Source organism: Malania oleifera, chromosome 1 (assembly GCF_029873635.1).
Source record: "Malania oleifera isolate guangnan ecotype guangnan chromosome 1, ASM2987363v1, whole genome shotgun sequence".
Classification (NCBI taxonomy): domain Eukaryota; kingdom Viridiplantae; phylum Streptophyta; class Magnoliopsida; order Santalales; family Ximeniaceae; genus Malania; species Malania oleifera.
This window is the reverse complement of record NC_080417.1, coordinates 154,233,291-154,377,469: the sequence shown is the minus strand read 5'-3', so window position 1 is coordinate 154,377,469 and position 144,179 is coordinate 154,233,291. Positions and strand designations below refer to the sequence as shown.

General features: G+C 36.3%; 6 protein-coding genes and 2 long non-coding RNA genes across 12 annotated transcripts in view; 6 read left to right on the top strand and 2 right to left on the bottom strand.

Annotated features, from left to right (window-relative positions):
• Nucleotides 1-40,744: 40,744 nt before the first annotated feature.
• LOC131167702 (uncharacterized) lies at nucleotides 40,745-42,129 on the bottom strand. Its single transcript, XR_009140139.1, has 3 exons — nucleotides 41,931-42,129; nucleotides 41,789-41,850; nucleotides 40,745-40,969 (listed from the first exon to the last, which is right to left on the bottom strand). It is a non-coding gene; the product is annotated as an uncharacterized LOC131167702 (long non-coding RNA).
• Nucleotides 42,130-43,354: 1,225 nt separating this feature from the next.
• On the top strand, nucleotides 43,355-46,895 carry LOC131167693 (uncharacterized). Its single transcript, XM_058126537.1, has 6 exons — nucleotides 43,355-43,539; nucleotides 43,742-43,782; nucleotides 43,976-44,139; nucleotides 45,381-45,480; nucleotides 45,624-45,793; nucleotides 46,046-46,895. Exons 1-6 carry the CDS (start codon nucleotides 43,484-43,486, stop codon nucleotides 46,565-46,567), a joined length of 1,053 nt encoding a protein of 350 aa, XP_057982520.1. The 5' UTR covers nucleotides 43,355-43,483; the 3' UTR covers nucleotides 46,568-46,895.
• Nucleotides 46,896-49,765: 2,870 nt separating this feature from the next.
• On the top strand, nucleotides 49,766-53,589 carry LOC131167687 (ER membrane protein complex subunit 8/9 homolog). Its single transcript, XM_058126525.1, has 5 exons — nucleotides 49,766-50,306; nucleotides 50,425-50,571; nucleotides 50,667-50,726; nucleotides 53,035-53,201; nucleotides 53,334-53,589. The coding sequence occupies exons 1-5, from the start codon at nucleotides 50,091-50,093 to the stop codon at nucleotides 53,362-53,364; spliced, it is 621 nt and encodes a 206-aa protein (XP_057982508.1). The 5' UTR covers nucleotides 49,766-50,090; the 3' UTR covers nucleotides 53,365-53,589.
• Nucleotides 53,590-67,116: 13,527 nt separating this feature from the next.
• Nucleotides 67,117-70,941, top strand: LOC131167673 (pentatricopeptide repeat-containing protein At5g66520-like). 3 transcript variants are annotated; one of them, XM_058126503.1, is made up of 2 exons: nucleotides 67,117-69,104; nucleotides 69,907-70,941. In XM_058126503.1, exon 1 carries the CDS (start codon nucleotides 67,135-67,137, stop codon nucleotides 69,031-69,033), a length of 1,899 nt encoding a protein of 632 aa, XP_057982486.1. In that variant the 5' UTR covers nucleotides 67,117-67,134; the 3' UTR covers nucleotides 69,034-69,104; nucleotides 69,907-70,941. The 3 variants fall into 3 exon arrangements, with proteins under 3 accessions (XP_057982486.1, XP_057982480.1, XP_057982496.1); XM_058126497.1 differs by having other exon boundaries at nucleotides 67,123-69,488; XM_058126513.1 differs by lacking the exon at nucleotides 69,907-70,941 and adding an exon at nucleotides 69,220-69,693 and having other exon boundaries at nucleotides 67,123-69,104.
• LOC131150151 (oligopeptide transporter 5-like) lies at nucleotides 70,072-73,457 on the bottom strand. The gene is made up of 7 exons (XM_058100737.1): nucleotides 73,397-73,457; nucleotides 72,318-72,763; nucleotides 72,099-72,196; nucleotides 71,433-72,005; nucleotides 71,048-71,315; nucleotides 70,781-70,963; nucleotides 70,072-70,692 (listed from the first exon to the last, which is right to left on the bottom strand). Exons 1-7 carry the CDS (start codon nucleotides 73,455-73,457, stop codon nucleotides 70,072-70,074), a joined length of 2,250 nt encoding a protein of 749 aa, XP_057956720.1.
• A 28,408-nt stretch (nucleotides 73,458-101,865) lies between these two features.
• Nucleotides 101,866-119,934, top strand: LOC131167664 (26S rRNA (cytosine-C(5))-methyltransferase NOP2B-like). Its single transcript, XM_058126486.1, has 18 exons — nucleotides 101,866-102,295; nucleotides 104,676-104,975; nucleotides 105,068-105,246; nucleotides 105,356-105,419; nucleotides 105,505-105,638; nucleotides 105,750-105,833; nucleotides 105,953-106,027; nucleotides 106,120-106,191; nucleotides 106,294-106,367; nucleotides 107,371-107,423; nucleotides 108,467-108,576; nucleotides 109,300-109,368; nucleotides 109,462-109,536; nucleotides 115,561-115,653; nucleotides 115,783-115,862; nucleotides 115,945-116,044; nucleotides 118,697-119,001; nucleotides 119,443-119,934. The coding sequence occupies exons 2-18, from the start codon at nucleotides 104,699-104,701 to the stop codon at nucleotides 119,519-119,521; spliced, it is 1,923 nt and encodes a 640-aa protein (XP_057982469.1). The 5' UTR covers nucleotides 101,866-102,295; nucleotides 104,676-104,698; the 3' UTR covers nucleotides 119,522-119,934.
• A 708-nt stretch (nucleotides 119,935-120,642) lies between these two features.
• Nucleotides 120,643-130,851, top strand: LOC131167660 (uncharacterized). The gene is made up of 6 exons (XR_009140127.1): nucleotides 120,643-120,890; nucleotides 124,305-124,400; nucleotides 124,510-124,603; nucleotides 124,769-124,883; nucleotides 127,750-127,876; nucleotides 129,546-130,851. It is a non-coding gene; the product is annotated as an uncharacterized LOC131167660 (long non-coding RNA).
• Nucleotides 130,852-138,694: 7,843 nt separating this feature from the next.
• LOC131167645 (serine/threonine-protein kinase D6PK) overlaps nucleotides 138,695-144,179 on the top strand; it is a 12,868-nt gene continuing 7,383 nt past the window's right edge. The window contains exons 1-2 of one of the 3 annotated variants that reach the window (XM_058126464.1): nucleotides 138,695-139,409; nucleotides 139,822-140,996. In XM_058126464.1, coding sequence (XP_057982447.1) covers nucleotides 140,056-140,996 — 941 coding nt within the window. In that variant the 5' untranslated portion in view covers nucleotides 138,695-139,409; nucleotides 139,822-140,055. Of the gene's footprint in view, nucleotides 139,410-139,817; nucleotides 140,997-144,179 lie in introns of all 3 variants that reach the window. The other 2 variants (XM_058126447.1, XM_058126455.1) reach the window with 2 other exon arrangements.

The following is a 144,179-nucleotide window of genomic DNA, read 5'->3' as shown; positions in this document are numbered from 1 at the left end:
AAAATCCTTCATCCACTTGAACAATCGAAAAGAATTGTCTTTCATAGTTCTACCTTCCCTTGCCCAATCATGTAGAAAATCCTGTTCGTTTTTCATGTGAATTAACACATGATAATCATTCATAACACTGATCGTTGGAATTTCCTTCAAGCCCCACATTTTCACAATCGATAATCGAATTTTATCAATAGATGGTCGATTTCTCAAAAATTTCATTACTAATGCAAAACGAAATTCTTCCTCTGCCTTAACCATTAAGAAAATAAATCCCAACTTCCTATTGATATTAACTGACAATCTCATAGGAATTTTGAACACTGGTATCTCTACTTTTTTACTCACAACTTGCACATTCGAGTGTACTCCAAAACTAGCGTGGCCGGCATTCCCCACCGACGATGAAGCCATCGGAGGGCGACGACCCCTTCCTAACAACCCTAGGAGATATGATACTTACCTGGGACCATTGTCATGGTGGTGTTATCGGTGCCAATTCGGGGCGATGCCTAGACAAAATCACGAAGTCACCGAACGGCTGACAGAGCACGAAGTCACCGTGGGTTGATGTTGCCGTCGCAGGTCTGCGTTCATGAGATGTCAAACCTGAATCTCCTCTGCAAATTTCGAAACGGCACAGACCGCCATCGCAAGAGCTAGGGTTCAATCGCCGCCGTTGGCTCTGAGTCTCCTCTGCAGATCCCCGAATGGCATAGAGTCATCGTAGTCACGAGAGCTAGGTTCCCTAGTTCTGAATCTCCTCTGCAAATCTTGGAACGGCATAGACCGCCGTCCAAGTCTCTTTTGAAAATCCCTCAACGGTACAAAGTCGTCGTCATTGCGAGAGCTAGGATGTGAACTAAATGGTGTTGAAACGATGACCGTGGTTTCTGCCAAACAACCGCGAGGACGTTGCCGACTGCATATGCGGTTGGCGGATTCTATAGACGCTTGCACTATCTGAGTCTCCTCTACAAGCCGTCGTCGCAACAAGTGCTTTCGGACCTGAACAATGTGGAAACGGTGACCGTGGTTTCTGCCAAGCAGCAGCAAGGACATTGCCGGCTACAGATGCAGTTGGTGGATTCCGTAGACGCTGCGCCATCTGAGTCTCCTCTTCAAGTCGTCGTCGCGTTGTTTCAATGCCTTTTTTTTTTTTGGATTACGCATCGGGTATCCACGTGTCCGTTTTACGGTCCACGTGACTAATCTTGCGCCCCTTGAAGTTGATCCCATAACTCCAAGAGGAGGGTAAATTCAGGAGTCCAGGGGCAGAAACGAACCCGGGAGGGTTTGAACATCTGACCTTATGAGAGGTACTCTCGCAGCCCACACTACCACCTGAACCACACCCTAGGGATACGTTGTTTCAATGCTTTGTTTGAATTTATTATTGGACTGAGTATATTTTTGTTTAAGTTATCATTGTTTTGTTTTATTGTTTCAATAGGGGTACGTTTTTTTTTTAAGTTAATGTTGGATTGAAAATTTTATAGTTGATTGTTTATTAAATGAATGAAATATCTATGTTTAAATTTATAGTTAAATGTTTAAACATTATGCCGTTTGGTTCATTTAATTTCGTCATTGTTTAATTTATTATTTAATTTTTTGTTGTCATTTACTTTTCGTCGTTTATTTACCGTTATCCATTTATTATCATTTACTTTATAAATATTATGTTTTTAGTTTATATTTCAAATTGATGTGTAAGTTTCTCTATCAAAAGCTTCCCATCTTCAAAAAGTATGAACACAATAATTGTGGGAAATTTTATTAGCTTTTTTTTTATACCAAGATCACTTTAAACTTTTTTTAACTTTTGTTTAAGGTCTAATATTGCAAGACAAGTAAGTTTGGTTGTATATTTTTATGAAAAAAATAATAAACTAATAACAAAAAAAAAAGCAAAATAATTTAAAATTGAATTGCGTCATACCCACCCAACAAAAAAAGAAAAAGAAAAGTAGCACCAGGTTCCTATTTGGACCCACAACCACTGCCCGCCTACTTAAGGAAATGACCACATAAGCCCCCAGGGCACGCTTCGATTGGCTGGACGGATTCTGCGAGTGCCTCTGACGAGGTTAGGACTTTCTTCCTTTCCGGATTCGATTCCTGCAGCTGGGCTCCTGAATATTTACCCTTCCTATGAGTTGTGGGGCCAGCTACACAGGGTGTGGAATTAGTCACGAACCGTAAAACGGGCGTGGATGCCCTGGAAGTACATAAAAAAAAAAAAGGAAATGACCACATAAAATGGATCCCGCACTGCAGCATTCTCCTCCAGAGTCCACAAACCCCTGACCAAGTTCAGAGGTATCATTGCATGAGCTGTGCCAATCCAGTGTAAATATATAAAAGCATAGCTCGTGACAATTGAGTGCGTCCTCACTGCCGTGCAAAGTGGTGCAACAAGCCAAAACACTACACTGCCATATAGTTAAATATAATTTTTTTTGCTGGCCCATTGTCCAAAATCACAGCACCCCACAAGAAGGTATTCACAAAATTACCACCACTCATTAGTATGCCACAAGCTCTCTCTCTCTCTTGATTGAAACTTTTTGTGCCATAAATAATGTTTTCAACATCACATTTGACACTAGCGGAATTCACCATTATGTATTCAAGTTGTGTGCATTTCATTGTTTAATGCATTTCATCGTGTGATTTACATGTAGATTTATGTTTATTTTATAAAAGAAACACAACAAAATTATTTGTTACTTTAGAAAAAATAATGTATGGTGAACAAATAAAATTTTAATTTATTAAAATAGTATTTTAATTCTTGTCTCAATGACAAAACTGCATTTCATAATTGTATTCTATTATTTTATTTTACTTTCTCTGTTCATCACGTCTTGCATGCTACCCGTGAACACACAGAAAAGCGCTTACGATGGCATAGACGCTTACGGACTACAAAAGCACTTACGATGACATAAACATGCCGAATCAGATAGTAAATCAAAAAATCAAGAACCCGTTAGTCCGAGAACTGGTGAACCTTGTTAAAGTGGCCATAAGGAGATGAGAGCACTGTACTCCAACCCATGTTCAAAGGGACTCAAACAAGGTGGCAGATCATTTTTCCCATCTGTGCAGCGAGATTAGAGGACAGAGGACACTATATCCAGGTGAGTTTACCGATCGAGCTTGGGAGCTCATTGAGGAAGATGTCAATGGCTTGATTAATTAATAATCAACAGTGCTATTATATGCCCCTTCTATCTCATCCATCTTTGTTTTCTCTCTTTTTGGACTCTGTTTTTGTACAAGTGAAATACATACTTTGTCTCATACACTATGGGGATGGTGAGAAGAGATATATTTTACATCTCCGGGTTAGGGGTTGTTTATTGTCTATCTATGGTAGAATCGGTTGGGGACCATAAGAGGCTGTCGGTTACCATTTATTTAGCTCTGTTTTCTCTCTTGAAGTAGTTCTTCACATGCGGGAATTAACCTTTTCTTTTTTTTTCTTTTTTATCGTAAAGGTAAATGTATTGACCAAAGTATATGTTTACAATTACTCTGGGCGTTCCCAGGCAAAGGGGGCACATTTGCCCCATCACTAATGCATGACATTACATCAAAAGATAAAATCCAAAGTCTAAAGCATTAACTCATAGTCTGCAAATCCACAATGTCTAATCACATGGATATTTACTAAGAATGTATTTCGAATTTATCAAAAGTCACTCTAAAAGTATGTCTCTGGATTACCCCTATAAGCTCTTCTGGAGTAATGGATTTGTCTTCAAATCTCTTTCTGTTTCTAAACTGCCAGAGTAAGTAAATTGTTGTAGTCAATGCAATTTTACTCCCATTGGCCTTTACTCCTTTACCTTTTGCTTCCTTGTGTAGCCATTTTACAGCCGCTTTTAAGGACGTCATACTCCTTGGTATTCCAAGCCAACTCCTGATGTAGTCCCAAACATGGGAGGAATATTTGCATTTGAAGAAAATGTGATCAATACTCTCATCCAGTTCCTTGCAGAAGCCACATTTTAGGTCTCCGTCAAACCCAACCAGGTTGTCACACGTGGGGAGTTTGCCTTTAATACCAAGCCACAAAGTGAAGGCATGTTTTGGAGTGCTTCCACTCTTCCAAACCACATTATACCAAGGCACCCTGCATGCTTTATGCCTCTAGAAATTGTAACATTGCGCAAAACTTTTGTGTTCTAGATCCCACTCTTCTACCAGTTTTTCCACTATGTCAAGTTGATTGTCACATTTCATCAAAATCTGGTTCTTCATAATTATCATCTTCTTAAACAACGAGGTGTCATCATGCTTTGAAGAGGCATCCCATAGATTAACACCTCTCAAGTACACGTGGTGAACCCATCTGGACCATAGAGAGTCCTTTTTAGCTTGAACATTCCACAATGTTTTTGAAAGGAGTGTCATGTTCCAAGCTTTTAGATCAAAGACTCCTAAGCCCCCTTCATCTTTTGGTATGCATACCTCTTTCCATGCCACTAGTGGTTTCCTCCTCCCACCCTAAAGGAACGCTTTGCACAATGTGGTTTCCTCCTCCCACCCTAAAGGAACGCTTTGCACAATTTCACAATGTGATCCAAAACATTATTCGGTATGGGGAATATCGCAAGCCAAAAACATTCAATTCCCCGGATTATAGAGTTAATAATCTCCAATTTTCCTGCATATGATAAAGTATTTCCAGGCCAGCTCATAAACAGATTTGCAATTTTATTGATCAAAGGAGAGTAGTGGCACGATTTCAACCTGGAGGCTACAAGTGGGATTCCCAAGTAACGAAAAGGAAATTCCCCAGTACTGAACCCGGTCTGTAGTGACCCAAAGAATAATAGCATTTTAATAATTAAAAGGGAGAGAAAATAGATACATAAACAGAAGGAGGTTGTAGACTTCGTCGACGACATTGCAATTTGAAGAATAAAATAATTTAATTTAATTTTAAGAAATTTGCCAGACTTGGTGACGAACACAGGGTTTCGTCGACGAAGGTCTTTAGAATTTCGTCGACGAACACAGGGCTTCGTCGACGAGAAAATACTGAGAGACGGTTGAGGTTTCTCTGAATTTCGTCAACAAACACAGGGCTTCGTCGACGAATTTACTGAAGGATTTGTCGACGAAGTGACGTGTCTCGTCTACGAACCCGGTCCTATAAATAGTGGAAACCCGAGATTTTTGTCATTCACTCGTCGCTCGCTCTCTCTCCTCTCTCTCTCTCTCCTACGACTCCCTCTCCATTCTCTCTTCATTTCCGGCCCCACCAGTCGTCGGATCGACGATCCTAAGCTACCATGATACTCCTAGCGGAGTTCTCCACGCATCTACCGGAGCGGATTGTCGGGAAATCGGAGTTGAAAATCATTCCAAATTCAGGGTAAAACCTTTTAGTCTCCTTTTGGCCTTGTGGTAGTTATAGGAAATGATACATGCAAAAAAATACTAATATTTAGTTCTGACAAATTTTGGTTTTAGGGTGTTTTGTAGGAGGCCTTGCGGGTATCGAGCTAGAGTACAGTAGGGACTTTTCAAAGTTAAGGTAAGGGAAATATGCTATGCTAGGAAATTTATAAATATTATACAGTTTATTTATTTACGAAAATTATGTATTTTATTATGGTGTGGCTTGTGATTATGCATATGGTACGGGGATATGTTTTACGAATTTAGTTTCCTGATTTTATGAATTTTAGTATTATGGTTATACGAATTCCAGTATTACGAATATGCAGTTCCATGTTATGATTATTCAAATTTCAATACGTTATGCAGCATCATGGTTATTTCAGTATTTCAGAATCATGATAAATCAATTAGTTATGTATAAAAATATATTATATGATATCAGACCCTGTTGGACTTGCAGCTATAGAGCACGGTACCGTTGTTACAGATACTATGTTACTTTACGAGTGCAACCACCTATTCAGATATACGTGGTAAAGTCGACCACCTAGGCCTTTGAAGAGGTTAGGCTCCCCATCCAGATATGGGTTGAGGTGGGCAGGTCGACTGACGGAGTTCAGTGATTTATTCCTGGTTGGCCAGCCAGGGTAAATCCAGCCTACAGGCCGCACAACCTCGTGATGAGGGGCATGTCATGACACTGGTAGCCACAGGGAACAGTTTCAGTTATTATTACATACGTATGGATTTACTGGTTCGGGGAACCTACTTATGTACATTAGAAGTATTTTGAGTTATAACTTACAATACCGTTATGTTAAGCAACATGGATAGGGAATGCATTTTCTTACTCATACTGTATTTAACATATCCAGTTATACATGTTTATATGAAATCAGATTTAGCACATTATTGTTAGTTTATTTGCCACACACTTGTAATAGCATATTTCTTCATACTGAGCGTTGGCTCATCCCAGTGTTGAAATATTTTTTAGGTGATCCAGGTAAGCGAGCAGATCAGGCTCGCAAATAAAGGGGCGTCTGTAGTGCCCTGTCAGCAAAGTGAGTATCATGTTTGAGAGCATTTTTGTGTAGTCCTCACCAGTTGAGGTTATTTTGGGAATAGTAATACATGTGTATTCAGAGATTACATACTAGCACTCTGGTATTGTACATAACGTATATGGATGTGTTTATTCAGTTTCTGCTTCTTGCTGCTTAGGTTTATGGATGGACTTAACTCAGTAGGGTATCAGAGCATGTAGATAATCATAGTATATATATATAACCCATTTAATTAAGCAGGTCGTTACACGGTCAACTGAAAAATCCCTTCCAACACTTCCTCTTTAACTCCAGCATGGTAAAGATTAGACTTAAGGGGGTTCACTACTAGCCCTGAGCAAGCTAAAAAATCATTAACACATTCCATGAGGCTTTGGACTGATTTGTAATCCCCTCGTGAGAAGACTATACGATTATCTGCGAATTCCAGGTGAGAAATTTTTAGGGCTTCACATTTGAGATGGTATTTAAAATCTACACTATTTTCCAGCATCCTCAACCTCCTTGATAGGTATTCAAGGCATATCACAAATAGTAGTGGGGAAAGGGGGTCCCCTTGACGGAGACCCTTTTTACCTTTGAAGAGTCCATAATACCTTCCATTTAATGAGATGGAAAAGGAGTTCGTAGAAACGCATTCCATGATCTACTTGATCATTAGCTCTGGATATTTTAATTTCACCAGCATCTGCCTCAAAAAACTCCAGAATACAGAACCATATGCTTTTTTCAAATCAATTTTCAGCATGCATCTTGGGGAGATCCTCTTCCTTGCATATTTTCTAACCAACTCTTGTACCAAGTATATATTTTCAACCATGCTTCTGTGTTCTACAAATGCTGACTGAGCTGGGCATATGTTCTCATTAAGGCAGGGTTTGATTCTTGAGGCAATAACCTTAGCTATTACTTTGTATATGACATTGCAGCAGGCTATGGGTCTATAGTCCCCAACAGATGATGCCTAAGTAGATTTGGGAATCAATGCTATGACTGTGTGGTTTATTTGTTTCAGTAATTGTCCAGTATCAAAAAAATCTCTCACTGCTCGAGTAAAATCCTTACCTACAATATTCCAGGCCTTCTTAAAAAATCCAGCAGAGAAACCATCCGGGCCTAGAGATTTGTTATCTCCAATGTCAAATAGGGCCTCCTTCACCTCTTCATTAAAAATGGGAGAGATCATTTTCTATCTATGAGATTCTTCCAGAAGTGGTCCATTTATAATGCAGTGTTCCTTAGTATCTGAACATATTGAATCCGAACCCAGCATCTGAGTGTAGAACTTTAGGAATTCATCAGCAACTTGTGCAATCGAATTTGTTTGTTCCCCATTTTCTTTGATTACTGCTGAGATATGGTTTTTGTTTAGATTCCTTTTGAGAATACCATGGAAGAATTTTGTACCTCTATCACTCTTCTTCAAGAAATTAAATTTAGCTAGCTAAGATAAGAAGAGCCAATTTGCCTCAGCAAGCCTCTGTGCCTCCCCTTTCTTCTCACTTAGCACCATTTGTAAGCCAGGATCAGAGGGAGAGTCGTGTAGTTTCTTCTGAAGCTCTACCAATTCAGATTCAGCCCTTTCAGCTCTGGACGAAATGTGAGAAAAGTGCGTAGCATTCAGAGCCTTTAAAGGTCTTTTTAATGATTTCAGCTTCTTCACAAATTTAAACTATGCACAGCCCCATAACTGAATCTCCCAACCCTCCTTCACTATTTCCTGAAACCTATGATGAGTAGCCCACATATTGAAGAATTTGAAAGGTTTCCTAGCCTTTGGCTCCTCCTCAAACAGAGAGACAATACAGACCGAGTGGTCTGATAGACTACCAGGGAACATGAAGTTCCTATGAGCATTAAAACCTTTTTGAAACCATTTATGGTCTACCACCGCACGGTCTAACTTACACCATACTCTCCCATTTGTCCAGGTTAACCGACATCCAGAAGAGTTCAGATCAGTAAGCCCTGAGTTAATAAAACAATCACAAATATCCTTAGAATCATATAAGGAAATTGATCTGCCATTCTCCTTTTCATCAGCTGACATTATACAGTTAAAGTCACCCAACATCAGCCAGGGACTTGTATAAGTTCTTCCTTTCTGAGTAATATCTAGCCACAAAGGTCTCCTTTCTTGAATAGAATTAAAATCGTATACAAAACTAACATTGAATCTGTTAGTAGAGACTAAACAAGTAACAGAGCAGTGGATTACTTGGGCGTTCTTGCTGTTAACTTGCAGGCAAACTTTTTGAGGATTCCATACCACCAAAATTCTTCCGACTTGATGACACTCAAAGTTGTTGACTTGTTCCCATTTTTTAAATTTCTTCTTCATCAAGTCTTTCAAGCTATCTTGCGATAATTTGGTCTCCAGTATACCAATCAGGTCCAGGTTATTTTTCCTAGCGAGGTTAATAACCCCGTTTTGTTTCAAGGGCTTGTTAAAACCCCTGATATTCCAACTTGCAACCTTCATTTTGTTTTAGGAGGGGGGTTTAGCTCCTTACCAAAAACCAGAGGATTATATTGAGCACCCTTCCCTTTCTTCTTCTTTGTCACTGTTATAAAATTCTCAGTCCTCTCTTTTCCCTTTGTAGATTGTTTTAGTTGTGCCATCTGAGACTGGTTTTTTACTTCATCCTTTTTTCCATTTTCCTCCCTCATATTATCTGTAGCACCCATTTGATCATCACTCCTTTCTGTTCTTACCCCTTCTCCATTGTCATTCAGGTTGGGCTTAGCCACTTGCTCAACACTGTCTTTTTGCCACTATCTTTTTGCCTACCCTCAGCAATAAAGAGATCCTCAGAAACAACACCTATTCGTATGGGTACAAAGGATGCATTGTATGTGGTGTAACCATCAACAGAGTCCTTCCTTCCATCAGATAACTCCTGGGTTGTGCCTCCAACCTCATCAGAATTGTGGCTATGAACACAATCTGAAGCTTCATCCTCCAAAGAATATGCATTCTCATGTACTGTGCAAACATTTACACCACTGTTCCCTTCTTTTGTTGCGTCTCCTCCTTTTGTAGCTTTATTCATCAAAGCTATATCAAGATCCCCAATTGTCTTTTTTGGAATCGCTTGTTGAACTGGAGCCTTGGGTATGTACTGTGCACGGGTTGGCCTCCTATTCCCTTCCATAAGTCTGCAGAAATCAGCAGAATATCCAATTTCTTTGCACTTGTTACAGAACCTTGGAAGACTCTCATACACCACCTCTTGGGTAATTTCCTCTTAATCAGGGAGCACTATCTTGACCTTATACTTCATCTCTTTGGCAATGTCCACTTCCACCATTGCTCTAGCATAGGATATTCTAGCTTTGTTGGTGGTCAATTTATCCATGCAAATAGGTCTTCCTATTTGAGAGCAGATTCTCCCTATTGCATGCGGGTGCCATAGCTCAAAGGGTAGGTCCTTTAACTGTACCCATACTGGTATAACAATCCTCTATTGGATTCTAGACTGAAAATATTTGGGCATCCTCTTCAATATTAAGTTTCTCCTATAAATTGAGTAAGGGCCATTCATTAATATTTCATTGAGATCTTCTTCTTTAAGGAACTTAAACACAATCCAACCCTTTTCATGTTGGATGGAAACCACCTTTACTTTCCATGATCTTACCAAGTTGTTGAAGGCTATCTTACCAAGAAATTTACTTGTAAAATAGCCTACTAGATGCTTGTTCACTATTCCTTCATGGGGATACATTGTAAGAACCCGAAATATGAAAATGGGTTTAAATATTAAGAGAGGGGCAAAATTGAAAATTTCCCGGGTCAAAAGGCTATAAAAGGAAATTCTCATTTCTTCCAAGCTATGCAAACTTAGATTTTTATCTCTCTCTCTCTCTCTAAACCTCTCCCTACTCCCTCTCTCTAGAATTCTTCGCCGATCGTTGACGAAATCAGAAAACGGAAGCTACCACGAGGATCGTGGAAGGATTCTCTACAACTTCTATGGATCAAAATCTCGTTTTAGAGATTTTCAGGTTTTGGTGTAAAATTGAGGTAAGGCTCAGTTTTCATTTCTGATGTGGTAGATTTGTAGGTAATTGTCTTGTGAACATATTTTGTACTGTGATTTGTAGGTTTTGGAACTCAGTTCGCTGTTTAGGGACCTTGGAGTTCGGGATTTGCTTACGGGGTTAAGGTAAGGGGAACTATGTTTATATTGGTTATTTTTGAAATCGAACTCGGTGGAACTGTGGTCCACGGTCCTGTGTGTGTTTTGGCTATTCATTTGGGGGGATCTAACAGGGAAAACTATGGATTTTTCCATTATTACAATTTTGGAAAAAATGGAGCGACGGGATGAATCCCAGGTTTTGTTGAAAACCGAGTATATGTGTGATTTATACTGTGATATTGGGATGGTCGTGCCTTGACTTGTTTAAAATGTATTTGTTTGGAAAACCATGATTTAGATTACCAAATGAGTGTGGTTTGTTTGGTTATATGAGCATGCATGTGTGTGTGATATGTTGAAATGCTAGTAGGAACGCGGTTCCGAAATTGTTCCAAGTACTAAGAGTGCCCAGCTCTATATCCAAGGGCGTGTATTTTACTTCCTACCATGTGGGCAAGAGTGTCCGGCTCTATATCCGAGGCCGTGAAACCTATTCCGGCAGATCAAGCCGAAGGGTGTGGATCCACCAGTTTAGGGCCGGTACGATGCCATGGGAGTCGGGGACTAGCCATGTGCCGGTGGCGCCGTGTTTGCGGGTTGGCTACCAGCCAACACAGTATGTCGCCGGCCAGCTTTGGGCCAAAGAGTGTGACGACACTGAGGATTACTGATCATGTGTATGTATTGTGACGAGACTGCATATAAATGGCCGCCGTATGTGTGCGTCTATGCACTGCGTAAATTAGTACTAGAATGCATTTAACTGCGTGTATATTGTATCATGATAACACTCAAATGCCACACACCGATATAACCTGTGTTCTTCTTTACTAAGAGGTGTCTTACCACTACTGCACGTACATTTTTACAAGTCCTTCGAGTAACCGGAACTAGTGTCCTGGTATAGGGAGCGTAGTGGCTGGTGTACTGCGTTAGCGCTTGGGTAAGTGCTAGGACTATAGTTTTGTTGGGTTGCCATTTTAGGTTGTAATTGGGCACCCGTTGTACGTTTTGATAGAGTTGTGTTTGGCTCATGTATAGACTTTGGTATGGTACTGCATATGTTGATATAAAAATACTTTTTTTGCTGCGTATATAATTATGATTGGATGTGTTTAGGGTGCCTGGGAACCCCTCGGGGTCGGACTCTCATCTTTTGTACTGTATCTGTGATGATTTGTATGATACAGGGACAGGTTAGGTTACTTTCTCACCACCGGGTCCCATTTCGGGGTTCGGGGCGTGACAGTTTGGTATCTGAGCCTAACCAGGTTACTAGATCTTGTAGACTTGGTTAGGCTTAGTTATGAGTACATACCATAGTATAGGATGTGGACATGGGTAGAGTTGGTTGAGGATTGTTCGATTGCTAGACCGGGAATTGTTGACGGTATTTGGTGTTTTTCCTGAGATGACGATTCCAGTAAAAGCAGGGCAGATCATTGATGACTTTCGTGTCGGTGTGATAAGACAAACCTAGACCTGGCAGGAAGTAGTTAACACAATTAGTGTAGATCATTGTGTTAATTGTATTTGTTATAGGGATACTGATAGATTCCTATTGTGTTGCAAAATAGAGCCCAAGGATAATAACCTGGGAAGTGGCTCCGAGGAGACTGCGAGTGATAAGTCTCCTTCTGTGCCTCGAGGTTTGACGAGACAGGTATTGCAGGAGATCGGGTGGAGTGTGAGGAGACACAAGCGCTTTCCTACTACTGCGGGGTGCACCATTGAGAGGTTCACACGTATGCATCCTCCGACGTTCTCTGGAGGACCTAACCCGACGACAGCAGAGGACTGATGGAAAAGACTGAGAGGATCTTGGAGGTCCTGCACTACACGGATAGGTAGCGAGTTCTTTATGCTACCTTCCAGCTGTCTGGGGAGGTGAGTCGATGGTGGACTGCGGTGAATCTGTTGGAGAAGCAGAGAGTTGGTCCTGAGGAGATGACGTGGAGCCGATTCAAGGAGGTGTTCTTTGATAGATACTTTCCGGCTTCCGTACGAGATGCGAAGGCAGATGAGTTTTCTGCGCTGACTCAGGGGAGTTTGACGGTGCAGGGGTATGCGGCTCAATACATAGAGTTGTCCCGCTTTGCACCATGTATGATCTCGAGCGAGTATGAGAAGACTCGGAGGTTCGAGAAGGGTTTGAGGAAGGATATCCGTAGACTAGTGGGTATGCTTCAGATCCTTGAGTTCTCGGTGTTGGTGGATAAAGCCACGGTGATCGAGAGTGGTATCCGAGAGAACGAGGTGGATCAGGAATTGAGGAAGAGGACGGTACCTTCTGGTTCTCAAACAGGATCTCGTTAGAGATCGTGGAAGAAGAGGAGCAAGGGCTAGGGTTACCGCCAGAATACCAAGCGCCAAGACTCTCAAATGAGCCAAACCGGTGGTTGTTGTACTAGATGTCATAGGTGGCACGAGGGAGAGTGCCGGTCATTTGGGGGTAGTTGCTACAACTATGACCAGCCAGGCCACATGTCTCATGATTATGGAGCATCGAGGAGAGACATGCCTGTAGTTAGTGGGGACCGATGGGGTAATCAGATACCTCGGGGAACCGCTCAGACGAATACAGCTCCAGCTAGAGTATACTCTCTTACTCCAGCGGACGCTGAGCATGTAGGTAACGTGGTGACAGGTACCTTATTATTGCTTTCGAATAAAGCTTCTATTATGTTTGATTCGGGTGCAACCCATTCTTTTGTATCTATAAATTTTGTAGGACAGTGTGGGATTGAGACCCGAGACATGAATGAGGTATTAGCTGCTACTACGCCATCTGGGAGTGTATTTTTCTGTAGGAAGATTTTGATAGTTGTTCTCCAATTATGCCGTGATCGATTGTCGTAGAAAAGTGGTAGTTTTCAGACCTCCTAGGGAGCAGGAGTACGAGTTTGTGGGATCGTGTGTGTGTTCAACGCCACAGATTCTGTCGGCACTACAGGCGAGGAGGCTACTCTTGGACGGATGTCAGGGGTACTTAGCTTATGTGGAGGAACCGTTGCGAGATGAGTTGAGACTCGAGGATATTCGAGTAGTCAGTGAATTCCCGGATATGTTTCCAGATGATTTACCCGGTTTACCTCTGGATCGTGAGGTTGAGTTTGCGATAGAGTTGCTTCCTGGTAAGGCGCCGATCTCTAAAGCTCTGTACTGGATGGCTCTAGAAGAACTTCGGGAGTTGAATGAGCAGCTGCAAGAATTACTGGACAGGGGATTCATTTGACCTAGTGTTTCGCCCTGGGGAGTTCTAGTACTGTTTGTGAAGAAGAATGACGGGTCAATGCGGATGTGCATTGATTACCATGAGATTAACAAGGTAACTGTGAAGAATCGTTATCCTTTACCTCGTATAGATGATCTTTTTGACCAGTTGCAGGGGACGCGGGTCTTTTCGAAGATCAATTTGCGGTCAAGATATCATCAGGTGAGGGTTAGAGCGGAAGATGTAGCAAAGACGGCTTTCCGAACCAGATATGGCCACTACGAGTTCTTAGTCATGCCTTTTGGGTTAACGAATGCTCCGGCGGTGTTTATGGATTTAATTAACAGGGTTTTCCATGAGTACCTAGATTGGTTTTTGGTGGTATTCATTGATGACATTCTGGTATGCTCTAGGAGTACGGAAGAGCGCGTGGAACATTTGAGGTTAGTGTTACAGATTCTGAGGGAGAAGAAGTTGTATGCTAAGTTGAAGAAGTGTGAATTCTGGTTGAGTCAAATTGCGTTCTTAGGCCATGTGGTTACTGGGGATGGAATATCAGTTGATCCTAGCAAGATTGAAGTTGTGGTCCAATGGGTAAGGCCGAAGAATGTGCAGGAGGTTCGGAGTTTTCTAGGACTAGCGGGTTACTATTGTCGGTTCGTAGAAGGTTTCTCTAAACTGTCTGGACCTCTGACTCGATTAACCAGGAAGGGAGTCCAGTTTGAGTGGACCAATGATTGCAAGTAATGCTTTCAAGAGTTGAAGCACCGGCTAGTTACTGCTCAAGTGTTGACCATTCCTTCGGGGGATGGTGGATTTGTGATTTATAGCGACGCGTCTCTGAAGGGCTTAAGATGTGTGGTTATGTAGCAGGGTAAGGTTGTGGCGTATGCTTCTCGACAACTGAAGGCGAATGAGAAGAATTACCTTACGCATGATCTGAAGTTGGCTGCTGTTGTGTATGCACTGAAGATCTGGCGACACTATTTGTACGGGGTGCAGTGTGAGATCTTCACTGACCATAAGAGCCTCAGGTATTTCTTCACGCAGAAGGAGTTGAATATGAGGCAGAGGTGATGACTAGAGTTGATTAGGGACTACGATTGCACGATCAGTTATCACCCGGGGAAGGCAAATGTGGTGGCTGATGCGTTGAGTCGGAAGTCAGGACCTACAGCTGTATCTGCGATTGTAACTCAGTGTCACATCAGACAGGATTTGGAGAGCTGAGGTATAGAGTTGGTGGTTGGTGATCATCAGGCTTATTTTTCTGGTTTGGTGGTCCAACCAACCCCATTTGAGCATATAAAATTCGCGCAGGCTAGTGATGCAAAGTTGGCAAAGGTTATGTAAAAGGTACAGCAGGGATTGGCTACAGAGTTTAACATCTCTGAAGGAGGTATGTTGAGGTTTGGGACCAGACTGTGTGTTCCGAACGATGATGAGATCAGAAGGATGATTCTAGAGGAGGCGCATCGTTCTATGTATACGGTACATCCTGGTAGTACAAAGATGTATCAGGACTTGTGCGAGACCTTCTGGTGGTCTGGTATGAAGAGGCAGATTGCTCAGTTAGTGGAGTAGTGTCTGACGTGTCAGCAGGTGAAAGCTGAACATCAGAGGTCGGCAAGGCCGTTGCAGCCTTTGCCTATTCTGGTGTGGAAATGGGAGCATATTTCCATGGATTTTGTGAACGGTTTGTCACAAGCGCTTCACGGACAAAATGTTATTTGGGTGATCGTGGATAAATTGACGAAATCTGCTCATTTCATACCGATAAAAGTTAGATATCCTTTAAGTAGGCTAGCAGATTTGTATGTGCATGAGATTATAAGAATGCATGGGATACTGGTGTCCGTAGTATCAGATCGGGACTCGAGGTTTACTTCCCGATTCTGGATGAGCTTGCAGGAGGCATTGGGGACAAAGCTTACTTTTAGTACAGCATTCCACCCCCAGACTGATGGATAGTCGGACAGGATGATACAGATATTGGAAGATATGTTGCGAGCTTGTGTGTTAGACTTCGGTGGTAGCTGGATACAGTTTATGCCACTTGTGGAGTTTGCTTATAACAATAGCTTCCAATCTAGTATCAGGATGGCACCGCTCGAGGTTTTATATGGTCGGAGATGTCGATCTCCTTTGTGTTGGGATGAGGTTGGTGAACGTTAGGTGTTAGGACCTGAACTTGTGCAGCAGGCATCTGAAAATGTGAGTTTGATCCGGGAGAGGATTAAATCGGCTTAGAGTCGGCAGAAGAGTTATGCAGATGTTCACCGCCGTGAGTTAGAGTTTGAAGTGGGAGGTAAGGTATTTCTACGTATTGCTCCGATGAAAAGAGTGATGAGATTCGGCAGGAAGGGTAAGCTGAGCCCGAGGTATATCAGACCACTCGAGGTCCTTGAGCGAGTGCGTCCAGTAGCCTACAAAGTTGCATTACCTCCAGCACTTTCAAGGGTCCATGATGTGTTTCATGTCTCCATGTTGAGAAGGTACGTGTTGGATCCTTCACATGTGATTAGTTATGATGAGTTGGAAATTATGGATACTTTAGCGTATGAGGAGATACCTGTTCAGGTTCTGGACCGTAAAGTTCAGAAGTTTTGTACTAGAGAGATACCGTTAGTGAAGGTATTGTGGAGAAACCACAAGGTTAAGGAAGCTTCTTGGGAACTGGAAACGGAAATACGCCGGAAGTATCCACAGTTATTTTAAGCACTTATACATGATCCTACTGTGGGTTGGGATAGGTGGTTAGTCGTCGGGAGTGTGAGTATTGTGAACTCCTGAGACTGTTGTATATGTAACCACGGTATTCCTCCGCCATAAGTGAGGGTATGTATGTGTATGTGTAAGATGGGACTGCGTTGTGGTGATCACCAGTTCGCTCTTGAGTTGTGTCTATGTGTATATGTATGATGGGACTGCGTTGTGGTGATCGCCAATTCGCTCTTGAGTTGTGTCTATGTGTATGTGTATGATGGGATTGCGCTGTGATGATCGCCAGTTTGCTCTTGAGTTGTGTCTATGTATTTGATTGTATGTATGAATCTGGGAATGAGAGATGGCAAAGTTCGAGGATGAAATTTTTGTAAGGAGGGGAGATTGTAAGAACCCGAAAAATGAAAAATGAGTTTAAATATTAAGAGAGGGGCAAAATTAGAAATTGCCCGGGTCAAAAGGCTATAAAAGGAAATTCTCATTTCTTCCAAGCTATGCAAACTTAGATTTTTATCTCTTTCTCTCTCTCTAAACCTCTCCCTACTCCTTCTCTCTAGAATTCTTCGCCGATCGTTGACGGAATCGAAACACAGAAGCTACCACAAGGATCGTGGAAGGATGCTCTACAACTTCCATGGATCGAAATCTCGTTTCGGAGATTTTCGAGTTTCGGCGTAAAATCGAGGTAAGACTCGATTTTCAATTCTGATCTGGTAGATTTGTAGGTAACTGTCTTGTGAACATATTCTGTACTGTGATTTGTAGGTTTTGGAACTCAATTCGCTATTTAGGGACCTTGGAGTTTGGGATTTGCTTACGGGGTTAAGGTAAAGGGAACTATATTTATATTAGTTATTTTTGAAATCGGACTCGGTGGAACTGTGGTCCACGGTTCTATGTGTGTTTTGGCTACTCATTTGGGGGGGATCTAACGGGAAAAACTATGGATTTTTCATTATTACAGTTTTGGGAAAAAGGGGGCGAGAGGCTGAATCCTGGGTTTTGTTAAAAACCGAGTATATGTGTGATTTATACTGTGATATTGGGATGGTCGTGCCTTGACTTGTTTAAACTGTATTTGTTTGAAAAACCATGATTTAGATTACCAAATGAGTGTGGTTTTTTTGGTTATATGAGCATGCATGTGTGTGTGATATGTTGAAATGCTAGTAGGAACGCGGTTCTGAAATTGTTCCAGGTATGGAGAATATCCAGCTCTATATCCGAGGGCGTGTATTTTACTGTCTGCCATGTGGGTAAGACTGTCTGGCTCTATATCCGAAGGCGTGAGCCTATTCCGAAAAATTAGGCTGAAGGGTGTGAATCCACCAGTTTAGGGCCGGTACGATGCCATGGGAGTCGGGGACTAGCCATGTGCCGGTGGCGCCGTGTTTGCGGGTTGGCTATGTGCCAACGCCGTATGTCGCGGGTCGGCTTCGGGCTGAAGAGTGTGACAACACTGAGGATTACTAATCATGTGTATGTATTGTGACTAGACTACGTATAAATGGCCGTCGTATGTGTGCGTGTATGCACTGCGTAAATTAGTAGTGGAATGCATTTAACTGCGTGTATATTGTATCATGATAACACTCAAATGCCACACACTGATATAACCTGTGTTCTTCCTTACTGATAGTTGTCTCACCCTTACTGTATGTACATTTTTACAGGTCCTTCAAGTAACCGGAACTAGCGTCCTGATGTAGGGAGCATAGTGGCCGTTGTACTGTGTTAGCGCTTGGGTAAGTGCTAGGACTGTAGTTTTGTTGGGTTGTCATTTTAGGTTGTATTTGGGCACCCGTTGTACGTTTTGATAGAGTTGTGTTTAGCTCATATCTAGACTTTGGTATGGTACTGCATATGTTGATATAGAAATACTTTTTCCGTTGCGTACATGATTATGATTGGATGTGTTTAGGGTGCCTGGGAACCCTACGGGGTCGGACCCTCATCCTTTGTACTGTATCTGTGATGATTTGTATGATACAGGGACAGGTTAGGTTACTTTCTCACCCGCGGGTCCCATTTTGGGGTTCGGGGCGTGACATACATCTCTAAAGCTGAAATATGGAGTTTTTCCCCTCTAGCTTCAAACACAAGTAGAGGACCATAGTTTGCAGGGTCCCTGTTCTTAGCAAATAACTCTGCCCATGGAACCATTTTGTTGTTCCTCAAGATTATTTCACCTTGATGGATGTTCGACTGCTTCTGGGGGTTGTTAGCATCCTCCACACCTTGGCCTCCATCAAGGCGGTGAGCACCCGCAGCGTCCAAGCCTACAATGTCACTCAAACCATTTAATCCTAGATCTTCAGCCTCTGAATCAACCTCATCACTCCATATCTTCCTTTTACTATTAGGCGACCCTTGTTTCTCCACTTCTATTCCTTCTGACCTACACCCCTCAATACAATCCCTTTCCCCCATCAGCTTTTTATTCAAGTCTATGGGGCTTCGTTGGGCCTCACAAGGAGCCACTGCACACAGCTCTCTGGTGCAGGAACTTTCCCCCATATTTCTCAAAGTTGCCTCCTTCGAAGTCCCCAAAGTCATATCCCTTTGCGTTGTAGGAGAGACCTAGGGCACCTCAGAAGTTCCTGTAGAGTTCTTCGCCCTTAACGAGGCAATTTTTGAAAGCCTCTCGACTTCACCCATTATCTCCTCATGTTTTTTTTCACTCCAGTCTCCTCTTCTTCCTCCTTTGATTACTATGAATCTCAAGGCCCACTCCCTTTCCTCCATCCTCTCTTCTTCATTAGTCATTTTTACTGAATCCCACAGTTGTCCCATTTTGCAGACTATTTAAATTTCAAATCATTCCTGGGCGGGAAAACCGACTTCACCTACAATCTTCCCAATCTACCTTCAGTTAGCCCCTGAACCACAAATATCCTATGGCGGGGACAGATCCAACAGCAATAGCTAGCTGATCGAGTGGAGATTTCAAGAACTAAGGCAAGATTCTATGGGAGGGTTCACCAAGCAGCATGCGCCTTCATGAGGGAAGGGAGAGGTTCACTCTCTAACATGCTAGCTTGCCTTTTGGAGTTTAGCTTTTGCTTTTTCCTCTTCCCATACTCCTTATTTGCATTCCCATTAATCATTGTAGTGCCTAACACATTTTGGAATTAACCATTTCTTGTTTGTATTTTGTTTTTTAGTTGTTTAGTTTTTTTTTTCTGTTTCAATTATTTTGTTTTGTGTATATATAAACCCTTCTGGGTACAATGAGAATAATAAGAAAGAAGAAGAATTCTCGTAGCTTTCTGATCTCTCAACAGTTTCAGCACTGTTTTCTTCATTTCTATACCTCACTGCAATTCTTAGCTTTTTGCAAAATGGTATCAGAGCAATCCTGATTGCAAACTATTTTTTTTTTCCCCGAAGAAAGATACATTCAACATTCCATTTTTTTATTTTTCATCATGACCTCTCCTGTTTCATCCTCTGAAATTGATCCATCTATACCATATTTCATGCATCATGGTGAAAGTCCTAGTTCACTTCTAGTTGGAGGCGTGCCATAATTTTAGCTTTATCAGCCAAAAACAAATCTGGTTTCATAAATGGCACAATAGCAAAACCAAAGGATGAAGATCCTCTATTTGCAACCTGGTCAAAATGCAATACAATGATCCTTTCTTGGCTCTTGAATGTTGTTTCCAGAGACATAGCATCAAGTGTTTTGTATCATGAATCTGCGAAAGATTTTTGGGATGAACTTGCTGTTCGATTTCAACAATCAAATGGACCACGTCTCTATCAGTTAAAGAAGGATATCTTTAACCTGATGCAAGAAAACTTAACTGTAACAACATATTTTACTAGGCTCAAAGGTTTGTGGGATGAATTGTCCAATTACACAGCCACTAAGAAATGTGTTTGTGGTCGAGGATGTGCATGTGGAAGGTCATCTCATGAGGATTATGTGTTGCAATTTCTTATGGGGTTAAATGACACATATTCACAAATTCGTGGACAAATATTGTTGAGTGATCCTCTTCCTTCAATCAGCAAAGTATATGCACTGATTGTTCAGGAAGAACGCCAAAGAGCTGCTATAGGGCATGTGCCTTCTATTGAATTTGCAGCAATGATGAGTAAAAATTACTCCTTAAATGCACATCAACAAAGACATTACAAACATAACAAGCAAAAGGGGCCATGTTCTCATTGTGGTTATGAGAATCACACAGTAGAAAAATGTTATAAACTACATGGTTATCCTCCTAGTTACAAATTTACCAAAAATATGTCAGCATCAAGATACACCACTTCTACTAATCAAGTTGTTTTAGACAAAGATTCAATAAATGTAGCAAATTCTTGCCCTTTTACTCTAGAACAATGTGAGCAGCTTCTGAGTCTCCTCAAGACTTCTAATTTAACATCTTTGTCATCTTCCTTTGCTGTAAACAATAGCACAACACTTTCCATGTCAGGTAGATCTTTTCCTAGTATTTTTTCTGTGTTTCAATCTGATAAAACCAACCCTTGGATCATTGATACGGGTGCTACTGATCATATCATACATTCGGCATCAGTATTTCATTCTTGTTCTCGTACTACATCTAAAGTTCAATTGCCAAATGGAAAAAAAGTTGGATCCACCCATATTGGTACAGTTAAGCTTTCGAATGATTTATGCTTAACTGATGTGTTGTGTCCCTGCATTTAATTTCAATCTTCTTTCAGTTGGCAAGTTAACTTCCAACTCACATTTACAATTGTATTTTACTTCTTCACTTTGTTATATACAGGACCTTGTGAGGAAGAAGATAATTGGAGTAGGTAAAGCAACTAAAGGACTTTATTACTTGTTGTTATCTGGATTTGAGGATCTTTCAGAATCAAAATCTGCCATAATTGCTTCTTTACCACCATATTCAATTCATTTTATGAATTTCAATTTGTCTGAAAAAGATCTTTGGCATTGTCATTTGGGACACCCTTCTAGTTCAAAACTATCTTTGTTACATACTACTATTCCAAGAATAAATAAAAGTAGTCTTCATATTTGTCACATATGTCCATTGGCAAAACAACACAAGTTGTCATTCAAAGCAAGTTCAATTCATACAACAAAACCTTTTGAAATGATACATTGTGATATTTGGGGTCCTTTTTCAACATGTGCAATGGATGGTTCTAGATATTTTTCGACTATTGTAGATGATTACAATCGAAGTACATGGACATTCCTTATGGCACAAAAATCTCAAACTCAATCCATTTTGCTGAACTTTGTTCAGTTAATTTCCACTCAATTTGAAACCATAATCAAAATATTAAAATCAGATAATAGTCTTGACTTTAATATGAAAGAATTTTTTCAATCAAAAGGAATTATTCATTAGTTAAGTTGTGTGGAAACACCTCAGCAAATGCTGTTGTTGAACGAAAACACCAACACTTATTAAATGTAGCTCGAGCATTAATGTTTCAAGCATCTTTACCTTTAAAATTTTGGGGGGATTGTATACTTACAGTCACATATTTGATTAATAGAACACCATCTTCAGTTTTGAAAAACAAGTCACCATATGAGACGTTATTTGGAAAGCTACCCTTATATAATCACCTACGCATTCTTGCATATCTTTGTTATGCATCAACACTCTGTAACAGCAGATCAAAATTTGATCCTTGAGCCAAAGCATGCATGTTTCTTGGATATCCTCGTGGCATTAAGGGTTATTTTAAATATTTGTCATTATTCACAAAAAATTCAAATATCTAAAAATTTTAAAAATAAGGTAGCATTTTTTGTAATTATTTTAAAATTTAAAAGAGTTAAATACAAATAGATAGTGGCAAAACTTCTTATTGTTAATATTATAAAAACATTTAATAATTTTTTTGTTGTTTTTTTTTTAAAAAAATAAAATAGAATAAAAGTATTTTTTATCATCAAACGCACCCTTAATTTTTTAGTTTTACAATATTTTGTGTAAAATAATAATAAATAAAAATAAAATTTACACTATTTACAAACCCTCTTACCGTAAAGAGTGTCTTAATATTAAATTTGTCTCCTTATCAAATTAAATAACACCTAACTAGCTTTATACAATGGCATCCACCAAGCTAACAAATAAAATAATAATAAACATGCAGCTACTTTAGCACATAAAATAGGTTAGACAAAAGTGACAAAAGCAATTCAAAAACTTTGAAAAAAAAAAAAAAAAAGGACCTTTATCCATTTTTCTAACTATTTTTTTTCATAGCTTTTGTTTTTGTTTTTGTTTTCATTTTTTTAAAGGATCTTTAAGATTAATAATTTTATTTGAAAAATAGGAAAAATTAAAAATAAAATAACTTTTTGTTATCTTTTCTCTTTATATCAAATACTATTAAAATAAAAGCTTATTTTAATATGATTTAAATTTTTAAAAATCAAATATATATATGATGTATTGATTGGATAGAGTTAGCCCTTGGAAACCAAGATTGTCCCATGCCTCATCATTCCACTAGAGAGGGATAATAGTGCGGAGTGTCTACTTTGTTTTTAACATTAGTCCACACTTGGCATATGATCTCATTAATTTTATCTAACCATGTGATAAGTGTAGACTCAAACTTTACTTGATATGGTCACTTGTCAAGTACATGATCTCATAGACCTTATTTAGTAGGATCACAACACATGTTTCTTGTAGAGACCCGAATTCATAAATAAGAAACATAAATAAGAAAAGGGTAAAAAGGAAATTTCAGTAGGGTTCGTCGACGAAGCCAATATATTCGTCGACAAAGTCCCTTTAATTTTTCGTCACCGAAATTCAGAGCATCGTCAACGAACAAATACCGAGCGAACTAAGAAAATATTCGGCTAAAGTTCGTTGATGAAGGAAGTGTTTCGCCCACGAACAGTTCAGGTGGTTTGTCGACGAAGGCGCCACTTTGTTGATAAATTTGACTCAGTCAAAGGCTCTATAAATATCATTTTTGGTTGCTTAAGGGGTAAGAAAACCCAAAAAACTCTCTCTCTCTCTCTCTCTCTCTCTCTCTCTCTCTCTCTCTCTCTCTCTCTCTCTCTCTCTCTCCGATCCTTCGTCGTTCGTTGCCTATTTTTACAATCGAAAGTTTCTGCGTGGATTATGGGAGAAAACTTTACAGTTATAGCGGATCAGATCGTCGTTTTGAGGATTTTCGAGATTTTCCCTAAAATTGAGGTAAGAATCTGAATTCGTTTTTGATTCGGTAGATCTATAGAAAATAGGATTATATTGAAGTATTGTTCTTCGATTTTTAGGTTTTAAGGTTTCCGTGTCGTTGTTTTGGATCGATTCATTCGTGTTCCGATATTTGGAATTAAGGTGAGAGGATTTGTTTACATCAATATTTTTAGAAAATGAAACCACTAGATATGTAGCTTATATTTATATGTACTTATTGACTGCTTATTTACAAAGTTTTACTGGGTATAAATGTTGATTCTTACGATTTTCCACGATCTTACGATTTTGGCAAAAATGGGGTTTTTGGCATATGATCTCCAAATTTCTTAAACTACTTTATTTGCACTAAAACTAAAGTAAGAGATGCTTGAAACTCTTAATAGCAATAGAAATGATATTTTACGAACTAGCTTATATGAAATGTATAATTGATCAAATAAGTGTGATGTATGATATGAATTAAATCTATACTGATTTGAGGTGTATGTATATGAACTTTAGGGACTAAGGTTCCAAGTGATTATCAAAAAATGTAGAAAATAAGTGTCGGTTAGATACTGTGCCAAGTATGAGAAAAGGGTAAAACCGAGAGGTTACGAGCCGATTTTTACCACAGTATGAATGAAAGTATACATGAATAAGATTGTGAAAATACTGGAATTGCACAAATTATTATGTTTTAATATAAATTATATATGTGATATTGGGACCGCAGCTTGTTTCAATAGTATTTGAAGTCTTAAAAAGCTTATATTATGTAGGCTCGGTATCTTTGCCAAAATAGAGGTACAGTGTAACCACACGTAGTTATTGTTCAGTGTGGGTACCTAGTAGTAGGCTTGATAAGAAAGGCTACTAGTCAAAAAATCAAGGTGGTGATGGTCAACTCAGACTGCAGTATGTTATGATGCCTGACAATACATGCACGAACAGGACTCGATCAGTGCTTTCTTATGGCATAACCCTTGTCACGGGGAGTTACTATCATAGTTATGATGGTTTTGAGCTGGACGATGTTCTAAATATGCATATACATGATTTAAAGGCTTTACTGAGCATAGTCATAGGTCTGAATACCGAGCGGAGGGATTGTATAGTGTATGAGCCTATACCCTACCATAACCTTAGAAACTCTCACTTGTAATGATGATGAGTTTTATATTATAAGGGAGTTATATATGTACTATATATACATTACGATATTGAGAATGTGCAATTTATGTAACAATTTTCAAACAAAAATATAATTGTACAGTACACACTGATATAATATCTTCTTCCTTACTGAGAGATGTTTTATCCCAAATATATAATCTTTCTTTTAGGTCCTACAGGACGTTAGTGTTAGTTGGTTGTAACGACATAATTTTACATGTCATTTTTTTTTCATATATTATATATTAACTGTAAAATTTCACCACTCTGGTACCTTTAATTTCAAATCTTACAACTTGCGCATACGATTGTACCCCGCAACCAGCGTGGCCGACATTCCTCGCCGACGACGAGGCCAATGGAGGGGGACGACCCCTTCCTAACAACCCTAGGAGATATGATACTTACCTGGGACCATGGTGATAGGGGTGTTGTCGGTGCCAATTCGGGGCAGTGCCTAGACAAGATCACGAAGCCTCCGAACGGCTGATAGAGCACGAAGTCACCGTGGGTTGACGCCGCCGTCGCAGGTCTGCGTTCGCGAGATGTCGAACCTAAATATCCTCTGCAAATCCCGGAACGACACAGACCGCCGTCGCGAGAGCTTGGGTTCAATCGCCGCCATTGGCTCTGAGTCTCCTCTGCAGATCCCCGAACGGCGCAGAGTCGCCGTCGTCGCGAGAGCTAGGGTTCCCTAGTTCTGAATCTCCTCTGCAAATCCCGGAACGACACAGACCGCAGTCCGAGTCTCTTCTGCAAATCCCCGAACGGTACAGAGTCGCCGTCGTCGCAGGAGCTAGGACGTGACCTGAACGGTGTGGAAACGGTGACCGCGGTTTCTGCCAAGTAGTAGCGAGGACGTTGCCGGCTACAGATGCGGTTGGTGGATTCCGTAAACGATGCGCCGTCTGAGTCTCCTCTGCAAGCCTTCGTCGCGTTGTTTCAATGCTTTGTTTGAATTTATTATTCCACTTGAGTATATTTTTGTTTAAGTTATCATTGTTTTATTATTTCAATGCCTTATTTGAGTTAATTACGTGGTTGAGTTTATTTTTGGTTAAACTATTATTGAATTTGTTTTATTTTTGTTAGCTTTTTTTGATACCAAGATCACTACAATTGAGTGCGTCCTCTGCGCTGTGCAAGGTGGAACGAAGTGATAAATTGTGAAAACTACGTGGGTGGGTTAGGCTTATTTCACCTGCAACAAGCCAAAACACTACACTGCCATATTGTTAAAACATAATTTTTTTTACAGGCCCATTGTGCAAAATCACAGCACCCCACAAGAAGGTATTCACATAATTACCACCACTCATTAATATGCCACATGCTCTCTCTCTCTCTCTCTCTCTCTCTTGATTGATTGAAACTTTTTGTGCTCTAAATAATGTTTTCATCATCACATTTGACACTAGAGGAATTCAGCATTATGTATTCACCTTGTGTGCATTTCATTGTTTAATGCAAGTATTTGGAAATTGATTTGCCTTTCAAAATTTTCTTCTAGGTACATCTAGATTTATGTTTATTTTATAAAAGAAATACAACAAAATTATTTGTTACTTAAGAGAAAATAATGTATGATGAATAAATAAAATTTTAATTTATTAGAATAGTATTTTAATTCATGTCTCGATGACAAAACTGCATTTCATAATTGTATTCTATTATTTTATTTTACTTTCTCTGTTCATCACGTCTTGCATGCTACCCGCGTACATACACAATCATATAAATATAAATAATGAAAAGTCATTTTATGACATAATCGTCTAAATTTAAATTTTGAAATTCATCTATATTCAATATGAAATTATCTATGTTAAAACTTGATATACATTGTTAGCTCACAACCTAACAGTTTAAACTTTTACGTAAAGTAGTAATCTAACATGGTATCAGAACTCCGGTTATCAGGAGGTCCTGATTTCTAATCTTGTCTGTGGCATTATTTGTCATTTGTTTATCTCTCCACGTGCTATCAGGATGCACGTGTAAGGAAGTGTTAAAGCTTAATATACATTGTTGGCCCACAACCTAACAGCTTAAACTTTTAGCTAAACCGATAATCTAACAATCTAATTTATGCTTCTTCTTTTTTGTATGATATTCTTCATCAAAAAGTGAGATTCCAAGGGATCAAAATTTCATAATTTTACTAAATTAATCTTTATTGGAATTTATGGATGGTAGGTTAGGAAGATGTTCCACCGTCAGCCTACAGCAATGTGAACATTTTTCTGTGGGCCTGGGCTTTAGTCCTTTTGCAAGGCCCACCATTCAGGTGAGAAATAACACACTGGGCCAGGCCTATGGAAAAATGAGTTCAGGTGGACTTGTTGGCCATTGGTGCGGTGGTGCCACCGTCCATGTCCGAAATGATGTCATTTTGCCTTCTAGTTTGCGTACTCTATTCCATAAGTAAGGAAAGTGGGAAACTGATGTCCTCCTGCCCTCCCTCACTCCAGCCCATGACACAAATAAAGCTCGTAGTGGGCTTGAAGGTTCACTCTTTTTTCTTGTTACTTTAATTTGTTGTTTGGGATTTTTATTTTTTTTTTTTAAATATTGTTTTTGTGCTTTTGAGAATGATGTCTTAACTCTTAAGACATTTTCCCCCTATCTATATATATATATATATAGAACTTGAGGTATTCAACAAGTCACTCTTCCTTCCCACTTAAGATTTCAGAAGCAGAGCAAGGGTGTAATTGTTTCGACAGCATGGGAGCATCAGAAAGCAGAAGAAGAAGAAGATCAGATGAAAATTCATCGCAAATCTCCACCACGTCCATTGCAGTCGCCGGTGCTGTTGGGGCTGCAGTTGTTGCAGGCCTGCTCGCGTGGAACAGGTCCCGTGCTGCCTCCACCGAACCAGAAGACTCCCCTCAGAACAAATCATACCTAATCTGGGGGTCAAACCCCATGATCCCAAACCCAAGAACATCATTGCATTACGTTGATGATCATGACGATGATGATGGTGCTGATCTTGGAGATGAAGATCGGTATCATCTCGAAGCAACACAAATACACAAGTGGGTGGCGCCTCCAATTGGCGTGTGGATGCTGAACACAGATGGGTCGCAAATCCAGGGCTCCCGTGGCGGGGCTGGAGGCATAATCAGGGACTACAAGGGACAGCCTATTGCAGCGTTTGCGTGTGCTTTTGAGGAAGAAAATGTGCTTGTCCACGAACTGCAGGCCATCCTCCATGGCATCAACTTGGCCCTGAAGATCGGCCACCCGAAACAGATCATAGTTGCCACGGACTGCAAAAGCGCCTACGATGATATAAACATGCTGGATCAGATAGTAAATCAAAAAATCAAGAACCCATTAGTCCGAGAACTGGTGAAACTTGTTAAAGTGGCCATGAGGAGATGTGAGCACTGTACTCCAACCCATGTTCACAGGGACTCAAACAAGGTGGCAGATCATTTTTCCCGTCTGTGCCGCGAGATTGGAGGACAGAGGACACTGTATCCAGATGAGTTTACCGATCGAGCTCGGGAGCTCCTTAAGGAAGATGTCAATGGCTTGATTAATTAATAATCAACAGTGCTATTATATTCCCCTTCTGTCTCATCCAGCTTTGTTTTCTCTCTCTTCAGACTCTGTTTTTGTACAAGCGAAATGCATACTCGTACACTATGGGGATGGTGAGAAGAGATATACTTTACATCCCCCGGGCTGGGGGTTGTCTATTGTCTATCTATGGTAGAATCGGTCGGGGACCATAAGAGGCTGTCGGTTACCATTTATTTAGCTATGTTTTCTCTCTTGTGGATGCTGTTTTTGTACATGCAACTGTTGGTTTGGGAGCTCTCTTTCCTCCAAATCCCTGTTGTGCTTTATTTTCTTTTAATATAATTCGTGTCCATGTAATATCTAGGAATTTATATATTCATCTTTGGTTTATCAAAGAAAATAAAAAATATATTAGATCTATGGTTCCAAAAAACTTGGTCAAACAAAACTTAACGGAATATACTCCCTTTTAACGGAATATACTAACGTCGTTACTGCTAACATGGCTGATGATATGGCACGGGTCTCAGCTACTAGCGTGGCACAGTGGGTCCCAATTGCTGACGTGGCACGGTGGGCCCCGCTATTGACGTGGCAGCTGATTGGACTGACAACTGTTGATGTGGCGAATGAGTTGGCTGGTTGACTAGGCACTAACGTGGTCTGATAGGGCGCTGACGAGGCATTAACAAGGCACTGATGTGGCACACTGACATCAGCTCTTCTTCAAGCCATGAGCTTAGTCGGTGCGTGAAGGCGCGTGGCAATTGCGTGTGGACGTGTGTGGACTCGTGGGACCTCCGTTCGAGCTCCAGTTTGCATCGTTGATTTTGTCTTGTCAAAGGAACACGATGGTAAGCTCAAAACTTAGTTTTGAGATATTGGAGGCAGAGGCTCCGATCTGGTGATTTTGCTTTGATCTGGTTCTAATAACAATTGTTAGGGATCTAGGAACACTAATTACACACAAGCAAAAATAAGCCCGCAAAATAAAAACATTAGATTTAACATGGTTCTGTCTAATCTGACTTATGTCCACGGAGCACACCCAATTTCAGTATAACTTGGGAGAAAATACAAGAAGAGAATATACCACTCAATTCAACCCTTTTTTCACACCTTTCTCTCTCTCTCACCTTCAACACAATACTTTCACACTCACACACATCACATTCACGCACACACTTCTCATTATATAGTTTAATGGAATGGATAATAAAGGAAGGTATTTTAATGGGATTCAATGAGATGGATTAGCACATCAACATTCTCATTCCAATGCATCAAAGTTGGCTCCTCTATAACTCATCATCATCCATAGCTCATCCCCATCAAGGCTCATCAAGTCTCATCAATATTCTCCGTTCCATTTTAACTTAACATTCGTGAGGTGTAACTTAGATATGCATAACCAAAGTTTCAAAAGTTGGTTCTATTACTTTTTAATTTTTTTTTTTTAAATACTCGACTAACTTTTGTGTAAGAACCCGAACCATGATATATGGGTTTATTTTGTAAAAGAGGGGTAAAATGAAAATTCTGCAGACTTCATTGACGAGGCCATAATTCGTCGACGAAGGTAGTAGGCTTTTCGTCGACGAAATTCAGAGGTTCGTCAATGAGAAAAAGCCGAGAAGTTCAGGGAAATTTAAATATCAGGGTTCGTCGACAAAATCGTTGTCTCGTCGATGAAATCCCTAAAGACTTCGTTGATGAGGACACTAATTCGTCGACGAAGCCTCTCGAGTCAAAGGCTTATAAAAGATATTTTTGAGTTTCTTCATTGCTAAGTTTTGGAAATCCTCTCTCTCTCTCTCTCTCTCTCTCTCTCTCTCTCTCTCTCTCTCTCTAGATTTCGAAGCTCTCTCTCTCTCTCTTCGATTCCTTCGTCATTTGTCCCCGGATTCACAAATCCAAAGTTACTGTGAGGATCAGTGAAGGAGTCTCTACGTTTCTATTGGATCGGAATCTCTTTCAAAGGATTTCGGGCCAAAATCGAGGTAAAGCTCAGTTTTTATTTCTGATTCGGTATATGTATAGTAGTACGGATTGTAAGTATGTTTTGTACTATGGTTTGTAGGTTTTGGAGTCTTGGTTCGTAGTTTTGGGGACCGTAAAGTTCATAGTTGGAATTCGGGTTAAGGGAAGGAGATTCTGTTTATATCGGTAAGCCTATAGGCCACGATCATATGTATGTTTTGACTACTTATTTGGGGAAATCTATCGGGTAAAAATGCAAGATTTTCGGGTTACAATTTTCGGGAAAATTGGGGATTTCGGGTATCATCTCTACTTTGTTTGGATAACCGTTTATCCTTTTTAAACTGTATTATTGAGGTGGTTGTAATCAATATTTGCATAAATTGTATACTTGAAATTGTAAACGATATGATTTACCGTGAACCAAATAAGTGTGGTATGTATGGTTGTATGTATTTTGTTCCAGATATTTGTGAAACAGTTATGTGGCATCTAATTACCGTACGTTGAAATGTATAGGAACATGAGTTCCAAAAATGATTCCAGGTTTTGTTAAATCAGCTAGGGGCGGCTAATTACCGTACGCCGAGAGTGATCAGCTCTATATTCGAGGTTGTGAAATATCATCAGTCTAATTTCGATTGGTCACCGAAGTGGTGTGAGCTATATGCTACATCGTATGATTGCAATGAATTCACTGTGGGCCTAGGTCGTCGCAGCGTAGTTGGCACGTGGCAATGTAATGGGGGTGAGACTAGGTGACCTCGTGTAGTTGCGTATGTAGCAATGGATTCACTATTGGGTCTGAGTCATAGATCTTCGTAATTGCATGTGTAGAAACGTAATCGCTAGGAGACTTGGTGACCTTGTGTAGTTGCGTATAAAGCAATAGATTCACCATTGGGCCTTGATCATCGCAACGTAGTTGCGTATGTAGCAATGTAATAGTTGTGAGATGAGGTGACCTGGTGTAGTTGCGAACTAGAGTGACGACACTGACTGTATGTATGTATGTATGTATATATGTTGGGTGTCATATGAACTGGAATGGTTTTCTAGAAATACTGGAACTGTATCTGAACGAATTTTTTCAAAGTGTATAGTATGTATAGTGTTATGAAGTATGTAAAATGACACTAGTATGCCACACACTGATATAAATTGTTTTCTTCCTTACTGAGAGGTGTCTCACCCCGAATGTAAGTACAATATTTTTCAGGGCCTTCAGGAAGCGGTAAGTAGCATCCTAGCGTCGGGAAGCAAGGGTGTCGTAGCTACTACTAGTACCTTCTAGGTACAAGTTTTGATATCCAGGTTGTCGGGATAGTTTGTAGACACATGTGGTATGTTTTGTAATATGGGAATGTATATCCTAGCTTGTATAATATAGACTCTGGTATGATACTGGTTATGTATAAAAGACCATATTCCGCTCCATATTTTGATGAGTATGGACGATTGTATGTATGTATGTAGGGCATCCGTTCACCCCACGGGGTAGAACCCTCTTTGTATGTTGTATCGGGTATGTTTTAATTGATACAGAGACAGATTAGGTTACTTAAATTCACCCCGAGTTCCATTTTCGAGTTCAGAGCGTGACAGTTTGGTATCAGAGCTAACTAGGTTGTTAGGTCTTGTAGACTTGGTTAGGAGTATTGATGAGTATATACCAGAGTATAGGATGTAGGAAATGGGTAGTATTGGTTGAGGGTTGTTCTGTTGCTAGACCAGGATTTGTTGGCGGTATTCCTTGTTTTTCCTGGGATGATGATTCCAGTAAAGGTAGGGCAGACCATTTACGACTTTCGTGTCAGTGTGACGGGACAGGCTGAGACTTGTGAGAGTAAGAGTTGACATGATTAGGTCTATGATTGTGTTAACTGTGTACAATATAGGAATTCTAACCGATTCCTATTCTGTTTTCAATATGGAGCCCAAGGATAATAACTTGGAGAGTGGCTTCGAGGAGACAGCGAGCGACGAGTCTCCTTCTGTGTCTCATGGTTTAGCGAGATAGGTGATCCGAGAGATTGGGTGGAGTGTTAGGAGACGCGAGAGCTCTCCTACTGATGCAGGGTGTACCATTGAGAGTTTCACACGCATGCACCCTCCGACATTTACGGGAGTACCTGATCCGATAGTGGCAGAGGACTGGGTCGAGAAGACTGAAAGGATTTTGGAAGTCCTCCACTGCACTGAAAAGCAGATGGTTTTGTACGCTACCTTCCAGCTGACTGGGGAGGCAGGGCGATGTTGGACAACAGTGAGCCTACTGGAGAGGCAGAGAGCTGGTCCATCTAGTATGACGTGGGGCTGTTTCAAGGAGGTATTCTTCGGGAGATACTTTTCGGTCTCCACTTGGGATGTGAAGGCCGATGAGTTTTCAGGCCTAACATAGGGTACTTTGACGATGCAGAAGTATGCTGCCAGATTTATCAAGCTAACTCGATTTGCACCGTACTTAGTTCCGAATGAGCACGAGAAGGCTCGGAGGTTTGAGAGGGGTCTGAGGAAAGACATCCGCCATCTTGTGGGGATGCTGCAGATCCGTGAGTTCTCTGTTCTGGTGGATAAAGCCACCATAGTTGAAACCGACCTTCGGGGAGACAAGGTAGTGCAAGTTCAGGGGAAGAGGCCAGTACTTTCTGGTCCTCAGAATGGTCCTCGGCAGGGTTCGTGGAAGAAGAAGAAGAACTACAACTCTAGTTATTGGCAGAACACCGAGTGGCTGAACTTTCAGGGGGATCCATCCTCAGCATCATGTGCTACGTGCCGTAAATGGCATGAGGGCGAGTGTCAGCCATTCTGGGGTGTTTGCTTCCACTGTGGCAAGTCAGGCCACATGGTGAAGAGATGTCAGGAACCGAGGAGGATTATGCCTGCATAGAGCCAGAACCGTGGGAGTAATCAGATGCCTCGGGTAAATTACCAGGTGACCACGGTTCCAGCGAGAGTATATTCACTTACTCCAGTAGATGCGAAACACGCTGGGAATGTGGTGACAGGTACCATGTTATTACTTTTGAATAAAGCTGTGTTATTTGATTTGGGGGCAAACCATTCGTTCATATCTGCTAGATTTGTGAAATTGTGTGGGGTTGAAACCCTACTTTTGGAGGAATGTTTGGCTGTAACTACGCCAACTAGGAGTATAACGATTTGTAGTAAGATGTTAGGAAACTGCCTAATTGTGATTCAGGAGAGACTGTTACCGGCGAATCTTGTAGTATACGACATGTCAGGTTTTGATGTCATATTGGGAATGGATTGGTTGTTTTCTAGCTATACGGTGATTAATTGTCGGAAGAAGGTGGTAGTGTTCAGACCTCTTGGGAAGCAGGAGTTTGAGTTTGCCGGATCGTGTGTGCATTCTACACCACAGATTCTATCAACTTTACAGGCAAGGAGGTTACTCTTGGATGGTTGTCAGGGGTACCTAGCTTGTGTGAAGGAACCTCCGTGGGATGAGTTGAGACTCGAGGACATTCAGGTGGTCAATGAGTTTCCGGATGTGTTTCCATACGACTTACCCGATTTACCTCCGGATCGTGAGGTGGAGTTTGCTATTGAGTTGCTACCTGGTAAGGCACCAATCTCTAAAGCTCTGTACCGGATGGCTCAAGCAGAACTTCGGTAGTTGAAGGAGCTATTGTAGGAATTATTGGACAGCGGATTCATTCGACCTAGTGTTTCGCCTTGGGGAGCTCCAGTATTATTTATGAAGAAGAAGGATGGGTCAATGCGTATATGCATTAATTACCATGAGATCAACAAAGAGGCGGTGAAGAACCGTTACCCTTTGTCTCGTGTAGATGATCTTTTTTACCACTTGCAGGTATTTTCGAAGATCGACTTGCATTTAGGATATCATCAAGTGAGGGTTAGAGTAGAAGATGTAGTGAAGACTGCTTTCCGAACCAGATATGACCACTATGAATTTTTGGTCATGCCTTTGGGATTGACAAATGCTCCAGAGGTGCTCATGGATCTGATGAACAGGGTTTTCCATGAGTACCTAGATCGATTTGTAGTGGTATTCATTGGCGACATTCTGGTATACTCGAGGAGTACGGAAGAGCATATGGAACATTTGAGGTTAGTATTACAGATTCTGCAGAAGAAGAAGATGTATGCTAAGTTGAAGAAGTGTGAGTTCTGGTTGAATCAGGTCGCGTTCTTAGGCCATGTGGTGTCTGAGGGTGGTATTTTCGTTGATCCCAATAAGATTAAAGCGATGGTCAACTGGGTTAGACCGAAGAATGTGCAAGAGGTTCGAAGTTTTCTAAGACTGGCTGGTTACTATCGTCGATTCGTGGAGGGTTTTTCTAAATTGTCTAGACCTCTAACACGATTGACTAAGAAGGGAGTGAAGTTTGACTGGACTAGTGATTGCGAACAGTGTTTTCTCAAGTTAAAGCACCGGCTGGTTACTACTCCATTTTTGACCATTCCTTCAGGGAATGGGAGTTTTGTGATTTATAGCGACGCGTCTCTGAAAGGTTTGGGATGTGTGCTTATGCAACAGGGTAAAGTGGTAGCTTATGCTTCTCAGAAACTGAAAGAGTATAAGAAGAATTACCCTAGGCATGACCTAGAGCTAGCTGCTGTAGTTTATGCCCTAAAGATCTACCGATACTACCTATACGGTGTTCAGTGTGAGATTTTCACTGACCACAAGAGCCTCAAGTACTTTTTCATGCAGAAGGAGCTGAATATGAGGCAGAGGTGGTGGCTGGAGTTGATCAAGGACTACGATTGCACGATCACCCAGGAAAGGCTAATGTGGTAGCAGATGCGTTGAGTTGGAAGTCAGAACATGCAGCAGTATCTACAGTTGTAGTTCAGCATCATGTCAGGCGGGATCTAGAAAGCCTTGGCATGGAAATGGTGTTCAGTGATCATCAGGCTTTCATTACTAGCTTGGTGGTCCAACCGACCTTGTTTGAGCGTATTAAAGCCGCGCAGGCTAATCATGCAGAATTAGCTGAGATTTTAGAGAAAGTACAGCAAGGTTTGGCTATGGGTTTTAACATCTCTAATAGAGGTGTGTTGATATTTGGGAACAAGTTGTGTGTTCCAAACCACGAGGAGATTAGAAAGACGATTCTGGAGGAAGCGCATCGTTCTTTATATACGGTACATCTAGGTAGTACGAAGATGTATCAGGATTTGCATAAGTCCTTCTGGTGGTCTGGTATAAAGAGGGAAATTGTCCGATTTGTGGAGCAGTGTCTGACATGTCAGCAAGTGAAAGCTGAACATCAGAGGCCGGCAGGGCCATTGCAGCCTTTGCCTATTTTGGTATGGAAATGGGAGCATATTTTCATGAACTTTGTTACCGGATTACCGACAGTGCTCACAGGTAGAATGTCATTTGGGTAATTGTGGACAGGTTGACGAAATTTGCTCACTTTATTCCGATAAAGGTTAGCTATCCTTTGATTAAGCCAGCGGATATGTACATGCATGAGATTGTGAGAATGCACGGGGTACTGGTGTCCATTGTTTTATATCGGGATCCGAGGTTTACTTCTCGATTTTGGAAGAGCTTGCAAGAAGCATTGGGGGTGAAGCTTACATTTAGTACAACATTCCACCCTCAGACTGATGGACAGTCGAAAAGGACGATACAGATCTTGGAAGATATGTTACGGGCTTGTGTATTGGACTTAAGTGGTAGTTGGATTCAGTTTCTGCCACTAGTGGAGTTTGCCTATAACAATAGCTTATAGGCTAGTATAGGGATGGCACCGTTCGAGGCTTTGTATAGTCGGAGGTGTTGATCTCCTTTGTATTGGGATGAGGTCAGTGAACGGCAGGTTTTAGGACCTGAACTCGTGTAGCAGGCATCTGAGAAGGTTGGTTTGATCCAGGAGAGGATTAGATCGGCTCAAAATCGGCAGAAGAGTTATACGGATGTTTGCTGTCATGAGTTGGAGTTCGAGGTAGGGGGTAAGGTATTCCTTAGAATCGCTTTAATGAAGGGAGTGATGAGATTTGGTAAGAAGGGCAAGTTGAGCCCGAGGTATATCGGACCATTTGAGGTACTTAAGCGAGTGGGTCCGGTAGCCTACAGAGTTGCATTACCCCCAGCACTCTCGAGGGTCCACGATGTATTTCACGTATCCGTGTTGAGGAGGTACGTGTTGGATCCTTCGCATGTTATTAGTTATGATGAGTTGGAAATTGGGGATACTTTAGCATATGAGGAGATACCTATTCAGGTTCTGGACCGAAAAGTTCAGAAGCTTCGTATCAGAGACATACCGTTAGTGAAGGTATTGTGACGAAACCACGAGGTCGAGAAAGCTTCTTAGGAACTAGAGGCGAAAATACGTCGGAAGTATCCGCAGTTGTTTGAGTAGTATTTGAATAGCAGTGTGGTATGAGTATGTATAAATGTACGTAATCCTTTGTTATCGTATTGTATCTAGTGGTTATTCTCAGGGAGAGTCTTGTAGTATTGTGAGCTCCTCAGACCGTGTATGAATGTGACCATGGTGTTCCTCCGTCATAAGTGAGGACATGTATGTATGTATTGTAACGGGGCTGCGTATAAATGGTCGCCGTGTTCTCTAGAGTATGTATGTATGTATTGTAACGGGGCTGCGTATAAATGGCCGCCGTATTCTCTAGAGAGAGTATGTATGTATCGTAGAGGGACTGCGTATAAATAGTCACCGTTTCACTTCAGAGTATGTATATAATAGTATGAATATGATTGTAAAGAGAGTTTGCAAATTTCGAGGACGAAATTTTTGTAAGGAGGGGAGGTTGTAAGAACCCGAACCATGATATATGTGTTTATTTTGTAAAAGAGGGGTAAAATGGAAATTTTGCAGACTTCATCGACGAGGCCATAATTCGTCGACGAAGGTAGTAGGCTTTTCGTCGACGAAATTCAAAGGTTCGTTGACGAGAAAAGGCCGAGAGGTTCAGGGAAATTTAAATGTCAGGGTTCGTCAACGAAATCGCTGTCTTGTCAACGAAATCCCTAAAGACTTCATCGACGAGGACACCAATTCGTCGACGAAGCCTCTCAGGTCAAAGGCTTATAAAAGATATTTTTGAGTTTCTTCATTGCTAGGTTTTGGAAATCCTCTCTCTCTCTCTCTAGATTTCGAAGCTCTCTCTCTCTCTCTCTTCGATTCCTTCGCCGTTTGTCGCCAGATTCACAAATCCAAAGTTACTGCGAGGATCAGTGAAGGATTCTCTACGTTTCTACTGGATCAGAATCTTTTTCGAAGGATTTCGGGTTTTGAGCCAAAATCGAGGTAAGGCTCAGTTTTCATTTCTGATTCAGTATATGTATAGTAGTACGGATTGTAAGTATGTTTTGTACTATGGTTTGTAGGTTTTGGAGTCTCGGTTCGTAGTTTTGAGGACCATAAAGTTCGTAGTTGGAATTCGGGTTAAGGTAAGGGGATGTTGTTTATATCAGTCCATTTTTGAAATCACGATCGATAAGCTTGTAGGCTACGATCATATGTATGTTTTGACTACTTATTTGAGGAAATCTATCGGGTAAAAATACGGGATTTTAGGGTTACAGTTTTTGGGAAAATTGGGGATTTCGGGTATCATCTCTACTTTGTTTGGAAAACCGTTTGTCTTGTTTAAACTGTATTATTGAGGTGACCGTAATCCATATTTGCATAAACTGTATACTTGAAATTGTAAACGATATGATTTGCCGTGAACCAAATAAGTGTGGTATGTATGGTTATATGTATTTTGTTATAGATATCTGTGAAACAGTTATGTGGCGGCTAATTACCGTACGCTGAAATGTATAGGAACGTGAGTTCCAAAAATGATTCCACGTTTTGTGAAATCGGCTAGGGGTAGCTAATTACCATACGCCGAGAGTGACCGGCTCTATATCCGAGGGTGTGAAATATCACCAGTCTAATTCCAGTTGGTCACCGAAGTGGTGTGAGCTATATGCTACATCGTATGATTGCAATGGATTCACTGTGGGCCTAGGTCGTCGCAACGTAGTTAGCACGTGGCAATGTAATCGGGGTAAGACTAGGTGACCTTGTGTAGTTGCGTATGTAGCAATGGATTCACTATTGGGCATGAGTCGTAGATCTTCGTAGTTGCATGTGTAGAAACGTAATCGCTGTGAGACTAGGTGACCTTGTGTAGTTGCGTATGAAGCAATGGATTCACCATCGGGCCTTTATCGTCGCAGTGTAGTTGCATATGTAGCAATATAATCGCTATGAGATGAAGTGACCTGGTGTAGTTGCGAACTAGTGTGACAACACTGACCGTATGTATGTATGTATGTATGTATGTATGTTGAGTATCGTATGAATTGGAATGGTTTTCTAAAAATACTAGAACTGTATGTATATATATGAAACTGTACGAATTGTTTCAAACTGTATCGTATGTATAGTGTTATGAAGTATGTAAAATGACACTAGTATGCCACACACTGATATAAATTGTTTTCTTCCTTACTGAGAGGTGTTTCACCCTGAATGTACGTATAATATTTTTCAGGGCCTTCAGGAAGTGGTAAGTAGCATCCTAGTGTCGGGAAGCAAGGGTGTCATAGCTATTGCTAGTACCTTTTAGGTACAAGTTTTGGTATCCAGGTTGTTAGGATAGTTTGTAGACACTTGGGGTAAGTTTTGTAATATGGGAATGTATATCCTAGCTTATATAGTATAGACTTTGGTATGGTACTGGTTATATATAAAAGACCATATTCCGCTGCATATTTTGATGAGTATAGACGATTGTATGTATGTATATAGGACATCTGTTCACCCCACGGGGTTGGACCCTCTTTGTATGTTGTATCAGGTATGTTTTAATTGATATAGAGATAAGTTAGGTTACTTAAATTCATCCTCGGGTTCCATTTCCAGGTTCGGGGCGTGACATTTTGAAAAGTCGGTTGGGTTCAAAATCATAAATTTTCCCTCGTTCATTTATATTTATATTTTTTCTTTTTTTATAAATATTTTTGTAAAAAATTCTAGAGTATTATACGAACTCAATATCTGTGTATTTTCACTTAAACTGATTAGAAAGAATTATTTCAATTACCAAACTTTATTACAAGGGAAAAAAAAAGGAAAAACAATAACATGATTAGAAAAGTGAATAGTGAAAAATAAAACAGGTTGTTAATTGCATTTTGAGTAAGTACGAAAGAAAATTATCTATATAACATTAATATTGTCGTAACGAAATCTGGAAAATAAAAACATAATATTAATACAAAATAAATTTACCATTATAAAGATTTTACCATACAACAACTCCTGTTGCATTTTTCATTAATTCTTTGATCAAAGAGTAATTCTTAAACATTTAACAAATATACTAATGGAACAAAATAGAAGTTGTTCGAGAGATATTTTGGGAGAGAATTATGAGAATAACTTAAATTGAAATAATGGGTTAGAATTTGACAACGATTTAAGATTACTTTTGATTTGTGTAATATCTTTTTCTATGATTAGGTTTAGATATGCTCAAAATATAATGAAAATTATATAATAATTGAATAATTTTTTAAAAAAATTCACCCAAGAAAAAAATTATCTTGTTTTATGCAATATGAAGAAAAAATGAGTAAATATATTTTATATTATTATCTAAATAACTTTTTTTTATGTGTAAGCTATAAAAATTTTCAACTATAACCTCTTTATTTTTTTTAAAGGAATAAATATTCATTAAACCAAATATAACCAAAAACTTTTAGAATGTGCGATATAATAATATTTCCATGGAATAATATTCTCAAAAATCTTATTCTTAAAAATAAGATTTCTTAATGATATTCTCACAACAATAACATTTTTTTAAAAGCTATAAATTTCTTCAATTACAACCTCTCCACTTTTTAGGAATAAACATTTCTTAAATCAAATGCAACCTAACTTTTAAATGATGGGCAATGCGCGAAACAAATAATATTCATATGAAATGACATTTTTAATAATCTTATTCATAAAAGTAAGATTTAGAAAATATTTTTGCCTAACTAGAGTTGCGGGATTCTCAAAAACGTACATAGAAAGTCCATATTAATTCTTGCTTCATCATGAAATGCCTTGATTTATGTATAAATAATATAATATATATTTTCAACACAAAAAATAAGGATATAATTTGTACTAATTTAAATCCATGTCTGTCACGCCCTGAACCCCGAAATGAGACTCGGGAGTGAGAAAGTAACCTAACCTGTCATTGTATCATACAAATCATCACAGATACAATACAAAGGATGAGGGTCTAACCCCGTAGGGTTCCCAAGCACCCTAAACACATCCAATCATAATCATATACGCAGCGAAAAAAGTTATTTTAAATCAACATATGCAGTACCATACCAGAGTCTATATAAGAGCAGAACAAGGCTCTAACAAAACGTACAAATTAGGTGCCCAAATACAACTCAAAATGGCAACCCAACAAAACTACAGTCCTAGCACTTACCCAAGCGCTAATGGAGTACAACGGCCACTACGCTCCCTACACCAGGACGCTAGTTCCGGTTACTCGAAGGACCTGTAAAAATGTACGTACAATAGGGGTGAGACACCTCTCAGTAAGGAAGAATACAGGTTATATTGGTGTGTGGCATTTGAGTGTTATCATGATACAACATACACGCAATTAAATGCATTCCAATAAATTAGTGCATACACGCACACATACAGCGGCCATTTATACGTAGCCCCGTCACAATACATACACATGATCAGTAATCCTTAGTGTCGTCACACTCTTTGGCCCGAAGCCGGCTAGCGACATACGGCTGCGAACATGGCGCCACCAGCACATGACTAGTCCCCGACTCCCATGGCATCGTACCAGCGCTAAACTGGTGGATCCACACCCTTCAGCCTGATCTGCCGAAATAGGCTCACGCCCTCAGATATAGAGCCGAACACTCTTGCCCACATGGCAGGCGGTAAAATACACGCCCTCGGATATAGAGTTGGACACTCTCAGTACCTAGAACAATTTCGGAACCGCGTTCCTACTAGCATTTCAACGTATCACACACACATACATGCTCATATAATCAAACAAACCACACTCATTTGGTGATTTAAATCATGGTTTTCCAAACAAATACAGTTAAACAAGTCAAGGCACGACCATTCTAATATCACAATATAAATCACACATATACTCGATTTTCAACAAAACCCGGGATTCAGCCTGTCGCCCCATTTTTCCCAAAACTGTAATAATGAAAAACCCATAGTTTTTCCCCTTAGATCCCCCCAAATGAGTAGCCAAAACGCACACAGGACCGTGGACCACAGTTCCACCAAGTCCGATTTCAAAAATAACCAATATAAACATAGTTCTCCTTACCTTAACCCCGTAAGCAAATCCCAAACTCCAAGGTCTCTAAACAGTGAACCGATTTCCAAAACCTACAAATCACAGTGCAGAATATGTTCACAAGACAGTTACCTACAAATCTACTGGATCATAATTGAAAGCCGAGCCTTACTTCGATTTTACGCCAAAACCCGAAAATCTCCGAAACGAGATTCCGATCCATAGAAGTTGTAGAGAATCCTTCCAAGATCCTCGTGGTAGCTTTCGTTTTCCGATTCCGTCAACAATCGACGAAGAATTCTAGAGAGAAGGAGTAAGGAGAGGTTTAAAGAGAGAGTGAGAGAGAGAGAGAGAGATATTTGAGATTTCTTAATGAGGAAGCAAAGGAAATTTCCTTTTATAGCCCTTTGACTTGACAATTTCCAATTTTGCCCCTCTCTTAATATTTAAACCCATTTTTCATATTTCGGGTTCTTACAACGTCTAAAAATTTACAACAAACGTAAATAAAAACAAATTCAACATTTAATAATTGATTTAACTGGAATGATTGAGGCAATATGCTCTCAAATTTTCACTTATTGTTTTATAATATATAAAGACAGTGATAATAATAGCGATAGTAATAGTATGAACATTTTGTTATATTCTATTTTTTTCACCATAGTATTTATTGATAACATATAACGGAACTTGTAACAATATCATATTATGGGTATTAGCATTCAATGTCATAGGAAGCACTTTAGTTGCAAAAATAAGTATTCGTGGGAATGAGATTTTATCATTGAGACAGTAATCAATCTGTATGAATTACTTCCATACCTCCAAGGGTTCATGAGTTAAATGTAATTCGAAACTATTTATGGAAATAATATTTGGCCTTGGGATTTGTAGAATTCAATGTCACAGGAAGCACTTTAGTTGCAAAAATAAGTATTTGTGGGAATGAAATTTTACTAGTGAGGCAGTAATCTATTAGTATGAATTAATCTTCCATACCTCCAAGGTTTCAGGAGTTAAATGTGATTCGAAACTGTTTATTGAAATAATGTTTGACCTTGGGATCTGCAAAAGCGTTTCTAGACCAACTGACGTTTCAATAATACTATGATGGTGGGTCTAATTTTTTTTACCAAATAATTATGACTTAAATTGAACGATAAATGAGGAAAACCCTTACAATTACGCCTCACGAGACTTTCTACTATTTTTGTTCATTAAGAAATTTTCATATTTTATGGAAAGCTTTCATTTCTATAATTATTTTATTTTTTATAATTAAATTAAGTATTCCATCAAAGAACAAAATATTTTCAAAAATATTACAAAAATATCATAAATTAAATATTTCTTTTAATCTTATGGTTCAATTCTCAAATTTTATATGAGAGATTGCGATTTGAATCCATAGAAATTGTTGAATGGGAGAAATTACAAATAGCCAAAGGCCCAACAAAAATTGAAAAGAAAAGAAAAGAAAAAAACCACCACAAGGGAATAAAGTTAAATAATTAGAAATACAGGACTGCTTCTGCAATTTTGACAAACCTGAGGGAGGTACTTGAAATTACTCCAACCCTATATATTCTCTACACTTATTAGCTGCGTCCCATTAACGCCTCGCGTTTTCCGCTGCTCTGAAACCCTTTCATTTATCCCTCATAATTTTCTTCCTCGCGTCGCAGATCTATCTTCTCGAGAAAGTTCAGAGGAAAAGGAGCAATGGGTTCGAAATCGAAGAGCGATAACCCCCGGTCCGGCGATGGAGCGAGTCCCGGGTTCGTGAATTCGTTAACCCTCGTTTGGTTGCTAGGAAAATTGAGGAAACAAGAAGGGGATCGAACTCTTGGTCTTTTTTCCTCGTTTCTTTTTATTTTGGTTTCCTTAGTCTTCTCAGAAACCAAGATGGTTGTTCAAGGTTCAATTCTTTCTGTTGTTTTGTATGTTGTGTGCTTTCTCACATATTTTGTCTGAATGCAGGAAGATTTTCATTGGAGGATTAGCAAAAGACACAACCTACAGTTTGGCCTCTTTTTCATTCTTCTCGCCCTCATCTCTCTGTGGATTTCAACTATTTTCTTGATTTTTTTTTTTGATTTTCAGCGCATGCTTAGGGTTAGGGTTTGGTACGCGCCCCCCTCCCCCCACCGTATTGATTGGATTTGTTTGGTAACTTATATGTTTTTTTTTGTGTGTGTCTAAATTAAAATGTAGCTCAATTTAATAAGCATTTCGGAAAATACGGGGATATAATAGACTCCGTGATAATGAAAGATCGGTACACGCAGCAACCGAGGGGTTTCGGATTCATAACCTATGCAGATCCTTCAGTTGTTGACAAGGTTATTGCAGATGAACATGTAATCAATGGAAAGCAGGTAAGGCATTTATATGGTAGTTCAATATATATATACACACATACATATGTTTGCAGTTGTATTAACCAAGTTATTTTTTTCTTTGTCTTGTTTCTAAATGTTTTCGTAATTCTTTTTGGTTTGAAGGGATTGGTGTTGTGGTTTAATTAGTTCAAGCTTGTGATTTCCAAGACATGATATAGATAGTTAAGTTTGTGTTGTTCTCCGCTGCCATGAAGATATAAAAAAGGAAGATCAGGAAATCAAAACTTTTAATTGGGATTTGAAAAATATTCATTCATGTAGACATGGTCTTTAGAATCATTTCAACATCAAGAAGAGCATATTGAACTTTGTTTTGCTTGCTTTTGCTTTTAACATGATAGAATTGACTGTTGATGCAATGAGACTATATGGGTGGTAGTCAAAACCGCAAATCAACGCCATGTATGCTAGAATGATGGATTGAGGGTTAAATGGAATGAAAAATTATATGGTGAATTTTTAAAATTATAAAGGCTGATTCTTTCAAGAATGCGTAGTACTTACAATTAGTTGAAGGAGTGTTACTGACAAATCTGGATGGGCAGCACCCTATCGTGCCCTTTTATGAATTCTACCTTGACCGATAAAAAGAAGTACTGCATTTATGAGCCTTGTAGTTTATACTTTGCAACAAGGTACCTATTTGTGTGATGACTTTCAAAATTTCATGCCTTGTAAAAATAAATTAGAAATAAAACCCCCTTTGAGAGTTCCTTCTAATCTCTTTACAAGGTTTTCACCCCTTGCATGCAAATGGTGCCATTGCACCCATACAACAACCTTGGAATCCACAACTCACAACCATCCATAACTTGGAATATGCAAATTGGAAATCAGAACCTAGGAGGTTCAAGCAGAACCTAGGCGATGTGTTGAACAGCTCACAGTTTAGTTTATATTTTTAAGACTCTGTCACTCTAGTGTTTTTGCCAGTTAGTTCGGCATGCTTCCCCTTTTCTGAGTGAAATATTGAAGAAGTATGTAACTTTATATATTTTCTTTATTTCGAATTTTTATAAATTTTCTCATGGAATGATACATTCTGGAAATATTTTACAATTTCCCCACACTGAACATATTGTGGATTTGGCTTAAAATATAGGATGATTGGTTTGAGGTGCGGGGGTGTTGTATTTTGTTTAAAGGCTGAATTCTGTTTTTAATTAGAAGATTCCTCTATCATCCAATTAGTTACTTACAAAATGATATTGGAATAGGTTGAGATAAAAAGAACCATTCCAAAAGGCTCACACCCTTCGAAAGATTTTAAAACGAAGAAGATATTTGTTGGGGGAATACCATCAACGCTGTCTGAAGGTATGCCCATTGATTTTTTATCTTTCAATTTCAAATCATCATGTACTGCACATTTGTGTCAAGGGATATGAACTGACCATATGCATTTTCTAAGCTATTGCATCAATTAATATCCTTCATTCCTTGCATGTTAAACTTCTCAGATGAGTTAAAGAATTTCTTCTCCAAATACGGAAAGATAGTGGAACATGAGATCATACGCGATCATGCAACCAATCGTTCCCGAGGCTTTGGATTTATAATATTTGACAGTGAAGAAGTTGTAGATGAATTGTTAGTGAATGGCAATATGATTGAAATGGCTGGTACCCAGGTGAGCTTATTTTTATGGTCACCAAGGAATCAACTTGTAAAGGAACGCCCATCTATTGTGGAGCATGTATTACCATTAACACTCTTTCGTAAATATAAATTGGACAAAGATTGCTATTCAGATCAACTACATAAATTGGGTGTGTTTCTAACTCTTTAGGCTGAGATTGTTTCAGTTAGAGATCTTATCAGAAAAGGGCTTTTTAATAGATTTTTGTGAAGAACCTAGGTTAACTAAATTGCTTTGTTGTAGGTGGAAATCAAGAAAGCTGAACCAAAGAAAGCCTCCAATCCACCACCTGCCCCTGCATATGCTAGCAACTCTAGGGCTCGTTCTTTCAGTGATGACTTCGGTGGATTTGGCAGTTCTTATGGGGGTATTGACAGTGGGTTTGGTCCTGGTCCTTATAGGACACCTGGAGGTTTTAGCGGGAGGGTTGGTGGTGGTTACGGCAGTTATGGTAGTGGTGGCAGTGAATTTGGTGGTGGTTATGGGGCATTTGGCAGCAGTAGCTTAGGAGGTTACAGAGGTGAATCTTCAGTTGGTTATTCTAGTCGCTTTGGACCCTATGGAGGTGGGTTTAGTGGGGGCTACGGTGGCGGGAGTGGGTTAGGTGCATATGGGCGAGGAAGTGAAGGTTACGGAGGTTATGGAGGTTCAGGCTATGGGGGCAGTTATGAGTCTGGACCTGGTGCTAGTTTTGGTGGAGCTGGTGGGCTGTATGGGAGGGGAGGCTATGGTGGCAGTAGCCGATACCATCCTTATGCGAGGTAGGAAAAAGATGCAGTTTGATGCAGTTGCTTAAGCTTCTGCTCTAGAAGTAAAGTTCCTCTAGCTACTTTTCTTTGGCCTCTCATGCATAGGTACTTGTTCTGAAGTTATAGAGGTATCTCCTATATTATTGCAGATGGGGGGAAGCTACCAAAGATTTGAAGCCATTAGATTGTGTCTCTTTATTGTAATTCTTAGACACATTTTATAGAATGCTCGTTATTAGTGTGTGGAGTCTGTTTTCTTGTGTTAGACTATTTTCCTTCTAGCTTTGTTATGTAGACAATAGCAATTTGTGTTGGAGTTTATTAAATTTGGCTTTAGTATTCTAGATATTTGTTTCATTTATGTTATTATATATATATATATATATATATATATACACACATTTTTTTCCTGTACGTTGGTTTTTTAGTGGGTCTTAATTGGGGTTGGCCCAATCACCATTAAGATTTTTAGTTGTTCTCAATTAGTTGCAAAGGAGTCATTACCTGTTAGTAGGTTAGCTCAGGCATGATGAAATTGGATTGGGGCCAACTTCTCTCCAAGTTTTTAGAAGTGTTTTAAGTTCAAGGTGGTTGCTCTTATGCAGTGTGTGTTGGGTGGCAATTTTGATGATACAAGCTATTCTTCCTTATTGCGGGAATTGTAGGTGGTGTTAAAAGATCGGCTCATGTATTTGTTTTATATTTTTTTTGTCCTTGGGATTCTTGTCATTACCCATGATGTTTTGAGTTGTTTTGGTCACTTCTTGAAGAATTCAGTTGAGCTTATAGTAGCAATGCGCTACAAGTACCGCACGAGTAGGTTGGGGTGGGGTGGGTTGGGTTTGGTTTGATCTTGAAGTAGTATAGAATGGTTGTTGATCTTATTGTTTGTTTTGATTTAATATATATATATATATATTGAACATGGTGCTGATGCTTCAATATGGATATATTGCTTCCAACATATTTTTGAAGGCAACTTTTAAGTGGAAAGGGTTGTGTTTGAAAGCATGGATTTGGATTAATGTGGATTTTGACAATGTTCGATCAATTTTTCAATCCACAATTCAAATTTAGTGTCTGATTTTTAAACTCTCAAGCATGGGTTAACAGTAGTGAAGAGTTTCTAAGCTTGGGATAGATGTAAATGGCTCTCTCTAAATGCAGCCAAGGAGCTATAGTGAGGGAAGGAGGCAGCCTTTTTAAAGTGCTTTGGGGGAGTGGGTATGGGTTTCACGGCTTGCTTTTTTATTGAAGTTGTAAAAGAAATTACACACACTCTTTTAAGACATTTGTATTATCTGTTTGGTTTTTTTTGGGCGTGGCTAGTGAGGAAAAGGTAATTGTTGTATTGCTTTTGAGTAATTAAAATAAAAAAGGATGTTGTTAATCACCTGTACACATTTTGAAACAAGTATACTGATTTGCGTTGATGGCCAAATTTCATGGATCACCGAATTTCAATATGCAGTGGCGGCGGTGGTGAATTTAATTAATTCTGTAATGATTACAGATAGACATGAATGGCATCTTGTTGCATATTTGAAGTGGTGCATGTACGCCTAACTAAGTCGAGTGTCTTGTTGGAACTTGGAAGATTTTTAGGAAAGTAAAATAAGGAATTTATTTTTTCATGGTTATCAAAGAAAATAAAAAAAAATTTTAAAAAAATGTATCAAATTAATTAATAAAAATATAATTTTACGTATCATTTATAATTAATTATTCTTAACTTTTTGCCATATTAAAATATTTTTTTTATTTTTTAGTAATATTTGGTATTGTGGAAAAATATAATTGAAAATTAATTTTTTATTTATTTTTTGTCTCAACCAAACTCATTGATCCAAATGGGTCTAACAAGTATAGAAAATAAAAGATATATTAAATTTTTAATCTTTTTTTTTTTAAAAAAATTAATTTTAATATAAGAGGAAAACATAATCAAACATGAATTTTCTTTTTCTTTTTTTTTTTTCCTTACATTTTTTAAAGTAAAATCTTTAATTCAAACAGGTCATAAGAGTCCAGGTTTATAAATGTTATGGGTAATTTTTAATTTCAAATTTTATATTAAGAGTTATATCTAGTATAGCTCTTTCTTTTCGTAAAGAAAGGAAAAATGGTGCCAAAAATAAGAAAAAAGAAATAGGGTATAGCTATGAAGATTAAGATTGTGTTGATAAAGAGGGAGAGGAAAAGAGTCATCAAACTGGTCACCTTGTAAATTAAAAGAAGTCTTGATATTTCAAGACAACAGATGAATGGATGCACTCATTGTGATTGGCAACCTCTTGATCAATGGAATTCTCTAACATGGAGATTGGTTGCAACAGAGATTCATGTTAATAATGGTCAAGACCTTTTCTAAGTGGAGGCATTGTTTGATCTTTAAAATTTTACTATAAGGTTAAATTTATGAAATTAATTTGCTAACACATGCTATTATAATATTAATTTAAACATAATATTCAAGTAGTGAAACTTTGTACATGTCAAATGTTCCACAAGGATCATAAGTGCCCACGGTTCATAATACATTGATTATAAATAATATGATTAATTAAAAAAACAGTTAAGGATAAGAAGAAGAAAGATATATTATTCATATACAACTTTTACTCTTTTTCATTTTTTTATAATTATTTTTTAAAATAAATATAAAATCTTCATAAAGCCTACACAGCTTGGAATTGGAAATTAGGAATTTGGATATATTTTTTTAAAAAAAAAAAAACAGGAGGAAAGAAAGAAAATGAAGATCATGTTTTATTGTTTATGCTTCATGTTTTATTGAAAAGCCTCATTAGATTTGGGAATTGGGATTAGACTATATTAGTGATATGAATATATCAAAAGCAAGATTCACAATGACCAATTAAATACTTTAACATGCATGACATAAATATTAGGGTAAAAGATACTAATTTTTCTTAAAATTTGACAAAAATATAATAGTTTTTCTTAAAATTTAAAATTTTAAGGATCTATTTTGAGGTTTTAAGATTTTTAAAGAATTTTTTGGGAGACACAAACTACTATTATATTTTATAAAAAAATAAATTTTTTTAGAAGATATCTGTGTCTTTTTAATAAAATTTAGGAGATATTCATTACATTTATATATATATAAAAAGGTTTATTATATTTTTAAAATTTTTGGGGTGGTTTCTATTTTTTATTATGAAATAAATTCGTGAGATTCTAGGAATAGGATAAAAGCTCAAAGCGGTCACCAAAACGACGTCGTCTCCCTCCCTCAGACGCCGCCCCAACCCCTCCTCAACCTCCAACGCTCTCCCTGCGCCCCCAACCCCTCCTCGAATCCATTGCTCATCGCCTCATCTCTTCCCTCGAGATCGTTCCTTCCATCCAATTGCAGGTCAGTGGACTCGTCGTTTGAGCAGTCAGCCACGCAGTCCCCCCCCCCCCCCCTTCCTCTCCCCCAACTCTCTCTCTCTCTCTCTCTCTCTCTCTCTCTCTGTTCTTCGGGAGCAGAAAAGAGTCTGGTAGTGAAGTCGCATCAGTGTGAGCGAATAATGGGCGGTGAGGTTCGTTACGAGATTGCGCAGACCGCCTATATAAAGCTCGTTCTCCACGCTCGCAAGCACAAGACTTCCGCCGTCAACGCCGTCCTCCTCGGCCGCTCACTCTCCCCCGCCGCCGACTCCGCCACCGTCGAGATATCCGACGCCGTTCCTCTCTTCCATTCCCAGATCGGCGTCCTGCCTCCCCTCGAGATCGCTCTCATACTGGTCCCTCCCCGTTCTCCTTAACACTTCTCAACTAGGGTTCGCGATTGAACCCTTTTTCTTCTTCTTTTTATTATTATTTTTTTCGCTGAGTCGATTCATTGTTTGGTATTCTGATCAGATAGAGGAGTATTGCAGTCCTCGAGGATTGAGCATCGTGGGCTACTTCCACGCTAACGAGAGGTTCGATGATGTCGAACTCGGTATTGTTGCCAAGAACATTGGGGATCACATCCATAGGTACTTTCCTCAGGCTGGTGTTCTTTTGGTAAGTGTTCTTGATTGATCATGTGTGTAATTTGATTCTACTTTTTTTTTTTTTTTTGGGTGATTAATTTTGGTTTGATTTCAATTTCTCTTCAGTTAGACAACAAAAAGCTCGAAGCTTTACCAAAGGGGAAAGACCAAAGCCCTGTAATGCAGGTTAGTTGTATTGTTTCCCGGTGGTCTAGCCATGATTTTTCTTTTAATTATTACACATTTTTATTATCATTACTATTTTTGCCCATTTGCTTTTGAAGTTAATTGCGAGCTATATGGCTTTAAATAGTTAAATACCTGTCATTGGAGCTAATCTTTATATTGAGTTTGCTTTCTGGTTTTTTTTTTTTTAAAGGATATTCATTGAATTATGTGATTAGCTTTTGTGCACTTTAGGCTTCCTCTTTATGCTGCATGCACTGTTTGAATTTTGTACAGAAATGTCTATGTGCTCTGGGTTCTTTTGTGGGTGATGCATTATTGTTTGAGGTTGGTGTAGTGTCATCCCATTTTTTTCTACCTGTCTTGATAAATACATTTGGAAAAATAGGAATTAGGAAGCACACAACAGAAAAATCCTTGTTGAGGCATGCGGATTTTTTTTAAAAAAATATATATATTTAAATGAGGCTTTTGACAAAAAAATTGAACCAAAACCTGCTAGTTATTCCATGCTTTGGTTGTTGGCTGATTCCTGGGTTGCTGTTTCACTATTTAGTACCCCTAGCTCTGGAATGTGTCTTCTATTATTGGTACAGCAGCACTTTGTGCTACGTACTCCCAAGATTAGTGACCTTGGGAATTCATGGTGCAGTGATCTGGTGCTTTGGGTGTGAATGGCTGAAGGTGTTGTAATGTTGTATCTGGTTAAGCCTCAATGTGTAGTGCCACTAGAGTTTGTGCGATGTGCCATTTTGCTTTGTGACATTTACCCGTGCATGAAATTCATCCATTTCAGCCGAACAGTCTCAGAACTTTGGAGTTACATCTGTCAGGATGAAATATGAACTGGTACTAGCAATTCCAAAGATTATGCTATTAGCTGCTTAGTGAACAAGACTGCACGACGACTGACCTTTTTCAGTGTTAGAAATTGCCGTTGAGGAAAATTTTCAGCATTTGTGTATTTTACTCTGTCTAGTTTATCATTTGTGGTTTTTAAGTTGATCCCGGAAAGATATACTGATGATGTTACTTTTTAGTTGTGTGGCTGTGGCATGTGTAGTTCAAGCAGTCCTATAAAATTATAGTGAAATTGTCAATATCCTGCAGAGTTATAATATGCCAATTGGTATCAGTATATTTGCTGATTTTAGTTCAAGCAATGGGTGTGGTATATATTTGGTAGCTCCCATCTTTTCTAAGGAGCATTAACGGCATGTCCGGCTTGCATCTTCATTTGATATTTCTGTTGTGGTGTTTCAGTGTCATTGTGCCAGTGACATACCTTTGGCTTCAAGACGTTGAGAGGGGCCATTGCACCTATTCAGAGCATGAAACCCCTAGGATACCAGTGCCTAAAGCTGCCCTTCCCTCCTTTTTGGGTGGAAGTATAACCTTGCCCTTCAAAAGAAAAAAAAAAAAATACCTTGATTCTAATTTAGTAACCGAGTAAGGTTAAAATTTTAGCGTCAATGCCATTGTAGTCAAGAGTGTACGATTCTTGATTTAAATTGCACAGCCTGATTTGATTCACTAGCCTAATGGTTCAAATTTGGTAGTTGAATCAAAGTAAACAAGAATTGATCCCATACTGTATGATTCAATATTCATCTACTTTTATCCCTCTTTTGAAATTGTTTAAAAAATTTAAGGCTCGTAAGCATGTTCCAAATAGTGACAGTCTCATTTGTTTCATCGTCCCCAAGATTTGCTTTATTTGGAAGCTGAAAGATAGATTACACATGTACATGAATGTGTGTGTGTATATTAGGGCACCTCAACATTTAAAGTTCATTAACACATTTCATATTTATTATATTTTTTATTTATTGTAAGTACATATAAATACAGCAAATTTTTAGTATTTGTGCGGGATTTTGCTGTTCAATATGTTTCTTAATTCTTGATTCACGAAATTAAGATTTTAATTTGCAATTTAAATCTTGTTTTGAAAACCATGCTTTTTTCCCTTAAGCATGTACAAGATATTTTGGAGTGAACCTTTTTACATAAAAATACTAAGTTCGCATATGAAGCAATTTTAAATTATTCTTCAATTATGCCTTGCCTTAGCTATTTGGTTTTTGGCTACACTCACTGTTTCCTTGTCCCACATTGGTTTTTCCAGCACATCATCACACTGTCTCGGCCACCTTTTCCTCATCTATGCTTGTGTCTTTTGATCTGAAAACAGAATTTGTCTTGTTATGGTTAACTGGTTAAGGTTTCGATAATCTGTCTTGAAAATTCTCCTTTAAACTGATTATTCTAAAGGTTTTCATTTTTTTCACTTCTGCTCATGGACCAGCTTTACACAAGGGATGCTTCCAAGAATTGGAAGCTAGTAGGTTCAAATGGAAGTAGTCGGTTAATCATCAAGGAACCAATGGCAAATACAGTTCTATTGGATTATATTGCATCTGAGAAGTGGAGGGAGATTGTTGATTTCGATGACCACCTTGACGATGTCAGCAAGTAAGAGCTATGAGTCCTTTCTCTCTCTCTCTCTCTCTCCCTCTCTCTCTCTCCTTCCTTCCTTCCTTTTATCTCTTTTCACAATTGTGCGTGTCTGTTTAATTGAATATGATGGGAATTTGCTCTTTGAAGGGACTGGCTGAACGTGGAACTCTTCAAATGACATGCTTGTGGCAGCATGCATATTTTGCTAAATGAGGGATGGTTCTATTTGCGAGTTCAGCTTCTTCTCTGGATTTTTTAGATTGATCATTGGTGAATAGGGTTGAAATGAACAAATTAGAATCGCCATGAGACAAAAATTTCTTGTTTGTCAGAATTTTTTTTTCTAATGTATGAAATGAATATTTTTTGTTTCCTATCAAGTTCCAATTTATTTTTGTGGAAAGATACTGTTTTTCTGTGTAGGCGTGGATGTTTGTGGGAGAGGAACTCCTTGTTTGTTTCATAGCAATATTAGTTATTTGTGGTAATTTTTGTGAAATATTTATCAAAAGGTTTTTGAATACTTTTTAAGCCTGGAAGTAAAAAACAACTTGATTAACTAGACTTTGTAGTGGGTTTACTTCAACGATCAAGTGTCTTAATTTTCTTTTGTGAGAACACATTACAGGCACATGATTAATATACTCTATTTTCTGCAATTTGAATGAACTAGAAGAAAATATTTGAATTTTTTTTTCAAAATTTCTGTGTGCAACAATTGAGATTAGAAAGTTACTTGTTCGATTCTAATCACCATTGGCTTTGTACGCGGTGGTGAATGGAATGAGATTGATTTCTCATTATTTGACAGAGAGGGAAGATAACTCACAATCAGAAAATACATTTACACTCTACAAATTTAATATAATGATAATTTAATATTTAAGTTTTGAAGGCTTTTATGGCAAATAATGTCAGTTTGGAATCTTAGAACTTACATTTTAGAAACTGTACATTGAAGTATTTCGCATCATGGAGTTAGAATTAAGGGATACAACTAGTATAATATATGTGTATAGAGAGATATCGAAGCTGGGTCTGAGAACCTCCCCTTGCATGGGGCTCTAGAGAAGCTGCGAGATTGGATTTTTAAGCTTAAAAATCTAGTCAAATTATATTAATCTGGTGAACTTACAGCTTGAAGATGCACTAAACATCTTCCAATATCTGCTCAAGTCATCGGAGTTTTTGCCTGTGATGGATTCGGGGATGATGATTTAAATTGTATTTTGATAATTGGGGGTTTTAGGATAATACTCAAGGTAGTTATGGAGGGGGCAATGTCTCTTCTCAAGGAGCTTTGCCTCGAAGTCAGCCTACAACTTAAAAGAGTTGCCTTAAGGTATCCACCCCTTGATAAATCATACGAGTCCTTCCTTTGTTGATGTTCCCCAAAGAGATATCAAAACACCTCCGTTGAATATTATTTTGTTTAAGAACGACAGTTTAAATATTTTGCATCATTCATTATCATATTTTTCGATTTCTATGTTATTGTGAAAGGGGCATATAAAAGTTTTTAAAATGGAGGTCATTCATGGTCATATAAAGGTTATGTCACGTGTCGCCATTCGAGGAATATGAAAATCAAGATGGTTTTTAAGTCTATAAGTAAGTTACAACTATAATGACTCGAAGAATAATGATATTTAAATAATAGAGAAAAGGGAAAATGGGATAGGAAAAAGGCACTAGCAGACTTCGTCGACGAACGCGACGTGGCAGTATAGGCTTGTCGACGAAGCAAATACCGAGAAGATGTGTTAGGCGACTTTGAATTTCGTCGACGAAGGGGAGAGTTTGTTGATAAATTTTCTCTTGACCTCGTCGACGAGGTGACGTGACTGGTCGACAAAGCCCATAGTATAAATAGCCCAAACCTCAGATTTTTACATAGAAAATTAGAAAAAAAAAATCCTCACTCTCTCTCTCCTCTACAGTTTCTCTCTCATTTCTCTTTGATTTCGGCTCCGACTTTCGCCGGATTGACGATTTGAAGCCACCACGACACTTCTGGGGAAGTTCTCTCTAAATCTACCGGAGCAGATCGTTGATGGGACCAAATTGAAATTCATCACTGGTTTAAAGTAAAGTTTTTTATGCAATATTTGGTCTACCCATAGTTATAGGAAATGTTATTTATGGAAAAATACTAAAATTTAGTTCTGAGAGTTATTGTTTTCAGGAAGCTAAACGGGGAACCCTGCGAGTGCAGGACCGATATATTTAGGGGGTTTCTTTTTAGTATCAGGTAAGAGAATAAACTAAAAATAGCTATTTTTCATGTAAAATTATTATTATTTATCAGCAAATTAATTTCAGGAAAACATGTATTATATTTGTATATTATGGAGAAAATGCATACTTGAGAAAATACTGCTATTACGATGAAATATATATATATATATGTATGAAAAGCCAGAAATTATGATTTTTAAAAATATAATATATGGTTTTATACAGTAATGTGTAGTAAGAATATTATTTTACGTGGGAAGTATTATGATATGACAATTTTATGAATAAAACATGTTTTTAGAGATTATGAAATAATGTAGTATATTATGATTTTAAAATACATGATAAATGAATTATTTATTCAGAATTATATGTATGAAATTTTTGGCGCAAGACCGTGATTGATAGCCGGAACAAGGCTATATTTTACATATGATTTCGGCGCAAGGCCGTATTTATGAATGTTCGGCGTAAGACCACAAATATGAAAGAAACTAGCACAAGGTCATATGTATGTATGTTACTATAGAAAAAGCTATCAATCTATTTATGTTAGACAAGTATATAATCATGTATTATATGTTATTAAAACCGGAATGATAGTTCAGTTTAGTTATAGGAGCACGGTACTGTAACTATACAGATCAGATTACTATGTTCAGACTTGTGCTAACCACCCCACAAGAGGGTGGGAGATGGATAGTCGATGTGACTTTCAGTGTAGAGTTGTAGACGTCCACCTGACAGTCCGGACCAAGGTGTGGCAGACTCATCGTACTTACAAACATTTTTTACTCGGCAGTGGTTGGCCAGCCATTGTCGGGTCCCGCCTTCGGGCTGCACAAACTATCATGGGGGGTAATACATGACATCAACTAGTTATACATCCTGGCTAAATTTTTAGTATTATTAGTTATATCAGACATTTCATGATTAGTATGAATTATTAGAAATTATGAAAGAATATGATTATTTAGTATGTTATGATGTATGTTTTCCAGCATATGAAATATACTATATATGTATGATAGCACCAAATATTCATGTTGTCACACAATTGTATTTAGTTTATTTTCCCTTACTGAGAAGTGTCTCACCCCCCAAACTTAAATAATTTTCAGGAAACCTATATAGACCGGCGGATCGAGGCTGCCGTTGAGTTAGTTGTGCTACCCCGCTAGGAGGGTAAGTTTGAATTAGGATCATGAGATGTTGATGTGGGATCCTAGGAATATTTTGTATTTTTGGGAGTTTGTATATAAACACCGTGTTTTGGATTATATTTGACTCTGACATTATGTACTTTGTGGATATTACATTTATTGCTGCCTAGGTTCCGCTGTGTTTGACAGGTGTCCCCGTTACCTACGGGTTCAGATTGACTATTTTATTTATTGTGTTTTATTATATGATAAGATAACCAGGTCCTTACAACAACACCTACAAACTTTGAATCTCTTTAACAACTCATTGGTAGATGGGCTACCAAATGGTGTCAATAAGCTTTGTAGGTTGTGTTGGTGTATATGTGTGCAATGCCTACCTCCGACGAGTTAATTGACACACTTACTTGACATATGGTTCAGATGAGGTCGAAACAGTAGACCGCAATGGTAGTACAAAGATAGAAGACGTTCCCCTCCGAGACACGGGGGTCTGGAGGCCCCAGTGGGGGGTAGATGGTATGGCCTATCCAGTGTGAACAGTGGGCACGGTATGTCAAAGACGACCACTAATATCAAAGACGGCCACTAATGTCAAAGTCGGCCACTAATGTCAAAGTCATCCACTAATGTCAAAGTCAGCCACTTCATCTTCCGCTACTGCATCTCCACCAGCACTTTAGATACGTACACCAGCATTCACAGAAGGAAAGTTAGACGGAACGAACTACACTTTGTGGAAGTTCAAGATGAGTGTTATTCTGGATTCATATGAACTACTTGACACAACTCAAGGTATGGATCCAAAACCGATTGACACGCCTGATCCCACCAATCCTAAGGTTATCATCCCTTCAGATGCTGCCCTTATCAAAGTATGGAAGAGGTGGAATGTAGATGCACTTTGTGCTATTGTCACAAATGTATCCAATTTTGTACTTATGTTGATCCAGCATACATCTAAGGCTACGGATACTTGGAATGGTCTGAAGAATCAATATGAAACAAGGAACCATACATGCATTCAGAACTTGGAGAATCAACTTGCTACAAAAAAGCTACATGACGGAGAATTGGTAGAAGTATTCATCACCAGAATCAAAAATCTGTGTGATCAGATGGCGATAGTGGGCATAGCAAAGACCAATGAGGAGTTAGCTCGAAGATGTATTCGAGTGCTGCCATCAAAATATGATAGTTTGGTAACTGCTCTTAACACACAGATTAGAACTCCTGCACTAACCTTTGAGGAATTTTATACTTTACTGCTAAAGGAGGAGATGAGGCTGAGAACCCGAGAAATGAAAGCAGTAGTGTTTTCATTGTGCAGATCAAAGGTAAGGACAATAATGTTGAAAAAAAGAAGGGAAAGAACAAGAAGAGATTTTCTGGTACGTGCTACTACTACAACAAAAAGGGGCATGCAACCAAGGATTGCAGAATACGTATCCATGATAAAAAGAACGGCACGTTGAAGCCTACGTGGAATGTCAGACAGGTAGCAAATTATGCTGAACCAAAATTAGATCTTTTTATGGTTACAGAAGAAATGTGCTCAACTGCTCAAATAGTACCAGGAGATTGCTCATGGGTACTAACAGTGGAGTTTCCCGACACATGACCAGCAAAAAGGACTGGTATAGTTCCCTTTAAGCCTCTACATGAACCTATAAATGTGATTGTTAGAAATAATGCAAAGTGTCCAGTAGAGGGCACTGGATCCATTTCCTTAAAAACCACGAATGGCCAAGGTAAAACTCTTTCAGATGTCCTTTATGTTCCTCAAATTAGGAGGAATCTTTTATTTGTAGCTGCTATTATTGACCGTGACTATGAAGTACGATTTATGAAAACAAAAATTGAGATCATTAATAGAAATAGCAGTATTGTGGGCAAAGGTATTCGAAAGAATAACCTGTATGAGTTTGTGGCACTTGCCGCAACAACTAGAGATACAACAAGCAGACTTTGGCATGAAAGGTTTGGACACATCTCCTATGCAATTTTGAAGGAGATGCAGAGAAAGGAAATGGTGCTTGATTTGCCTGTAGTAGTTGATACTGCAGAGCCTTGTGAAGCTTGCATGTTGGGCAAGCAACATCTTATGTCATTTCCACAAGAGAGCAAAAACAAATCAAAGCTTCCTCTAGAGCTGATACATGCAGAATTCTGTGGTAAAATGACTACTCCTACACTAGGAGGATCTTTCTATTTTATGTTGTTAGTTGACGATTATAGTAGAAAGATATGGGTGTACTTTCTTCGTGATAAGACTGAGGCTTTTGTAAAATTTAAAGTGTGGCATAAACTTGTTGAAAATGAGATAGGTTTGCAGTTAAAAAAACTTCAAACAAATTGAGAAGGCTGGTTCGCATTAAGGGAGGTCAACAATTATTGTAGTGCATTTTGCATCAAGTGCAAATTGTCGGCACCAAAAACTCAACAACAGAATGGCGTTGTGAAACGGCGAAATCGCACTGTAATGGAGATGGCCAGAGCAATGATGAAGGCATAAGACCTTCCAAAATCGTTTTGGGCAGAAGCTGTTAATACAACTATGTATATCTTTAACTGATGCTTCACTAAAGCTTTGGGGAACAAAACACCTCACCATGCTTACTCTGGTGAGAAACCCTCTGTTTCTCATCTTAGAACATTTGGTTACAGATGTTTTTGTGCATGTTCCAGGTGACAGTCAAAGGAAGTTAGATGACAAGAGTCGCAAGTGCATCTTCTTGGGATACAGTACATAATTGAAGGCATATCTTCTGTATGATGTAGAGGCAAAGAAGATCGTCACAAGCCGAGATGTGGTATTTGATGAAGGACCACACTCAGTGGGAGATAGAGGTCGGCCCACTTTATCATCAACCAATAAAGTCACCCACCATGTGCCTCACTCAGAGCAACAGATTGAGGTGAATGATGAAGAAATTCAAAACCAGCATGTTGTACCAGTAGCACCTATTCATAAGCCACACCCCAGGTGGGTACAACAGCTCTTTGACGAAGGCAATCCAGAACCTGTGAATTAAAGTTCACAATCTGATGGACTTTGAAGGTCAAAGAGAATAAAGGAATAACAACGATCAGCAGAACACTTGGTAAATATGACCTTAATGGCTGATATAATCAGTACAGTTAAGGAACCAATTAGCCTAGATGAAGCACTGGCTAATTCGAAGTGGAGAACGGCTATGGAAGCTGCATATGAAAGTATCATGAAAAATGATAGTTGAGAGATTGTGGTTCGTCCCCCTCATAGGAAGGTAATCGGCACGAAGTGGATATGAAAGGTAAAATATAAAGTTAATGGTACTTTAGAAAAGTACAGAGCATGCCTTGTTGCACAAGGATTTTCTCAAGTGGAAGGTTTTGATGTTACTGAAACCTTTGCACCAACAACTCGCATGAAAACAATCCATCTAGTTTTGGCTACTACTGCACACAAAAGCCGGGTGCTATTTCAAATGGACGTGAAGTCTGCATTCCTCAATGACCATCTTAAAGAGGAGGTTTATGTGATGCAACCACCTAGATTTGAATTGCCAAATTTATACAAAAAAAGTGTGCAGGTTAAAGAAAGCCTTGTATGGGCTGAAATAAGCCCCCAGAGTACTAGAGGATCTTTCTTCACCAATTATGGATTTTGTAGAAGTACTTCTGATGCAAATTTATATGTACTAAAGGAGAATGAAATGTATGTAATAATTGTACTATATGTAGATGATTTTATGCTTACAGATGACCACGAGGAGAAGATCAACAACATCTGTGAAAGCCTATGCTTAGAATTCGAGATGACAAACTTGGGGCTATACCACTTCTTCTTAGGCATTGAAGTGTGGCGGCATCGAGGAGAAATCTTGATTTCTCAACAACGATATGCTCAAGAGTTATTGAAAGCATTTGAGATGGTAGAATGCACTCTAGTGGTTACTTTAATGGAAGTAAACATTAAACTTTCCATTAAAGATCCCTCTCCACTTGTTGATACAAAGAGGTACAAAAGCCTAATTGGGAGTTTGGTGTACCTATGCAACACAAGGCCCGATATCAGTTTTGCAGTTGGTATTCTGAGTAGATTTGCAAATAAGCCACGAGAAATTCACTAAAAGGTTGGAATGAGGGTCCTCAAGTATATAAAAGGGACTCCTCATTTTGGCATCTCTTATACATTAGGGAACTCCCTAATTTGATATTATGACTCCGATAGGGTAGGAGATATTGATTCTAGAAAGTCGGTTTCTGGATATTGTTTTCTCTTTGGGAATGGAATTATCTCGTGGGCAAGCAAGAAGCAGCCAAAAGTGTCTCTATCATCCACAGAAGCCGAGTACAAGTTAGCTTTTCTCACCTCATGTGAAACTTTCTAGATAAGAAGACTTCTTACTGATATTGAGATAATGATAAATGCTGCAACTTTGATTCACTGTGACAATCAAAGTTGCATAGTTATCAGTAAGAACCCGATGTTCCATGCAAGAACCAAGCACATTGAGATTCAGTGTCACTACATATGAGAACTCATTGAGGATGAGGTTGTTGAGATGGAGTATTGTCCAACAAAAGACAATCATGCAGATATCTTCACCAAAGCATTGGGTAGTTCTAACTTCCAGAAGCATCGGGATGCTCTTGGTATTGGTTCAAGAGCATAGGTGGACATTGAGGGTGCAACGAACCAACTTAATTTGATACATAATTGAACATATTAAATATCATTAACTTAAAACATAACATAGTCAATCCAAGCCCATGGATAATGGGGACACACCTGTCATACATAGTAGAAACCTAAGCAACAGTAAACATAAATTCATTCATCCAACCATAGACTACAATATACCAGAGTTAACTACATTCCACCATATACTATATATACACAATCTTCAAAATACCAAAAGATAAATCTAGGATCTTACAAAAAAACCTACTAATACTAGCTCAAAAGTTTACCCTCCTAGCAGGGTAGTAAAAACTGCCTCACGACGAGTTGGGTTTGCCTGTCTCTATGGGTTCCCTGAAATGGTTTAAGCTGGGGTGAGATACCTCTTAGTAAGAAAATAAACTAAATATAGTTGTGTGACAACATGAATATTGGCGTGCTATAATAAATATGCGATACATGTCACATGTCTGAAAACACTGATAATATCATAACTGAGTAAACATACAATTTCATAGTGTTACTAAAACATATTGTGTTTCACCGTTCATAAAATCATCTGATATAACTAGTAATTCTGAAATTTACTCAGGATGAATAGCTAACTGATGTCATGTATTACCCCTCATGACAGGTTGTGTAGCCCGAAGGCGGGACCCGACAATGGCTGGCCGACCACTGCCGAGTCAAAAATATTTGTAAGTACGATGGGTCCGCCACAACCTAGTCTGAACTGCCAGGTGGACGTCTACAACTCTACATTGAAAACCACATCAACTATCTATCTCCCACCCCCTTTACTAGTAAGGGCGATTAGCACAAGTCTGAACTGAACTGAGCTGTATAGTTACGGTATTGTGCTCCTGATAACTGATCTGAACTATCATCCGAGTTCTGATAACATATAGTACATGATAATATATTGTTTGAACATAAATAGATTGATAGCATTTCCTGAATTTAGTAATAATATAAATAATTACAGCCTTATGCCAAATACATTCATAACTACAGCCTTGTACCGAATAACATGCATAACTGCGGCCTTGTGCTGACTATCAATCACAGCCTTACGCCGAACATATCATAAATATTGAACTGAGCATAAGTACTGTTTATCATATATTCTGAAACCATAATTTCTTGTTTTATCATGTTATTCCTGAAAATAACTGAAACATGTTTTTTCTGTAAAATTGACTTAATATAATACAATATGCGTAAAATAATATTCATGCCACACAAACTAAATAAAATCATGAATTCTGTTCTGAAATCACATTTCCTGGCATTTCATACTAAAAATATATATTCTTGTGTAACAATAGTATTTTCCCAAATATACATTTTCACAAATATGCTCATATATAATACATATTTTCTAAAAATTAATATGCTATTAAATAATAATAATTTTCATGAAAAATTACTACTTTAGTTTACTCCCTTACCTGACTACTGAAAAGCCCCTAAAACCACTAGTCCAATACCCGTAGGGTTCCCCGTTCAACACTCAAAAAATAATATCACCTTCAACAAAACTTCAGTATTTCTTCAAGTATTACATTTTCTACAACTGTAAGAAAGCCAAATATTAAATAAAAATTCTTACCTTGAACTTGGAATAGAGTCCAAGTTGACCCCACCAACGATCCACTCCACCAAACTTGAAAAGAAACTTCCCAGGAGTGTCGTGGCGGCCTCGGATCGTCAATCGGGCGAAGAATGGACCCAAAATCTTAGAGAGAAGGAGAGGAAACCGAAGAGGAGAGAAAAAGAGAGGTTTCACGTGAAAATTTTGCGCTGAAAACCGAGTTTAAGCTATTTTAGACACCTGCACTCATCGAAGAGACACGTCACCTTATCGATGAGGCCACTAAGGAAGTTCGTTGACGAACATTTATTCCTCATCGATGAATTTCAGAACTGAAAAAACAACCTCGGTATTTTCTCGTCGACGAGACGTTATCCCTCGTCAACAAGCCCAATAAGCCTGTTCATCGATGAACGCGCTGCATTCGTCAACAAGACCCTATTAAGTTTCCTTTTACAATTTCCTTTTCTCTCTTCCTCCTATATTTAATTAGTATAATTCATCGGGTCTCTACAGATGGGGGTGTTGGTGTATATGTGTGCAATTCCCACCTCCCACGAGTTAATTGACACACTTACCTGATGTATGGTTCAAATGAGGTCAAAGCGGTAGACTGCAATGGTACTACGAAGACAGAAGACATTCTCCTTCGAGACACAGGGGTCCAGGGGCAACGCCCCTCTGAGATGGTATGGCCTATCCAGTGTGAATGGTGGGCACGGTATGTCAAAGACGGCCATCAATGTCAAAGACAGTCACTAATGTCACAGACGGCCACCAATGTCAAAGTCGGCCACTAATGTCAAAGTTGGCCACTAATATCAAAGTTGGCCACTAATGTCAAAGTCAGTCATGCTTGGTGAGCTACCACCACCTACCATGGTAGGTGAGCCACCCATGTGCTTCTTCCAAGGATCAAACCCCCCCACCGGAGCACCGCACACATCTAGACTACAAGATTATGTCCTCTTTTGTTTTTCTATTTGTTGTCATTTTGCCATTGAAGCCCATTTAGTGAGTGCATGGTTGGACAGATTGTTGTAATAAAACTTTGTGTTATCTCTTCAATCGTTTCTTCAAAACAGATCTTGGTGTTGTTATTCTACAGGTTGCGTACCTTATAGTTGGCTTTTCAAATTTAGAGGGTGAATTTGGTTTAAATGCTACAAAAGATGTGAAGATATGAAAGGGAATCGGCTGTTTAAAAGATTTGAAAAGTCTTTGGTTTGTATAGGAAAATTATGGTCGACAAAGCATTTTCTTAATAAAAGAATTGGGAAAGCTAAAGCAATTAAGGATGTTATGTATTATAAAATTGATGAGTGAAGAATGCAAGTTACTGTGTGTAGAACAACAAATGTATATAAATGTTGCAGAACAAAAAACGCTTCAAGACACGTTGCAATATCATTTTCTTTAAAACATTATTTGTCCCCATTAGACCGGTGTGTATTGAGTCAGCAAATACGTTTCCAGGATACAATGAAGCCCATAATATGATCTAATATCAGTTTGCGTTATACACAAACAAAAAACTGATCACAAACACCCTTAGAAGAATCTGAACAAATTTCTATAATTCTATTTCTACAGAAAACAAAACCCAAGATTGAAGAAAATAGGATTTGTGAAAGCCTTATGAGAGAAAAAGAAAGAGAGAATGATTGAATATTTCTATATTTCTTGGAGTTAATTCTATCTTTAAATAGACAAAATTATGCATTTTCCGAAAGGTTACATCTGTTCAAATATGTTTCATTAACTTCCATTTGTGAAGCAGATTTCTAAAATCGACTAGGCATCGACCTGGTCGCACTTCCAAGGCCTCCGGGTCGTGCCCTGGTCGAGACATTCTAGAAAAATTATTCTGACCATTAGATTATTTATACGGTTCGGATTGCACCACTTACTCTTATTAAAAATATATATATAAGATTATTTTTAGTCATTCGATCATGATCAACAGTCACGATTTCATAACGATGCACCACTAGCGCCCTACAGCCCACGCCACACGCGTGCGTGCGTGTGCAAACAGTGCTTAGGGTGGACTAGAGTACACACTAGCACTATTTCTTTACCAAATTTAAGAGATTATTCCACCTTATCATTTATTAATGAATTTTCATTTTTCACTCTTTTCAATGTGGGACAAACTCATATAGCATTAAATGGTCCTCATGAAAGTTTTAGAGAATTTATAAATGGAAGACTTTGAAAAACGCATAAAATAAATTATTTTAGAAAATATTTCAACACTGTGTCCCAACATAAAATGAAGAACCTTGAAGAATTGTACTTATAGTCAATAGCAGACGATGATATTCTTGATCTAAATTCCATATCATCTCCTCCCCCATTCCTTAAGCACCTCCACTTGTATGGACCTTTAGAGAAGTTGTTAGATTGGATTCCCATGCTTCAAATTCTAGTCGAGTCACGTTTATTCTTGTCAAGGTTACAACATGATAGTGTTCCACATGCACTTAGAGTCCTCCAATCTTTGCCAAATTTACTAGAGCTTCAAGTCCATGATGGTTTTAAGAAGGATGACGATGATGACAGTGATGATGATCTAAAATTTTGTTTTGAGGATGGATCGGAGGATTTAGAAGACTTAAGATGCTATGTCTTAGAGAAATAAAGGGACTAAAAATGACAGAAATAAATGAGGGAGCCATGCCTGATCTAGAAGAGTTGCTTATAAGGCCTAACCCACAATTTAATAACTTGCCCTCTAGCATCAGCCACCTTAAGAATTTTACTACTCTTGCCATGTATATATATATATGCCTCGAGATTTTATTCTCAAAATTTCACCAAAATGAAGGCCAATGTTATCATATAATTCAACATATACTAGCTTTGCTTCTATATCGCGAGACTAAGGGACCATGAGAGTATAACTCTTTGATGATCTAAACAGGTTGAGCAATAATATAGGCAAGGATTGGCTTGATTTTGTGGGTCATATGCCTCACTTCCTTGTATTTTATGCACTGATGGAATTGTTACTAATCTTTCCTAATGCAAAATTTTAAGTAATATTCTCAGATATTCTAATCAAGGATGCTAGAAGTTGTTTATATATAAAATTGTCAATAATTTTATTTGCTTCTTTTATATATATATAGATATATATACAATTGTCAATAATATTTTCACAAGGTCAGGTGTTCAAATCCTCCCGAACTCGTTTCTACTCCTGGACTCCTGAATTTACCCTCCCTTTGGAGTTGTGGGGTTAACTTCAAAGGGCGCAAGATTAGTCACATGGACCGTAAAATGTACGCGTGGATATTCGGTGCGTAATCCAAAAAAAAAAAAAAATGTTTATATTTTGTACCTACCGTAGATGACTTTTGTTGAATTTCACTACAAATGTAAACTATTGTGACTATTTTCATTTCTTATTTTCAATTTTTTTAATAATTACTAAAAAAGTGTTATCTTATTTTTTAGCTTTCCAAGATTTGGAAAGAATAAAAAAGATGTTTTCCAACTTCCTTATAAAATTTCAAAAGCAAAAAAATAAAGTGCCATTTTTTAATTATTTAAAAATTTTAAAATAAAAAAATAAAAATGCAAAAGACATTCATCACTCCTGAGACCTAGGAAAATGACAGAAACTTTTCTTAAAATTTTAAAAAAGTCACACACCTTCTTTGAAATTTCAAAAATATCATAAATTTCAAAAAGACAGACATTTGTTCAAAAAATTTGTCTTTTTACAAAATACGAGAGAATTTATGTGTCTTTTTAACAAATCTCAAGGAAAGTCCCTGAAATTCTTGAAAGTTTAGAGAAGATTCCTAAAAATTTTGAAACTTTATGAAAAATCATTTTCTTTTTACCAAATTTCAAAAGAAGTTATTGTCTTTTACCCAAAATAAAATTGTTATCCACAAACATGGTCTTATGTAACACTTCATTTATTTTTTAAGGGTTCAAAACGTTACTTATTATGGGTTGGACATTGAATTACACTTTTACTTTCAAAATATTTTTTCCAAAAGAAAAAGAAAAAGTGTCCTGAACTTTCACGAATTTCATATTATTAAATTAAGACAAAATGCTTAGGTGTATCGAGCATACGAAGAATTTTTTCATATTTGAGTCGTCAACAGCTTCTACAAAGAGGCCTGTGAGTGGATTTGGCCCATTATGTTTTTCAGCCTGGTGCCTTATTAGTGGGCTTGGACTTCTTGGGCCATGGCCCAATCCATAGCCTGCCGTTTTATATAACCGTTTGAACCTCCAAAAGGTCGTTTTTAACGGTCGCAAATGATTTCCTCTTTATCCTGGCTCTCCATCCCACCCTCCCCTACCTCTGTTCAAAATCTCCGCAGAAACTCTAGCCCACCCATTTCTCAAACCCCCATAAATGATCTTCTCCGCAACTTCAACTCTCCTTTTGAGCTCCGACAAGTCCACGCTCACCTCATCAAAACCAACACTCCTCTCTCAGCCCTCCCCCTTTCTCGAGTCGCCTTCGTCTGTGCCTCTCCCTCGAGTTTTACATACGCTCAACGAATCATCGAGTGCCTCGAAAAACCCGACATTGTCATGTGGAATTCGTGTTTGAAAGCATTCGCTGAAGGCAATTCTCCGGGAGACGCAATTGCGCTCTTTTATTGCTTGCGGCGGTTTGATGTTTTTCCTAACGCTTTTACTTTTTCTTTTGTCTTCAAGGCATGCTCGCATTTGCTGGACCTTTCTACTGGTAGGATCGTTCACGGGCTTATCGAGAAACTTGGGTTGCAATGGAATTTGTTTTTGCAGAATAGCAATCTTCATTTGTATGCTTTGTGTGGGGCAATGGGCGATGCTCAGCTGTTGTTCGAGAAAATGCCTGAGCGAGATGTTGTTACGTGGAATATAATGATAACCCAATTAATAAAGCGGGGAGAAATTGTGGGGGCATATGAGTTGTTTGCCCAAATGCCTGAGAGGAATGTGAGGTCGTGGACGTCAATGATTGTAGGTTTTGTCCACTGTGGGAAGCCCAAGGAGGCAGTTCATCTTTTTCTGTTGATGGAGGAGACAGGGATGAGGCCAAATGAGGTTACAGTTGTTGCTGTTCTTTCAGCTTGTGCCGACTTGGGTGCACTCGATCTTGGCAGGAAGATTCATGAGTACTCTAATGAAAGTAAGTTTACAAGAAATACCCATGTTTCTAACACACTGATTGATATGTATGTCAAGTGTGGGTGCTTGGAGGATGCTTGTAGAGTTTTCTATGAGATGGAAGAACGGACCGTTGTGTCTTGGTCAGCCATGATCGGAGGGCTTGCAATGCACGGACAAGCTGAGGAAGCTTTAAACATGTTCTCTAAAATGATCCAAACAGGCATCAAACCAAACGGTGTCACCTTCATCGGGCTCTTGCATGCTTGCAGCCACATGGGTTTCATTAATGAGGGTCGTAACTTTTTTGCCAGCATGACTAAGGACTATGCAATAATTCCTCAGATTGAGCATTACGGTTGCATGGTTGATCTTTACAGTCGTGCAGGACTTCTTCAAGAGGCGCATGAGTTCATCATGAATATGCCTATTGAGCCAAATAGTGTTGTGTGGGGAGCTTTACTCGGTGGATGCAAGGTTCACAGAAATATTGAAATGGCCGAAGAAGCAATAACGCACCTTCTTGAACTGGACACTCTTAATGATGGATACTATGTGGTTTTATCGAACATTTATGCACAAGCAGAGCAGTGGGAAGACACTGCAAGAGTGAGGAAGCTGATGAGAGATCAAGGGGTGAAGAAGACACAAGGGTGGAGTTCAATAACAGTAGAGGGAAGGGTCCATGAATTTGTGGCAGGGGATGAGACACATCCTCAAGCTGAGGAGATATCTAGAAGGTGGGGAAAACTGCTGGTCAAAATGAAGTTGAAAGGATATGTACCAAACACTTCGGTGGTTCTTCTGGATATGGAAGAGAATGAGAAAGAAAAAGTTTTGTTCCGCCATAGCGAGAAATTAGCACTGGTTTTTGGGCTCATGAACACTTCACCTGGAACCCCAATTAGGATTATGAAGAATCTTCGTGTTTGTGAGGATTGTCATGCTGCTTTGAAACTGATATCAGGGATAGTTGGTCGAGAAATAGTTGTGCGTGACCGGAACCGATTTCATTGTTTCAAAGATGGTTCATGTTCATGTAGGGATTACTGGTAGTAAATCCAATTCCGAGCACAATGCAATTTACTTCACAAGTAATTTTGATATTATCAAATAATTCTTTCAAGGTAAATTTCATATTAACAAATAATTATTTCATACTCTCACTTCCTCTTCCTCAACTGGAGAATGGACTCAGTAATTGCTGAGCATTGAAGGTAAATTGATAGAACTCCTTGAAAGAGACCTGCAGAAAAGGAATTTGGCAATTGGCGAATCATCGCTTCTTTGTATGGGATGGAGAAACATGAAGATTGTTCATTCACAGAAATCCCGGCACATTCTGTGACAATATTGCTCATCCCCTCAGGAAGTGTGGATATTGAGAGCATATGTTGGATATTTCCGTATTCAGTGCATGAGTTCCAACAAAGCTGGAACTTAAAAGAAAAGGGCATATTGAAGCAACTGCTTGGGGGAAACCATTTCCCATTGCATCTTTGGAGATCATGGTGAGAAAGGAACAGTAAAAGCATCTAAGAAAAAAAGCATGCAACACTGTGAAGTTGAAGAGTATAGTGATTACAACCCTGTTTTATTGCTCTTTTGCAATTACCACCCTTGTGGTTGTCCGGAACCCTCCTCTGTTTTTTTCTTTTGGTTTAATTCAATGTTTATTCTTCTTTTATCAGTAATATTCACTTCATATTTCAAACATCTGATAGTATCATTTTCATTGTTATTAGTCGTCTTGGGGTTGGCAACTTGGATTTAGCACCTCCAATTTATAGTTGTGATCTTACGTAAATCTCCTTTTTTTAACTCATTGGTTTTTAGACTCTACCACATTTTTTTAACACTTCCAATTTGTGCTGATATTATGACATCACTATAATAAATTTAGAGGGCTGACACATCATGTATTTACAGATTACGGTGTCCTACGACAATTCAACCTTTGCAACTAAACAAACATTACAGCTTCATCTTCGCCACTCTATCATCCTGTTTCCTCGTCCCAATCATCATAAGCTGGACTAATAGTTTTACATACACTGGAAACCTTCAAGGATAGGTCGGACATATTGGGAAAACTCAGAAAACAGGGCAACCTTCAATTGCTATTCCTGGAGCTGTCGGGCATAAAGCCAGTGGACAATGGTCACTTGTAGCCAGACCCCACCATTCTGGACCATTAATATTATTCGTTTGGAGAGCGAAGTAAACGAGTATTGCCATAAAGGCAATCCCTGCATCCAAACCAGCCGATAGGATGTAGTTATGTCTTGCCCACCATCCCTTATACCTCTTGTAAATATAGAAGTTGAAGAATATGCCCAAGGCTCCCCACATCAAATAATTCACGGCCCTGGCTGGTGGCATCATCATTGTAGCTCCAAGAATAATCGGCATGTTGATGAGCTTAACCCATTTTTGGTTGGGTAATGCAAGGGAAAGCAGCCATACTGGAACAGGGGCGAGAAGGCCGATCAGGAAGAACCAGTTCATCTCTGGGTAAACCCCATACTTGTTGAACATTCGTAGCGGACCAACTACTCCCCATATGATCGATGCGTCGTAGAAAACTTCATCTCCAGGGCATGTCCATGGACTCCCTTCTGGAAGCACAGATGAATCACAAATGTTTGGGATGGTAGCAAGAAGCCACCAGGCAGTGCCAAAGTAGACAACTGAAGCAACCACTGTTCCCACCAGCTGAAAGAAGATTCAAACCGGCAAACAGAAACCTGTTATGTTTTATCATGCAAAAATATGATTCAATATAGAATTCTATATAGTTTACCTGAACAACAAACATGGATTTGGGGGCGATTTTCATGTAGTGCCCCAATTTGAAATCCGCAAGAAACATAAGGGCCTGGGACATGCTGATGTAGCCATAGGTCTTGAAGGCCACATTTGCAAGTGGCCTCCCTGGATAAAGATACCCAATTACTAGTTCTGTTATAACATTTAGCCCTGGTGCCTGCACGTAGAATTAACATGTTATATTGAGAAAAGAAAAAACTAATTATATAAGTCAATTTTAAATTTTTTTTAAGAGTTATACCTGGTTTGTAGTGGCATTAATTATCCCAATGGGCAAGGTGAAAGACAAAGCCAAGGCACAAGCCAGCAAGATTCCCCACCATGGGAGTTGGAGCTGTTTGCCAAAACCCTCACAGGCAACTAAGGAAAGAACCAGCATTGAAATCAGGATAATATGAAACCACCATTGAGGGACTGCTTCATAGTTGTTCTTCATCAGTCTTGTGTGAACATCACCTACATGATCTCGTACTGCAGCCGTTGTTTTTCTCCACAGCTGCCAAATTGTCCTTTTACAATTTTTTTATAAGGAAAAATTTGAGAAGGGTGTCAGTCCAATTCACAATAGAAACATATTAAAAAATAAATAAAAATAATAAATAAGAGTTGAAAAGGAGGAAGCTTACTTTCCATGGAAGAGAGCAACATGTGAGATGGTAGCTGAGAGAGTTGCAAAGCTCAACCCATATGTGAAGGCAAAAAAGATACTAAGATAGATTTTGCTGTAATTATCATACCCAGCTTGATCAATTTGAAAAGTCTCTTGATTTAGAATTCGGGAAAGATTGTAATGTTGACCGGTGGAGTCAAACACATTTGAGGAGAAGAATGGGAATCGCTTAGCTTCATATGCATTGCTCCAGTAGGCAATAGGAATCATGACATAGAGGGTGAAGGCAAACCCAATCAGGATGTTTAAGATGGCGAAGCCAGGGGTGGCTAAGGGACTTCCCAAGAAGCCAGCGACTGTGGACCAATCTAGGCCAAACGAGCCAATCCCCATGCCCCTCATGCCTGAACCAATCTGCTGGGCTGTGACTGAGTCCTTCCAAATCCAACAAACGAAGGAAAGAGCACTAATTGATGGGAACAGAAAACCCGGAACAATGTAGTAGCAAAAGCTTGCTATGAAGACCATGAAGAAGAATTGTAGCCTTGTAAGTCCTCCCTTAGGTCGCTTCTCAACTTCATGTAATGCCCTGCAGATTACATATGCACAAGAAAAATTGTTGACAGAATGTGATTATGGGAAGAAGAAAAAGATAATTGAGAAAGAAGAAGAAAAAAAATACCTAAATAGAGAGACTTGGACAAGGTTTGAGGGCCACCACATGTAAGGGGAGTCCACAAGGAACTTTCTGAATAAACCAGCCCACCCATAGCCAAGCATCTGAATTTCATTAAAAGAACAGAAACAATAAAAAGGATGCTCATTGGACGGAAGAATTTCTTCCAGAATTCATGGGAATTGATCGACTTGGATGGAATTGCATTGAGAACTTTGGGTGCACCTGAGTTGTTAGAGACAGCAACAGGGCTGCAACTGGATGCAGCTTTCGGTGGTAGAAAGCCTTCACAATGGTAATAATGTTTACTGCATAAACACTGTTTGATCCCGAGTTGGCAAATATGGTGATCAAGACATGCTCCTTCAGATTGAAGGGTCCCGGATTCAGGGAAAATGACCACCCTGTGAGGGGGACTCGGAATCGTTTCTTGGGAAGAGTTGAAGCCATTATCTTCCCGAGGGGAAGGACAAGAATTTGTGCTGAAACCGAAGAAATGTACAAGTTGTTGGTGCGATACCCGAAAAATTGATTCAGGAAAGCCAGAAGAGCACAGGAGATTAGTCCAAGAACCCATGTTCGGAATGTCAGGGCAGGCAGGGTTGGGTCATCTGTTATGGGGACCGTCAGCCTCACTTGCTCAACCGGGCAATCATTCACCTCCTCTTTTTCTGCAGAAGCATTGGATCGCAGAAATTCAGAACTCATAATTTTGAAGGAACTTAATTTTTTTCTCTTGCATTGCCAATGTCACAATGCAGAAATTAATTTGATAAGAGCCATTACTCTTGACCATATTAGAATTTTACCTGAATATGCATGAAACCCATGAATTCCAAGAAACTATAGAACACAACATGTAAATATTATTCTTGTTTAATTTTCTCAAATCTATATGCACTAATCATTCATTCATCCCCTCTAACCATGCTAAAAATTTATCAACACTCCCACAAACAAAGTAATCTTACCATATAATATATATGCATACACACACACACACGCACACGCACACGCACATACATAAAGAGAAGATAATTAACTCCAAACATCTTGATCGTTTAAACAGAATGAAGTTATCCATATATGCATAAAAACACATGAACCATAAGAAAACTAACATGAATCTAAAGAGGAAAAAAATTTACAGAACTGCAGAAACACATTTAAAATTTCAATTCAAATAATTTTCTTAAATCTGAAGGCGCTGATCATTCATACATACATGCAGACATACAGACACGTGTGCGCTTGTGTGTGAGAGAGATAGAGAGAGAAAGAAAGAGAGGGAGAGGCTACGACACTGGTTTGAAACTTCTCAGTGATCTTGGATTGAGGAGCTCCATCGCCATTGGAATCAGCCATCTGCTTAGAATGAAAACAAGGTGACAAGAGAAGCCCCCTCCTTATAGGCCAGCACTAGATGCAAATTCAGACCCAATGCTTAATTATATGCCTATGGTCATTCTCTTTTTCAACCCCAATTCTTCTCTCTTTGTGCCTGTTCTATAATTGTAACGTTCCAGACTGTAATCCAAGAGCTTGCAATATTGTCTGCATTAATTACTTGCATGTGACCATTTAATTCTTTTCTTGGTCAAATGCGATATTTGAGCCTCTTCTTCTGCACAAGTTGTTAAAATCATGTCTAAGTTTAGTATTCTAACACACGCGAAGCAAGGTAGAAAGGATGGTGACCATTGGTTTTTGGTGTTGCCCCTTAATTTGGAGGGCACCACTCTCTTTTACCTCTCTCTTACTGCCTCTCACTGGCATAGGCATAGCTACCAAATTAACAATTATGGCGCAGAATTGTGAACCTGGACGCCTCTAATGTACCCATACACCAAAAGAAAATTAAGAATTCATGAACTTTCTATACATGGAGGCTTTGTAGGAGATTGAAGGTTAACACTTGGTGAGATGACAAATCATGGCAGCCAGCTGGTTAATTAATTGGCTAGGATTTGGGTGAGATTCCTTAGGTCAGTGATATTTAGCTTCCAATTAGAGCATTCCACCAGTATTTGAAATGGGTATTGTAAAGTTCAAGGATAAAGGATTTTTTTGTTAGTCAATGAAATTAGAATAGGTGGACTTTAATTCGAGATAACGAGATGGCCACTACACATCATTAATCATTAAATGTGTAGGCCTAGGGTAAGGTGTTTGTCCGTCGCATCTAATTTTCTTGTTTGGACACAGATCAATGCAAACCACAAAGCAATTAATTTCATGCTTTTGCTTACATGGTAAGTGAAGTGTACAACCCACCCTTAGGGGGAGCTGGCATTTGGCAATGGCACATGTCACTCCTATACTTTTTAAGGAAATGTCAAATTCAACACTCAAACTTTGAAGATTTCTTGGCAATGAACTAGGGGATGAGTCAAAATTAAGGGGATATTCAATATTTGATATTGGTCTAGCACATGCATTATGCTATGGACCTCAAATTAAGATTTCAAAGCTGAAATTTATTAGGTTATTTAAGTATCTACATTTTTAAATTACTATTATTATTAAATGTTTGTTAGTAAATATCATAGTTTTTATAATATAGAGAAGAATCCTTCTCTCCCTTAATTAAGATTATAAATATTTGAGAATCTCATTTATGTAACAAGAATATCAAGAATCTGATCACATCAAAGCAAAATAGAGGCACCCCCAAAATTTCAATGGTAATTTCTAGTGATTTTGAAATTAAAAAAATTAGAACAACCAATAAGTATTACATTTATTATAGTGCCATATAGTTTACGGTACGTGTTTATAGGACTGTCTCTAAAAAAAAAAAAATTGTCCATTGAAAATTTTAATTTTTATTGACTAATTATGTTTATTAAGAAACTATGATTCTTAGGGGTGTTTGGTAAGATAAGCTTTCAAGTGCTGAAAAATGAATTTAAATTTGATTTTTCAAATCGATTATGGAGTTAAAATTAGTGTTGAATTATTTGGGGTGTTTGCTAAAATAAATGTCAAGTGTTGAATATTGAAGTTAAACTTAATTTTGTGAATCAATTCTAAATTTTAGTTGAACAGGTTATGAATCTAAAAACTGAGTAACGAGTGATTGAATAAGTTAATGGCATTAATTTAATATAAATGACATTTAATCCTCACATAATTAATAATTATAAATAAAAAATAATATTATTTTTATTTTTAATCAAAACTAAAATTATTATTTCAATTTTAAACATTTTGGGTGTTGCATTTTTGTTAGTTTCATTTTTATAACAAAAATAGAGAATAGACCTCTGATTTTCCCACTTACAAAGTGTGACGCCTTGATTTTTATTTATTTTTATATACAATAATAATCATCATCACCTATCATGTCAAAAACTTTGATACCATATACCAAGATAATCCAACCCACAATGGGGTACTGGGTAATCCATCTATCACATACAAATATACCTAACAGCAAACGTCAATATTTGCATACCATCCCGAATACAAATAACTAGAGTTCTACACATCCATACACATCCCAAAAATCAACAAAATACTCTAGGGAATTACACAACACATCCCTAACACAAAACACTTACCCTATCTATGAGGGTACCTGCTCCCCAGTATCTCGAAGATTTATCTACTTGACAGTCCTAATCACCTGAAATGTTTAAATTTTAGGTGAGACGCCTCCTAGTAAGACGGAATAAATTATTAAGAGTGTGTGGCAGTTGAGTTTTACTGCAACAATTATCTATATACATTCCTTATGTTATCCTTAAATAAATAAGACTTCCAAATAATTAAATCGAACTATAGCATTCAAAACACATATATCATTACAGTTTATAATACACTCACCAACATGTATATGTATACTTATAATAGCATATCATAGATAGTATGATGCAATTTAATAATTCTACACTCTACATGTTTCATTTACAATTCACATTCACTGGGATTGAGGTGTTACGTCTCGCCGTCCCCTAATCCAGCCATACACATTAGGCACTCGCTGAGAGGCATTACGTCTCGCCATCCCTTGCAGCAAGCCCTCGGGCTAAATCCCGAGGATCAGAGCGTTATGTCTCGCTGTCCCCCAAGACCCTTTTTTGTCATACATCCTTGGGGCGTTACGTCTCGCCATCCCTCGGGATCCTTTCAGTAATTATCATCATTGGGGTGTTACGTCACACCGTCCCTCGGGATCTCTCTGTAACTATTATCATCAGGGTGTTACGTCTCGTTGTCCTCCGGCATCGGGGCTTTACGTCTCGCCGTCCCACGGCATCGGGGCGTTACATCTCATCGTCCCCCGGGATCTTTCTGTATCATTATCATCATATTCGTACTCATTTTATCTCATATGTGTGTGTATTCCAATTCAACATTTCTGTATAAAACATCTATGTGTGTATCACATACATTGTCATTTTTCAATAAAAACATATCGATATATCACATTTCATCGTTTATCATTGAAAGCATTTCTATTTATCATATTCCATCATTTTCCAGTAAAATACACATTTACGTATACCATTTCATTGTTTCTCTATAAAACAATTATGTATTCCACTTTTCATTATTTCCATTTATAAATCTCATGTCATCACAAATATCTATATAAAACATAACTGAGTTTCCCATATCTTCATTTTTATATAAAACATTTCAATATATATATTTATATCATAGCCTCATTTTTTCTAATTCAAATCACATATCTCAGTTCAAATACACTTCCAGTATAAATCTATTGTTTCGTAATCCTTATGCCACACAAAGTTTAACTGATACTTATAATATAATGATCATAGGAAAAATATCTATATCATCATTTTCAAAACTAAATACCATATTCTCATTTTCACAATCTTACTCAACAATTAATTTTCCCAAAAATACCTATTATAATTTATTTTCCTTACCTGACTTACTAAGAGGCCTGCTAAAATCTCTATACCCTCACCCACAGCATACAGAACTCAAAACCCTGAAATTCACATTTTCCCCAGTTCAATCAACTTCAACCCCACAATTATAATCATTTAAATACCTCTAAACCCATATTCTTCATTTAATCAATCAAATACCCACATTTAACACCCTTACCTTAACTTTGAAGTGGTGCTTAGGAACCCCAAATCAACAATCTGCTCCGATTAACTTGTAGAGAACCATCCCTAGATCCTCGTGGTATCTTCTGTAAAGACCCACAAATTATAATAATTAAATAATAAAGAATAAGGAAAATTTAAAGAGGTCCCAATAGGGTTCGTCGACGAATGCCCTGGTTTCGTCGACAAACTCCCTGTAGGATTCGTCGACGAATCTTAGTGTTCGTCGACGAGGAGATACCGAGAGGATGTATTTCGAACCCATTGGTTCGTCGACGAGTTCTTTACCTTCGTCGACAAACTGCCTTCAAGTTGTTTATGTCGCGACGTCCCAGTGTGCGTGTGCCCCAAGGTCAACGAAATAAAAATTGTGGTTTTAATTTTTGAAAAAAATAAAAATATTGGAATGGAGTCGCCACTAACCTTTAAGTGTGGTTAGAACACTTGATTTCTACCAAATTAATGGTAGAATCGGTTTGCGTTACTAAAGCCAGGATCGGGAGTTCGGTTACACAAAGGGAAGATACAAGCACCCCCCCTATGCGCCCGTTTTTACGAACAGTACCTAATTAATTATAAAATTATCCCAAAGTAAATTTAAGAAACCTTTTAGGTTACTCTTTTTGTGAATTTAAAATATGTACGTGAAACTCACACAAATATTTACATAATAGATATACATTCACTCAGAAACGGGGTACGTGAAGCTCAAAGAGCTTATACCATTTCGTTAAAATCATAGGGATATAAAATTAAGAAAATATTTTTATAAAAATAAATACCATAGTACATATAAGGCCAAAGAACAAAAATACTAATAATAATAATAATAATAATACTATAATAATGCTTCCTGCCATAATAATAATAATAATAACACTTAACACACATTATAATAGTAATAATAGAAAGTACTAATAATCATCATCATAATGATACACACATCCAATGTCCTATAAATACAATCATACCAATTATGGAAATAATTAAGCCCCGCGTGAATCATATAATATACACATGGAAAGAAAAAGAATGGAATTTTGGAAACTATTCAAATCATGAATCTACTATGAAATATACACATATAATAACAAATAGATGTGTCATCAGATGGAAACCCTAAAAACAAATATGGAAGTAAATCGAATTCTACCAAACAACATTCAATGACATAGAAATCCTAAAAATTACCCTATATTATATGGAAACCATAAAAACCAATATACAATAATATGGACTTCCTAAAATTAATTCACAAGCTATATGGAAGTAATTAAACCCTAGACATGCAAACTAATTAAAACCCTAAACATCAAACATGAACATTACATATTTAAATAAATACAACAAAACCCTACACGTTAAACAATCACTACAAATAATAAGATTATTAGTGACGATTTTGTGAGTATTAGTGATGGTTTTGAACTAGGCGCTATATTTGTCGTTACTAATACTTATTAGTGACGAATTTTCAAACTGTCACTAATAATAGAGTATTAGTGACGGATTAAAACCGTCACTAAAAACCTAAACCCGTCACTATAGATTTTACACCAGCTCGATCAAAAATCGTCACTAAAGTCATAGTATTAGTGATGGTTTTAAATTCGTCACTAATACTCTATTATTAGTGATGGTTTGAAAATCGTCACTATTGCTCACAGGAACCGTCACTAGAAGCTATAGTATTAGTGACGGTTTTAAATTCGTCACTAATGCTCTATTATTAGTGACGATTTTCAAATTGTCACTATTGCTCACCAAAACCGTCACTAATACTATGGCTTTAGTGACGGTTGGAAAACCTTCACTAAAATTTTTTTGAAAGACAATTATTTGTGACAATTTTAAAATCGTCACTAATATTAAGGCGTTAGTGAAGAATAAAAGCGTCACTACCATACTATTAGTGTAAAAACCCCAAAAAGAGATATAAAAGATTAGGAGATTGATTTCAAAAAAAAAAATTAAAAAATTTAATTAATTAATTAATCAAATTTAAAAGAAAAAGAAAAAAATAATAATTAAATTTATTTCTATTTTTATTAATAAATATATTATTAATATTAATTAAATATTATTAAATTGAATTGATTAAATAAATAATATTAAAGATATATGTGTGTGTGTGTATATATATATAAGGATTAAAGTAGAAAGGAAAAAATATATATAATATAATATAATTATATAGGTAAAGTTTTGAAGATGAAACCTTCAGGACGTTTCCTAAAGGTTGATTTAAATATGCAATGAATTTTTATTTTATTTTATTTTATTTTACTTTATTCTTCTTCTTCTTCTTCTTTTCTTCTTCTTCTTCTTTACTTTTCCTTTTCTTTATTCTTTTCTCTGCACTGAACTCTCTCTCTCTCTCTCTCCTCACGTTCTCTCTCTCTCTCTCTCTCTCCTCGATTTCGTGACGGATTTTCGCTTGATCGAAAATCCGAAGATACCACTAGACTCCATTCGCCGCTGCCGTCATTTCTACTGAAGCGGATCGGTGGTAGGAACGGCGTAAGCGTATTTCCTAGGGTAAGTCATTTTTCCCTTTTTCTTTAATTTTTTGCAAAATATAAGCTCAATTGACGAACGGACACCACCACGAGAAAATTAGCATTAATTTAGAAATGCTAAAATATTAAGAATCTGAAACTGAAGTAAGATTCTGAAATTTAGGACCTGGGTGAGTGCCACAGGTGTAATTTTGGGACCTGCAAGCAAAATTTGGAAAATTAAGTATGGATGTTAAATAATAGTTTAAATATTAATTTGAGGTATATGGAGTCTAGGGAAGGCTAGATGAGTATTATTTTAGAGAAATAGATTAATTAATCTAGGGAAAATGTAAATTTCAGGAGTTGAATTTCAGGCGCTAAGGGCGTAGGATTTAAGTCATAAGGAATTTCGCAATAGTCAGGTAAGGAAATAAACTAAAGCAATAAATTTTTTATGCAAATTATTATTGATTATGAGTAAATTTATTTTCAGAAAAGCATATGCTATATTGTTTATTATGAATGAAATGTGCGATTGGGAAAATACTGTTATGATGATTAAAATATATATGTATGTATGAGATGCTGGAAAATCACGATTTTAGAATATGAAGTATGACTTTTAACAGCATATGTGTGGCATGAATATTATATTATGTGAAATGTATTATGATGTGAAAGATTTTACGAACAAAGCATGATTTCAGGTATTATGAAAAATGAGCTATGTTGTGATGAATTTGACGAATATATGATAAATGATTTATTTTCAGAATATATATACCTGAAACAATTTTGGCGCGAGGCCATATATTTATGTTATCGGCACGAGACCGTATTTATGTTATTGGAGCGAGGCCATATATTTTGTTATCGGCACGAGACTGTATTTATGTTATTGGCGCGAGGCCATGTATTTATGTTATCGGCACGAGGCCGTATTTATGTTATTGGCGCAAGGCCATGTATTTATGTTTTCGGCACAAGACCGTAATTACTATATTTTCGGCATGAGGCTGTAATGATGTTATATATATGATCATGTATTATATGTTATCACCACTAGGATGTTAGTTTAGTTCAGTTCGGGGGCTCGATACCGTAGCTATATGTGTAGATCAGATATCTACATCAGATTAGTGCTAACCATCCCACGAGGGGATGGGAGATGGATAGTCGATGTGGCTTTCAGTAGAGTGTGGGCGTCCACCTGGCAGTCCGGACCAGGGTATAGCGGGCTCATCGTACTTACAGACATATTTGATTCGGCAGTGGTCGGCCAACCATTGTCGAGTCTCGCTTTCGGGCTGCACAACCCGTCATGAGGGGTAATACATGACACCAGCTAGCTATTCATCCTGGGTTTGTTTTCAGTACTACAGTTATAACAAATGATTTTATGTATGTTATGATTTATTAACAGATGTGAAAATATATGTTTACCCAGTATGATATGATGATGTTTATAGAATTATGAAATGTACTGTATATGTACAAATGCATTAAATATTCATGTTGGCACACAACTGTATTTAATTTATTTTCCCTTACTGAGAAGTGTCTCACCCCCAAATTTAATTAATTTTTCAGGAGCCCCTGAGAGACCGGCGGGTCAAGGCCGCCGTTGAGCTAGTGAAATTACCCTGTGAGAAGGGTAAAATTTTGTAATAGAGTTAGAGTTATTTTGTGTTCGACCTTAGAGATATGATGTATATAAGGATGTATAGAAGTACAATTTTATAATGTTATAGAAAGCTCTGGTATTATGATTTATGATTGGATGTTTGAGATTTTATGTTTACTGCTGCTAGATTTTTCGCTGTGTTTGATAGGTGTCCCCGCTACCCGCGAGTTCGGGTTGACCATTTGATTTATTATGTGACATTTTATATTAAGGAATTGAGGGACGTTACAATTAGTGACGTTTTTGAAACTTTTACTAATACTTAAATTAGACAATTAGTAGTGACGATTTTAAAATCGTCAATAATAATGTTAAATTAATTTTTTTCCCAATTATTAATTCCTGTAAAAATATGTAATTACATTTTCTTATACATAACATTAAACCATAATTGCTAAAAAATTCATAAAAAATCAAAATTCTAATTCAAATTTAAATACAAATACAAATATATTATACAAATTCAAATTCAAATACAAATATATTATACAAATTCAAATTTAAATACAAATACGTTATACAAATTCAAATTCAAATATAGAAATTTCATCTGTTCAGATAACAAAAAAAGTCAAAAGCTGCATTTGTAGTGCAAGACATCGTGCAGACGTTGTAACAGTTGCAAACCCTACAAATTAAGAAAGTTAAAAAAATTAGTATACGCTTTTTGAAAAAAATTGGCAGCATTTCTCCTGTAAATATGACATTTTCTATAGAGATATGTTCCAAATCTAGGTGTTTACAATAAACAATTCACAATAATCCAATCAATAATGAATTTTACGAATGCAATCAATAATATATAATAAATATTAAATAATGTAATATGTTCATGCATCCCATAAACAATATATATTAGAATATAGTTCTATGAAAAAATAGAATGTGATGTTTATGATTTACATGGCTTCCATAAGACTCTAAAACAACTATAAAAATCAAATAATGCAAATGAGTCCATGATTGATAGAATTTTCACTTAGCATATGTAAAAGTAAATTTAGAAATGAAGTTCAAAGTTCATTTGAAGTTCACTCATTCTTTCAAAAATGTTTTAACATTCAACACACTATAACCATATGGGTATATGGCTATGATTATTTTGGGAAAAAGTTGACAAAATTTCGACAGCATGTCATATATAAATAGAACATTTCCCAAACCTGCAAGTCACAAAAGCATGCAATTTACAATATTTTTGCATCATATAGATGTCATTTAGATTAAGACATGCAACAACCTAAAATTATCTACCAGCAAGCAATACACATCACTGCATCAGCCATGCAGGTGGTGTTCCAATCAAGCATGCAGTCCTAATGTCCACTACCAGCATGCAGTTCACAAGATATATCAATTCAAGCATGCAGTCCAGAAGTTAAATCATCTATTAAACTGAAGTTAAAACTTTATGACATAATATATAATTTGCCTCTACAAGACAAGCTCGATCTAATATTACAGGCAGCTAATGAGGATGTGAGTATCGGTTCATCTAATTACATAAAAGATTAAACTACATGCATTGCTATATTTGTTTGAAGATTTCATGTTTTGGATTTAAATTTGTCTGAATTTAGATAAAAATTAATATAATTTTACATTATATTTTGTCCTAATTCAATTTAACATTGCTAGATTTGTTAAGTATGTGTACCACAAACAAAGTCTATAACAACATTTAGAAAAGCTTCAGTTCCAAACCAGGTATACATGAATCAAGAAAAACCTCAATAAATTTGTAATGGTAATTCAATAGTAGCACATGTAGACACCCTATTTTTACCCTAGCCAAATAGAACAATGGGTCCCCTCTTATTTTCATTATTATTATTATTACTATTATTATTATTTTTCATTAGTATTATTATTATTACTTATTTTTACTTCTATTTCATTATTATTATTTATTTTTTTATTATTACTAGTACGTTTATTTTTACTTTACTATAATTACCTTTATTTTTCATATATTATTTATTTATTACTATTATTATTGTTATTACTATTATTACTATTATTTTATTTATTATTATTATTATTATTATTATTATTTTTCATTAGTATTATCATTATTACTTTTATTTTTATTTCTATTTATATTGTTTATTATTATTATTATTATTATTTATTATTATTATTGACATTATTTTAGTATTTTTACCTTTATTATTATTTTATTTATTTATTTATCTTTGTTATTACTATTATTATTATTATTTTATTATTATCATTATTTTACCTTATTATTATTATTATTATTTTATTATTAGTAGTATTTTTATTGTTTCATTTATCCTTATTATTATTATTGTTATTATTATTAATTAGTCTTATTATTATTATTTTATTATTAGTATTATTATTATTATTATTATTATTATTATTATTATTTTGTTATTATTATTTTCCTATATTATTAGTACTTTACTTGTATTTTTATTATCATTATTATTATTATTATTCATTTTTATTTATTATTACTAGTACGTTTATTTTTACTTTACTATAATTACCTTTATTTTTCATATATTATTTATTTATTACTATTATTATTGTTATTATTTATTATTATTACTACTATTGTTTTTATTACTTTTGGTAATGTTATCATTATTATTATTATAATAGTATTTTATTTTTATTAATATTATTGTTATTATTATTTTACTATAATTATTTATTATTTACTAGTAGTATTATTATTATTATTATTTATTACTATTACCTTATTGATGCTATTACTATAATTATTATTACTATTATTATTATTTCTATATTTATTATTACCATAAGAATAAGAATAAAAAAATAAAAAAAGAAAAATAAAATCCCAAAAAGAAAATATGTTTAGGGTTTTTCAAAATTTTTTTTATAAGAAGGGGGCAGCGCACAAGCCATAAAAAAAGGCCGGGGGGGGGGGGGAGACACAGAGAAAAAAAAAAAAAACCTATCTTTCTCTCTAACTCTCACAACCTCCCTCATCGTCAGCGACCTCACGGCCACACCCTGCGCCACCTCACGGCCACACCCTGCTCCACCGACCCAGAACTCCCACTCTCCACACCACGGGCCTGAGATCCCTGCAGCAGCAGCCCCCTGTTGTTTCTCTACGCCCCAGCTCCAGCCGAGAACAGTGGTCTCGGCCTCCAGGAACTCCGGCCACCCTCTGCACCAGCAGCCGCTGCACCACTCCATCTTCCACAGCAGACCCGAGAGCCATCTGCTGCCACGCTACCGCCGTCGCCGGTGGTCCGCGAACCAGAGCCGTCACGCTGACAGAGCTTGCCACCGCCACACGCCAGAAGGAGCCCGCCACCGACGCCGTCACCACCGAGCGGCCATCCTTCACGACAGATTAGCCGATTCCCTCCTCCAATCTTTGCTGCAACTCTTCGGCAAACGCCGGAGGTCCTCCACACTGTCACAGCCCAGCTCCGGCCACTGGTCCCTCCGGCAAGACCCTCTGCCGCTGCAACTCAAGGCCACCGCTTGGACCTATTGCAACACCAACAATCACCCGTGAGCCAGCCATCATCCGGCCATCCCTGCAACCCAGGAACCCTCGGTGAGTCCCCCTTTGCCCCCTGTTGTATCTGCTCACACACACACACATGAATATATATATATAGGTTCAGTTTATAAAGTTGAAATTTTGTTCTTATTTATTCGTATTTTTTTTAGGCATGCAGTATATGCACACACACACTGATTGTCATTTATTATTATTTAGTTAAGTTTTATTGTTATTATTATTTGTATATTGTTATTAGTAAATTACTTGTATATTATTATTATTATATTAATTGTATTAACGTAATTATATTGATTTTACTTGTGTTGTATTAATTGTTGTATTATTATTATTATAGAATTTTTATTGTAAGAACTTGTTCTAATATTTAAAGTTTAAATTTTTATCATATTTGTTACATATATAATATTGTGGTAAGACTTTTTAGCTGATATTCATATCGTTTCTTGTTGTATTTATAAATTTATTACTGTTATAAAATATTAATCGTCAGAGTCTGTGTTTAAAGGTCATATATTTGTATTCGTCGTATATATTAAATATTTAATATTATTGTACAATTGTTGTTGTATTATGTGTGTATATGTATATATATATATATATATATATATATATATATATTTAATAGGTATCGTATTATTTAGGGTCCAGTATTGATAAGATTATATTTTGAATCTTTTAATTATGTTTTATTATTTATATATTCAGTATGCTTGATTTATTGTTATTATTTAAAGTTTAACTTTTGTATTGGTGGTGAGTTAGTTATATTATTTCTTGTTTATATTTATCCAGGGTTTGAGATTATTATTTGTTGGGGTAGTTTCAAAGTCTTTTTACGGTAATGTTTATATATACTCTAGGGTTGTTATTGTAAGATTTTAGGATTGTAGTGTTTACTTTAATAATTAATATATATGCTTTGTTTGTCTTGTTGTTAATATTCATGGTGTAGGGTTTATAACGCGGTAATATTTGTTTAAATGTTGGTATTTATGTGTACATTTTTGTTGTGTTTATGGTTGAACGATTATTATTATTTTTGTAGAATTTTTTTTTTGTCATCTTAACATTCGATGTTTGAACTTTGTTGTTGATATGATGCTCATCTTGTAGGGTTAGATTTTTGTAATATCTATGGTATATATGATTAATGTTAGTGTGATAGAATTTTTATTGATGTTATATATTCATTATATTAATTAGCATTTTTATAATATTGTAAATTTATCATGGTGATAATGTGGCATTACATATTTAAGGGCTTGGTGTTTTATTGACATTATATGTAAATTAATAATTTTAGTCATATGTATATCGCATATTAGCATATTGGTAAATATTGCATATTTAGCATTTTTGTATTTTCTTTCTAATATTATGTATTTAGTGATTTAGGGTTTAATGGATATTATATGTTTGGTAAATTAGCATTTTAATCACATGTTTAGCATCAATTATTTTATTTTATTTTATTTTTTTTTAGTATATTAATATAGTTAGTATTAATTATTAGTACCCTAGTATTTTTAGTATCAGCTATTTTTAGTATATAAATATGTTTAGTATTAATCATTATTGGAACCTTACTATATTTAGCATTAAGTGTCTTTAATATATTAACATATATACGGTATTTAGTTACTTATTCTGACATTCATAATATGTTAGTAGGTAGGTGAGACTTATTATTCTATTACCATATATTAAAAACCTCCCATGTTAGTATTTTTCTATAAAATTTTATATATAATTTCAAAATTTTGGGAGTGTATTTTCTTAATTATAATCCCTATGATTTAATTGCAAGGGGTATTAGCCTTTGGGCATCACGTACCCTAAGTTATGAGGGAATATATGTATATATTTATTTCTTTATTTTTCATGTATAAATATAAATTCATAAAAAGGAGTAATGTAAAGATTTATTAGATTAACTTAAGGATAATTTCGAATTAATTAGGTACCATTCGTAAGAACGGGCGCGTAGGGGGTGCTCGTACCTTCCCCTCGCGTAACCGAACTCCCGACCCCAACTCTGGTAATGTAGACCGATTCCACCCCTAATGGGGTGGTAATCATGTGTTCTAACCGCACTAAAGGTTAGTGGCGACTCCTACACCATATTTTTCCTGAAAATATTAAAATTGATTTTTTTAATTTCGCTGCCCGGGGGCACACGCGCTCCTGGGACGTCGCGACAGCACATTTGATACCTTGAGAGTTGTATCAGCTCCAAACTAGACGTCACCAGTTACCCTCAAACTATCAAGCTCAACTATGCTAGGAACTGACTTTAATCGACTTAGAAAGTCACTAACCTAAAAAAAAGATCGAAATAAACATTTAGAAGTATATAAATACTAAAACCAACAATTGGGTAAACAAACCAAACAAATTTTTACCTTTTTAAATTCAGGTCCCAACTCAATGCAAGGATTCACAAGATTTTTTCTAGCTTTATTTCTGACTAAAACTCCCTCATCTATGGTGTACAAATCCGATTGCAGATGTCACGACCTGCTCATTTTTCCATATATTTTTTTATATATATATTATCAATATCACATATCCCATATTCCAGCTCAGAAGGTCACAATCCACCTGGGCCCGTGGGCACCAGGGATATATTAGAACATAAAGTCGACGCCCTAGCAGCAAAAAATATACAAACATGTATATCTCAATATCATATACCACAATATATCAGAGTTACTACAATCATTGTATTTTCATATATACATCCCAAAAATAAAACTTAGGGACATTTCCACAAAATCCAACTCTCCCTACAAAACTTACCCTTCAAAAAGGGCAGATAGACCGTATTATATCAGCGGGGCTTTTCCCGCTCTCCTATCTGGGGCTTCTGGTGAGACATTTCTCAGTAAGGGAAATAAACTAATACTAGTGTGTAGCAACATGAGTATACCGTGTTCTACATATACCTTACATATCATATTCAGTACTGTTTATCAATATATATATAAAATATCTCGGTCCTTACGCCGGTTTTCCATAATAGAAATTCATATCATCCCTATTCCCAAAAAATAGTATTTCACAACATTTTTTATACTCATGCCACACTGAACAAATTTTCCACGTATTCAACATATCATCATTTAAACAATATTTTTCAAATATAAATCATATATATAAATATATTTATTTTTCCTGAAACCAGATGCTACATATATATATATATATATATATATATATATATATATATATATACATGCATTTTCTCAAAACAAAACTAGTTTAGTTTATCCCCTTACCTGATTCCTGCAAAGCCCCTGAGAAAATCTTCCCTGCACCCGCAGGGTTCCCAACTCAACAACCCTATAAACGAAAACTCGCAGAATTGAAGTTCAGTATTTTTGTATGCACAACATTTTCTACAACTACCACTAAGTCAAATTCAGCTTAAAAAGTCTTACCTCAACTTAGGGATGATTCCCAACGTTCCCAATCAACATCCTTGGAAACGAAGACTCCCTGTATTAAACTTTAATATTTCAAAGCACATATCACTTTCTTCAACTGTCAAAAATCCAAATATTGAGTATAAAGCTTTACCCTGAATTTGGGATGAAATCCAATTTCGTTTCCCTGACGATCCGCTTTGGCAGATTTGCAGAGAACTTCGCTAGGAGCGTGGTGGTGGCTTCGGTTTGTCGATCCGGCGTAAAACTAGCCCGGAATCAAAGAGAGAGAGAGAGTCGTAGGAGAGAGAGAAAGAGAGCACTTCCAAACTTAAAGCAAGCTTCTTGGAGAAGCTTGCACTATTACGTATATATTAATATCATACTAACTATTAATTAAAGCAAACTTCCTAATACAATTATATATATATATATATATATTAATGTCATGATAATCATTAATTAAACAAAGCTTCTTGGAGAAGCTCACTTTAAGATAACTTACATATATTATATATATATATATATATATATATATATATATATTCATTATAATACTATTCATTTTACTTGTTAGTTTAATTATTTTATTATTATTATTATTTTTTAATTAATATTTCCCGGTTACTACAACAGATACCAATATCGGAGATAAATAAAGCCTCAAATAACATATAAGCATGAAATGCTCAAAGGATAGTTAAAGATCAACTTTGGTGTAACTTGAACAAGAAGCAAATCTGAAGTTGACTCAAATGGAAGAAATTGAGATTGGGGAATATTAATACTAACAGCATGATCAAAAAATTGGATCAAACAATGATGAAAATAATAGCTGAACCAAGATAATTTATAGAAAATAAAGACTCGATGTGACATATCATATATATGATTAATACCCGTACAGATGTACCAGCTGTTGTTTCTTACAAAAGAAATCTACTATTATTTTCCTGACAACAATAGTATCATTGTTAATCCTTGTTCCTCAAACCAGCATGCCTCTAAATGATGTAAGCAGGAGTACCTTTGAAACAAAAAAATTCTCCATCCATAATGGTTCAATTTCAACAAGCCTTTTAGTGGCCTTCAAGTTCACCCACCTGTACAAAACAGTAATAACCTGAAATTAAAGTATATTAGCAAGTTCAGCAGAATTTAACAAGAGGTAAATACATCACTTACAAGTGTTTTGTGTCAATAAATTTGAACTTCTCCACTGACTTGAATAATTAATCAATATGAAAACATAGGAGCATCAAATATCAGTTATATGAACCAAAATACATACTGAATTGAACTTACTAATTATAACCATTTTGTAAGCATCATTGTCAAACCTGGACGTCATCAACCTGGTCATGAAGTTGGTCACTGGGTTAACACTTAACATTTCACCCAGCTAATCAAGCAGATGGCTGCTTTATAATAGTGCAAATTATTGTAGGCATAAAAATAGCTATCTTATGATACTAAAATCAAGTGAATGTTGGATTCCACATAGACATCGCGCAGAACATATGTAGCATGGTGATTAAGGGAAGAAAGGAGTTGTCTAAATGAATGTGTTTCAATCTCATTGCATGAAGACATTAGTTCACATATTGTTTTATATAATGACACTATATTGGTCCCCAAAAATAGGTATAATAAGTTTTTGTATATTGTTTTGTATTAAAAAAAAAATGATGTCAATTTCCTGCAGGTTAGATAAGTTTTTGTACATTCATTTTCACTTGAAGGGCATCAAACAAAAAAAAATTAGATACAGGCAAAGATGGATTTTGAGCAGCAAAAAAAATCCGATGATTTGTAAGACATGATCATTGAAAAGGAAGATTAGATAGCTAGGGACCTCCATTTTCAATATTGGAAGAATCAAATCACTTCAACATAGCTCTTTCGATTCTTTCATACACGACTGCCACAAAAGAGAAGAAAGTAAAGAGAAAGGAAAGGGAAGGGAGCTCACGGGGTCAATAAGAGTGACATCGGCATGGAATTAGAGGGATATGGCACCAAGGGATCCACCCACACCTCCTTCTATTACCACCATCCTTTTCTTCTCCCCTCTCTATCCACTTGCTTCCATGTTTTCAACTTCTTCTGATTTCTTCACTATATATCACCTTTACAGTCGTATTGTAACAATCCTGCAGAATGGAAAGTGAATTCTGATGTTTGGAGACAAAAAGATAGAGAGAGTTCAGAATCTGCGAGCGAATATGGAGGCAAATGCAGGATGTAAGGAAGGTAGGAGAATGATGATGCAGGGGAAAAGGTCAAAAAATGCAGTTAGGAGAATTGAAGCAGGAAGGAAACGATGAAGAAGAAGCAAGTGTGGAGGAGACAGGCGGAGACGTTGTGGGCGGCGGAGACGCTGTGGGCGGCGGCGACAGGTGGAGACGCTGTGGGCGACAGCTTGAGGAGCGAGGAGGGAGGGGCAGGAGTAAGGAGGGAGGCGTAGGAAGGAGGAGGGAGACGGCAGGTGGGAGAAGGAAATTTGGGGATTTCAAATTTTGAGGAGGGATGGGCAGAGATGCAGGTTAATTATGAAGAAATTTTAAATTTTAAGCATCAGTGACAGTTTCAAAACCGTCACTAATACCCTATTTGTAATAACCTCAACAAAGATTATACAAGATTAGTGGAGTGATTCCCAAAAAATAAAAAAATAATTAAAAAATAAAAAATTAATTAATTAATTAAAATTTTTTTAAAAATTAAAATTTATTTTTATTTTTATTGATAAAATATATTATTATTAATATTATATATATCAATCCTCCTGAAGCTTCCTTTAGGAGGATTTCAAAGAAAAAAATTTCAGAGAGAAGGAAGCTGCCCCAACCCCCCCACTGTATTCTCTCTCTCTCCTCTCGTTCTCTCTCCCTCTCTCCTCAGTTACATGGAGAATTCTCGCCCGATCGAAAATCGGAAGATACCGCTGGACTCCATTCTCCGCTGCCATCATTTCTACTGGAGCAGATCGATGGCAGGAGTGGCATAGGCGTATCTCATAGGGAAATCCAATTTTTCCTTTTTCTTTAATTTCTTGCAAATTATTAGTCTAATTGATGAGCGGACACCACCATGAGAATCGAGGGATGATTCTCTATAAGTCTAGCGGGACAAAATTCTCGTGGGGTCGTCGTGGGCAAAATCCCAAATTTGGGGTACAAGGGTTATTAAGGGGCTTATTTTTAATTAATTAAGATTAATTTAGAAATGCTAAAATGTTGAGCACCTGGAGTTGAAGTAGAATTTTCATAATTTAGGACCCGAGTGAGCGCCGCGGGTGTAATTTTGGGACCCGTAGACAAAATTTAAAAAATTAAGTGGGGGTGTTAAATATTAGTTTAAATATTAATTTGAGGTATATGGAGCCTAGAGAAGGTTAGATGAGTATTATTTTGGGAAAATAGGTTAATTAATCTGAGGAAAATGTAAATTGCAGGATCTAAATTTCGAGCGCCAAGGGTGTAGGATTTGGGTCCTAACGAGACTCTCAGTAAGTCAGGTAAGGGGAATAAATTATAATAGTATTTTTAGAATTATTGTGTGAATTAATATGTGAAAATGAACATATGGTATTTTGCCTGAAAATTATTATGATATAAATATTAGATAAATTGTGTGGCATTTGAGTAATATTAAATTGTGATGCTTTGTAGTGTGAAATTAACATATTATGAGTATTAGATGAAAATTGTGTGGCACATGACATGTGTTGAAAAATGTGAAATATAATGATGTGTATTTTTTGAGAAAATATTGAAATAAGAATGATTGATGTGATATTTATACGTGAGTAGAAATTATTTGCATGAAAAATGAGTTTGTACAAATTACTGATATGAGTATTTTGGGAAATGTATACGTGAAATATGATATATATATTACTATGAGATGATGAAATGTGCACAGAAAATGATGAGAATATTTATATTAAATTGAATTGAGATATACTGAAATATGATTGATGATATATCAATACCGCACAATAGTTGCGGGTGGGTGGTATTCCTTTTCTACTGATACCGTTGGGGAGGTATGCTCAGTATGGAGATTGTGTGTGTGTGTGTGTGTGTGTGAAGTTCCTATTGATGTCATTGGGGAGGTATGCTCAGTATGGAAATTGTGTGTGTGTGAAGTTCCTACTGATGTCATTGGGGAGGTATGCTCAGTATGGAGACTGTGCGTGTATGTGAAGTTCCTACTGATGTCGTTGGGGAGGTATGCTCAATATGAAAATTGCGTGGTAAAGTTCCTACTGATGTCAATGGGGAGGTATGCTCAGTATGAAAATTGTGTTGTGAAATTGCTACTAATGTCGTTGGGGAGGTATACTCAGTATGGAAATTGTGTTTTGAGATTCCTATTGATGCCGTTGGGAAGATATGCTTAGTATGGAAATTGTGAATGTGTTGAGAATTGGAATTATGTGATCTAATGTGTTATGTAAAGTACATAAATGTGAATTTATGTATACATAGATATGTAATGAGTTAAAATGAAAAATGATTATGAAAAATAAAAGAGTGTGTGTTTTATAAAATAAATAATTGAGGCGAAGTGAAACTGTAACGACCCGAATAAAAATGGTATTTAAATAATAAAGGAAGGAAAATGGAAACCAGAAACAAAAGGAGGCCATATACTTCGTTGATGACATCGCATTTTGGGGGATGACCATAATTTCAAGAAAATGGCCAAGACTCGTTGACGAATACAGGGCCTCGTCGATGAGTGCATCAGAAAATTCGTCAACGAACATAGGGCTTCGTCGATGAGAAAATACCGAGAGAGGTTCTGGGGCAACCTGAATTTCGTCGACGAATACAGGGTCTCGTTGACGAATTTAATGAAGGACTTGTCGACGAGGTGACGTGTCTCGTAGACAAAATCCCCTGTTCTATAAATATAAAAATCCAGATTTTAAGCTTCTTTAAGAAGCTAACTCTTTCTTCTCTCTCTCCCCTTCGGTTTTCCCTCATTCTTTCATCGATTTCGGGCCAGATTTACGTCGGATCGACAATCCGAAGTCACCACGATGCTCCTGATGAGATTCTCTACAAGTCTGCCGGAGCAGATCTTCAGGGAAACGAAGTTAGATTTCATCCCAAATCCAGGGTAAGGTTTTTTACTCAATATTTGGATTTGTGATAGTTGATAAAAGTGTTATACGCTTAGAAATACTGAACTTTAATACTAAGAGTTTTCATTTCCAGGGGTGTTGAATTGGGAACTTTGGAAATCATCCCTAAGTTGAGGTAAGGCTTTTTAAGCCGAATTTGACTTAACGGTAGTTATTATGACCGTAAAAATATTGAAGTTTAATACTGGGAGTTTGTGTTTCTAGGGTTGTTGAGTTGGGAACCTTGCGGGTGTAGGGAAGATTTTCTTAGTGGCTTTGTAGGAATCAGGTAAGGGGATAAACTAAACTAATTTTGTTTTGAGAAAATGTATGTATATATATATATATTTAGCATCTGATTTGCGGAAAATGTATATATATTTATATATATGTTTTATATTTGCAAAATACTGTGAAAATGATCGTATGATTGAATATGTGAAAACCGGCGTACGGGCTGAGATTTTTGTGATATGGTTTGCCAGCGTACGGGCCGAGCTATGTGTGTGATTTGCCAGCGTACGGGCTGTGCTATGATTTGTCGGCGTACGGGCCGAGCTATGTCTGTGATTTGCCAGTGTACGGGCTGTGCTATGATTTGCCAGCGTACAGGCTGAGATATGATAAAATGTGTAATACCGGCGTATGGGCCGATGATTTTCATGATATATGTATATGTGCAAAATGATATGATTGATGTGGAAATAAATGATATGAGATATCTATGTATCATGGTTTTAGTATATGTTATATGATATCAGAACTTGGTTGGCTTGGTCCAGGCTAGCATTTGCACGGTACCATTGCTACGTGTCCATGGTCTTCGTGATCATGATATTTGTGTTAACGCTGCTGTATGGAGTGGTGTGAGATTGGATGGTCAATGTGGTTATTTTTAAGAAGTGTACTGTTATCGCCCTTGGTGTACGGACCAGGTCTGGTAGACCCATCGGACCTACAGACTACTGTTTTACTTGGCAGTGGTCGGCCAACCATTGTCAGGTCCCACCTTCGGGCCACACAACCTAGTCATGTGGGGGTAATACATGACAACAGCCAGCTAACCTACCAAGGATGTTTATATGTTATTATTAATATTATGATATGAGATGAGAAATGTTTATGAAAATGCAGTATGTTTTACCATGTTTTGATATACATATGTTTTCCCAAATTTGATAAACAGTACTAAATATGATATGTATGGTATATGTAGAATACGGTATACTTATGTTGCCACACACTAGTATTAGTTTATTTCCCTTACTGAGAGGTGTCTCATCCCTAAATTTTACAAACTTTTCAGGAGCCCCTGATAGGAGAGCGGGAAAAGCCCTGCTGATTTAGAGTTGTTTATCTGCCCTCTGCGAAGGGTAAGTTTTTGTAGGGATAGTTAGATTTTGTGGGAAATGTCCCTATAATTATTTTGGGATGTATATATGGAAATACTGTGGACTATATCAACTCTGGTATATTGTAATATATGGTATTGAGATGTACATTATTGTATGTTTTCTACTACTAGGGCTTCTGCTGTATGTTCTGATATATCTCTGGTACCCACAGGTTTAGGTAGATTGTGACTTGCTGACCTGGAATGAGAGATGTGTGGTATTGATTTTATGATGATGTTATTAATATATATATATATATATATATATGTGTGTGTGTGTGTGTGTGTGTATGTGTGTGTGTGTGTGGAAAATGAGCAGGTCGTGATAGAAACTCTCCGCCTGAGGGCTTACTGAGTAAGGTGAGTGCCTTGATAGGTATCAGATGTGGCCATTCCTAGCAGCATAATGTGTTAGGGCAGAGGGAAGCTACATGTATGGACAGACAATCTTCCCTATTCTCAGGAACTTCGCGGGTAATTATGTGTGCTGGAATTGAATAAACTTGAGAAATGATTTTAAAGCTTATAAAAGCTTGTGTTGTATATCTATATGATTATGAGAATGTGAATATCAGTGTATTTTCTCATGTGAAATGTTGTTTTGAAAAAAAAGTAAAGCATGTTATAACTAAACTCATATGACCACACATTGTAAATAATTTATTCCTTCTTCCTGAAATGTGTCTCACCCAAATGATCTAAATTTTTCAAGGAATAGGGATAGATTGGGTGATAGAACTCGGTGATCATAGGGAGTTGGGACCCTGATATACAAGGTGAGTTTGGACTAGGAAGGTGTGATTCCCTAGGGTTGTATTGTTTTTGGATATGAGATAGTATTGTGCATTTATGTATGTTGATACTCTGGGTATTGTATTCTGGATGTTATAAATATACCGTCTTCCGCTGTTAGGTTGTATAAATAAAATAACTCTTTACCCGGTACCCAATGCGGGTCGGGTCATCTGAATGGTAATAGTGTTGTTGACGTAGCCAATTTATGGATGTTATTATTGACGAATGAATATTTATTTATTATTGAAAAAAAAATTGGTACGAAAATCGGGGCGTCACAGTTTAGTATCAGAGCCTAAGTTGTTAGGTTTTGTAGACTTTAGTAGACAGCGGAATACAATACCCGAGTATCGGAGTGGATTTTGAGGAAAATAGGTGATGGGTAGATTGAAATGTGAGTTGGTGATTGTTAGAGGATGAAGTGAGAATTTAAGGTCCTATCTTGCGGCCTAGAGGCAGAAGTACCAGGTTTGTTTCTGTATTTTTCCTGAGGTGACGATTTCAGGGAAACCATGGATACTATTGCTGGGCCTTGTTTTTGAGTGGTAGGACTGGATCTTAAATAGGGATTAAGGATGTGGAGATAAATAGTCATAGAAGAGTAATTTATAAGTTATTGTAGTGTATGGGTTGTGTGAGTGATTATATGCTGAAATTAGCTGTTTCCTTTGCAGGATGGATCCAGGGAACTGTAACACGAATGCGGGAGGTGATGGGGTAGGACCATCCAGTATGGGTGGTGCAGACCCTGATGCAGTGTTGCGTAGCATCACTCAGCAGGTGATGGCTGAGATGGTCAGAAGCTCAGGGGAGCGGAGTTGTACGGTCGAGCAGTTCACGTGTATGTGAGCCCCGTCTTTTGCTGGAGGAGTGGACCCACTGGTAGCAGAGAACTGGTTTCAGGACATAGAGGATATACTGACAGTCCTCTCATGTACAGACGAGCAGAGAGTGTTATTTGCTTCGTTTAAATTGACCGGGGAAGCAAAGCGCCAGTGGAGGTCAGTGAAATTATTTAAGGAGCAGAGGCTTGACCCTATAGCGATGACGTGGAGTCGCTTCAGGGAGATTTTCTTCGAGCGGTACTTTCCCGCTAAGGTCAGGAGCGCGAAGGCATCAGATGCGTACATATATTTCTTGTTATTCCAAAAATCCGGCCCTCGACCAAAAATACAATTCGGCATATAGCCATCAATTAAAACTCGACCCTTAGCCATCAAATAATAATCCTGGCCTTTGGCCAATCAAACGATACCTGGCCAGTGGCCGATGGATCAAACCTCTACATTTCATAAACAGTTACAGTATTTTCACAAGCATTTCTAGTATTTTTCACAACAATTTCAGTATTTCAAAACCCTAAATACAGATATGTAATCCTCCATACAAATTAAATCATCTGCCACACAATTTTTCACATTTTAACATATCCATATAAATAAACAAACTTTCCACCATTCATTTTATTCAAAAATACCATACCATATATCCTAGGTTTGTAAAATTCATTTCGAACGGTTGGTTTCCAAAATAGCCTTTAAATTTCCAAATGAATAAATAAATAAATTTAATCGGTTCAAATTAAATAAAATTCCTGACTTAACTTAATCCCCTTACCTGATTCCTGAAAAAGCCCGCTAATACCCCGGCCTACACCCCTGGTTTTCAAAAACCTCTGAAACCCTGAAATTCAAATTTCACTATATTATTTGTCACAATTTTTAGAGTAATTTTTCCTAAAATTTTCCTAAGTTCCGAATACCCTAAATAGCCCAATAAAAGTCTAAATTATCAAACTTACCCCCGATTTAGGATTGGTACCCCAGAGCTCAAATTCGAAAACTCGCTCTGACTAGATTGTAGAGAATCTTCCCACGAGTCTCCTGACAATTTCCACTCTTTAATGGGGCTTTAAATTTAAGAGAAATTGAGGTAAATTTGAGATTTGACCTTACTCTAGGAGATATGCCTACACCACTCCCACAACGGATCCGTTCCAGTAGAAATGTCAGTGGTGGCGAGTAGAGCCCAACGCTATTTTTGGATTTTTAATAGACCGAATAATGGAGACGTGATGAAGGAGAGTGAGAGAGAAGAGACGAGGGAGACTGCATAGAGTGAGAAAGAAGAAGAAGAAGAAGAAGAAGAAGAAATAAAAAAAATTTATGTTTCCTGATCCTTTAGGAAACCTTAACTGATATATATATATATATATATATATATATATATATATATATATATAATATTATTATTATAGTATATTATTTAATTAATAATAATTAATTAATTAATATTTATTATTATTTTTTATAAAATTTAATATTTAATTTAATTTAATTTTAATTTAAATATATATATTTAATTAATTTTAATTTTAAACTTTTTTTTTGGATTACTACATTCTGTGCGGGGACTCTCTTTATAGGGAGTCTACAGAAGGAGTTTTGGTGCGCAAAAGCTATTATAGGAGGATAATTTCCCCCCACGTGGTTCTATTAGTGGGATTTGGGAGGGAATATTTTTTTAAAGCATGCATGCTTTTCCTTTTCATTTCTTCTTTTTTGAATTTTCTTTTAGGTATATATATTGGTATTCATTTTTGAATTTATTATTATATTTATTTTATCTTTTTATTTCTCTTTTGTGCCTTTGTTGTTCAATTTTGTCCACAAAAGGAAAGTCCAGGATTTAAAAATTAAAACTTGATCCCGACAATTATGAGGACGCGGACTTGACTCAATTAAATTTAACTAATTCAATTTTAAAATTGAAAGACTCCATACCAAAATTTGAAAGACTCAATTTAAGAATTAATGGGCTCAAATTGAAAGACTCAAGTTAAAAATTAAAAGATTTGATTTAAAAACAACCGAGACTTATTTTGAAAATACCGGGACTCAACTTAAAAAATACTGGGACTCATTTTAGAAAATGACCGGGGGCTCAACTTAAAACATTGAGACTCAATTTAAAACATCGGGACTTGGTTAAAAACATTGAGTTTTTCAAACAGGGTCCTCCAATTTCCGTCGCAATTGACCTTTATAGGCATAGATAAAGTGGTTCTTAAACGAATTAACAGCAATAGCTAAGATGAATTTCGTGATACGTTGGGTAGGTAAATTTAGAGCACCTGAATCATCCCTACCCCAAATATAAATAAACAAACAAACAAATATACGAATACATATTTACGTTTATAGAATATGCATATGTACAAATATATTATTTTTATTCAATTGTTATATATATTTCTAGATCACTTGTGAATTGTTTTACTTATTAGTGAAACAGTTAGATATCAGAGCGTTTAGTGGCAGTTCTGAATTTTTATAACATTTCTCTAATAGAATTAAACATAAAAATATGCCTAATTTATATTCAAGTCTATTTTCCAATTGTATCCCTTATAAAAAATGAAAATGGCAAAGTACTCAATGCCTTCGTGATTAAAATTAAAACAATAAATTTTGTGTTTGTACAATAACAAATTATATTATTGTTATTTATAATTATAAATTAAATATATGACAATAAAATATTACTTATGTTAAATTAAAAACTTTAACTTATATAATTGTTCATTAATTTTATCAAACATTTATACTCTTAATCGTTGATAAGGTTAAAATCAAAAAAATAACACATATTCAAATACTAGAAATCAAACAGGTTAATATAATTTAATTTTAGATTCAGTGATTGGTTTAAGTTCATTTCAGAATTGGTTCACAAAATCATATTTAAGTTTAATATTCAGTACTTAACACTCGGTGATGCATAAAATCTATGCTCCGAATATAACCTTTTCTTGTTCAACTTATTTGTTAATTTTATTTTATAACCACATATTAATGAACTTTTGCAATTATTAAGTTGTAGTTTATGAACTTATAAAAGATAAGAATATGCATGGAAATTAATAGAACATAATATGTAAAGGCATTGAAGCCAAATTCTTGACCTACCTTTGAATCTATGTTTTGAAAATATTGTTATTTAATAATAACTTTTAAATGTTAATAGTTTCTCTTATGGATTATGAAGAAGAAACCTCATATTCTTTTAATTTTTGTGTAATAATAGAGATAGACAAATCTCATATATGTGCAATTAATCAAAGTATAAATAAAATCATGTAATGCTTTAATTATATATGCATAAAATATTCCTAAAATATTAATGTTTGCTTCCAAATTTTACAAAATCTAACAGAGATTAACAATATTTTACAACCAAAATACAAAGGAGTATCCAAAATTTAACATCTAAATAAAACAACAATATCGTGATATTAAGTAGGGGAAAGCATAATTCGGTTAAAACTGAATTAATAAAGTAAATTCGGCCGGTTCAATTCAGTTAAAAATTTATTCAATTCGGTTCGGTTTTCATTTTTGTTGAATTTTGGTTTTCAATTTTTGGTTCGGTTTTTGATTTCGGTTAATTTGGTTAAATTAATAATAACTAATTATATATATTATATTAAAATATTTTATATATTATATAAATACTAAAATTTTATATATTTTTTATACGTTATATATATTAAAATTTTATATTATATATATATATATATAGATTAAACATGTATATTTTATATATATTAGAATATTAAATCAGTTAAAATCGGTTAACCGATTTAACTGAAATTTGATTTAGATGGTTTTGAGTGGTTAATATGGAATTTTGGTTCGGTTCGATTAACTAGATTTTTTAACCAAAATTTTTCAGTTAATTCGATTAGTTAACCGAATTAATTAAATTGACCGAATGCTCACTCCTAATATTAAGAATCAATCTTAGAAACAGGGTTATGATCTAAATCAAAAGGTGAGCCAAAAAAAAATTTGTTGTCCTTAAAACAAATGTGCAAGTTGATTAGCTAGATATAATTTACAACTTGTTCATTAGATTTATTTTTGTAATAAACTATTGAATTTTGTTATTAAGTTATTGAAATAAGTTATTAATATCTATACATTGAATGGTTTCTTAAGTAATAGAATCTTTTACTCAAATTTAGAAATAATCACTTGCAGGAAAATAAATGTTAAACTGTAAGATTAATATGGTAACCATATTAGACTTGAAGGGAGACTATATATAGACCCCCTACTTTTGTCATTCAAAATTATGATATTTTTAAATTTATTATTAGCAAAAGTTCAATTATTTTGCATTTTTTCTCCTTTCAATATCGTTAATTTTTTAATTACTTTTGATTTTTTTTTTTTATAAAACATAGTAAATAAAGGTAAAAATCAAAATTCCAAAAAATTTAGTTGTTTTACCTTATATAAAAAAGTACCCTTCTCTCTCTCTCTCTCTCTCTCTCTCTCTAATATACACACAAGTATGTATCTTTTAAACCCCCAGGGTGTGGTTCAGGTGGTAGTGTGGGTTGCAGAAGTGCCTTTCACGAGGTCAGGTGTTCAAACCCTCCTGGACTCGTTTCCGCCTCTGGATTCCTGAATTTATCCTCCCTTTGGAGTTATGGGGTCAACTTCAAGAGGCGCAGGATTAGTCACATGAATCGTAAAACGGACGCATGGATACCCGGCGGTGCGTATTCCAAAAAAAAAAGTATGTATCTTTTAATTCCTATAAATCATGATGAAGAATTTTTTTTTTTTTGCGTAAGTGATGTTCGAAAATTTTATTAAGGAAATGTAAACAATCTTTTCATAATGGATTGGTTTAAATCTAGGAAATACGGGTTTGGAAGCTTGAAGTGTACGTTATTTGACATGTGTGAGATACGAACATCTGCTTGACACGTATCCTGCACTTATTAAAATTTATTTAATTTATTTTGACTCTTAAACACGATTAAGACATTTCCCGATACTTCCTAACATGGTAAGAACACCTAACACACTTCTTACACTAAAATGCTGCATTTTTGTTGCTCCTTCTAATTCTATTAGCAAAACTCACCAAAAAAATAAAATAAAAATAAGAATAGGTCTAGAGATATCAAGTCAAGTTCTTTGACATTGGATGATAGTCACTACACCAGTCTTATAGATAGGGGTGGCAAAATGGGTCAAAACCCGACAAATAACCTATTATTCGCCTATTTGTTTAAATACGGATTAATCCAAACCTAATCTATCAACTAAATGGGTTGGATGAGTTTGAGATTTGGGTCGGGTACTCGCCACTTGATCTATTTAATTTGAAATATATATATATATATATACACTTTTGGGCCCTTCCCCATTGGGCTTTCGCACCCCGCATCCCACAGGCCCGCACCCGCACTCAATCCTTAACACAGCGGTCGGCATTGAGGCCCATTACTCCTTCTCCTCACACTCATACTCCCTGGTCGTTAGGGTTAGGGTTTTTCATGTTTGGTCTGTGGACTCAAGACTGAAGACTCATCACTCAAGATAAGAGTCGAAGAGACTACCTCAGTACCTCTTCGGCTTTCCCTCCGGCTAGCGGCGTGACAGGCTGACGGCGTTCCTTTCGGCTAGCGGCAGTCGGCAACTCGGCGTTCAGCCGTTCACGGTTTACGGCTTCCGCTTCTCTCTTCGGGCTTCAGCTGTCCTACTGTCCTGCTTATTTGCAGGATAAGACTATAGTATAATCAAATTTTCTTGCTCTCGGGGCTTTTGTTTTTCTGCATCAGGTATATGCCTTTTATGTGATTGATATTCTTCCTCTGTTACTGATATTGTCTTGTTTATTATGTGATGGCTTTGTTTTATTACTTTGTATGTACTTTTTTATATGGTTAATTTGCTTCTGTTTTGTGTATGTGATATTTGGGTACGTGGATGTAGCCCAATGGATCTTTTTCTCCCTGAACAGTTGCTTCTTGTTGTAATCTGAGTCATAAATTTTTCCTAATTAAGTATTGAATTTTTGTTTTTGGTTGATCTTCATGGATTGTTGTGGGAAAAATGTCAGTTTATCCAGTCTGTGTGCTGCATATTAATGCCCTGTTGCCTGCTGAAATGAAGTCTACTTTGATGAAAGATTATTATTATTTTTTTATAAAATAAATAAATTATATTTTAAATGAGTGCTTAATAGGTACCCCTTTATAACTCGTTTATTAAACACCCGGGTTTGGATTTATATGCTAGTCATCTGTTAATAAACGGATCAACCTGAATCCAAACCCGTTTAATCCTCACCCGTTTACGGCCTGCCCAAACCTTAACCATCAACCCATTTTGCCATCCCTACTTGTGGGACACCGTTGGACCCCCTCCCCCCTGCACTCTAAAGTCATTGCCACTCTGTTAATTCTTTTTTATTTTATTTTATATATATATTTTTAAAATTTATTTTTGAGTGACAGCCATTTCCGACCGTCAGCCATGCCCTTAAGTTGTTTTCTTATTGTTCAAAAAATATTCTACAATGTGAATGTAATTACAACACAACAACTACAAGCCTGAAGTCTCCCTAGGCGGGGTCGGCTACATGAATCTTTTTCTACCAATTCACCCAATCGAGAGTAATTTTATCTATTAGATTAAGGGCTATTAAATCCTTACTCATTGCCTTATTCAAAGTTATTTTAGACCTATTTCTACCCCTTTTCATGTTAGAAATAATAACTAACTCACTCCTCATGGGTACCTCCCTTTTGTTTTCAACTGGTGCTGTGCCTAAATTATTACAATATGAATGTAATTGATGATTGTATAACTGTAGTTTGTAAAATGTGTAGTAGATAATTTTGCATGAATGGTGCTTATATTTCATTTTAAATCAAAATAGTCAAATATTGTCATATCTGAAAGGAAAGACATGTTTGAGTATGTGTGTGCGTACAACATGGTTATCAAAATCCTGATTTGGATAGTGCGATTGTACGATCTAGACGTGCTTAATCAATCTGGATCTTAATTAGAATCTTAACCAAGTAGAATCCTATATGGATCGTTAGGATCTTAGGATTGCGACCCTACTGGTCTTGTGCAATGAAATATGGACTTTTCCTATTTAGGATTTTAAAAAAGAAGACAATATATATTTTATTAGTCCAAACACTTTACTTTTGCAATAGACATAAAATTTGGTTTAGTTGGCTCAAATGCATCAAAACAAGAAATCGGTAGTGCATACAAAGTAAGAAAAAAACTACCCAAATTTATAAATTTTTAATTTATTTTTACATTGTAAATAGAATCTTATGATCCATGATCTGATCCTACAATCCGATCCTGTGGACCCTCCCAACGATTCTATGTTGGATCCCGGTTCTAACAACATTGATATATATATATATATATATATATATATATATTAATTAACAAAGCCATGTCATGTTGTATTATCATTTTTTTGAAATTGTTGTATTGCCGTGTCAGCATCGTGTTGGTATTGGTGCTTCCTTGGTTTAAATTGGAAAGAGACATAAGATGGTGAGGTTGATATTGGGGGAGGGGGTGCGTTTGTTTGCACTTAATGACCTCTAAATAGAGGTTATTTTCTTAATGGTCTAATATTAGGTGAACTGGTATTGTTTGTTTAACCTCTGAATAACTGCTAAGAGCCCTCTGACTAAACCAACATTCCTCCCTTCGTTGATTTGGTCAGCACCATCTTTTTTCTTAATTTGACCCATTTGGTCCTCCCTTTGTTTTTCCCTCATTCGATATTTTTTTTTGTTTTATGCAATATGTATGATGTGTTTGTTTTTATATATACATGAAAAAAATACGTACATTTTTTTATAAAATAATTTTCTGTTTTTAGGTTTTTTATTTTAAGTCTCATGAAAATATTCAAGGGTTTAAAAAGTAAAATAGATATTCATATTCTGATTTTTTGCCAAATGACTTAAATTTTTTAGCATTCAAGGGTTTACTTTAGTTCTAATTCTGATTGACAAATTCAGAACTGGATTCAACATTCAGCATATAATGCTTCTTTTGTCAAATGCCCCCTTAATATTAATTCAACATGTCTTGTGGGCTCACCTGAGTTTGCATTCATTGTTTATTTATTTATTTATTCCTCTTCTGTATTAAGATTCAATCTTACATTTGCAGCTTCTTCTGTTTCATCGAGCTAAATGGTTGCCACTGCGGTTCGGAAGAAAAAGAGTGCAAAATCAGTAAACCCTGCTCCCATAAAGAAGCAGAAGAATGTGAAGTCGCTAAAGAGTGAGCTTGTTGCTACTAAGCTCCCAAAGAAACTGGAGCTTTCTGACGATTCTGAGAGCCCAGATGAAGAATTCGAACATGAAGGCCTCGATGAAGAAGAACAAGGATCAGGTTCTGGTTCTGATATTTTTTCTGATGGGGATGATCCTTTAGCTGACAATTTCCTTCAAGGAAGTGATGATGAAGGTACCATGTGTTCAAGAATATATTAGTTTTATTAACATAATGTATGCTTCTGTTTCTGCTTCTTCTTATCAGGGTTCTTTATTGTTAAATAGGTTCAGAGAAAGGCGCTCATTCAGATCCAGGTTCGGACTCGGATTCAGACATTTCAGATATTGAGGAAAAATCGAGAGCTATTGATGAAGAAAGGGCGAGGGAACAAAAAGAAGCAGAGGATGAGTTGCACCTTAACATTAAAGAAGAATCTGATGAGTTTAGATTGCCAACCAAGGAGGTTTAAAACTGTCCTTGCTTTTACTTTTTTGTTTAAATCATTGCTGATGTTCATCAGTGGTTAAATTATGTCCTCGTGCTCAGCATTAGTTATTTTTACAAAAATTTAGGAGCTCGAGGAGGAAGCTGGTCGCCCCCCTGATCTTTCAAATCTCCAGCGGAGGATAAAAGAGAGTGAGTTTATATTTTTGAAGTTTTTGCTTTTCATACTTAGCCTGCTTAGTTTTGTTTGACATTTACTTAATCCCTTTCCATTTAGTCATTCGAGTGCTTTCAAATTTCAAGTCATTAAGGCAAAGTGGAGCAACACGGAATGATTACATTGAGCAGCTTAAGATGGATTTGGGTTCATATTATGGCTACAATGAGTTTTTGATTGGGAGTTTGATTGAGGTACTTTCCTATTTCATCTGTTTTATCAACTTTGCTTGTTCCACTTTTTGTTTATTTATTTATTTCCCAGCTCAAATTCTTATATCCAAATTTGCAATTTTCCTTTTCTAGATGTTTCCAGTCGTTGAACTTATGGAACTTATTGAAGCTTTTGAAAAGCCTCGTCCCATTTGTCTACGAACCAACACCTTAAAGGTTGAATAGCGTTTGATCCACTAATGTTACTTGTGGGTTTTATTATTATTATTGTTATTATTATTTTTATAAAATTTGATTTTGTCTGGAAACATTTTTAATCTCTTGGGTGTACTCAGACACGAAGACGTGATTTAGCTGATGTCCTTTTGAATAGAGGGGTGAACCTTGACCCTTTAAGCAAGTGGTCAAAAGTAAGGATTACTTTACATCTTCTTATCTCCCTATTTGGCTTCTCTGTTATATTTCAAGAATTTTTGAGCTGGTTTTTTAATGTATTTTGTAGGTTGGTTTGGTCGTGTATGATTCACAAGTGCCCATTGGTGCCACTCCTGAATATATGGCTGGTTTCTACATGGTATGTGGTTTTTCTAGTTCTAGATATGCTCTAATGATAATCTCTCTTGTGCTTTATTGTTTTCTGTGTCATGCTTTTTGCTTACGTTTAGTTTATGCCCAGCTACAAAGTGCAAGCTCCTTTTTGCCCGTGATGGCTCTTGCTCCTCAAGAAAAGGAACGGGTTGTTGATATGGCGTAAGTGATTGTTCCTTGCTTAGGAGTAAATTCTGTTCTTCTCTCCTGAATGTACATTCTTTTTTTATCTAATGAATTTCTTTTCCTATAAAAAAAGGGTAAATTCTGCTAGCTATAACTATCTGAACCTTTTATGTTAACTTTTCAACCATTGACATAGTTTCCTGTTTTCATGGCAAAAGAGTATATTGTAATCGCAGTTGGCTAATAAATGTACTTGTTTGGGAAAATTCTTGGGGTGCAAATTTGAGTTAGTATATTTGTTTATGTTGTGCAATTTTTAGGAAAATCAATAATAGAACATGCTTCCATTTTGTTATTGTGTTGTTCACACACACACACTCGAAGGGGCCGTTTGGTATCACTGTCAAAGATTATAGACATGAAGACCAAAATGAAAAACAGAAACTAAAAACCAGAGCCAATCTTTATATCAAATAATATTATAAAAATATGTTTAAAAAATTACTAATAATACATATTAACAAAATATTAGAATAAAAATAAAAAATATTATAATAATTTTACTTTCAAAATTTACTTTACAATAAAAATTTTATTGGACATGATAATTGAAAAATAGTAAAAATATTTTGTAACTGGCTTTATTATTTTTTTTAATTTTATGTATATTTGTATTGTAACTATATTTAAATTCGTATGATCATTTAATTTTAATTTTATTTTAAAATTGTATAAAATGAATGATTTAATCCAAAAAAATAATTTTTTGGATAGTAAAATTTTTGACAATAGGTTGCTAAAATAACTAAAAACAATAAAATCTAGTTTTCAGTTTTTTTGCAAACAGCTGAAAACCAACAGCAGAAATAGAAAACTGACAACATAAGCAAACACGTTTTTATAATGTGTTTCTTCACTGTGTTTTTTATTTATTGTTTTTTTTTTTTGGGGAGGGGGTATGGGTTTAAAAATGTAGAGAACTTCCATTCTCTAAATATTGCTTGTTCTTCCCCTTAATATATATTTATATCTGTTGCAGGGCTGCACCTGGTGGTAAAACAACTTACATTGCTGCTCTTATGAAAAATAGTGGTACGTGGCGAGCTTTTGCTGATTGTCTTGTCTTTCTCTCTCTCTGCGCATTTTTTTTTTGTTGGAATTCCTGGTTTAGTCCATTTCCTTGTTTTTTTTTCTCTGGTCAAGCATTCAATTGTGGCACTTGGTATGATTTTTTTGTCTTAGTTCATGGATTCGTGCCACCTCATTTCTTTCATTCACTTGAGTTTTGGCCCCCAGCCTTTGTTTAGATAGTTAATAGGGTAAAGCTGATGTCGAATGGTTAGGTGTATAACCTTCAACAATTCTTGTATATCCATGGATTTGATTCAGTTTTAAATTTACTTGTGAGAAAGCCTGTCCTGGAACTCAAAATATTTTCGTGTGTGATCAAACCATTCAAGCTACATATGGTACTCCTTGAAGTTGCAATTGGCTGCATCATTTTGATTGTCATTTTTCAGTTGAGGTGTTTCCCCACCACACTGTAGTTTTCATTATTACTTTTTGTCATGTTTGTTTAGCTTGGAGACATGATTGCTGAATCATTTGTTTTAAAAGGCCATGCTCTAATTCCAACCACGTTCTTTTCCTTCTATATCTGGTGTAGTGTTTCTTTGCATAAAATTTTTTTTAGTTTCTGATTCCGATTCTGTACTCTGGTAAAAATCTATTAACAGAGTATTCTCATTTCTGTTTAGTTGAATTATCCTTGCCGACATTCTTTTTAGCCCCTTTGTTTCTCAGTTTTTTTTTTTTTTTAATTGAGGATTTAGCAAAGAAACTTTTTAAAGGCATCAATAATATTGGTATGAATTTTAATAAGTGCATGCATAAGTAGCAGGTTGTGAACTTGTCTATTAGAATTATCATTGCTGGCATGCTCATGGGTTCCATTTTTTGTGTTTCTTTTGTTTTAAGATTTTAAACAACAAATCTTTCCAAGAAATCAATAATACGAGTTTGTTTTTTTATAATGCAGGCTGTGACCCATATTTTTTATCTCTTCGTTGTTTTGAGTTGTGTGCAAGTACCATTTTTATTTTTTCTACGTATGTTTTAATTAAAATTATCTGCAGGATTAATTTTTGCAAACGAGATGAAGGAACCAAGACTCAAGTCACTTACTGCAAATTTACATAGAATGGGTGTAACAAACACCATTGTTTGTAACTATGATGGCAAGGAGGTTAGCTTATTATTTGCTTCAATCCTGTTCTGAAAAATTATGATTTTATTTTTAATGTTGTGCTTTGGAACAGTCCTTGGATTCTGATGTGTTGTAGGTCTAGATGAAACTCAAAACAATTTTGCATTGCATTTTTTCCAAATTGCACAAACCCACTTCACATGGTTGGAACTTAAATCTCCATAGATAGGGTTATTGCTTTCTAATTCTACTGAAGTTCGAATGCTTTTTTTTTTATTATTGTCCTCAATGTGTTTTCTCTGTGTTAAAAATGCCTTGGTTGTGAACTGTTTAAATTATTGCAATAGAAACATGCTCTCAACTGTTGCATTTTTTTAAAGGAAAATAGGACTTCATTTAATTTTTTTCCCCATGTACTCTACAATAATATCTTCAAATATGATCCTTGTCTTCATTTGAAACCTTTTCTTTATTTGCTTTAGAATAATATCATTATAATATGTCCCTCCTATTTATAATTTTGAAACTTTTCTTTTGTTCAGTTTTTTTTTTTTATAATTTTTTTTTTGTTTTTTTCCCCAAATCATTATGTTATTCAAAGTTCCTTTCATGCATATGCCCATGCACTTATTGCACTCTATAAAGTATGTTTTTAAGAGTTAGTTAATTATGGGAGCTTTGTGCACTGAGTGTTACATTTACATTTTTATGTCTAATGCCATCTTGTTTTTCTTATGCTTTCCTCTTTCTCCTCAACTTCAGCTGCCGAAGGTTCTAGGTCTCAACTCAGTTGATAGAGTATTGTTGGATGCTCCTTGTAGTGGGACTGGGGTGAGTTTATGGATCAGATATCTACTGGGGAAACATGCTTCTTTGTGTTGTTTACCGTTTGATCAAACTATAGCTGTCTTATTTATACTGTAGGTCATCTCTAAAGATGAGTCTGTCAAGGCTTCCAAAAGCTTAGAAGAGATAGAGAAGTGTGCACACCTGCAGAAGGTATACATGTTTTCATCAAAGATGTGATTTTCTTAATTATCATGCTATTTTGGCTTCTGGATTTGATTGTAGATGAAGGTTATTTTTTGCCTTGATGGTATTAATGGTGTTTTGACTTCTTTTGTGTCTTTAATCTTCTTTATTTTTCATATATTAATTTGGTGGTTGTTATTGAACTATATGTCCAAGTCTAGAAGTGGAGACTAATACTAGTTATTGATTAACTAATGTAAATGCAGTCTATGCCACTTGAGGAATTCAATAATGGCAGCATATAAGGTGGTATTTAGGCAGGTATCGAGACTGGATCTTTAGTCTCTGTGTCCAATTTTATCATTACACCTGTCTTCATAACATCAACAATGGCAAGCCTCTAAGCCTCACTAGGTGGGATCAACCATGCGACGCGAATCCTGTTCTGCCAATCCGCATGATGGCAATCCTTTGACAGATGGAGGGATGTTAACCTATCTCACTCTTCACTGGTGCATTATTGGGCCTACTTTGCCCATGCCTAATCCCTGTTGACTGCCATTTCCTTATCTTTTATGAATGGTGCACATGATTCACCACCAATTTGTTCATTGATTCATTCCTTAATTTATCTTGTAGAGTCATATCATTCATCTACCTAAACATTTTCATTTTGGCTTTTTGGATATGTTATTTATTAATTGCCCAACATTCTGATCCATATAATATAGCAACTTAGCCACTCATACAGATTTCCTATAAAATTTTCCTTTTAATTTTATGATCACACCAGATGCTATAACTACGTATAACATTGTCTATTTCTTCATCATCTTGCCTAACAAATTCTATGCATCAAAATCTACTAATGATGCCATGGAGATTTAGAAGAGAAGGGAAAGGGGAGGAGAGGGGAGATACCAGGGAGAAACTCACGTTCACTTAAATTCAAATTCATCAAAACTGCCTACAACAAGGTTTTCACACACTGTTTATAGGAAAGCCCCTTTACATGAAAGTATACATATGCCCCTAAAATTATACATATGCCCCTAAAACTACATTACATTATAAATATACCCTTTACACAAATATTACAAACAACCCCCAAATACACATAGTTCTATACTAATTAATACTGAACACACATAATAAACTACTAACTTAATCCCACAATTCCTTAACCCAACTCTTCTTAATTATTTTCCAGCAAGGATCTTCCCAAGGTCTAGCTTGTTGTCCTACAACTCTTCCCCATTTAGAAAAAATTTGGTCTCGAATTTTGAAATGTTGGAGAATCAAAAGGGAGAAGCAAGCTTGGATTCTTTGAAAGCCAACACTTGAGTGGTACAAGAAACCACGATCCTTTGGCAACATCATAGACTTAAATTGAGAGTTACCATCAATAAGCACATCGGGAATGCCAAACTCGACAATAGGAATGTCTGAAGGACTTTGGGTGTCTTCAAACACATTCATTTCCTCCCTTGTATTGTCTTCAAGCTGAGTATTTTATGATTGATTCTTTGTCTTGGTTCATTGGTCGAGTGGACTTCAAATCGATTTTCTTCCCATTATATTGAAATACATACGCGTTCTCATGTCCTTGAGCCACAACGAAATCATCCAACCAAGGAGAACCAAGGAGTACATGGCCAATCTTCATTGGTAGGATATCACACCAAACATTAGCCAAATATTCACCTAGTTGGATGGGAGCCAAACATCTTTCATGAACATGCACAATAGAGTTGTCAGCCTAAGACATCTCATAAGGCTCTAGGTGAGGTTCCCGATGAAGCTGCATTCGAGTGACTCCATTTATGGAAACCACATTCATTGGACATTTTCCATTAATAATGATTTTGCAAACCTTTTCTCCACATTTAAGGTGTTGAAAAGCTTGAAATTGTGTCCAAAGTTTGGCAAATGGCATTCCCTTTCCTATAATTTGTCACCATGTTGCTGAATTTATGCATATACATGCTGCAGCTATACGTACAACCCTTTAACACAATTTCCCACAAGCCTTACTCCCAATTTCTCAAAAACTATCTTTAATTCACCTTGATATTGATTGTCCTGCTGAAATGAAACAAATTCACGAAACTCACAAATTACAGCAACAAAACCTGATTTTTGATGCTTGCAGTGACAATTTCTAGGGTTTCGTGCCAAATTATCGATCTTGCTTACAATATTTTGTGTCCAAGATCAAAATATCACAATGCAAATTAAATTATCAGGGAGAAACTCAAAATATCTTGGCTGCAGGCAATTTCTCACGAGATAGGAAATTGCAGAAGACTTTGGGAGACTTTCTCGTGCTTTGTCGAGGCATGAGTTACTGGCGGTGAGATTACGGCGATGAAACTTCAGGCGACTGCAGATAAGTGCTTGGAGAGCACCGTGGTGGTGGTGGCATGGTGAGAAAAACACAAAACACTAGGGATTCTTGAAGGCCGACAGCTGGAGTATGTTTGGCCAGCATTTGGGGGTTTCTCCAGTGCTCGGATGGTGATGAAATTTTGAGGGTGAGGGTTGCGAGGGTTTCTGTTTTCAATGGTGTTGGAATTAGTGTGATCCCAAGAGGAGGGTGGTGAACTAGACATTTTAAAACTTTTTCGCTAATTTAAACAATTATGCTGATTCACCACATCTCATATCCCATTCGAAATAAAACATGTATGTAAAGTAAGTGAGCAATGTGTGCATACATACAAGCAATGTGTGCATACATACACGTGTTCTACATATATCATTTAAATTAATTCTGTGTGCATGCAAGATGGTTATAACAAAACATGAACAAACATACACATACTGAAATTAAAGTGTGGAAAGTAAATGAGATAGGGAGAGAGCGACACACGATATTTGTTATCGAGGTTCGGCCAAACCAGCATACTTCCCACCTTGAGCATACCCCCAAAGGATTACACTATATTTGCTCGCTTGAACGGGCGGAGTAGAAGCCGTTACATCGTCTTCTTATGGGGCGAGGAAAATCCCTTTTCAATTTCTGGGCCGAACCGAGCCAATCTCACTTACGGGGTTAAGATTCCCCAATTCAATTCTGGGCTGAACCCAACCGGTCTCACTTGCGGGGCTGAGGCTCTCCAGTTCAATTTCGGGCTGAACCCAACCGATTCAATAAAAACATTTTTCGTACATATAAACATGTTTCTTAATACAAGCAGAGATGTACACAATAAAGCTCAATAAAACATGCACTCTTTAATATGATATGAAATTAATGCTCAGTAGAGAAAGGGTGTGTTTCTCAAAATGATTTTTGCAATATAAAGATTTTTTTCCAATGAAAGCATGGATGCAAAAATATATTTCTCCAATAACATATTTACCATGGAAATGTGTGGAGAAATCTCAAAGCTTACTCTCAAGGAGATTTTCAAAGTAAAGAGTAAATGAGGGTATAGATGCTTTGAATGTAAACTAAATGCTCAAATAAACACTCTCTAGTAAAAATGATTTTCAAAGAAAGAATGAAAGAGAGTTGGAGAGATTAAAACATTTTGCCCCAAAGAAAAGATTTTTGCATTTAAAAATGGTTTAGGGGAACTTTGATTAACAAAATGATTTGAGAGGATTTGAGAGTTAATCAAAATTGCTAATCTAAGTTATGAAAAGGGTGTATATAGAGTCTGAGAAATTTTTGACCGTTGGGGACACGCTAGGTATTATTAGAAAGTTTAATTAAATTTTAAACCCATTTTCGCATTTAAAAATAGCCCAACCCAAGAGTTTCGGTCGACCGAGCCAAGGTTCGGCTGCCCTAACAGACACATGAGAAAAAGTATGTTTTTCATGTTCGGGGGGCCCTAGGAAAGGTTCAGGTGGCTGAACTAGGCGATTTCCCAAACCGCTCGAGGTTCGGTCGCCCAGTCAGAAGTTTGGTCTGTCAAACTTCAACATTCAATCGCCCGGTGGTATTTTGAACGTGAATATTCGGGCACTCGAGTTGCTGGAAAAAGTTGGGGTAACGATTTGTTTGACCGAGGACGCTAAGTTCATTGTTGTTCGGTCTGCCGAATTCAGGTCAACATTTTAACTCTCTAACGGTTCGGTCAATCGAGGTGTTTTCAGCGCCAAGGTTTGGTCGTCCGAAACCTTATATTTTACTCTTGTTATTTTCCTTCAAGTGAAGTGTAGGGTCCTAAGGTCTATCTAAGGTCTAGGCATTTTAATTTACCCTAAAAACCTAGTGTCGGTCGACCGAAGTCAGCCCTAAGGTCTGTCTACGGTCATGTTTGAGCATTCAAAACATATCATGCAAATGCATGCATTATTACAGATCAAAACATAAAAATAAATGCAATTACAAATGAAACATTATGTCTTCTTTTTCATCCTTTGCTCTTTGACTCCATGGAATACGCCATATTTGTGCTTTAAGACCTGCCTTGGCTTCCATGTTCCTTTGATCTTATGTGTGACTTGAATTATACCTGTTCAGCACTTAAACACACACATAAGAGACACTTGAAATACTGAGACTGGACTCAAAAAGCCAACAAATGGGATGGGCGGTGTTGCAGGAAGGGGTCTGGAAGGTGGTTTTTTTTTTTGAAAAATGGGCCACAATTGGTATTTCTGAAAAATTTCAGAAACTGCAGAACTGCTTTTCTTTTTCTTTTTTTTTTTTAAACTGAAATTCAGAGAGAGAGAATTAAAAAACTGAAGGAGAGAAAGAAGATGGGAGGTTGGAGGAGTTGCTGGACAGAAACTGCTAGAAATTGCCAAGAGACTGCTAAATTCAGAAATGAGAGAGAGAGTTATGGGAGAGAAGAAGATGGGAGGTTGGGGGAGTTGCTGGACAGAAACTGCCAAGAGACAGCCACAGAATTCAGAAAGGAGAGAGATTTGAGGGAGTTATGGGAGAGAATTAAAGACAGAGAAGAAGAGAAGGAGAAGCGAAACAGAGAAGAAGCAAGAGGGCAGAAGGCTGCTGGGCAACAAAGGTTTTGGTACCGAGCAGGAGATCAGAACAGAAAACCAGAGAACAAGAAGAGAAGAAAGAAGCAGCAGCAGCAGAGAGGGAACAGAAGTTACAGAACAAATGAGAGAAGGAAAGAAGAACAAGAAGAGGAGGGGGAGAAGCAGCAGCGGGGAGGGAGGGAGAATTTACAGAGTAGAGGAGGAGAAAGAAAGAAGTTGTAGCAGAGGGTGATATAAGTTGCAGAACAGTGTGGGAAAGGAAGAAGAGGAGGAGAAGGGGGGGGGGGGGGAGAAGAAGATTGACATGTTCACTTCAATTCAAATTCATCAACTGCTGCCTTCAACATGGTTTTTGCACACTATTTATAAGGAGGCCTCCTTACATGAAATTACACATAAACCCCTAAAACTACATTACATTACAAATATACCCTTACTTTACACAAATATTACAAACAAACATCAAATACACATAACCTATACTAATTAATACTAAACACAAGTAATAAACTACTAACTTCCAGCAAGGATCTTCCCAAGGTCTTGCTTGTCCTACATCAGCTAGTGTTAATAATTTTTTGATCATCAAGTTCAATTTTTCTTCCTTCCAACATTCTTCCTAAAACGGCTAAAATTACATTCATGTATTTTTTCTTATTTTGTTATTTCTACTTTTCTTAAAACCTTTCAATTCTAAATTCTCCTCCACCTCTAGTTCATCAATTAAGACCATGTCATCTACAAACAACATACACCCTAAAACCTCATTTTAAATATTGTAGTAAGTTCATCCATCTCTAACATAATAACTTAAGGATGCAAACAAACTCTTGACAGAACCTGCCGTACTATGTGCAAATGCAAAAATGCCTTTTGTTTTTTGGGCATATGTGTTGACATGCAGGAAGAGAATTGTTTTCTATTGGAACTGAGCATAGGGCATTATTTCAATGTCATTTTCAGGCTTATTTTGATAACTTCACTTCAGAAAGCCTTACAATATGAGAGATTGTTTTACAGTTAATTATTTGTTGTTTATTTTGTTTTATATCGTGAAATTGCTTCCAAACACTTAACTCCCCTCTTCTGTAGCAATTAATACTTGCGGCAATTGACATGGTGGATGCCAATTCCAAGTCTGGAGGATACATTGTTTATTCGACATGCTCGATTATGATTCCTGAGGTCTGTTTATAGGGACCCTTTGCATTCTCGTTAACCCTTTTTTATCTGTCCCCTTTTCCACATGCCCACACATATACAAAACAACAAAATTTATCTCTTTTTGATTCCGTCTAAAGTTAATTCTTGCAGAATGAAGCTGTTATAGACTATGCACTCAAGAAGAGGGATGTAAAACTTGTCCCATGTGGACTTGACTTCGGCCGTCCTGGGTAATGCTAATGTTTTACTATTTTACTATTATAGTTAAATATTGTGGAGTATGACAAGTTTTTCTCTACTTCTTTCTACCAGGTTTATCCGCTTTAGGCAACACCGGTTTCACCCATCCTTGGAGAAAACGAGACGTTTTTACCCCCATGTTCACAATATGGATGGGTTTTATGTTGCGAAGGTATGTATGTCTTTTTCCCTCTCCTTCAACTCACTTGACACAATCGTTGGGATGAAAATACTAATGTTTTAAAAGGCTCAATCAAGGCTCGCTTCAAGACTTGGCATGCCCGAAAATGCCTTGAGGCTCAGTATATAAAATAAAATTCCAAAGGGTCAATGCATTATACATTGAGACTTAACAATTTGAATTTCTGGATTTGAGATTAATGCTCTAAATTGAGATGGATGCTGTCACTGATGGTGCATTAGTATATATTTGTGTTGCTAGTTTTATGGTGAGGATATTCTATTATTATAGGTTGTTTGTGTTCCTATAATCCATGGTGGTTAAAATCATGATCCACATGATCCTACGATCTTAGTTTACTAAAATAATTACAATGTGTTGTTCAAGTCGTGGACAAATTTGTGATATGCCATTATTATAGGTTTTTATAATCGTAGGATCTTAGTTTACTAAAACATTTACAATGTGTTTGTTCAAGTTGTGGACAAATTTGTGAGGATGTTCAATTATTATAGGTTGTTCGTGTTCCTATAATACACTGGTTAAAATCATGACCCACATAATTCCATGATCTTAGATTGCTAAAACAATCTTGATGGCAGGTTTTAGAGTGGGATTTGTAGGATCATAAGATCCTATAATGCATTATATTTTTGAATTTTACTAAATTACTTGGTCTATATTCTTTATGTTTGTCCAGCATAACTTTTAAAAGGATAGGACAACTTAGGAAGTATTTGGTTTATCTAATATAACAAAACCATGGACTAGAAAATTTATTATTAGATTTATGTTCATTAAGTGGGTGAATTGTCAAACTTCAATTTTTTTATTGACTATAATGTTGCCTAGAATATGGAATTTTCCTGTTTGTGGATTGGGACGAGATTGTGATATAACACAGGCTGTAAAATGTAGCGAGTGTTAGGGGTGTACTTAATATTGATTTATTGGTTAAAATATGTAATGACACTCATATATTTTGGAGAGGTTGTTGAGGTGTTTCTACATCTAGAAGAGATTTTCTTTTGTGAAATATGATAATAATGACCAATAATAAAATTAGAATGCGATGATACCCCACTTTTGCTATTAAAAAAATGTTATGTTAAATTATTGAATTAAACTTTGGATGTTTAGGTTTAGTGTTCTGGTGCGAAAATGTACACATTTCATAGCATTTTGTACCAATTTGTGGTTTGCTATGGTGTTCAGAGTTTTTTTATAACTATTTGTTGAGGATACATGTAGATATTCAATATACTGATGCATTGAAATCTTGAATGATAATAATGATGATCATAAATGATTTTATTGATTGGCTTAATGAAGTCTCTGATGGTGATCTCGGTGATATTTATGAACCAAATAGTGTTTGGATGTTGACATTAATTTAGGTGATCTATCTTGAAAGTTTGGCTTTTGTTTTTTTAAGAAAAACAAAACATAGTTTGGCTTCTGTTTTCTGTTTACACAATTTTTTGAATATATTTTAGATGTTCATATTGTATAATTGCTTATTGTGTTGAAGATTATGTTGACTAATTATTTTTTGTTAGCAGTAGAATCTTATGAGCCTTGATCTAATCCTACAATGCAATCTTGCCAGCCCTGTCAGTGATCCCATGTGGGATCCTAATATTAACATCCTTGCTGTAATCTCTGGGGTTGAATCAGTATTGTCCAACTCTTTCAACGAGTATCTCTTGAAAAGCTACATGCCTTAATCATTCTTATAATATTATGTTTTATGATTCAGTATGAACAAATCAAAACTCTGACCCGCCAGAAGTTTTCACCTATACCCCCACCCATCCCAACCCCAACACACTAGGTCTGGGTGTAGGAGCAAGCGCTGATGGCTCAAAAGGAAACCTAGGCTGTGCTATCTATGCTCCAATTCATGGTTGAACAAATCCTGCAGCCCTCCCGTAAACTCTGGGTTTTACCTACTAATATGGTCGCATACTACAGGGAAACAGTGGGCTTAACTGCTAGGTTTCAGTTGAAGGATCAAATATTTTCCCAGAAAGATTTTGAATGATTCATCAACTCACTTCTGTTAGGCTTAGTTGTATTTGATCCTGACATAGGACTTGTCACATTACAGGGATTTAGGATGGCTACGCCAAATCAGCCATAGCCTAGCTTGGGGAGGGAATGCATGTCTGGTTGACTTCCCAATCATTGTCTTTAGTATTGTGTGTCAGGTTTTCTTAGCTCTTATAAATGTCTGACCAGCTTTCCAACCATTGTATGGTATTCTATTCTATGGATATAAGCTTAGGAGTTTTAAATGAAACATTAATCTAGTCTTGCCTCTTGCTATGAGATGGTAATTAAGCATTGAAATGAATGTCGTGATCAATTCAGAATTGGACTGGAAGTATGGCATTTGTGGGCCAGAAGTCTTTAGAAATCTTTCTTTTAGGTTAAATGGCAACCTTAGTAAACTGCTTTATATTGAGCTTGCTGGAGCTAACTTTTATAAATTGTAAATTGTTTGTGCTTATAGACCTAATATATCGTTCAAATATCCTTGTATTTCACTATTTATAATTATTTCATATTCTGCCTGGACTTGTAAGCCAATGAAATTTATTTTGACTTCAAATTTTCTGAAAAATATTTTGACTATTGTAGCTAAAAAAAATGAGCAATTCCAAGCCAACTACAAAACATGCTGATGAACCACCAGTAGTAGAGGAAGTTCCCGTGCTGAATGAAAGCAATGAAAAAAATGCTGGGAAGAAGGTTAAACTGAATGAAAGCAATGAAAAGAATGCTGGGAAGAAGGTTAAACAGCATATGAAGAAGGAAGGCCTTACAAAAGAAAATGGGGACTTAAAGAATGCTTCTAATGATAATGATAAAGGGAAGCCCCAATTCCCTGCTAAAAAATGGAAGAAAAGGAAATTCCCATCTAAAGATGAGATCTCAAAAGCCAGGTAAATGAATAGGGCAAGCTTTTTCTAGGTTTGACAAAAAGATAAGGACCTCTCTTGAGGTTTTAAAAATTCCATTGACCTCCATTGAGGTTTCAAAAATGACACAATCTTTCTTGCTAAAAAGACATACAACTCCCCTCAAAAGTCTTTTTATTTTATTTTATAAAATATAAGGGAGGTTTGTATCTTTTTGTTAAATCTAAAGGGAGGTTTTTGAAATTTTTGAAACTTTCAAGGAAGGTTCTTAAAATATTTGAAACCTCAAGGGAGTTCAGTATTTTTTTGCCAAACTTTAGGAGAAGTGTCTTTTGCTCTAATGAATATTCACGAGCTATGAATGAAATAAATGATTCTACACACTGTTAACAATGGAAAATTTTGAAATATTTAGAGCAGATGACTAATTGAAACTTATATGTGCATCTTTTGAAAACCCTGCAGAGAGGAGAAGAGAAAGGTTTTGAGAAAATCTGTGAGTGGAAAGAAGACAGAACACCAGGAGCATGGGAATGGAGATTAAAGGGGGCAGCTTCTGAGCATGAAAATTTGAAGTTTGGTTTTGGGGTTGGGGGCTTGGGGGTGCTTTCTCACCAATGGCCTATAGCACCAATTTTCCTTCGTTCCCTAAATTTGTTGCTATCGACACCTGATTGTTGCTATCAACTCCACAGGTGAAGCAGGCTTGGATGAAAATGCGGAGAGCAACCATATTTAATTTACACTCTTGAGGCCAATTGGTCCATGGCAAAATTTTCCCGTGTATATTTAATATATACACTTATGTAAATTATAGATTTGCCAGTATGAAGTCCTTGTGTTGTCGAAATTTTGGAGGGTCCATGTTCTTAAATCTTTTTTAATGTTTTAAGTCGAGTTGAAATTTTGGTTATTGAAGTAGCCCTGACATTTGCTGGGAATCTTTCAGTGCACCAAGTTGCTGTTTCTAGGTATTGGATGTTGGAGATCTATTTTTTAAAAGGGGTTTTTTTCGGAGTTTCGGGTTTGCTGGGGAGTTTTTTTGCATAGTTTCGGGCCTGGGACTCTCGACACCATTTTTATGCAACTCTAATTTTATAGAATTTGTGTTGGGGAAATTTCGTTGTTTAGATGTTTTTAACACTTGTTTGGCATTGCGATTAGGTATTCATTGATGCATGTTTGAACTAAGATGAAATTTAATTTGGCATTTTGCTATTACTAAATGTAATGTTCAAATTGCCTTTTTATTTTCATTTTTCTTTTTAAAAAAATTTTGGTGTTCAAGAGCAAACGATTCTTACTTCAATGTGTTTAGACGTTTATTACTTTCAATATATACAAGTTATATATAAATTATTAAGATGTAATGTAGGTTTGTATTGAATTTTGTATTGAGAGTTGTCTAAATTTGTTAAAATTTGAAATTTTATAATTGGAGAGGGCAAAATTTTTACTTAGGTAAGTGACAAATCATTTGGTTTTTTGGCAACCAAAATTTAGATCAACAACAATTATATTTAGCAAGTCCGCTGAATTTTTTTAACCTCTTAATTTAATAGTAGACTCAAAATTTGAGTTGCAAAATTTTTACAAATCGAATTGATTGAAATTTAGTCTCTAAAAAGCTCAAAAATATGGGCAGGCATTAGCCCAGAAAAGATTGGCGGTTTGAGGACTCGCTCCGCGGTCTCTCTCTCTCTCTCTCTCTCTGTTCCTGCCACCCTCTCTCTCTCTCTCTCTCTCTCTGTGCGGGCGTCGACGCCGTAGAATAGTTCGCAATAGCAACGTCCAGGCACTCATTATGGCACTGCAAAGTTTCAGAGCTGAGAAGTTCCTCCTCCGCCATATTCTCTAGCCGTCGTTCCCGCCGCCAAAGCTCTGGCGTTGCAGAAATTCTGGCCGCTTTATCAGTACGTGCCTGTTTCTCTCCCTCTCCGTAATTTTCTTTGTTCTACGATGAAATTTATGCAAACTGAATTTAAGTGACAAGCGGAAAGATAGGATGATTGTGCATGAGCGTATGATTTTCGTGTTGAAGGCGGAGCTGTTTGTTTATAATATGATTTTACGCGAAAACATATGAGACAATGCTCTTTGTCTCGAATCATCGGCTAACTTTGAGAGTAGATTAGCTCCCCCCCCCCCCCCCCTCCCCCCAAGTCTCTCTCCCTTTCCTGATTTTGTCGTAATGGAATACATCATCAGTGGTTAGTTACCCAATTTGTCAGGTTTCATTTTGGCGACACTTGGAAGGAATTAATGAATTAATTCCCCACTTGTGGGTTGATGCAGTGTCTCAAGGAATGCATTACAGCTTTCATTTTTCGCTTCACATGCTCCTTGGTTAGCCCACTTAGTGCACTTCTCTTCCCTGACATGTCTCTCATTCAGTCCCGCTGAGTGTTTGATAAAATGTCCCAAATAACGTCTTCTGTAGCAGTTATTCCTTTAATACACAACAAAATCATGCACATATTCATTCAAATGCCACGGTAGTTGACGGTAGTTGATGTGTTCAAGGTCATAGTTGAGCTTCTTTGATGTGACTAGTAATATTGAATAATGGATTTTCTTAATGCATTTAAAGTTATTTTAGATATTGTGAGAGCAATAGCTGTAATCTCAAAAAATTTCGCTATTGTGACATTTTTGGTTCATGGAATAGCTGTTCTTAGGAATACAATGAGAAATTTGTGAATAGAGGTTATGGTTATTCCTTGTTTTTCCTTATTGCTACATCCAGTGTGGAATATGAAAGGAATAGACATTCCCATGGCGAAATATGGGAATAATTATTTCTTACCCATTCCTTATTATGGATTCATAAAAAAATTTAGATTGGGATTTAATTTAAGATAATAAAATATTTTTAATACAAACTATCAAATTCTTCATTGTAACAACCTCTATTCTTATGAATAGGAATTTTGCGAACCACACGTAACCTATGTGTTTTAACTGGTTGATGTTTCCCCTTAATACTCAAGATTCAATGGTACAATTTTCCTTCATTTTTTCTGTGTAGTAGACTACTTTCCTAAATATATGCGGTACAGTTTTGACAATTTCCCACAGACATGATCACTTGTCATTGCCTAGGCTATGCCTTGCCTGGAAGGATGTATTGACATTTCTACAATTTCAAGAAAGAAAAACAACATGGGATATTTTTTAAAATTTTTAATCAAAAATTAATATTATTTCATGGTTGAGTATTATTCTTTCCATAATCATCTAGTTGAGAAGTAGTGTTGTTTTATTCCTTAATGCATTGCAATGAATTAAAATTTATTTTTATTATAAATAAACCACTTAAAAAATATGTTTTACTGCCCCATGAGCGTCAAGCTAAAATTAGAGTTTCTAATTCTTTATGTAGTTATTGGAGTTGATATTACAGAAGAAAGCAACCATGATTGGGGTTTCTGCTTTTCACACCTTGAGCGTCAAAGAACTTGTGTTCTTTGTAATGTTGATGCTCTTGTTCGAGTATGCTCTTTCTTCAATCCTCCTAAAAATTCTCTTTGTTCAAGATTTTGTGCATTTTGAGGTCCCTTGACTCTCTCTCTCTCTCTCACTCTCTCTCACAGTGACATTTTGGGATGTGCCTTTGAGGACAGATACTATAAAATACTCGAGCATATGCGTGAATGGGAGTTGACAGTGGTGTACTGTTGGACCTATTTTGCATGAATTTTAGAGTTGAAGTGATTCAACTTACAGTGTATGATATGGAGCTTGACATGATTGGTATCGACCCTTCCCTTTTGCTAATGCTTTTCGAAGAATCCTTGTATTGGAGGTAGTTTTTTTTTTCAAAAAATTCTTATTTTCCTAAAATAAGTAGTTTGGAAAATTACTTTTTGAAATAAGTACTTTTTTAAATGTAAACCAAACACTACTTATTGATACAAGTACCTAATTTAAGTACTTTTCATTTTAAGTACTTATTTTTTAAGACGCTCCAAAGAGGGGCTAAAAAGACCTGCTCTGCGACAGGTTGTTAGTGTTAACTGTTAAGTGTTCACTCTATTATGAACAGCCAACCAAATAAAAGCCTTGGACTTAAGTCTTCCAAATAGAAGTATGAACCAGGAAGGTCAAGTTTTTATTGGTTAAATGCTAAAAGAAAAGAAACAAAGACTTACTGGAGTACTCTCCCGAAGAATCAACAATCAACAATCAACAAATTTTAGTACCTCCTGGAAAGAAGACAACCTTCTAACAAACTTAGTAAGGAAGCTATCTCCAACACCCCACTATCATTGAGAGCCCTTCAAAAGTGGAAATCACGAGAAAATCCCTTCCCATCTGAAATAAAGAATGAAGAAATGGATTTGTTGTGCAAACAGGATAGTCTATACAAATGAGGAAAAGTTTTCATTATTTTCATCCTTTGCATATAACAGGAGTGTTCTTGAAACACTAAAAACTGAGTTGAGAACTATAATAATTAAGTTAAATAATTATAATGAGTTTTACTTTTTATTATGATATTTTCTGATTGGTACCTTGCATTTTCATTATCGTAATCACATTTTTTTAGTTGTCATTTGATCCAAGGACAAAATAGACATGCAGTCAATTAAAATTTTAATTTTTTATTGTTTTGGGAATATTTACCAGATAGTTGCTAGTTTTCACTTTCTGTTTCTGGTTTTTAATTTTCATTTCTAGTATTTGTTTTGTAATGTTTGACAGTAATACCAAACGACTCTTAATACTTGTGTTGTGTGGCTCTTCAAATTCTAAATCTTTGTACTCAAAGTTTGCTGTCAGAATGATTTTGTTACTATTTAAGAACAAGTTTGTGGCTGTTTCTCCTCTCATTGTTTTGTTTCCCAACTTCAGTGCCTTTGTGAAGATTCAAATTCCTGTCCTTTTACTTATTTCTGCTGAAATTTCTCGCGTCAATATTATAGTCTGATGATTTAGTATTTATTAAAGTTTGCATTTGCACATGTTTTAAAAACCAGACAGTGTCCAACCTGAGGAAGCTATTGGGTCAGTCAGACGGTCAGACCGATGGGTCGAACCAGTGATTTCAGTATCACATAGTAGTATATTTTCATTCATATGTTTGTATATTACAAAACTAATGTTACACCGATCCTGTACTATTATAAAGATGGTTAAAATCACTTATTCACTTATATTTGCCAATTAAAGCCAAAAAAAGAAAAAAATTGTAACAACCTTCTAAATAAAATTTTTAAATATTGTCAAATTTATTATTTGTTATTTATATTTGTGTGTATTATTGGTTATTTACATAAATTATCTACCCCATGGTTAAACATCATTAAATATTGCTTCTTTTGCAGGAAATTGATCTGGAAGGTCATGCTGTTTAAGGTTCAGGTAGAACACATTTGATGTGGTCTCCAGTGGCCACTGCTTGGCATATGATGCTTCCTGAGGTAATAAGAAATTAAGTTCCCAGTGAGCACATTTGACACAAACTTTAGTGCCCCCCCCCCCCCTTCTCGAAAAATGAAATGTGTGCAACTTTAAAAAAATCCCTTATAGGTTGTTTCGTTGCAAAACATTGAAGATGAGAAGGCGGAAGAACTAGAAGAGAAATGTCCGGTTAATGTATTCGACATTGAAGATATCGGCAAGGGTAACGTTATTCATTTCCCTGTGATAACACACTCTCTACAAGTTTAGGATTGAGAAACTGATGGTGGAAACTTGTTTTCTTATTGTTCTGCAACATAGTATGTGCTGGACAGATTCTGGTACTTGAGCTCACATTTTCCTTATGAATGGGTTTGCTGCTGAGCAGGTAAGAAGAGGGCAACTGTAGTGAGACCATGTGCTTGCACACTCTGTTAGGAATGCATCCAGGGGGATGAATGGAAAGATATGTGGCATTACAATGTGTTAAAATCGTCTCATATGTAAGTATAACCTTGTGCATGTCATGATGTTGGTTATTACATTGACAATGACCTCTGAGTGGTATTAATTGGATTGTAGTGATTGGCAGCTCATCTCATGCACACATTGTTTTAAAAAAAAAAAAAAACGAAGGTTACATTTGGTTTGTGGAATAGCTATTCCTTGAAATAAGATGGAATACTATAAAGTTCGGGAGTAGAGAGACATATTTCTTGCTATTTCATCCAAAATGTAATAAGAAAGGAATAGACATTCCCATGATGAAATTTGAGAATAGTTATTCCTTATCTATTCCTTGTTATGGATTCATAAAAAGTTAAGAGTTTGTTATTTGCTTTATGTTAACAACATAAATTTTTGTATATCTAGTTGCAACTAATTTATTATGACTAATATATTCCTAGGAATAAGCATTCCATGAGCTAAACGTAACCTAAATGATCAAAATTCATATGTTAGATTGTGACTACTAAGTAGGAAAAGAAAGTGTGCATATTGAGATAATCACATTGCAAAGAAATCATTACCCTGGTGAACCAATATGATTGGAAGACAGAAACAAAAAAGATACCTGTTTGAGGCATGCATCATCTTTGGTTTAGTAGTTTTTTACCTTTGGAGACTCCTAATACTTTCTCTATCTGAGCTGAAGTTATATTTGAATAATCAAAAGTCACATTTTTCCTTGTATGGGGATATGAGAAAGTCATGCACCACTCTGATTTAATATCCCTGATACCGTGAGTTTCTGATATAATTACAGTTTATAAAAATGTGATTTTTTTTAATATATATTTTAACATAAATAGAGCGTAGGCATTATTTCCTTGAATATTTTTATGTGTTTTTTTATTACCTATTCTAACTTGTTTCGACAACTCTTCGATATTGCTGATGTGTCTTTAGTTGTCTAGTAGGGGTAACTTTTAGTTTTTTCTTTTTTTCCCCATTATATGGGGAAAAACCCCATAAATGAAGGTCCTTGCTAAGCAGATAATTTATTTTCAATTTCTTCAGTAGCGGCCGTGCATATTCCATTATTCCAGAGCAACCTAAATGAAGGTCCCAAGAGTTTTCATCCATTTGAAATGAAGTAAAAGTTGACTATCTGTATCTTCTTCTTTACAGAGACCACGCCTGTTGGCGACCAGATTCCCCTCATCTTTAAGTTATTCAGAGTGAGCATTCTGTTACATATTGCTTCCCAAGCAAAGAAAGAGACTTTAGCATGTGCTTTAGTCCTCCAAACAGCCTTCCAAGGAAACTTTTTTTAGTTCCTTAATCCCGTACCTTTTTATGGGGCTGAAGATGGTAAGATTTACTTAAAGTCCTCTTCCTTCTACCTCTCTTATATGAAAAGGTTTAGGTATTGATCACCGTATCCCTGAAATTCCTTTTGAATATCAGATTCCAACCCATTAAAATTTTCAGCATTCTCTCTTTGGATAGCTTAAAAAGCTAAGGATATTGGAGTTTCAGTGATGTATTACCACACCAGAGATAGTGCGAGATGAATGCTGAGTTGCTGGCTTGCTGCTTCCAAGTTCCAACAGGGAAAAACTATTCCTCCAAAATCGTTTACCGAGCCCTTAATAATGAATTTCCATGGCCCTGTCCTGTATGGTTTCTTGTATTCTTTTACTCCCCAACCATTGAGGCTTGTCCATATATTTTAGCTCTCCTGCATAAATCTCCATAATCACTGGGCCTGCAGTCCCATATTCATTCTGCAGATCAATAACTCCCAACCCTCCAATATCAATGGGGAGTTTAACCCGTTGTTTTAAAAAGTAAACGCAAGGCATTCCTTGAGTGCCTCAAGTTGAGGCGGCTTCAGAATGCCTCGAGTCATTTTCTTAAAGTGCACTACTCTTGAAAGGCATATTCATTTGAGTTATCTTCCAACTTTCTCAACAAATGGGTCGCAGATTTGCTTTTGTATAAACTTCTTCTCCAGGGGCAGCTTTTGATAAGCAATGGCTGAAGAAGTCAGGTCACATGCTAGAATCTCAGCCAACTTTTGACTTTTACTTCTCTCGTAATGCATACATTTAACCCAAAAATGAAAGAAGAAAAAAATAAAAAATAAAAAAAAATACAAGAAGAAGAAGAAAGAAAGAAATCTTGTGTGGGGTTTCAACTATTCTGAAAAGCTCTTTAACTGCACATTGCTGGTACCTGGTTTGACATTCAAAGAACGCCCTACTAGACTTTTCTCCATGTTAATATTCAAACATAGTAAATGATTGTGAAGATGCCTACCCAAATTCACACACATGCACACACATTGATAGACATAGAAATTTCATCAAGAGAGAAAAAATATACAAAGCCGAGGATGAGATGTCCTCCAAAAAATTTAAAATTACAAAAAAAAAGAATAAAAAAAATAGAAATCAATCGAAACTGCCTGCCAATCATGCTGGATGTGAGAAAAACAGGTCCCTTGAAGAGTAACCAGCAGAAAAGCTAAGAGAGATGCCAAAAACTGGATTTTATCCCATTGATAAACCTTTTCGTGAAAAATAGGTGCATTCCTTCCCCAATATTAAGCATCATCTCATTCTCTGGTTGGAGCTGTAGCTTCTGATTTGGTTTAACGAGGGCATGTGCAAATTCTTATGCTCGTCAAAGATTGGTTCTGGTATAATGTAATGAGGAACCTAGTTTATGTTTTCTGAATCTATGATTAGGCACTTCAAATAGTGATAATATCACTTTGTTCATTCTTCAAGTCTAGTCTTTTACAACTTCTAAATGACGTTGGAAACATGGGGTTTTCAATGTTTATTACTATTTTTTTTTTTTCTCTAGCTACTATTTAATCAACTGGAGCATTACCTCATGAAGTGCTGTTTACTGAAGCTGTGAAGATCTTGGAAGACAAGTGTGAGTGTGTCATTACCGAGCTCTCTTGATGCTTTGGTCTTTGAAGAAGACAATACTGGATGTTTCAAAGAGAATGCAGAGGGAAAAGCTGTAAAGAAAACAGGTTTGTTGTTTTATACTTGCTATTCTTTGTTTCTCCTCATGTCAGAATGTGAAAAATCTTATTTTTTTCGGCAAGTGAAAAAATCTGCCCTGTTAGGTCAGCATCAACAATGATGGCAAACCTTCATGATGTTTCAGTTTGCACTTAGGTCATGTGTTACCCATCCCCCAAAAAATGTTTTCTGTTTTTGGTCCAAAATTGCACCATACAAATGAACCACCTAAATGGGGGGAAAAAGTTAAAGTTCTTGGGGTGGCAAGCAATCTGCTTAGCATTTGTTGGTTGAAGCTGGCTCAATTTGGGTTGAGCTTGTGCTAAGCTTGAGGGTTATGATGTCCTTAAGTTCATTGTTTAACCTTTAGTTCTTTTGTATTTTAGTGTTTCAAATTTGTTAACTAGCTTAACCATGCTCGTTATTTAGCTGAATTTGGTATACATAATACATATTACATATTTGTGTCGAGTTCTGAACATTATCACTAGTTAATGCTCTTTTGACTGCAGTAGTTGGACATTTTTGTGCCAAAACCCTGATAGCTACAAGTAGCTTAAGGTGCTTATAGTGTTCTTCAATTGTGTTTTTTCATATTATAGTACATTTCCACTACTTTTGGAGTTTTTTTTTTTTTCTTCGGAAGATCCTCCAATGAACTGCTGGAATAATTTATATTTTGCTACTCGCCCGTGAAAGTAGCCCTGTTCAGTTGTAGAAAATATTAGGGCTTGTTTAGCTGTGACAAACTGTTTTAATTTTTCAATAATTATAGAAAAAAATCTATTTTTTCAATTTTGTAACATTTTTGTAAAGTATAGGAAAACAATACAAAATTTTGGCTCTATTCTGCATTATTTCAAATTATTACAATAATGTCATATTCTTTTTGATTTTTTTCTCAATGTGTATAGAAAAAAAATTATTTTTGTCTTTAAATTTTTATTTATTTTATAATGTTCGAAAAATTTTAAAATGCCATTTTTTAATTATTTAGAAATTTAAAGATGAATTTTTTTTTTCACCCTTTTAGTACAAATCTTGGAAAATTAAAAAATAAGTGGACATTTCTATAATGTTTTGGAAAAATATAGAAAGCTAGACTATTTTCAATAACTAAGCATGCCCTTTTATTTTTTATTTCCAAAATTTTACGGAATTACAATAATGTCAACTCATTTTCCTATTTTTAAACATTTGTATGGGAAACTTAGGAAAAAAAAAACAAAAAAACAAAAAGAATGTCTTTTAGAAAAATAAGGAAGACTTGTTGTAATTATTTGTGAAATTGGAAATGAACGATAATTTACAACGAAAGAGACTTTTACCCTAAGTTCGAGAATCCAGAATTGATTTTGAATTTGAATTTGTATAAAATGATGTAAAATTATCTTGAATTCTGGCTAAACTTATGCAAACCTAAATCCGAAACAATTATTGCTATGATTATGACTTGTTTGGTTCCTCATTACATTACACACATTTGAATGGTTTTTGGGAATCCAAAGATGGAGTTGTCAACCAATTGTTTGGTTCATTTGTTAGGTCTTGCATGGCTGCATTTTTTTTTTTTTTTTAATTTTTTTTTGTTTTTTTGTTTTTTGTTTTTGTTGGAGTTATCGTTCATTTTCTTTTTTTCTTTTTTTTTATATTATTATTTTAATATATTTCTTTCAGTTTAATTGGTGTGATCAGAATACTTGAGACATCTTAAAAATTGGATGGAAGCAAGGGCTTATGCTTTGTAAAGCTATTCTGAGCGAGCCAATCCATTGATCTGTAAGTCTTCACTTTTATATATTTTGCCTGTTGATCAAACTTGCACTTTATTTGATAATGGGTGAGTTCAAACTTCTAATCAGCACAGGTTTTTGTTTTTTTGTTTTTTTTTTATTTTGGTAAAATTATATTGAGTTTAATGCCATGTTGAATTTTTGAATTTGAATAAATTTGAACAAATTTTAATATAATTTTATATTAAATCTTATTCAAATCTCCTCTCCGAAGAGAAAATAGGGTAAAGTTATTTAATTTTTTTTTATTGTATAAAACTTGAAATTCATTAATAAATCTCCTCATACAAAAAGCCTTTCTTCCAACCTGAGTTGTGAATGTGCTAGCTCATTATAACAATTTTTTAATAGCAAAAAAACAAAGGTAAATACATAATTTATGTGTTTGAGAGTATGATTTTCAGATATTGGATTTGAATTTGAATGGATTTGGATAAATTTTAATATAACTTTCCTATTATATTTTGTTCAAATGCAATGCAAATTCAAATATCAAATTTAAGCCTATTCAAATATATGGGAATAATTTTTTACCATATATAATAAGTTATGTCTAACATTTAAAGGAAAGACTTCAGTCTGGACATGATCCCTTCCCGATAGCCTCCACAAAACCTTTAATATAAGAAACTATTAAAAAATCGCCGCATCCTCTAGCCTAAGCATCCTTAATTCCTTCTCTAATGGTCCACAACTCGCCTAGAGATTAAAACATCAAAATAGAGGTCGTATCCATCAATTTAACAGGAGCACCATTTTGCTACTGCCTCTTTGGTTGGGTTGATGGATTCCAAACTATAAATCATAATATTAAATTTAGACTTAGAAGAATTAATTCAAATATTTTTATATTTTGAAATGCAATTTTTCTATGCACCGCCAAGTTTAACTTGAATGAAGAAAAGGTTTGACTTGTCCCTGGGCGGTAAGGAGGTTTTTTAGAAGACCGCTTACAACGATGGATTTTGGGTTCAAGCCTTGCTACTTGTAGTGCGCATTTGGATTTACCTCTTACATGTTGGCTGTGGACACTGCTGGCGTAGGCGTGAGATTAGTTCGGTGCGTAAGTTCAAGAAACCTGACATATCCAAAAAAAGAAAAGGTTTGACTTTCTTATTCATATTAGCACTCTTTCTTCTTTATATGCTTCCGATGAACTATACAAATGAGATAGCATATTTTTCATTTCATGTCTTTTCCTTTTCACTCAACACTCCTTAACCTAAAAATTACAAGCAGATGCTCATAATGATCGGCTTAGTTTACAAAATAGAATAAAATAAAAATTTAAGTATAAAATATGATGAAATTAAATGATAAATATAATTTCATTTCACCCCTTCGTTACCATTCCAAAAAAAGTGTTATTATTAACTTCATAATCCAAAAAATTCCCATGTCATGAATACACTATACGCATACCAACCATTTTATCCTTGAAAACTTTGCACATGCACTGCAGTACCATTGGAATATGCCCAGCGCCGTTGACTAGTCAACCTTTGCATCATTTCTTCCCTTCCCCCCTAAAAAATTATTTTTATATATATATATATATATATATATATATATATATTTAAAAAAGAAAAATTAACAGCTTTGGCTTTTTGCAAAAGCAGAGGCATCTGTGCACATTACGGAATCTCTCCACCACCACTTGAACATGGCGCGTGATTCATTTATTTCTTTGTTTATTCACCTATATTTATTTATTTTTATTTTTTATCTTTATAAAAAATAATAATATGTTTTTTTTTTTTTCACTCACTTCATTTTATTATATTATTTTAATTTTCTCAATAAGTATATTCTCTGGAGGTGCCCTTTTCTTTATTTTTAATTTTTATGTAGGGTAGGTAGGACTGGAGAGCAAGGTGGTCCAAAAGGGCCTTTATTTATTTATTTATTTCGTTTATAATAATGTAAACCACCTCTTCTCTTATAGCCTTTTGTTTTGGCATGCTATAAGATCAAGCTCTAAATTTAATAGGTCCATAATTAAATAAATAATTTTCTTCTTTTTCATAAATTATATATATATATGTGTGTGTGTGTGTGTGTGTGTATAATATTTGGTGTATTGTAGCGGCTCACAAACCTCTATGAGGAGTAGATCATAGATGGGTTTCTGTTCTCATTTGATTTGTCGCCAGTCTTTTATAAGACTAATGAGCAATTGGCTATGATGAATGGAGATTTTGCTATTATTAATTTAATTAATTAAAGTATTAGTGTGTGTGTGTGTGTGAGAGAGAGAGAGAGAGAGAGAGGAGGCTATTGGGCTACTAGTCCACAGTGTGTCAATGGTTTGGGATTTGATGCTTATGGGATTAATAACAAAATTAAAGTTCATCCACCCTGGCATTAAAAGCCAGGTCAACCGATTTCTATTTAATGATATATTTATAATAGTAGAATAAGATCATTATATGGCAAAAAAATTAAAATAAAGTATGAACTTCTTCCCCCTTTCACCTCTTGTTTTGTCGACCTCCCACTAATTTTTTTGGTAAATTTTGTCATTGAATTAAAGGAGTTTTTTTTTAAAAAAAAATTATACGTTCATACAACGGTAGGTAATTTATTTCCCTCTTCATATTCATTTCTACCCGTCTTAGGATTTGAGTTAGGGTGTAATGTAACTGTATATCATATGAGAGTATTTTGGGGTTTTTATATAAGACTATATATACACATTATAGTCGAGTGTTGAAACTTTAAAGTAGTTTTTCATTTGACAATGAAAATTGCGCAAGGACTTCGTGGACGTAGGCATATCGTCCAATCACGTAAATTTATATATATATTTTTTTCTCTCTCTAATTTTCGTACTTGCTATGTGTGTCCATGCATATTGTTAGACTGTAATTTTATAACATAAATAGTAAAAACTAAAATATCCTGTAAAATAAAATTGCGATTAATGAGACTTGAGTGCAAGGAAGAATTTTTTTTGGGTCTATGAATAATTTTTTATTGTTGAATGTACAAAATTGTACCTGTCATTTTCTTTCATAAAAAATATTTAACATAGATATAGATTCAATGTAAGTGGGCAACAGCACTGCCCAAAACCATGGAAAATTTTAAAATGAACTGTCAATTTAAAGATTTGGGGCCAAGTTTCTTACACTAATGATGAAGGGTGATTGTATTACATTTCTTAAAATTGGCTCTCAATATATTGACAAATTCATCTATTATCAAAAATAAACAATTAGGTTATGGGGTAAAATAAGAAATTAGTTTCAAGCTTAAAATGAAAAGTCAGTTTTGGATGCATTGTGCGTGAGAGTAAAAGGAGTGACAGAATTTGAAAAGGATAGTTTCGACTATTGGCCTAAGTGACAACTCAAGAGGAGGCTGAATTGGGTGTATGAAAATTAATTGTTCGATTATTAAATTTAAAGTAATTTAAACAAAACAAGTAAATATATAAAAATGAAGCAATAAAGTCAAAGTAGAGGAGAGAAGAGAAATTGGGCAACCCGGCACATAAAACGCCCACTTATGCGGGATTCAAAGAAGGGACGGATATTGATGGGTTTATAGTATACAGTCTTACCTTTTGACAAGAGACTGTTTTCATATGTTGAACTTGTGTCTATCAGGTCACACGATAACGACTTACCAATGCGCCTATGCTCCAAAAAGGAAGAAAAATTGTAAATTCTTTTCATACTGGTTAGGTCCACTCTCTCAAGGTCAGCCACCTTGAGACATTACTATTTCCTTTCTTTTAATGTAGACCAGGAAAATTGATACACCTCTTGTGAAAAGGAGAACAACACAACTCGTTATTTTATATGCAAATAAGACAATTAAATAAAAGAATGCTTACAAAACAAATTTCCTCGTAAGAAATGATTTACAAATTTAAGTACGACAAATAACTCTCAAAGGATATGCAAGATAATGACACAAGAATTTTGATGTTTCTCTCAAAATTGAGTAATTTAAGGCACAAGAAAGATTAAGAGAGAATAGAGAGTTTGGGCACTTGAAAATTTAATATAGATATGTTCTCTGGCGTTCCTTAGGTTTTAAAGGAAATATATATAGAGTTTAAAGTAAAATTGCTTGTTTTCTACTTCTTGGGGTCTAATATAGGTAAGGTTGGTCGACTACTTATAGAGATTGATTTACTTGACACTAGCGGTTAGAGAAAAGTAGATTGTTGTAGCCAAATTTGAGTGGACTGATCGATCCCCTCATAGGGACTAGTTTGCCGCTCCTAGCTATTGTTTAGTTTGATCGACTGCCCTCTAGGGATCAATCGATTGTCCCAAGCAGGGTAGCTCGGAATAATGTCTTCATTTGGTTTGTTTCTTTGCTATTTAAGTGCTTGAATGTCATGACAGTTCATATTCTTAATGATATATAAGATAAAACATATTACAATTTGAAAGAAAGGATTGCAAACAAAACAAATAAAGTCTTCAAATCTCATCTCAAATCTTTAACTTAAAATGGTTTGATTGCACAAAGTCATTAGCAACAATATTGACAGATACTTTAAAGTCGAAACTGGGGCATTAAAATTCATAAGACACTAGACTGCGAGAGTTACAAACTGAATTGCGAATTTCACATCTCACTCTTGAAACAAGCATGTGGGTTCTTGATACACCTTGGCCGATGCATGTATTGTTCTTTTGCTGAATAATTTGAGAATGACAATACCTTTTTGATGATTTGCGTTGAGTTCTTAGTGGGTCTGACAAGAAAACAAAACTTACACAAAATAAAGGCATTGCATGTAATTTATAGTGTGCCAAGTTCTATAGAGTTGCGTTTATAATTTTTCATGAAACTGAATTTATCTACATGCACATTTCGTCTATATGTTTGACAATTTTTGCATTATAAATTTACCCGATACCTCATGTCATCTAAATTTTTTTTTCTTGCAAGGTTGATGAGTGACGACTCTTCTCATTTTGTGATAGTGTTAGTTTTGTTTTGTATGTTTTTGTTTTCTTCCTTTTTTAAATTGTGATGTGTTTATGTTGCTCAAATAGATTGATTATTTACCAGAAAAAGTCCCCATCAAGCTTCCAACAGCTTAATTATGCAGCCATTCTGAATGCCCTAATTAATTGAAGAAGATGAATGCAGGAATTATAGCATCTACTCATGCCATCAAACCACTCATGACCCTCATCATCATTCATGTCATGTCAACTTAGACAAGAACAGAAAATATGTATAAGTGCTTCGAGACTAATTAGAAGAGTGGTTAGCATGTAATAACAAATTTGATTATTGTTCCAATATTTTTTTTATTTTTATTTTAAAACATTGGATACATGTGAGAGTGATCGATGAGTGTCTGTGCTAGAGGTAGACACAACATGGGCCGGACACGACACCCTTGTAGAAGTATTCTTGCTATGTACTTCCTTATCAACGAGGGACTTTCATATGTTTCGAGTTAAGGGTTGTCTCGAGGGTATTTTTGCCAAGATCGAAAACAAATGATTTATCAACAAAGAGTCTCATTTATCTTACTGCTTATTGTTGATGATTTAAATAAGGGTATTATACCTTAACCTAAATAATATTTCATCGTTGAAGTACTTACCAATGCACTATTCCTGAGTTTGAAAGCTCATTTAAAAATTGCACATGACATACATGTGCCCAACCCACAATTATTTTTAGGCGGGAATATAATATTAAAATGCATTTTTCAAATTGCGCTATGCATTTTTCTTGATATTGACCCCTTTTTTTAGCGTGAGGCGGATTTTCAAATGCCTATGATGGATAAATCTTAAATAATTTTTACCCATCATACATTTTTGACTTTGATGCATATATTTTCTTTAATAGCTAGGCGGATACGAGCATAGTATGTACAAATTTTTCAATGATTTGTTTTTTTGAATCTAGGAAAAACGTCGCTCGCGCAAAGATATTTGGATGGGATATTGCTCTAATTAGCGCACAAGTTTTAATTAATTAATTAATTTATTAACACATCCAATAAGATAATGGAAGACTTTTTGGCCAAGAGGGCCAAAATTTTTTTTTTAAAAATTATGGGATTGCTGTCAAAAATTGTTTCACTGTGAAGGCATGATGCTGCAGCCATGCCATGCCTCCTTAAGTGCACTTGATTGACTTAGGATGCAGGAATAATTTTGGTTTAAATTTTAATAAATTAGGGTTTGGTGTATCACATGCTAATAACTTTACTTTTTTTGTTTTGTTTTTCCCTTTATACCCATTGTCTTCAATGGTAATGACCAATGGACCATTCTTCCATTTCAGGTGTGGGGGTGCATTGAATTAATGAGCTGTCCATGTTTAATGCTTGGCACATATCTCACCCCACAAAATAAAAATAAGCATAGAGCTTTGGGGTCAAATTTAAATATCTGCAGAGATTTAGGGCAGGTGGGGTTTATGGACATTCCAAGCAGAGATGATCTGTTCATGGACAAGACATCTCTGCAATATTCATTTTTTATATATAAAAAAAATATTGACGGTGAAGTGGATTAAAATTATAAAATGGGAAATAGGGCATCTTTAATTTATTCTTTTAATTTTTTTTTTTAAAAAACTTGAACTAGTCTATGATATAGAAGTTTTAAATTTTTTTAATAGTTGAAATCTTGATTTTATAGGCCCCAAATTCTCTATCAAACAATGAAAATTAGAAGTAAATTCACTCTTTATTTTACATGAAGCAATACATGAAGTAGTTCCCGATATAACAGTAAAAGTCATATGTGTGGGTTGATCGAGTCATGAAGTTTCCATTGATATAGGATCCATATAAGGAAAAATATTTGTCATTCGGTGGTTATTAGGGACTCTCATTTGGAAATTTTAAAATATTAAAAAATATTGAAGAATTTTTTTTTTTGTTTTATTATGAAGGAAAGGGAAAAAGTGAAAATTGTCATTGAATAAAAAAATTTGATTTTAAATTCATTAACAATTTAATTTTTAATTTTTATTAGAATAATGTTTTATTTTTAATAGTATTTGATTGAGAGAATTAACGATGAAAAATAAACTTTCTTCTTATTTTTTCTTTGTTTATAAAACAAAATTTTGATGTAAATGGAGCCGTATTAATACGATCCATTTACCCATATTTGGGAGAGGTCTTTGATTTGGATTTGTATGAATTTGGATATGATGTGATAAAAATTTGTATTAAAATTTGTCAAAATTTACCCAAATACAAATTTAAGATCTAAAGTTCATGCTCCCAAACGAAACATTAATATTTCTATAATAGCTGCTTTGATCTTCGAATCATTTGAGTACTCTTTGAGTTTGTTCAAAATGTAAAAATATTTTAAAAAATAAAATAAAGAGATATATTTTTTTATGTTTGGCTGTATAAGAAAGTGAGAAGGGAAATTAAATATGCAGCATATTAAAAACAAAGTTTTGACTTTTCATGTAATTAATATTTTTTTTAATAATTTAAAATCTTAAAAATAAATATTAATTTTTTAATAGCATTTGGTAGAAACAATATAGCAAAAAAAAAAAAAAATTTGTTACTACATGAGTTTCCCACATTGTTCATACATGAGTTTCCAAACTTGGTAAGAAATTCCCATCAGATTGTTTAGTTGGCACTTCATGATATTCCCCCCCCAAAAAAAAAAAAAAAACTCATTTCATGACCTCATCCTTACTTCCACAAAATTAGGAAACTTTACCAAACTTGGTATGAAATTCACTTCACAGTTTTTACATCACAACCTTGGAAACCTACCATGATAGCTTGACCCCTCACCCCCCCCCTCTCTCTCTCTCTCTCTCTCTCTCTCTCTTAAAGGTGACCTTTGAGGGGACTCTCCCTCATTGTAGGCCTCATCAGTCATCAGACTACCCTACACTGAAACCAAATGTTCTTAGGGAAGAACTAAACTATGCAGATAAGGGTACAAATGGCCCCTTTTGGTGCCCAATCCTTTGCTTGATTTGCTTAAGTCCCTGCAGACAGACCTCAGACTTTACACAATGCCCAAATTCAGATTTGAATGCCACTGTGAACAAATTCATATGAACTTGCTTGCTGTAAAATGTTGGAAGGAACACAATTCCATTCATTCAAGGCAGGGTCCCCTGTCTCACCTCCAATCCTCAACATTACCGTCTCTAGTGTTGTATCCCTGCAAGCTCCCTGGTTTGAGTTATGGCCGTATGGGCATGTGGTTTGATTCCTAACACTAAAAAAAAAAACCTAAAAATGTGAGCATTAAATGCAGGGGAAAAACAGGGGATGGAGGGTCTCTCATTTAATTATTTTACTTATTGGGCATTTGCTCACCAATTGGTTCTCAATTCATTTTAGGGGAATATTCGAATAAAACAAAAAAAAAAATAATTTAAGTTCAGAAAAATGAATTCCTTTCCTTAAAATGAAAAGGAGGTCAATTGATTATTTTAAATATTTTGCCTTACAATTTTTATGGCAAGTGAGTATTCATTCATGAATTTAATTTTCATTTACTAAACTTAAAGAAGCTCTAAAATTGACATCTCATCCTACATTTAAACATTATCATTAAGAAAAATGCTTATTAATACTAACCCGTGATGACATGAGTTTATGTAAAATAATAAGGTACCCAAAAATTATATATTTGTAAACTCAATTTAATTTTGCAACATATATACATAAAAAGAATTGAAAAATATCTTCTTATGCTTTTAATAAACTTTATTGTATGAACTTAATATTTTCTAAAAAAATATTGGACATAACTTAAAAATTTGTAATCCAAATCGGAGTGGGACTCAATGAAATTTCAAAAACTACCAATTTGAACTCAATGGGCATGAATCAATGGCCCACCTCTCTTGACATGTTGATGACATGATTCCATCCGTCGGATGGGATCAATGTTGGATCAACAACAAGCAAGCTAATATCATGGGAAATTTGCCCACAAATTGATGAACCAACCCAACCAAAATGGGCAAGCAGGGTGGTGTGTGGAGCATAAGAAATGAGTGAGTAGGGGAAGGGACATGAGTGGTCATTCCAAAGACTGTGAAGGCCTAATTGGTAAACTCAAAGGTCCAAGCATGAGAGACAGCTTGGAGCCTAGGAGGCCCATATGTTGATTCAGACGCTTTGCTTTGGGACAAAATACATTATTGAACCCAGGAAAAAAAAAAGGGCTTTGCGAGCTTTGACCCTCTGGTTTCTCTCTCTCTCTCAAAGCTTTTCTTTTTCTTTCGCCTCTCTCTCCACACATTGTGTAGTTAGGAGCTAGCTCTCTCTTCTTTATCTCTCTCTACAGTGGTGGGTGCTTTTCTGATATCTCCCACTGCTAAAGCGAAACCCTAAAGCTCTGAACTTTGAAGCCCCAGGTACTCTTTTGGGCTTCCTTTTCTCTTCATTTTCGACCTGTCTTGTGATTTCCTTGGTGGGTTTCCTTCTCTACGCCCCTCTACTTTGTGTTTTAGCTTCTGGGTCTTTGTGGGTTTTGGATCCTTTCATCCAGAGTGGTGGTGGGTCTCTGTTTTTGAGATCTATACTCTTTTGATCCACTTCTTCTTCTTTTTTTTCCTCCCCCTTTCCTCCCGATTGCTTATCTTCTTATCTTTTGCAAGTTGGTGTTTGGTGTGAGCTGAAAGCTATGGAGAAACAAACATTTTTTTTGTGAGAATTGAATTGTTCTCGCTCGCTTTCCATTGTTATTTGTTCCAGGGCGTTTCTCTGGAAAGTATATTTTTGTTCCCTGGAAAAAGGAGCATTTTTTAGGTAAGTGACTTTGATTCCTGTACTCGGAGGATTTTTTTCATGGGTGGGTCTATTGATTTTTTTTTTCTTTTTCTGAGCATGTCATTTGGTAGTATCTGGATGCAATTCTGTGTTTAACGCCCCGATTATTACTCCAAAGATGTTGTTTCTATCAATATTGGGTTGTACATTTTAATCTTGTTTGTTAAGTATTGTGATTTGATCCTTTTAACCACTTATTGGACGGCATTTTTCTCTAAATTTATTTAAGTAATCGGGTATTTTAGATCCGATTGATTCTTAACTGATGCTGTGTTGATCTGGTTTTATGATCTAGTGCCCAGTTTATGTAGATCTAGTGCTTTTTGGATTTTGCCCCCTTGTTTTGCTTCTAATCTCGTTGCTTTATCTGTATGGACTATTTTGTAGGTAGGCAAGAGAGGCTTCCTGAAATTGTGCCATCTTTTTTTGAGATCTTACGCGTTGACCTCAGTTGCAATTTGGGTATTCGTAATTTTCTGGTTCGATCAATTGTTAGACGTGACCTCATTATTGATGGAGTTGGTATTGAAAAGATTTGGGACTGTCAGTGGAGGGAGGTATGCATTAAAGCTGGGGGCTAACTAATGGGTTTGCTCAATCTGATCTATCAAACGATTTCTCTTCAATGGCTTCAAAACCTGGTACCAGACTTTCCCCAGAAAAGCAGAGAATAACGGGTGGTAATCACACATTAGAAGGTAATTCACGGAGGCCCTCGCCTTTGCAAATTTCGAAAACAATCAAATCGGAGTCAGTAGCTCCCAAAAAGTTACCTAAGAGTGTGCAGCAAGTTGCATCGAAGCAGGTTACTGTAGAAAACGCAGAGGGAAAAAAATCGACCAATTCTTTTCATAAGGGTTCTGCCTATTCTTTAGCTGATAAGTTAGATTCAGGCTTGTCCTTGGGTGATTTGAAGCATGTACCAACAAATGCTGGTTCTGGAATGAGTGAGGCTGGACGTGATCAAGAAAAGAAAGCTTCTGAGCTTGGAATCAGTTCGGCATCTGCTAAAGTTAGTGATGGGACAAGCAGCCTTGGCAAGACAAGTGGAAGTGCCAAAATCAGTGAGCGAGCTGATTTTGTTGAGAGTGGAAAGAGCAGTATGTGTAGGGGTAGCACGAGCAGTGACATCAGTGATGAAAGTACTTGTAGCAGCTTAAGCAGCAGTATCAGCAAACCTCACAAAGCAAATGACTCAAGGTGGGAAGCTATCCAAGCTGTACGAACCAAAGATGGTGTTTTGGGTTTGAGCCATTTTAGACTTCTGAAAAGGTTGGGTTGCGGGGATATTGGAAGCGTTTATCTTTCGGAGTTGAGTGGTACAAAATCTTACTTTGCAATGAAGGTCATGGACAAAGCATCCCTAGCCAGCCGGAAGAAGCTGCTTCGTGCTCAAACAGAGAGAGAGATACTACAATCTTTGGACCATCCTTTCCTTCCAACCTTGTATACTCATTTTGAGACTGACAAATTTTCATGTTTGGTCATGGAGTTCTGCCCAGGAGGCGACTTGCACACACTTCGGCAGAGGCAACCAGGGAAGCATTTTTCAGAACAAGCTGTAAAGTATGAAACTCATCTCTGCTCATAAATTTTGCATAGTCTAATATTTTTTTCCCTGAAGCCTGTTAACTCTTTAAAATTGTTATACCATTGTATGCCTGGATTAGCATGCAAGTTGCGATGATTGGACACAAGAATTTAGTTAATAGTTACACACTCCTAACTTCTTAAGTTGGCAAATTCATGTTCTATTTACAAGTGAAACATGCAAAGAAAGATACACATTTAAATCTTTCTCCTTCTCTTACGGTAATGCCAGCTGACTTATTTGTCACCTTGCGCCTCTGCTGACATGCCAAAGGGAATTATTCATCTTATTGAATTCTAGGATTTTCTAACAGGGAATAACATTTCTAGTGTGTTGTTACTACAAATATATGTTCGAAATACCAATGTGATTCCATAGTCATTGTTGAAGTGGCCAATGTGAATATAAACTAAAGAGACCCATTCTTACTACAGAATGCATGGAAAAACCACAGATCTAGTGATGCTCTTTCAGCTTTTATTCTGGGGGTGTATACAGGGGCATGTGGAATATAAGTCAAACAATGCAACATCGTAGAGGCATTGATGTGGAGAAGAAACAAAGAGGAGACTAGTATTGGATGGAAGGAGGAAGGTGGGGGAGGGGAAAAATCTATAGAGCTCTATAGATAGCTCTACAGATCCCATGAAACCAAAGATCTTAGCCCTCCATCACCAGGGAGACCAGCTTCAAATCCAGCTCCATAGTACTTATAGGAGTGCTGCACTTGCTATCATGATCTAAGTCTTAACCCCAGTTAATTATTTTCATTAATTGAGATTGAAAAGTAGTGAGTGAAAGCTTTGCTATTGATGTGGTCATCAGTTGGAATGGGGGTTGTGTTGGGCTGTGTGGTGAGTTGGCTCAGTTAGGACTGGCACATTAGTGGTGGTGTTTCCATGAATTTGATCAATTGGCAATTTTTTGGTGGTTCAGAGCTGCGTTGTGGTTGGAGAGAGAGAGAGAGAGAGAGAGCTATGGGGTTATTTTTCCCTTTAAAAAAATGAGATTTTCATTTTAGACTTGCTGTTGTGAAGTAAAATACTATTATTGGTGGTGTTGCCTTGAATTTGATCAACTGTCAATGAATTGTTCGGTGGTTCAGAGCTGCATTATGTTTGGAGAGAGAGAGAGAGAGAAGTGGGGCTATTTTTCTCCCTTTAAAAGAAAATAAAAATTTCATTTTAGGACTTGCAGTTGTGGAGGATGGCAGTACTAGCAGTCACTGTAGGGCAGGAGAGTTGAGAGGTAGATGAGGAAAGAGAAAAGGAGTAAAAAGATGAAAATGGCGCTGCTGGCAAATGATGATGACAGTAGTAATGTTGCACAGAGAAATGCATTCTTATGGTGGAAAATACTATTAGTGTTAAGGAAGACAATGATGGCAGTACTAGTGGTTGAGAAGGAGATGAGGAAGAAGAAGACAGAGAGGAGTATACAGATAAAAAGGTGCTACTGGGAAATGATGATGACAGAGGTAATGGAAACTATGACAGTGGTCTGAAATCTGAATCCTTCTTCAGATCAGGTGATTTTGATCTCTAATAAGAATTTTCTTTGCCAAGTGCTCTTGTTTTGTTGGAAAACTAGGAGGAGGAGATGGATGGTGAAGCAGAATAATTCTGTCAGCCCAAACACTAATGGCATTGATGATGTTCCTTGATGGGAATTTGATTCAGTGTTTGAATCCCGGATTGAAAATTTGAATACTGTTAATTGTTGAAGTGAAATTTGCCCGAAAATTCAAGACCCCGAAGGTAATTCTGGTCTTATTTCTCCTATTAAAATTGTGTACTTCTTTTTGAAACACAAATACATTATAGCACCTCTAACAGCCTTATGTTTGACATTATTTGTATTAAATTTCCCATTTGGATTTTATGTGTGTTTTTCATTATTTGTACTTTTTCGTCATTTTTGAAAGGATTATATTGGAGTCCATCAATAATGATAAAGACAATAAATTTTTGGATTCTGTTTTTGTTTGAATTCAAAACTAAATCAAGACGATTAAAGTTATTGAATGATGCTTTAAAAAGGTCAATCAAAGCTCGCCTCGAAGGCGATGCATGCCTAAAATGCCTTGAGGCTCAATTTAGAATACCAAATTCCAAAAAGGCCAACCATTACATGTTGAGGCTTAACATATATATACAGAAGGCATGCCTTTTGCACCTTTTAGTTGAGGCTTATGCATTTTGGGTGTGTGATTATGAAGTTATATTTGACTAGGAAATTTTAAATACATGTTTATACGAAAGGAATGTCATAGTATGAGTTAATTTCGAAAACTCTTGAACCTCAACTTCTCCCTAAAAAAAATGAGAATAATTTCTACTTTGTAATGTTATAGCTCTTTTGCCATGATATACATAATGAATTCAACCTGGGAATTTTTGAATGGTCAACAAGTAGTTTACAAATTATATATACATATATTTACATTTTGTTTGCAAATTTCTTAATTTTTTTTAAAAATATATGTAATTTATTTACATATTTTTATCTAAAAATGAAATTCTCAGAAAGATTACTCAATGCTTTAAGGCTTATGCCTTGCCTTGTAAGGGTTAAAACACTTTGCTTTGCACCTTCGCTTTTTAAAACCCTTTTATTGAATGAGATGTGTCAGCATCATTTTAATTCTTCTATTATATATTTTTTTTGCTATTTGGTAAGATGTCAGATGACACTGAGCTTAGTTTCTTGAAAATACCATTCTTAAAAATTAGAGAAATCCATTTTCCTTCATATTGGACAGTATAAGAATTAGGTCGTGTTGCAAGAAAAATGGCATTGTAAGCCTGATTGAATTTTTTTTTATTGATGTATGCTTTTTCGTATTGCCAAACACAGTTTTATGGAAGTGCTAACTGCATTACACTTATAAATCTTTCTTCTTTTCATGTTCATTGTGCTTATGTAAAATCCAATCTTTTATACTAATTCCTTTAATGGAGTTTAAAAACTACTTTGTCTTTCTAGGTTTTGTTTGTAGCCTGAAGCTGCTTTCAAAATTAGGGCACTAGGTATTTATTTTGTAATACTTAGTGTACAAATTAATTTTTTATATTTTGACTTAACAGATTGTTGCTGGCGTTTTCTTGGTATAAAATCCATTTCTTGTTGGGACTTAACTTCATTGGCAAGGATTATCT

Coding starts and splice junctions, on each gene's coding strand:
- LOC131167693 (XM_058126537.1), top strand. CDS start 43,484: ATGGGTTCGAAATCGAAGAGCGATAACCCCCGGTCCGGCGATGGAGCG. Junction 43,783..43,975: donor AGCAAAAGACACAACCTACA/GTTTGGCCTCTT, acceptor ATTAAAATGTAG/CTCAATTTAATAAGCATTTC. Junction 45,481..45,623: donor ACCATCAACGCTGTCTGAAG/GTATGCCCATTG, acceptor TAAACTTCTCAG/ATGAGTTAAAGAATTTCTTC.
- LOC131167687 (XM_058126525.1), top strand. CDS start 50,091: ATGGGCGGTGAGGTTCGTTACGAGATTGCGCAGACCGCCTATATAAAG. Junction 50,307..50,424: donor TCGAGATCGCTCTCATACTG/GTCCCTCCCCGT, acceptor TATTCTGATCAG/ATAGAGGAGTATTGCAGTCC. Junction 50,727..53,034: donor ACCAAAGCCCTGTAATGCAG/GTTAGTTGTATT, acceptor CTCATGGACCAG/CTTTACACAAGGGATGCTTC.
- LOC131167673 (XM_058126503.1), top strand. CDS start 67,135: ATGATTTCCTCTTTATCCTGGCTCTCCATCCCACCCTCCCCTACCTCT.
- LOC131150151 (XM_058100737.1), bottom strand. CDS start 73,457: ATGGCTGATTCCAATGGCGATGGAGCTCCTCAATCCAAGATCACTGAG. Junction 72,197..72,317: donor TGCTGTCTCTAACAACTCAG/GTGCACCCAAAG, acceptor AATGAAATTCAG/ATGCTTGGCTATGGGTGGGC. Junction 70,964..71,047: donor TTAATGCCACTACAAACCAG/GTATAACTCTTA, acceptor TTCTACGTGCAG/GCACCAGGGCTAAATGTTAT.
- LOC131167664 (XM_058126486.1), top strand. CDS start 104,699: ATGGTTGCCACTGCGGTTCGGAAGAAAAAGAGTGCAAAATCAGTAAAC. Junction 105,247..105,355: donor TTAGATTGCCAACCAAGGAG/GTTTAAAACTGT, acceptor ACAAAAATTTAG/GAGCTCGAGGAGGAAGCTGG. Junction 106,368..107,370: donor GAACGGGTTGTTGATATGGC/GTAAGTGATTGT, acceptor TATCTGTTGCAG/GGCTGCACCTGGTGGTAAAA.